This window comes from Notolabrus celidotus, chromosome 6 (assembly GCF_009762535.1).
Source record: "Notolabrus celidotus isolate fNotCel1 chromosome 6, fNotCel1.pri, whole genome shotgun sequence".
Lineage (NCBI taxonomy): Eukaryota > Metazoa > Chordata > Actinopteri > Labriformes > Labridae > Notolabrus > Notolabrus celidotus.
The window spans coordinates 4126229-4270407 of NC_048277.1; the positions used below are offsets into that span (position 1 = coordinate 4126229).

General features: G+C 41.5%; 1 protein-coding gene across 3 annotated transcripts; it reads left to right on the forward strand.

Annotated features, from left to right (window-relative positions):
* The first annotated feature begins 1584 nt into the window (after window positions 1-1584).
* Window positions 1585-87568, forward strand: ndrg4 (NDRG family member 4). 3 transcript variants are annotated; one of them, XM_034686787.1, is made up of 16 exons: window positions 1585-1743; window positions 44235-44325; window positions 50755-50793; window positions 69608-69713; window positions 74862-74982; window positions 75693-75755; window positions 76338-76398; window positions 76500-76586; window positions 76666-76722; window positions 76960-77063; window positions 77145-77201; window positions 77417-77468; window positions 79085-79132; window positions 80886-80921; window positions 81064-81115; window positions 83908-87568. In XM_034686787.1, exons 2-16 carry the CDS (start codon window positions 44248-44250, stop codon window positions 84060-84062), a joined length of 1116 nt encoding a protein of 371 aa, XP_034542678.1. In that variant the 5' UTR covers window positions 1585-1743; window positions 44235-44247; the 3' UTR covers window positions 84063-87568. The 3 variants fall into 3 exon arrangements, with proteins under 3 accessions (XP_034542678.1, XP_034542679.1, XP_034542680.1); XM_034686789.1 differs by lacking the exons at window positions 1585-1743; window positions 44235-44325; window positions 50755-50793 and adding exons at window positions 64784-64975; window positions 81303-81341 and having other exon boundaries at window positions 83908-87562; XM_034686788.1 differs by lacking the exons at window positions 1585-1743; window positions 44235-44325; window positions 50755-50793 and adding an exon at window positions 64687-64975.
* Window positions 87569-144179: the final 56611 nt, after the last annotated feature.

Sequence of the window (144179 nt, forward strand, 5' to 3'; positions counted from 1 at the left end):
ATCACACACATCTGTGATTCACTTGATTTCTCTTTCTTTCATTAGTTTTTATTTGTTCTATCTTTTTTGTATGTGTGTGTACTTTTCAAAAGAAGAAGCTGTGATTCTCTTGATTTAGCAGCTTGTAACAGTAGTCTTCTCTCAGCCCACCATGAATGCGTCTCTCCCGGTGTTACGGTTTTAAAAGTGACCCTGTAAACTGGAGAGTTCCTGGGAATGCTAACTAGTTTAGTTTTTATTAAGATTTCAAAATATCCTCATCACATATTTAATGATCGTCTAAAGACGTTTATGAGGGATGCATCCGGCTGAAAGTCTCCAGTTAACAGGGTTGCTGTTTAAACCAAAACACTGTCCGATCTCTGCCACGGCTTTTTGAGTTCAAAAGGATTTTAAAGCCGTGTTGAAACGTCTTTGCTACTCGAGCTTATCTCCTCTCACGTGTTGATTCAGTGAATCCATCTGTGATGAAATATAGCACCATCTAAAACAGAGCCAGCTGAGTCTCTTCATGCTAACAGGCTAACTGTTGTGTTGCTCATAATGATACCTGCCTGTCCGTCTGCTTCTATGGTGTTATCTGTGATGAATGGCATTCGTCTTTGTTTTACTGCCCTCTACTGGTCTGGTGGTGTAGTGCATTTACTTTCTTTTTCTCCATACGTCACTGACCTGATTTGCACAATCTACCCAGGACTTCAGCCCGCGGTTGAAACGAAATGTAAAGCTTCATCTTTGCAACAATGTTAGAAACAAAGCTAGATCTCCCCCATCAGGGCATACACGGAAGTCAAATAATGCAGCAAACAGCTGCTTGATTAACTCCAAAAACACCAAATGTGCACACAGTAGATCAAACCCAAGAAAATCCTGCAGAACTGATCTGGAAAAACAATGTTTGAAAAGGTTGACATGTTGAGAGCTTCGTAGTCCTGAAATAACTCACTATAGATCTGTATCCAACGAGGAGGGTCTACAGTGTTAGAGACACATGGATGTTGTTATCAGTGTCCCCATTACTTCATGCCCCAGTTACCCAAACATGGTCAGTGCATCTGATCGTTGCTTTGACCAGACACAGGCTGTACGTGTGTGTGTGTGTGTGTGTGTGTGTGTGTGCGTGTGCGTGCGTGCGTGCGTGCGTGCGTGCGTGCGTGTGTGTGTCTGTGAGGATGTTAATAGGAGGTTATTGTTTGGAGAACAGGATGATTGTATTACCATTTTGTCAACATGTTCGAAAGGTGTGAGTTACTCTGGCCGGCTCAGAGCTGCAGTGACCTGCTGTCAAGAGCAGGACGAACACACACACACACACACACACACACACACACACACACACACACACACACACACACACATACAGAGAGAGAGAACATTCACACACATCTCATTATGTGAAAACAACTCTTTTCCTTTTTCCTTGTCCTTCTTTCCTCTCCTTCCTTCCCTCTCTTTGTCTCTTTACGTTGCTGCGATCATCAGTGCACTGCATCATTGGTGAAGCCACGTGCTCTCTGTTTATCATCTGAAGGGGAGGGAGATAGGGAAGGGAGATACAGAGAGAGAGAGAGAGTCTGCACCTCTCTCTCTCTCCGCCTAGTGCACCCACAGATACACACACACACTCGCCGACGTACACTTCAGCAGTCCTTTGGAGCCTGAGGGACACAAACACAGACACAGAGACGAAACAATAGCTGAACTCGACTTTCCCCTCTGAAGAAGCTCTGAACCACACCACAGGTACAGTACGGCTTTATCCATCCACAGCATGCTCTTTATGTTTCTACCTGAAAATGAGTCTGAACCAGTGTTTGATATGTAAGATGATCTCTGTGTGAAGCTGATCTGAGCGATGTATTTTAATCTTGTCTTCAATCCGTCCAGTGAAGGTGAGATTTAAGCTCCGATATGCTTTAACTGATTTGTGTAAGAGCACAGCAGGATGCTTAAGCGAGGACAGGATTTTGGCACAGAGTGTGTGAATACGGCTGCTGAGGCTTTGTACTCTAAACTTTTCTAGCCCCCCCCTCCCACACACACACACGCACGCTCACACAGCACACACATACACACACACAGTACACTTTACACCTCCCATAGGCGGCATCTGCAGTGGCAGGAAAAGCGTAGACTGCCATCTGATTTAATTTATTGACCCTACAGGACACAAGTTGTACAACCAGAGCACAATGAGGGACAAATCTAGTGTTCAGCCTGAAACACAGTGCATTTTACTTCTTGTAAAAGTCTTTGAACTTGAAGGCTGCAGCTCTAGATTTTAATGTTTAACTGTAGAAAAAGGGAGGAAAGTATTCAACGACAGTTTTCTTTGGATTTCAGGAGACTGAGGGAAGTGAGTGATGAGTCTTTAGAAGGGGGAGCCGTAAAGATTGGTTGCATTTGGTGCAGTCTTGTTTTAGTGGTGCCCTAAATCTTCCTGAAGCTGCTGTAATGTGGAGTGACACAATGGTTGAAGTAAGGTTTATTATTCAAACAGATCTCACAGATTTGTTGAATGTGTGGAAACACCTGTTCTATACAGAATGTCACATTTAATGACATCTTATGATGATAAAGCTCATCAGGATGTAATTGAACTAGACTGAAACTGAGCATAATGACATTCTTAAATACAGCAGATGTTGTTTCACTCTCAAGCTATGTCGAACAGCGATGCTCTCAATGTCCCATTTTTGTTTGCTGCTCTTACATAATGTTGCTGTTGAATCCAGAGCACCGCTCCGCTCTGTCAACCTGTTCTCTTTTTTTTTTGCAGGGATTTTGTAAAAGTTGTTTTTTTTTGCCATTTTCTCTGCCTCGCTTCATCTTTAGCACATGAAACTACCACTGAAGCTGAGCCTGTCTTCCCTTTGGGAGTGGGTCTGTTTCTCAGATCGAGGTTTATAAATAGATTCATAAAGAGCAACACGCTCTTTTGTTCCTGTAGGAGCCACAAAGTAATGTTAGCTGGCTCCACTCAGCTCATGATCAGACCACAGGGTTTTGGAGTGAGCGAGCGAACAGTTACAAGAACCTCCAACAAGTTTGAGTGCAAAAAAGAGTCAAATAGAAATGATTGTTTTATCAGAATATCTTTATTTAAAGTGTTTGCTTCAGCTCGTGCAGCCAGAGACGCTAGCTGCCAAACCGAGTGCAGCCAAAGTTTAAGTTCAGCAGGTGTTGAAGTAACGTCATCAAGCATTATAGTAGAGTTTTTATTTTATTTATTTATTTATTTAACCTTTATTTAACCAGGTGAGTTAATTGAGAACCAATTCTCATTTGCAATAACGACCTGGGCGAGAAGGCAACACAGGTGGCGTGACAATAAAGTAGTTAGGACTCCAACCGCAGGCTGAATCCTGGTTGATGTTTCAATGTCGAGTCATGCTAAAGGGATGCTGTAGCCTGTAGCTGTCACAATACAGGCACAAAAAACTATAGTGCTCAGTTTGAGACACTGTGCTGTGATTCAAACAGCCGGTACAACAGGCTTTAAATAGCTCAATGTTTTTAATTGAGTTTCCAGCTGAGCATTTATTGTTATCTCTTTATTTGGAAAGTTACTGAGAGACAGAAAAGTTTGTGGGAGAAACAGGGACATGGTGTAGCAGTATTCTTATAGGATAAAGGATTAAGATGTTCCAGTATCAGGCGGTATATAAAAGCTCTGAGGACATTATGAAGGTAGATCTTTGATGCTATTTCTTTAGAATTTAAAGAGACCCTGAAGTCCCAAAAGGCACATTTTGTTTTATACTGTGTGCACAAAGATCTTAAGAAAGTTATCGAGGAAATACCTCATGCACACAATATAATAACCTACTAGGAGCAAGTTTTCATCCTGTGGGCACAAGTTAAATAAATGATGTGCACCAGTTATTTTCTTGTGGAATCAGGTTAATATCTCATTTGATGGTGTAAGAAATGTACTTTCTTGGACTTCAGGCCCTCAGTAATAATTCACATTCACTCAGATAAAAAGTGTTAAATATGTAATAGGGTAAAGAGGTAATATAATGAGCTGTCCTGGATAAAATGTGATGAATGTATATTATTTTTCTCATTAGTACAGACCACTGAACATCTCCACGGCAGACTGGCTCTCTTTCTTGGCCTCTCTGTATTGAAACAGCTCTTTCTGCTCCTCAGAGTCCCCAAACCCCAAACCCATCACCCCGACTCTCCCCCGTCTCCCTCTGGCATTTCAAAGCTAAACAATGGAGGTTGGCACTGCAAGTGAAAAAGCGGTGTTGTTATTTAATGTGTTTTGCATGCTAATATATTTCCTCTGCTTCATGTTTCTGTTAGATCTCTTCTCCTGTTAGCTTTAAACTGTCAGGGAATAGGACTCCAGTTATTCATGTGCTGTATAATCTGCTGTGCTAGTTTCCTGCTTCTATTACAAGATTTACTCGTTGCCATGTTTACTCACCACAGCTGAGCTAGCATCAAACATCAGTCTTATACACTGTTAACCTTTACTTTTCTCTCCCATGTGTTCATGCCGTCCCCACAGGCTCCTAGAGATAACTTCTGTATGCTCTGTTTAGTTTAAGTGCATGAATTTTCTTCCTTCAGTGTAACTCTTTACCTCCTTTTACTGCCTTTGCACCTGCAATGCACCAACACCAGTACAGTAGATCTTGTCTCTTGTATTTTTATACCTGCTGCTAGATGGGGCCTGGATTGTTTTGGAACTTCCCTCCCAAGGCTGGCTGCACGGTTCCACAGAGCCTCCTGCAGACCATGTACGTAGGATTGTGAAGCCACTCCATAACGTACCATACCGTGCTGCACAGGTCCCTCCCGTAGTCAGCCTGTGTGGATTTATCTTTGGCATTTTTTCCATCCGTTCCATTCCGTCAACCAGTCAGTCCAGTGTTCACACATTCATTCTGCAGCAACGGGCCAAAGCCATTTAGTTCAATAATAATCCTAATCTAATCTAAACAAACATGCATGGGACAGAAACAGGACAAGGGTCCATCTGCCATCTGACAAATCTAATTAGCAGTCGTTCTCAGATCAGAGCAGATACAGGAACAGATATCAGGGTTTAGGCTGGGAGCAAAGCCAGACCCTGAAACTACAACTTCCTCAATATTTCGAGGCTGTGTGGCCAGGAGACACACAGCGTTAGAGAGAGTGTAATCTCAGTGATTAGCTCCCTCTTCAGAATCCTTCAACCGTTCATTGTTTTATTTTTATCAATGCCAGGCGCCCCAAATAAGGGTAGCATGGAATCAGATTTGTCTGTCCTTTTAAGCTGATTGAATGCTTTCAACTCAGCTTTTAGCTCTGCCCCTGAATGCAGCTTTCAAAAATAAAAGGTGACTCATGCTTTGTTTGTTTACAGATTTCTTTTTCAGAAAAAATCCTCAACACCAGGAAAGTGCTCTTAATGGTTACATTATGAACAATTTTCTGTTACTTCAGACCCCTCCAGCTCCAGACAGATCTAAAGCAATGCAAATGCTCTTACCCTGTGTGAGCGATCACTTATTTCACTGCTGAAGCTCGGAGCAGCAGTCTGACTTTAACCTTTAATCTGAGATCTAACATTAAGTCAACGACAGCAGTGGCTTCCCAGCATGCCCTCATTCCTCAGTCATCATGTACCATTGCTTTGTCATGCTTGCTCTAAGAGTGCATGAGACACACTGGACTATCAAGTAACCAGAATGTAAACCTGCAAAGTTATAGAAGCTAAGAGCGACTCCTCTTAATGATGCAGTGAAAACACTGATAATCAGCAGCCGTGGCAGCTTCGCCCTAATGAGGCACGACACTGTGAGAAACAAAAGGTCTTATTCATTCATGCTGGTGTTCATTTATTTTATCATCTAAGTTATGAAAGTTAACAAGTGTGTTGAGTTACATTTTACTTTATAGTCAGATATGAACGAGGTTCCAACAGAGACTCTTACTATGAAGCTGCTGTTCATGATTCATGTAGAACAAATTACAAAACCTGAGAGCAGGATCTCCAATAGTTGATGGAAGGCTGTTTTTTTATTTTGTGTGGCATTAATTAACAGCGATACGAAGTTCTGCTGGTCGCCATGTTGTTAGACAAGTTGCATGGTGAAATTCCAGTCTCCTCATATTTAAAGCTGGGGTTGGTAGTCAGATTTAGACACACTTTTTGTTATACTGGTTAAAATGATCTTTATGTCCCGATGATAATCAATACATAATGTGTTCTTAAAAATGAGGTAAGAAAAGCCTCTATCTACAGCCGGAGTAAACCTGGGAAAACACCAACCAATCCCTGCCACCAGGAGCCAAATAATGAAACCAATCAAATCCTGTCCTGCCGTTCTGCCTGCCTCCTGCAAAGCATACATTTCATGTTTGTTTGTGTTTTTAACTTTCACTATTATAATGTTTTGGTGTTTTCTTACCGCTGAGTGAGACATGAGTTGACGTAGTGCAAAACACAAACCATGTGCTGAGGACCGGTTTTGAATCAGTCACCATCATCTGGTCGCGAATCAGCGGCGCTCGTGCATGTGAGCGGGGGCGTCGTTTTGGAGGAGCTCCGAGGGGAGAGGGGGAGGGGTTAGACGAAGTCCTGAGGAAATGCTACGTTCAAATTCATGCTAGTTTTCCGTCACTACCAACCCTAGCTTTAACATTGGCCAGACCTTACCGAGTCCACACGCGAGCAGGCGAGCGATCAGAACAACAGAATAGTCTACAACAAGAATTTACGGCAACTGACGTAGTTCCGGTTTCAGGTAACTGAACATAACTGTAGAGGCCAAGCCAAAGCTTTAAGCCACTGAGGCGCTGCACCTGGAATACCTATCTGACGTGCTTGGGTTACCGTGATTGATGAATGAAAGTCAGAGTCATATTTCCCAGTTGAACTCTCTGTCCGTTTATTTTCGTGATATGAGCTCCAAAAGTGTCCAAAAACATGACATTTCACAGACAAACAGACACGCATAACTCTCGCAGCACCATGCTGCTTGAGCGGTCAAAAACTGTATAACCATCCTGGCGGAACACCTGACCACACAACAAAGGTTCCTACCTAAATAGACAATGACCCCCGTACGACCTTAATTACACACACAGGTCACACCCACATTCATTCATAATCTGCCGTTACAATAACAGTTCCTCCATCTAAAGAACTCTATTGATATCATTACAATATAACTGACACGTTGAATAACAGTACAATACTCAGAGCAATTGTACCCACACTATTATAGTTTAGTGTCCAGATGTAATGAGCGGTACATGTGAGGCAGCTGTTTGAACGTTTGAAGGAGTTTATGAACGAATCAGGACAGACCCCAAAGGGTTGGTCTGGTTTTAGAGAGGTGTAGCTTTTTGAGGATGAGGAAAAGTTCACTTTAGTGTTTGTTCAGTGTTTCTCTTCCCTCAGCTCTTCTATTTTAGGGGATGCTCCCCGTGTATCAGAGCGTGAAAGTCGGATCCTTTACCCACATATTCAGCCGACAGGTCGTAGAGTTAGATGTGAGTTTCTGAGTTTTCATAGCTGCAGATTTTCTTGGCTTTACACTTACTACCTGTCTATAAGTATCTATAAGTATATATAGTAACTATCATCCTCCTGGCTGACAGGAGGATGATAGCAAAGCTTTCTTCTCTGATGGACAACACGTCACACCCCCTCCAGGAGACCATAACAACATTAAGTAGCTCGTTCAGTGACAGACTTCTTCACCCGCGGTGTCTCACGGAGAGATACCGCAGGTCTTTTCTTCCTGCTGTGGTCAGACTATATAACCAATAATATATATATAGATATACAGTCATGGCCAAAAGTTTTGAGAATGACACAAATATTACATTTTCACAAAGTCTGCTGCTTCAGGGTTTTTAGGTGTTTTTGTCAGATGTTTCTATGGTATAATGAAATACAATTAGAAGCATTTCATAAGTAAGCAAGTGTTGACCCTTCTTTTTCAAGACCTCTGCAATTCTCCCCGGCATGCTGTCAATCAACTTCTGGACCAAATCCTGACTGATGGCAGTCCATTCTTGCATAATCAATGCTTGGCGTTTGTCAGAATTTGTGGGTTTTTGATTGTCCACCCGCCTCTTGAGGATTGACCACAAGTTTGCAAAGGGATTAAGATCTGGAGAGTTTCCTGGCCAAGGGCCCAAAATCTTAATATTTTGTTCCCCGAGCCATTTTGTTATGACTTTTGCTTTATGGCAAGGTGCTCCATCATGCTGGAAAAGGCATTCTTCATCACCAAACTGCCCTTGGATAGTTGGGAGAAGTTGCTCTGGGAGGACGTTCTGGTACCATTCTTTATTCATGGCTGTGTTTTTAGGCAAGATTGTGAGAGAGCCCACTCCCTTGACCGAAAAGCAACCCCACACATGAATGGTCTCAGGATGCTTCACTGTTGGCAAGAGACAGGACTGATGGTAGCTCTCACCTCGTCTTCTCCGAACAAGCCTTCCTCCAGATGCCCCAAACAATGGGAAAGGGGATTCATCAGAGAAAATGACTTTACCCCAGTCCTCAGCAGTCCAGTCCCTGTACCTTCTGCAGAATATCAGTCTGTCCCTGATGTTTTTACTGGAGAGAAGTGGCTTCTTTGCTGCCCTCCTTGACACCAGGCCTTCCTCCAAAAGTCTTCGCCTCACTGTGCGTGCAGATGCACTCACACCTGCCTGCTGCCATTCCTGAGCAAGCTCTGCACTGGTGGTGGCCCGATCCCGCAGCTGTAACACCTTCAGGAGACGGTCCTGGCGCTTGCTGGACTTTCTTGGGCGCCCTGGAGCCTGTTTGGCAACAATTGAACCTCTCTCCTTGAAGTTCTTGATAATTTGATAGACGGTTGACTGAGGTGCAATCTTACTCGCTGCTATAAACTTCCCTGTTAGGCCCTTTTTGTGCAATGCAATGATGGCTGCACGTGTTTCCTTGCAGGTAACCATGGCTAACAGATGAGGAACAATGGTGTCATGCACCATCTTCCTTTTAAAGTGTCCAGTCACTCAATCATGACAGATTGATCGCCAGCCTTGTCCTCATCAGCACCCACACCTGTGTTAATGTGTGTGACACCTGTGTGTCATTGAAATTATGCTAGCTGGTCCTTTTGTGGCAGGGCTGAAATGCAGTGGAAATGTGTTTTTGGTGATAAAGTTCATTTTCAAGGCAAAGAGGGACTTTGCAATTAATTGCAGTTGAGCTGATCACTCCTCATAACATTCTGGAGTATATGCAAATTGCCATTATAAAAACTGAAACAGCAGACTTTGTGAAAATTAATAGTTGTGTCATTCTCAAAATTTTGGCCCCGAAAGTTATATATATATATATATATATATATATATATATATATATATATATGTGTGTGTGTGTGCAAGATGTGCTTATTTTGTCCCTCTTTGATTTAAATTTTAATTGCTAATAACTTTTTTATAAGTGTTACTTTATAGGCTCTTGTTTGCTTTATTTTTTTTTTGCCCTGTCTACTTTGCTACTGTGACACTTGAATTTCCCCGTTGTGGGACGAGTAAAGGACTATCTTATCTTATAATTCTACAGTAGAATACAGTAATTCATGGTTTAGTAAATGTCAGTGATGAAGGGCTGGAGACTGAAGGCTGGAGGCTCTACTGAAGAGGAATAGAAAAGCAGATAAAAAATGAACATGAACTAGTGTCAACTTGCACAACAATTATCCTGATAACATTTCCATAAGAGTATATACAACGTGAGAGTAGTCCTGTTGCACTGCTGTGTTTCTGCAGCAGTTTAACCATAGACTGTATGAATAATGGACGTAGTATCCGTGACGTCATCCATCCGTTTCTGAAGCGCTGTTTTGAAGGTGATCGCCGGAGGGAGCCATGTTTGAAATGTTGAACTCAACATAACTGTTGCCGAGCGAGTGTGAAGTAAGAGGCGGCCTTTGAGCCTCCTCGTTAACAGTTACAGTGTTTACACCTGTCGATCGAGAAATGATCTATCCAGACTACACTGGTTTTTTGAACCAGGCTGTAAACATGTTTATTTCTGCTGTAAAGATCGTCTTCTTTGAATGGGTGTGTATGTGGTTTCCAGTACTTCCGGAGCCAGCCTAAACTGGACACTCGATGAACTGCAGTTTTCAACACTTCCGCATTGGCTTCAATTCTCATGGCCGGAGGTATCCGTTTGAGTCTAACATGTTTTTTAGATTATGGTTAAAGTAGGGTCTTATTTATGCCAAGAGGAGAGGGCAATAAGGAAGTTATCAGTTGCTGTTATCAGTGTTAATTACGTTAACGGGAATTATGATGATAAATGTTCGTGAATGACACATTTTTTCATGATGAAATGAGACTATGATGAGCTAAAGTGCTTCACTGATAATAAAAACTCTGATGAATGTAGGTTTTGATTTTGTTAATAAGACAAAATCTTCAGTGACGGACCGCCCAACATTCAAAATCCATGTTTTCCCCGCTGAGCGTCTAATCTTTAAAGATAAAATCGCTTAATTCCTGTGACAGGCTGAGTTATTATCTGGGGGTTAACAGTGTTAGCTTAGTCACTAGCTCTCCCTGCCTGCATCTCTCAGTTTGATTGATGATTTTTACCTCCCGGTGTGTGTTAGTGACAAAGACACAACCAAGGGGGACATCTGCCGTTTGCCGTATTTGCCGCTATAACTGTAAAAAGCTCCGCGTCTTCAGCTTGATTTGTTCCAGTTTGGTGAAACATCAGACACATTTAGTAAGTTTGGATCAACTCCTTGTCATCAAAGATTCAGATGCATTTCAAAGTGCCGTGAACTGTCTGTCCAGTGCGCCTGTCACTGCAGGTGCTTTCAAAGACCGTCGTAAATGTGCAATAGAGCCCTTTCATGGCATTTATCTGTGAATCAAGAGAATCTAAATACAGTCAGTGGTCACATCAAGAATGTGTTCTTTTGACTTTTTTAGCAGGGACAGGATCAATTATTTAACTTAAGATATTACACAAGCAAAAGTGTTAAAGGAGTGAAATGTTGATGATTTTAACACTTGGTTCAACCCTGATACCGATATCTGATCGACTACATGAATTATTTAAAGAGTGACGATGTTTCAAAGACTAAAATGTTTTGAGTGTCCATCAACTAAAACTAGGCTAAAACTATAAAGGGCTGAAAAGACTAAAATGTGACTCAAACTAACAGGCATTTTCGTCTAAAGACTAAGACTAAGACTAAATCCAAAATAGCTGTCAAAATTAACACTGCCTATTATAGATTTCACTGAATTCTGCCCCCTGGTCTTTTAAAATAACTCCACACAGAGAGTGGAGGAGCACAGCAGCATGCCCTGTCTTCACACAGACACATTTCCTCCTCAGTGTGTGCTATCTATTACAGTTTCCCATCAGAAGTGCTGGCTGAGGTACAGACTGTCCTCTGTGGTTGTGTGAGTCAGTCTAAGAGGAACTGCATGTTCCACACATCTCTGCATCCATATCACTGCATCCCTGTTGTGAAATAACAGTGTCTATGTATTTAAGGGATGATAATTAAGAGAGGACGAGCTGTTGTGATGCTGCAGTTTGATGGTTAGAAAGTGTTCAAAGCCAGAGCAGATGCCATGACGTGTTAGAGTGCAGGGGATCAATTCTCTAAGTGGATTCTGTTGCTGACATATTGGTTACTGAACGCCTGCTCTGGGTCTCTCTGTGGTCACTGAAAGATGAAGTCTATTAAATGGAGGAGTGCACACCAGGGGCGATGGTTTCATTCAACCTGTAATCATAGTTTTACATTTAGAGGACAGGTTGTTCTTCTTTAGAAAAGTGAGAACATATTGCTGTTCACAGAGAGTGATTTCCAAGGACAGCTGGGTAAAGATCAGCACTGAAATAGAAACGTGATCATAGATCTGACATGCTTTAATTATTAGTTTATTTGAAGAGAATAAAAATAGAATCCTGCCATGTCGGGATCATTTTACATCAAGATAAAAATACACTTGTGTGTTTTCCTATCAACTTCTCAAATTCCTTTCAGCTCTGACTACCAAGTGACATCTGTTTTATAACCATATTCAGTTTATAAGCTGAATAAGAGGAAAAGGATGGAATCTAATTGTGTTAAAAAAAAAACAGTAAGCGATAACAAAGCAGTGATTTTAGCCCTCAGGATGGCTTGACCGATGATGCTGTCGTTTATCTCATAGCCATGGACAATTTGCAACTTGCTATTAATCATCTTCAACAGTCACTAATTAATCTTATACTTGGACTGAATGAAAGGAAAACAAAATCCATGTTGTTCTCCAGGGCCAGAAACATTGAATATGAAAATGTGCACATATTCACTTTAAATGCTGTTAAAGTTGAAAGCATCCCTGATTTTAAATACCTTGGAATATGGCTTGATGAGAATCTAACATTCAAAAGCCATATAAACACTCTTTCCACCAAGTTAAGACAGAAAGTTTGTTTCTTATACAGAAATCAATCCAGCTTCCCACTGTCTTGTAGAAAGAGAGTTGTTGAAGCAGTGTTTTTATCTGTTTTAGATCATGGTGATGTGGTTTAAAGACATGCTGCAGCTTCAACTCTAAAGCCTTGGACTCTGTTTACCACTCTGCTCTCAGATTTATAACTGGTGACAGATATGACACCCATCACTGTGTCCTGTATGAGAAGGTTGGTTGGCCCTCTCTTGAAGAAAGGAGAAACAAACACTGGCTTTTGTATATTTTTAAACCGCTTCCTGGAAAGCTTCCCACCTACCTTACAGACTTGTTGGAATGGAATTATGGATCCTACGGGACTCGCTCTTCTGATTGGCTCATTCTGAAAGCCCCTTGAGTTAATACTGAACTGGGTCGATCAGCATTTTCCATTGATGCCCCTAAATCATGGAATACCCTCCAACAGACTTTAAAGCTGACATCCATTCCCTCTTTTGAAGAATTTAAGACTTTGATCTCTGACCACTGTGTCTCAAGCTGTATCTGTTTTAATTCATCTATTGTTTTAAGCATGATTGTGTGATTGTGCACAATGATTGATGTGCCTGTGATCTCGACGACATTGGAAATGAGGGAAACCTCTCAGTCTTTTTGAGAATAGATAAAGGTTTGGAGTTGGTTTTAGTTTAGACATCTGCCCCTCCCAGAAAGAAGGATGGTGAAAGGTACTGCAGACTGGTTGTGTTTAAATATAAAACAAAGGGAAATATTCTCCCCTGGAAACTTGTCCCAGTTACTCGTACACTGATTAACTTGACGTCTGAAACATTTATCCACATTTTTGTGGATAGAGTTAAACTTACATTGACTGCCACATGTTCATGCTTGGTGGATTGTCTGTGCCAGTTTTCCTCACTTTGCTTGCAGTGAAGTTTCTGCATAGTGTCATTCTTCTGTGCGTCAAACCGATAAGGCAAAGGAGAGCAATGTCCAATCAGTGTCAGTATGTTGAGTTATTCCGATCACTCACTGACGTCCGATGATCTCACATTAGTTCAACAGCATTTGCACCTCTCTGCTGCTCCAGTTTGGTCGCTTTCTCTGTTTCTGTGTACATGAATCTTTTCAATCAATCAATATCTATATACAGCACCAACTCCCAACAAATGTTATCCTCTGACTCTTTCCAAACAGAGCAGGTCTAGACCGTACTCTATGTTCTATTATTAACAAAGACCCAACATCAAGACAGGATCAGATCCAGTCCCATTTTACAGACAGGACTCAGTCTGATCTCATCTTAATCCACCATGAGCAGAGCACTTTGCAGCATTTAGCAAGTTACAGTGGCAAGGACAAACTTCCTTTAACAGGCAGAAACCTCCAGCAGGACCAGACTCATGTTAAAAACATGTTGTTGTTTATTTAGTGAAGATGACTTCAAATCATCTCCTGTCATGTTGATCTCTCGTTGACATGTTTGGTCCGGAGGTCTGTTACTTTTAATACTGTTGATGGAGAGAATTTTGGGTCATTTTTTCTTCTCTCATTTTGTAAAGGGTGGTCCAGAGTATCCTGCAGTGAAGGAGATAATAAAGGAAGCCATGAAGCTTCTCTCTGTATCATTTGGAGAATCTAAAAAGGTCTCATCATGGGCAACATTCAGACACTTGTGGGTCATTTCACTCCTTCAGGGACCTTCCTAACCACAAAGGACTTTTTAATCAGATGCCTGTGTCTTAATAATAATAATAATAATAGTAATGCATTTTATTTATAGGCGCCTTTCTTGGCACTCAAGGTCACCTTACAACATTAAAAACAAACAGAGTTTAAATAACAAACAGTAAATAAAACACAATTTAAAAAGTTTTAAGTGAAAGGACAGAGGAGTTGTGGTCAGATGGAGTAAGCCAGTTTAAACAGATGGGTTTTCAGTTTGGATTTAAAATGTGGGAGTGAGTCAGTATTACGGAGGTCAGGTGGGAGAGAGTTCCAGAGCTGGGGAGCAGAGCGGCTTAAGTAGTAGGGGTCTTTATCAGACTGATAGCTACTGTTGTATGCTGAGCTCGTAGATGGTAGCTTAAACTTGAAACTTCGATATTTTTGTCTGATCGCGTCTGCGATATTTTTGAATGATCAATATTTAGTTTTCATCTTCAGTCTGAAACAGAATCAAAGATATCACTGCTGTGTTTTTTTCTGGGTTACGGGCTGTTTTCATTGGACGCTCATAAAACCATGTGTCTCTGAAGGAAGTGACTGTGGATTGCTCAGGAAACCATTCATCCCCTCCACATGCTCCACTGAGCTTTGCTTCTGGACATCTGCTTGTCCGTTTGTTTCAGGAAGGACTCCGGCACATAACCCATCTTTCCTCAGTGTGCTGCTGGTAACCACACACTGTCTGTCCGTCTGCCCTGCTGGCATCCACCTGCAGCCCTGTGGGCGGACCATAGAAACACAACCACCAGAATGGATATGTGGTTTCATTTTGAGGTGCGGCTGCCAACTGGGCCATTCAGCTGGAGCCAAATGAATACAACTCATGGTGTGTGAATGTAGGTGAATATATGGAAGATTCTGGCTGTAGTCAGTGGTCTCTTCTGATGGTAGACGACACGTTCAGCAGCTCATTAGTGATCAGACTGTGTTTGTTAAATAGTAGAGCTAGGGTCAGAGGTAGATTTGATATTATCTGGACCACTGGATGAGCTTCACCAAACACAGCAGATCCATACTATAATGCAACAAAAGGAGAGCTTTTTCCCCTCAATGTTGAACCCATCATGTTCAAACCACAGACATCCTTTCAGGTAACCTTGGCACCTGCCTGCATGGATTCAACACGGTCTCAGCAGATGTGTGTCTAACATGAGTCTGGTCCTGCTGGAGGTTTCTGCCTGTTAAAGGAAGTTTGTCCTTGCCACTGTAACTTTCTAAATGCTGCAAAGTGCTCTGCTCATGGTGGATTAAGATGAGATCAGACTGAGTCCTGTCTGTAAGATGGAACTGGATCTTATCCTGTCTTGATGTTGGGTCTTCGTTAATAATAGAACATGGAGTACGGTCTAGACCTGCTCTCTTTGGAACGAGTCTGAGAATAACATTTGTTTGGATTTGACCCTATACAAATAAAGATTGATTGATTTGCTTAACAACAACAAGACCATTCAACTCATTCAAAAATCAATATATAGGTTCTGTATCCTGAGTGTAAGGTGAGGGCTCTGTGCATAGAGTGCTGCCGGGGGGAGGAGGCTCCTTTTCCTCTGTTGTTGAGGTATCCAAACTGAAACATGAATAAATGGTTGAATCAACCACGGCTGAGGGCCCACACATAATTTGTACAAGCTTTCACAATGTCACCACGCTAATGGTGAACAATAAACTGCAAGTACATTCAGGAACATTTAGGTTTGTGGCAATAACTAACTGCATAAGTGCATTTATGTAGGAGTTTAAGAAACTGTACAACAGTTTTCAGACCTTGGATTGATAAAGTAATGTACAATAACTCAACTGAACATTTCTAAAGGAAGTTCTGTCTATGAGTTTGAATTTTCTTTACACTACTTTTTTTTATTTTACTGTTCAGGTTGTTTCACATGTTAGCAAACACAGCTGCAGTGTAGACTCTGATGTCAGCTTCTTTGTTCATATATAGGTTTTCTACATTAATACAAGTTTCTCTTTCTGCATGAGAATCCACCGCTCAGCAAAGTCCCAGCTGTGTGCCAAACAAGTTGATAAAAAATGACCTCAGTACTCCTGGCCTCTCGTTGCGGTCCAACTACACTGGATTTCATCAAGTGAACATATGCAAACCCTAACATGAGTGGGCTTCCCTTTGATCACTGCTCTCACCTCAGGCAGCAAAACCTCCTCTTCCTCGTGTGGGGACAAATATGAAGATCAGAGGGATTCAGATGAGACATAAATTTGTACTTAGGTTGTAGACAGTGCAAAAGTTTTATCCAGACACTAATTCAAATCTAACGTCACTACTGCAGTCACATCTCATTGAAAATGATATGTTTAGTATGTCAATTAGTGGTGGGAATTGCTCGGAGACTCACGATACTGATAATATCACAATACAGCGATAATGGATATACTGCAAAAGAAAGATGTAATGATATATCACGATATCTAATAAACCCAAAAAAAAAAAAACTGCTCAAATGAAACTTACAGCTTTAAAACAACTGTTGGTGTTAAAATGACACATTTATTAAAAATATCACATTTATAAATGAAATACATTTTAATGTTTGAACATTTTAGACGTGAGTAACTACAGCCGGATGTTTTCAGTCAGCATCCATTCCTCTGTGGTCTTCAGTCAAACTTCTGCCATGTGAGCTCACATAGGACCGTGTCATCAATCAAGATTTTTATATACAGCACCAACTCCCAACAAATGTTATCCTCTGACTCTTTCCAAACAGAGCAGGTCTAGACCGTACTCTATGTTCTATTATTAACAAAGACCCAACATCAAGACAGGATCAGATCCAGTCCCATCTTACAGACAGGACTCAGTCTGATCTCATCTTAATCCACCATGAGCAGAGCACTTTGCAGCATTTAGCAAGTTACAGTGGCAAGGACAAACTTCCTTTAACAGGCAGAAACCTCCAGCAGGACCAGACTCATGTTAGACACACGTTGTTGTTTATTTAGTGAAGATGACTTCAAATCATCTCCTGTCATGTTGATCTCTTGTTGACATGTTTGGTCTGGAGGTCTGTCACTTTTAATATTGTTGATGGAAAGAATTTTGGGTCATTTTTCTTCTCTCCTTTCGTAAAGGATGGTCCAGAGTATCCTACGCTGAAGGAGATAATAAAGGAAGCCATGAAGCTTCTTTCTGTATCATCAGAATCTGAAAAGGTCTCATCATGGGAGTCATTCAGACACATGCAGATCATTTCACTCCTTCAGGGACCTTCCTAACCACAAAGGACTTTTTAATCAGACGCCTGTGTCTTAAGTAGTAAGGGTCTTTATCAGACTGATAGCTGCTGTTGTATGCTGAGCTCGTAGGTGGTAGCTCAAACTTGAAACTTCGTCTGCAAAATGATTTTTTGAATGATCAATATTTAGTTTTCATCTTCAGCCTGAAACAGAATCAAAGATATCACTGCTGTGTTTTTTCTGGGTTACGGGCTGTTTTCATTGGACGCTTATAAAACCATGTGTCTCTGAAGGAAGTGACTGTGGATTGCTCAGGAAACCATTCATGCCCTCCACATGCTCTGCAGCATTTAGCAAGTTACAGTGGCAAGGACAAACTTCCTTTGGCACATTAAGTCCAACATCACAGGTCAGTGAAACTCTCTCTGCAGACTTGAGCGTGTCCTCCACCTCTCCCTCTCAGCCGGTCTCAGAGCTGAAACAGCTTCTTCTCTTTTTTTATATTAAGAGTGGTTAGCTCATTACTAGCTCCTGTTCACTGCTGTCTTCTCCTGTGTCAATAAACTACTGTTCACGTTCCCTTCATTCATGCCATTGGAGTCATTAAGTTGTGATGCGGTGAGTCAAATTGCCAGGAAAATCTCTATTTATGTAATTAACATATCGATATTCAGCCCCTCATATTGATACTTGTATCACACAGGTCACGATATATTGCCACATCAATATTATGTCCCTCCCCTAATTTCTAATGTAAGGCTGATAACACTACCAAAATAAAGCTGAAATCAATATCCCAATATTTTTTCAATAACAAAATGTGATCTTGCTGTAAATGTACAAATGTTAGGATCAGTGTAATGATCTCGCCGTGTCATTCTGGTGACTTGTTAGTGATGTTCTGAGCTTAATCAACAATTTCCTGCTCTATTTTTAGACATGAACTCAAGAGAATATCTATGATCAGTGATGAGCGTTGAGCTTAGACCAGGATTTTATCTTTTTTGTGGATGCTTCATTTTTTTTATCTTGACATCACATAATAAATACTTATTTGGCACAGAGGTATTGATACTGGATTTGAACTAGTCTCCATTTGAATCCCGGTTCAGTGTTAAGCAGGTATTGAATGATGGAGATCACAGCGTCTTGGTGTTTCACCTCTGCACTGTTACTACTAGAAAAAAGTCTCCTCAGACACGCAGACCCTTGAGGGGGCACACCCTCTTACATCATGACTCTGGTGCCATCGCTGTGAGCTGAGGCAGAAATAGACCTCTGAGTGAGAGTGTTGTCATAGGTGTGAACACGCCAGAGTGACATTGGACACTCCCTGTGTCTTCAGTGTTTTCTTTTGTTTTACCTCAGCTCATCTCTTGTTCTGTTCCAAACAAGTTGATAGAAAACGCACAAACTTTGATCCAAAGTTCAGACAGCTCTTCATCCTCCTGTTACTGCCGACTTAAAGACATCGTATCTAACCCTTTATAGAGACACAGATCTCTCTGCTTTGTATGCAAGGAGAGGATGTGCTGCTATAGGGTTTTAGTCTCCAGCTGATATTTAATATTTAATCCTACACTTAGACGTTGATATCTCTGCTCGGGGTAGCTGTTTAGCCATGAAAGACTTCTGTCGACATTCAACCGCTATAAATAATTGAACGTTTAATTTCAAACTGTGGAGACAGTTCAGGGACTCTGATTTTAGGATACTTGTAAGCACTCTCTTTCACTGAGAGGGGTGTGAGGACAGGTCCTGTGACAGACAGATGACCTGTCTCTCACCCAGCAACAGCTGGGATGGGCTCCAGCACCTGTGACCCCAAACGGGATACGCAGTAGGGATGATGGATGTGAGAACATGCATGTCAGTGGGTGCATCAGTTCATTTAGCATGTGTGCACAGACCAACAAGATGGATGATGGTGATTGGAGGGATGGTATGAAGGATGAGTGACATGTTGGATGTGTCCCTTTTGATTAAAACCTCTGCTTCTCACGAGGAAGCTCCTCCAGGGAAAACATCTTCAGTTTAATGACACCATCGACTGAAATAGAAGAAGTCAACAGCAAGGCAGTTAGACAACAAACAGACCAACACATTTTATGTTATTTAGTTTCATTTTAAAAGTCTTAAAGTAGTCCAACAAGTGGATTAACATATTCATTACACAGATTTATCAATTGTCTGAAGTGAAGCCAGTGTTAGTGGAATATTGCCACACTGAATAAGATTCACTGTGTGTTGCCAAGCTGACAGAGATTCTTTGAGTCATGTTGTGAAGTTATCCAGGACTTATTCTTTGGCTTGAAGCTACTGAACAAGGAAAACTGCCAAAAATGCAGGGTATGAAAAGCCCAGTGAAGAGGACTGAAAGCAGAACCACAGAAGAGACGTCTATTTATCAGTGTCAGGCTTTAGAAACGTAACTTTAAGTCCCCGATCGCACGATCTCAGTGTTGTTTTACTGACAGATAAAGACAGTCATTAAATAAGATACTGAGCTTTGAAAGAACACACAGATGTTTATTGTTTAGTTTCAGTGTTAAAGTTTGGTATGTTCACTCTCTGTCTCTTAGCTAACATGTTAGCATGACGGCACTGAGTAAAGTTAAAACTGTCTTGAAACCGCATTAGCCTGCAAAATTTAGTAAAATTGTTCAAATCTGGACAAAAACTGCACTAAATGGCAGTTTAAAGGTCAACAGAGCTTGCTACTCTGAGAAGCAGCGAGGAGAGTATGCTCAGCTCAAATGTGAGTCTAAATGTGCATTTCGACCAAGAGTCCCGGGGTCTTTTAGCCCCCAGAACTACTTTACCCTGAAAAAAAGGTAAATGCACTACACCACCAGACCAGTAGAGGGCAGTAAAACAAAGAGGAATGCCATTCATCACAGATGACACCATAGAGGCAGACGGACAGGCTGGTATCATTATGAGCAACACAACAGTTAGTCTGTTAGCATGAAGAGACTCAGCTGGTGCTGTTTTAGATGGTGCTATATTTCATAACAGATGGATTCACTGAATCAACACGTGAGAGGAGATAAGCGCAAGTAGCAAAGAAGTTTCAACACGGCTTTAAAATCCTTTTTAACTCAAAAAGCCGTGGCAGAGATCGGACAGTGTTTTGGTTTAAACAGCGACCCTGTTAACTGGAGACTTTCAGCTGGATGCATCCCTCATAAACGTCTTTAGACAATCATTAAATATCTGATGAGGATATTTTGAAATCTTAATAAAAACTAAACTAGTTTGCATTCCCAGGAACTCCCTCTGTGTTTCAACAGCTGTGTAAACTCCACAAACACTGACACGTTCAGCTGAAGGTCTCCAGTTTACAGGGTCACTTTTAAAACCGTAACACCGGGAGGAGAGACGCATTCATGGTGGGCTGAGAGAAGACTACTGTTACAAGCTGCTAAATCAAGAGAATCACAGCTTCTTCTTTTGAAAAGTACACACACATACAAAAAAGATAGAACAAATAAAAACTAATGAAAGAAAGAGAAATCAAGTGAATCACAGATGTGTGTGATGTTATTGTGGACGGCGGGCGGAATAAAAACACTGAGGTTAATCTACCAATCAGACACGTTCAGCATTGCAGGCCCCGCCCCCCGAAAGTCCCGTGACCTTTGAAAAGTACTACCCCCCAAGCAGGGGATTTTTAGGGAGGAGGTTATCCACCCCTGAACTAAATTTAGACCCTGGTTCCTCCGGTCGAAACGCACGTAGTTCAGGGGCAAAGCTCCTGCGGTCGTAAAACGCCTTATGAAGAATAAGAATCTGTTGAGTTATTTCAGTCTGAGCTACGGGTGTTGCGAGCCATTTTTATTTTGTCTGGCGATCATAAAACCAATAAAGTAAACGTACATTCATGGATCAATAAATCAAGAGAGGTATTCTGTTGTAATGTGAAACAAACAGTGAAGGTCCTGTAAACATATAAAACTGCATTGGCAGCATAATGATGGCTGAAGGATGCACTGGCAGTGTTCAAGGACTACATGAATGACTATAGAATGTCCTCTCTGACCTCCGTTTCATTTACAAACATCTCGATTCCTGTATCAAAAACTTAACTTTCCGTGCACTCCTCTGTTGTTGCACTGACTCACTTGTTTGTATGCATTTTCATTCATGGGGTGAACTTCTATGGACGACTGTGGATGTGTGGAGGGCTAAATATGAAGCTGAACCATGTGCATGTATTCCCTTGGTGAATCATGAGTTATAAAGGGAATATTGTGTGTGTGTGTGTGTGTGTGTGTGTGTGTGTGTGTGTGTGTGTGTGTGTGTGTGTGTGTGTGTGTGTGTGCATGGTTTTATAAATCTGAATTATTTTTTCAGTAGCCATTTCCAGATTTTTGGCATGTGCACACTTTCAGTATGGAGTATGGATAAGAGCCAAAAATGTTTGTTTAAACTTTGGAGAATATCTATCTTGTAGTCCTATCGTCACATTTTAGGGAAACTAAAAGGAGGAGGACCCAAAGTGCAGAATAAAATTAAAGATTAAATAATAAAGGACAAAAAAACTCAAAAACTTACTTTGGACAAACTTCACAAGAAACAAGAGAAACATGTCGCTAAACTCACAGGGGAAGACTCAACAATGAACGGATACAGAAGGGAGGAAACACAGAAGCTGTTTTCAAAGCCTACTATACAAGCAGTATGTACTGATTTGGTTAAAGTTCAGTATGTAGTATGTGAACAAGAGCAAAATCTGCAGTATGCCAAAACTCCTCGGATGTCGTACTGATTCAGGAACATTTCTCAGTCTGCAGCAGACCAGTCTCCCTTGCGTACTGTTTCCCATAATGCACAGGGCTCATGACGGGGGAACTCAGTTTTTAGGTGCTGTGAAAATGATTAAATTCCATTTAAACCACTTCTTAACTTTTTAAATCATAAGTGATGCTAAAGAAGCAGTTTATCTATCAGCTTGGTCGTTGTTTACTTCTGCTTTCCAAAACCGGAAATCCAGTGACATCTGACCCAGCATCCTGCAGACCAGACCCAACAGAACAGCCTGTTACAGACTACCTTCAAACGCAGTATGCAGGATGCAGTACGTACTGAATACTACATTCCTAGGTAGTATGTAGCAGCCTCAGAGACTAAGGCTGTTTTCGAAACTGCCTACTACGTACTGCATACTGCGTTTAGATTTAGTATGACTGTTCTGTTGGATCTGGTCTACAGGATGCTGGTTTAGACGGTGCTGGATTTCCAGTTTCGGAAAGCTGAAGTAAACAACGGCCAAGCTGATAGAGAAACTGCTTCTCTAACATCACTTATGATTTAAAAAGTGAAGAAGTGGTTTATATTTAATTGAACAATTTTCACAACACCTAGAAACGGAGCTCCCCAGTCAAAAAAGAAGAAAAAAGAAACAGTATGTGAGGCAGACGGGTCTGATGCATACTGAGAAGTTTTCCCGAATCGGCACGACATCCTGTATACTGCAGATTTGGCTCTTGTTCACGTACTACATACTGAATTTCGGCCAAAATAGTACATACTGGTAGTGTAGTAGGCGGTTTCAAAAACAGCCTAAATACTAACAGGACAATCAGAAACGGGTGAGACAATGAGATACAGGTGGATCTTATGAGGGTGCAATCAAACTGCAGGGAAACACGAGAGGAAGAAGATACACTAAACCAGACACACGGGGGCAAGAACTACAAAATAAAACAGGAAACACTAAAAACTTTTCACAGAAAAACCACACTCAGGAAATAACTGAAATATAACACCATGAAGACTAACAAAGGCATGAAACAAGAAAGGCACAAGAAACTAAATGAACCTGAACTAAACAAGAATATCCAAAAATCACTAAAAGAAAACTTAGAACAGACAAAACATGACATTTATTAGATGTGAATGCATCCATGAAATATTGACACAAGATGAAGTGGTCATTTGAACACATATGATGTGCTGTGGTTTGTTTTCTTGTTTCGCTGAAGGCTGCCATGAAGGTTAAACATCAGAGGTTCAACCATCCTTTAATATTATCCTTCTGCCGTCTCTGTTCCTGAGTCCTCACTGCTTGTTTCTTCATCATCTCAGGCTCTTCATCAGCCTGAGGGAGTGTGTGGGTGATGATGTGTGATCACAGAGAGGGCAGGTGGGACAGTAGTCTTTAGAGGGCGGTTATCCTCTTTGAAGTGAGGCGGCCATATGTCTCATTAATACACATGAGCAGTCCGTAGCCTTCAGCTCGGCCGTGCTGACCCCTGAGGAGGAGAGGAGCAGCGTTTTTACTTAACATGATGGATCATTGACCAAGAAGGTTTCCATCAACATAAAAAAGGACAGAAGTGTATTTAATGTGATGAGTTTCAGATCCATGTTTCACCTGAGGTGCTTTTACTAAAGTGACTGCTCGCCGTCCTGTTACCCGTCTCAGGTTTCTTCTTCCCCTCATGATGTCCTGATGCTCTCTCTGACTCAGACTATTTGTGCTGGCCTAGTTTCCAGGTATTGATTCAGTGATTGCACATTAGATCGGATGCTTCCCCTTCACATGGCTCTGTAATTGATTTCCTGTCTGAGGGAGACTTTCTGTGAGCCTCCTCAATGTGCCTGCACTCCCCATGAGTGCTGCTCTGTCATTGGACTATTGTGAGCCGAAATACAAGCTCTGAGCCTTCCATGGACCAGACATGACAAAAAGAGTTGACACCCATCGATTTGGTACAGTCATGATGAAGAGAGCTGTACCTGACAGCCTACAGAGGATCATGTGACTCTCTCTCTTCTCTGCTACTCAGACAGACTTTTTGCTCATTGTTTGGATTCCCATAACTCTGTGCATATCAACTTTCTGTCCAGCATCAGCAGCAGGCAGCAAGTAATCAATAATAAAATGTTAATCTTGGCGTACAACAAATTTTTTATATTACAGCAAACTTTGTAGTAAAGTAGTTCTGACCAAGAATAGCATCAACACAAAGTTTAATGTCTAAAGGCTGGTTTAAACTTCTGCGTCTAATTGAAAGTGTAGCCTACGCCGGGGGTCCACATTGCTCCTGTACCTACGCAGGGGCCTACGCACGTAGCTGACGTGCACCTCCTCCAAAATGTAACCACGCGGAGAATCGACGCAGACCACAAACCCTGTGATTGGTCCACTCGGCGGCATTGTGTTTCCCGCATTTACAGCACTTCCGGGATCCCGGACATCAGCCGCTCATTGGCCGTGTATTTCATCTCCTCCTCTCTATTCTTCATGTAATCGTGTCTGTATGATAAACAGCAACATGTATCAGCTGTAGATTAACATAACACGCTCTGAATCTCTGTGGAAAAGTAAATAGAGATCGTAGTGGGGCAGGAAGGAGGCGACCGGCTATCAGAGAGACCACACTGCCCTCAAGTGTTTAGGCAGAGAATTGCTGCTTGACTCGGACACATCGACGCACAAGTATGTGGGGCTCATGTCCGCGTCAGCCCCTGCTGCGTAGGGGAGACGCAGAAGCATAAATCAGCCTTAAGCTAACAGTTTATGGTCTATGGTGTCAACAAGCAGAAGCTAAATGTGTCTGAACTCTTTTCTGTGGATTGATTTGACATGACGTGTGATCAGTTTGACTCTGGTGTGGCTCATGTTAGTGAAAGTTGATAACCGTTGTCAAGGGGTTTTGACCAATCAGAATCAAGCAACTTACACAGCTGGAAGATCAGTGAGAGAGCCGGGTAACAAAATGAAGGTAACTCTTGTGTAGGGATGGGAATAGAATCTATTAAGGATCTGGTGCTGCGTCTTCTTACATTTGAGTCACGTCAGGTCATTTAGACTAAATCTGGTGCTCACACAAACATCGGTAAATGGACTTGTACTTATATAGCCCTTTTCTAGTCTGTCTGACCACTCAAAGCGCTTTTTACACTACTCGTCTCATTCACACTCATTCACTCACTGATGGTAGAGGCTGCTTTCTAATGAGGGACCATCAGTATTAGCTAATCCCATTCGTACATATTCACATACCGCAGAACAACATCGGGAGCAATTTGGGGTTCAGTGTCTTTCTCAAGGACACTTCGATTGATAGACGATCGACTCTACCCACTCTACATCGGTCTGATAAAGATTCTAAATGAAACTGAATTGTCAGCCAGCAGGTGTTAAACCACACAAAGATGAATCCTGGCGGTCAGCTGCTTGCAAGGATGACTGAAAGTGCACAGAGGTTGTTGCAAAGTTTGTCATTTCTTGCAAGGCAGGAAAAATAACCTCCATGGCCAAGCTGATCAGCAAGGTGCATGAAATGAAACCACAAGGCAAACATTTGACTCCAGCCACTGCTGCAGGAGAGTCAGCCCCATTATCTGCTCACACTCTTTATCTGAACAGGACTCTAAACGAGGTCTTTAAATGTGTGTGTGTGTGTGTGTTTGGGCTTCCATCTGCTTCCCTGAGCTGACATTGTTGGAGATGATTCACTCCAGTGTTTGTGCTGCTGTTACTAAGATGATATTCTACCTTCTGCTGACTTTGCTATGTGAGAGCTTTGTGCTTGTGATGGTTTGGCTGAAGATCCCGGGTGTTAAACGTGTTGTTTACTCTGAAAAACAAACCCTGGATTGGTCGTTCTCTGGGACGACATGAGGTGGGAGCACTGCAGCTGTCGTGGTGCTGATCTTTGTAAAGCCTGTTATGTGTGTAATCCGTCTTTCATTTGTCTGAACATCAGAGTCGATCACAGTCATAACCAAAGGGAATATGGACGTAGGACTGTTACCCTAGACTTCTGGAGGAGGGGGAGGAAAAGAAAGCAGAGAGGAAGGTGAAGAGGAAAGGTTACTGTGGTGCAACTGTGGGAGGTGTAATTTGGCTTGGGGTCAAGCAGAGCCAAAAGAACAAAAGAGAGGATTGTGTAATTCACCACGGGAGAGGCGAGCGCAAAAAATTCTGTTTCAGTGATGAAAATTCAAAAACCCTCTCCTCTGCTGTCAGCTCTTCTTCTGCTGCTTATTAATAACTCTGCTTTACAAACACACTCAAAGAAACGTAGTGATTGTTGTGATCGTAAGACGAAGGCTGAAAGCAAACAGGAGCGTGAAAGTGTAGTTTTTACCAGCTGGTTTTATAATATGGTGGGAAAACAGTGTGCGGTGTAAGAAAAGCGGCGAGGAGAAGGTGAGCCAGACAGGATGGGACCAAGCTTGGTAGTCATAGCAACCCCGTCTGTGCAGAAATAAAAGAAGTGAAGGAAGGAGAGAAGAGAAACGGGGACAGGTCCATTTTGTTCTCAGCACCAAGCTGCTGGAGAAGCAGACTGTTTTCTCCCCAAAGCAGAAAAAAAGGGCCGCTTGTTCTGAGAGAAAAGGCTCCTTCTGTTGGCAGCGAGCCCTCTCTGAAGAAAACAGGCCTGTAAATAACTCCTCACCCACTGACACTTTGGCTGCCTGCGCCGTGCTGGAGAGAGGCTTTGAAGTCAGGCTTTCCTCAGTACAGAGCAGACTCTGATGGCTACATGGCTCATGCCTCCAAACGACAGAGAGGAGGTGAGATTGAGCACAAACAATCCCTGATGTTGGAGGTAATGATGGCGGGAGAGGGTGTGGAGCCATGAGAGTTAGGGGATCATAACAAAGTAGGGGCACCATGGTCTTGGTGGTTTAGGCACGCCCCATGTGCGGAGGCTGTAGTTCTTGTTGCAGCGGTCTCAAAATGCCTCAAAATACAAGTAATAACATATTTATAATTGAACTAAGTAAAGTTTGTGTAAGATCATTCTTAAATATTTATGTTTTAGAAAAGTGATTTTCAACCACTGTGCCACAGTGTGTCGTGAGAGATCCCGGGAAAGTATCCAATATCACTTTAGTCCAAAAAAATATCATTTAGTTACTGCAAATAATGTGTCATGTTCCTGCGTCTGTGCCTGCAATGTAGTGACTGATGGAGTAATTAAATACTCTTCCATGTACTGACTAGGGATGGGCATTTCAAGCCAAAATACTTTTTCATAATCATTAACATCTATTCGATGATTATTCGAAAGAGCTTGTTAATTTAAGACAACAGAATTAGTGATGTGAGCGAGAGGTGTCGGTTATGAGACGTAGGTGCTGCACCGACTCCATTATGTGTTACGGCTTGAGCAAAGGACCAGGACCCAAATGCAGAGTACAGAGAAAAAAATATTTATTAAGCAAAAAACCAAGGTTCAACTGAAGCGCCTTGCGGGTAAAAACAACTGAGAAAAAGTGCAAAACTAGGAGTAACACAAAATCACCCAAAAAGGGGGAAAAGGTTCTATCAAAAAACTCACAAACAAAAAACTAGGAATCAATCCTCTGGAAAACACTCAAGATAAGTTCACAGAAAACTTGGCTTGAATCTCCTCAGGAGCAAGGCTACAACGGGACATGGAGCATGCGGCTAGAGGAAATAATCTGGCACTGGAGGAGTGTTTGGTGGTGGCTTAAGAAGCCAGTGCTGATGAGAAAATCAGGGACAGGTGTGCCTGATGAGCCTCACTCCTGAGGAGACCAGCCCCGCCCCTACCCATGCAACCTGCAGGCAGAGAGAGAGAGGGTTAGGGCATATAACAAAAAAATCAGGACCATAACATTATGCTTGGTGTGTTGCTTGGGGCCGGCAGTGGCTCAGTCCATAGGGACTTGGCTTGGGAACCGAAGGGTCGCCGGCTCGACTCCCAGTATGGACGAAGTTTGGCAAGTGGACTGGTGCCTGGAGAGGTGCTGGTTCACTTGCCTGGGCACTGCCGAGGTGCCCCTGAGCAAGGCACCGAACCCCCGACTGCTTGGGGTGCGCTGGTTGATGGCAGTATCCTCACTCTGACATCTCTCCCAAAGTGCATGTCCACTGCATGTGTGTGTGCATGATTGTATGTATGTATACCAAAAACTGTGCGTGTAGTATGACCGAAAAATAACACGAGTGAAAAAATTGAATTTCCCCCCTGGGGATTAATAAAGTACGTTTCTTCTTCTTCTTGAAAAGCTTAATAACAGTGATATCCCCAAACGAAACACCTGTCACTTCAAAGTTAGAACACAGAATATTACACAGAATATTTTCACCTGCAAAAAAAACACAGAGGAACAGGCAACTTTTATGATAAATACTACAACAGTGTCTGCGAGAGCTCTCAATGCTAGCTACTTAGTAGCTGAACTCTTAGGCAAATCAATAAAGCCACACACTGTGGCAGAGACATGAACACGGGACTTCCACCAGATCCGTGTCCGGCCTACTGATAGTGAGGCTGGAACAAAGGCATCATTTTGAGAACCATGAAGGACTTCATTAAAGACTGAGGAGTTGGTCAGCAAGAGGTCTGGACTTGGTGGTGGCTCCAGACAAACAGTCAGACAGAGCTACCAAAATAATTTGACTCATTAACTGAGCACCATGAATGGTCCTGAATCATCTTACCATTCATCCAAATCTGACCAGCGAGGACTTTTTTCATTCCTAAGAGCTGAATAGTATGAAGATTAAAGCCTCTGGTAACCTGAATCAACAAAAACGTTCTACCTATGATATTCATAGTCATATGTACACACTATTATATATATATTTAAACCACATACACACCAATTCAAAGAAGACGATCTTTGCAGCAGAAATAAACATGTTTACAGCCTGGTTCAAAAATCGTCTTGGTTCTACGTAGTTAATTTCTCTGGTTCACTAACTTTCCCAAGGACCGGTTCACTAACTTTCCCCAAACAGCTGAACAGCTCTGTCTGACACACAGAGCTGAGTTCCTGCACTTCAGCCTCCGCTGCTCTGGCATCACATGGTCTTAATGCCCCAACCTTTGAAACTACGTAGTGATAAAAGTAATAAATTAATTTCACTCAGATTTTTGTTGATGCTTAATTACACAATCCATTTTATATTCTATATGAATTTAAAATATCTCATTCACGTATCCAGAGGCTTTAAAGAAATTAGCCCCGCCCCACACACTAGACGGTACACTAACAGAAGGAGCAATCTAAATGTATGAGCTGGTCTTATGGTGAAAACAGCGTCCTCATATTAAAACATGGAGCATTCAATGAGAGAACAGCAGCACCCGTATCTTTCCACAGGCAGCAGTGGCGTCATGCGGCCAAATATAGCTGCTGTAATGCAATGGTAATTGATTTCACAACCAGATATCTTATATAAGCATGTCAGAATGAAAGAGAGGGTGAGAAAAAGAGGGATGGATGAGATCGGCTGCAGCAATAACAGAACGATGGGAGGATTATAGAGAAAGAAAGGAGAGTGGAGGAACAGAGTTAACGGAGGGACAAATACAGGCTGGAAAACAAAGAGCGACGCTGAGGGGAAGGAGAAGTTGGTATGAAAATAACTGTCAAACAAAAGTGATGTATTCAACATTTAAAAAAACAAAGGAACAAAAAGAAGCAGAGGCAGTGAGGAAGAGTTAGACAGGGAGAGATTTACAAGAAGAGGATGCCAAGAAAAACAGCAGACATTAGGCACCGACTGAGATAATGCATTTATTCTGTTACCTGCTCTCACCTGGTGGAGCCCATGAGGAATGATGAAATACTGCGTGTTAATAAAACTGCAGATATAATGTTATTCTTATAGTAACACTGAATGAATTAATACAACGTGAGAGGCAAAGTACAAACATGACACCACAGAGAGGTAACACCTGACTGTGAAGTGTGCGTTCAAGCCTCCTGGTGTTCATTGTTTTAGTTCTACATGGTTCAGATGAAGTATTCTGATGTGTTGGGTTAAAAATGCATGGAAGGATACTTCAAAAGCATAATACCCAGTTAACAGGTGGATCTCCTGCTTGGGTTTCATAAAATTTTGTGGTGATGGATCCATAAACACACACGCCTAAGGGGAGAAAACATTATGAAAGGAATGCAAATTTAGAGAGCACCCAGCGCGGATGGTCCTGGAGCCAATATTACAAATGAAAGGAAACGGTTATATAAGAAACCAAAGAGGAAGAAACCAGGATTTACCGAGGTGAAATGAGGATAAGAAGGTAATCCTTTATATTCATCTTCCAATGCTCGGCTAACCTAACTGAAAAGTGTGGGCTGTGCTGTGCTTATTTTCTGGATGAAGTATCTGCAGATGGAGCTCTTTTATGTGTTTGTTCCTCTTCTTGTGTTCATCATGGAGATATTATTTCTTAATGCAGCTTCAGAGAGTTTACAAAGAGTATAATCAGGAGTTTAATACTCCTGCAGGAGCATGCATCAGGGCAGCAAAACTGCATTAGGAAAACATCCGATTCATTTTCAGAATAAAACACTCACAACCTGACCTACTACGATCCCAAATAACATGCAATAATTTTGCACATGCTATTTCTGGGCGTGTTGAGGGTGATCTACTATGACTGTGTGCGCAAATGATAACGAGTGTAAAAGGGGTGCGGACCGCCCTTTAATGAGTATTTTGTGTCTGCTATCGGCTGTCTCCATGGAGAGTTTGAGAGAACAGAGTGGCCTAAGGGGATAAATGAAGTTTGAAGCCATGGAGTTGGAGGTCTTTGTGGAGGAGGGAAATAAACACAGTGGTGAACTCCAGCAAAGGTGAATGCTGTGAGAATAAACAGAAGATCTGCCGATGAAATAAACACATCTACTCTACTCCAAAATGCAATCAGCGTTTTGATGGAGTTTAGAGAGCGATTTGATGAGGCCTGTCCCTGCTTTTATTTTTTACTCTTCCCGTCAACGTTGCACCTTCTGAGCGCTCCTTCTCCAAGTTAAAACTAACTAAAAACCCCTTGAGGAGCACGGTGGGACAGGACACACTGAGTGGTCATGTTATCTATTGAGAATGACAGAGCAAAGAAAATGGACATACAGCCAAGTCCGTGGAGCTTAAGGCTCCTTCAAATAGTGGTGAGTAGGCCGAGTACTTCATGTTGATTTTTTGTTTGTATGTGAACATGTTACTAAACTTTATATCTGTTGATACAGTGACCTACTGTGCTCTCATTAGTTGAAACAGTTAAATTGGGTGTCAGAATGATGCGGTCGCTATCCGTGGTGCTGAACTGCTTTGAATTTGTGTTGTTTTATTATTATTATTTTGTTCTCTTGGTTTGATTGACTAAAACATTTAGTAATGCTTGTAAGCCCAGCTGTTCAGGGCATGTTGTAAAGCGATGTTATGATGAGCTTTGCAGTGACCGCAGCCATGTGTGCGTAACGCTGTGCCAGTTTGCACCTGCCTTTCAAACGTGCTAAATATAAACGCAAAAACACAGCCCGCTATCTGCTTCAGGTTTGATAAATCACATTGCGTGGGCTGAATGATTATATTTGCATCTCCTCCTCCCAGTATTTTGCGCGTCCTGATGATCTACATGTATTCTGCATATTCATGAAGGCAAACACGCTAAATGGATAGCGAGTGCTATTTTGCTCATTTGACAGACGCAGTCCTCGGTGTACCCGGTTAGTACATCTGCTTTTTATACACGCAAACCTTTAGTAGATCAGGCCCTCTGTGTTATCACCAGATCGTATTTCACTTAACTACAACAACAAACCGTCATGATGAGCGGAGCCAGGCCTGGAGTCAACAGGTCAGAGGTTTTCGGAGGACCAGAAAGACAACATGGATGAGGAGAGGAGGAGGAGAATTATCAGTGATCACCGCGGGAATAAAAACCTCGGTCACGAGTCCAGCTGTCTGGCGGTCCTGCTCCGTGCAGGGGATGACGGTACAAAACTTTGGAGTAAGTTACCCTATAAGAATCAGAAGTGACACATGCACTTTTATTTCGCATTTATTAATTAGTATTGATATTTTATTAGAGTAATCGATACTCACATGTGTAGCGTGTGAGTATCGATAAATTGATACCACAGAATCGATACGCCCACCACGAGTCCACAGAGCCTGGAGGGAGCAGGGTCAATCAACATATGTTTCACACTATCAGAAGAACAAATGCTTGTCAAAGCTTAACCCTCCTGTTACCCTTAAGTTTACTAATATCTTTTATCCTTGGTGTCAATTTGACCCCAGCAATTTAAACCTCCAGAAACTGATTGTTAGGTTTATGTGTCAGGTACTTTATGTTTCTTGTTGACTACCTACATATTCCTTTAAATAAAATATATTTTAAGCATAAACTCAATTTAAAGCATTCAGAAGGACTTTATTATAAAACAGAACATCAAACTGCTGTGAGCTTGTCATGCTCTCGTCGGCCCTGCCTTGTTTCTTATCAAAGATTATGACACAGGACTCATCATTGAATGTCTTTATAGACATGGTGGCTGGAAATATTATATCTCAATCTAAAGGTTGGTGGTTCGATCCCAGCTCCTGCAGTCACATGTGGAAGTGTCCTTGGTTATAGGGACCTCAATATCATCAAAAACAACCAAAACAAATGTGTGTAAAATGTTGATATTTCTTATGTTATATACAGCTAAAACAGATTTGGGTCAAATTGACCCCAAGGAACATCGATGCGTACATTTTTTTTACAGGAAATTGGAACATAACATTTTAATTTTATGTTTTCCCAGTTGTCCCCATTAAATTCTGAAAATGTATGAAACATGAAGCCAAAAAAAGGATGTTAGTCATTAATTTAGAGACTTTAAACATTGAATGGGGTCGAATTGACCCCAAGGATAATGGTTAATATTTTAAGGGTTAAAATATACAGACATGATGAACTTACAGGACCATAACTTCTTTATTTTCCCCTCATCAAACCACATATGAGCTCCTTAACTTTCCCATGCATGACTTTCTAACTGCTCCACTCTTCACTCACTAACAGGTTGTTGGTCCAGAAGAGGTTGAGCGATTGTTTCAGTAAACACTTCGAGCTCCGTCTAACTTTGGCATCGTAAAGCAGCGCCTGGTTTATAAAGGCAGACTTCAACACTGCAGTTAAAGATAAACTGTCAGCAACAAATAACGTTGTATGATCCAGAGCCGTCACCAGATTAGGGCAACAAAGCCTCAGACTACACTGTCCAGAGGATCGTACCTGCTGCTTGGTTTTTAATTCTGGACAAACACTGACTCATTGTAAACAACATACCTGCAGACATATCGCTTCAATACGAGTGGGATGGATTTATTTTTATTGAGCATACTTGGATGTTTTTTGACATTGTACCCTCATCACATGCTTTTATGCACTTCATTACTGATAACACAGAGCTTACATTGAGTTAAAGGATAGCTCGCTGCAGCTAATGACCACCAACAGCTAGTGGTCTTTTCTGTTTTAGCATAAGAAATAAAACAGCTGTTCTTCTATCTCTGTCTGAGATAATGGAGCCGTGTTATCAGTAAATGGGTGAGACTAACTAGAGTCCATCAAAGTGTAGGAGGTTTCCAGGTATCAGTCAAAATAGAGTATAAAAAGAACAAGAGTAATACATGTCAATGATCAGTCATTGATATAAGATAAGAATAAGGTTTTATAGGGATGAGGAGATAACCAAGGACAGCGATGAAGACAAAGCCGGCAGCTTTACAGGAAAGTGTGGGAACAGAGGGAGGTGTTGTTCTTTGCCCTCTCTGCTCAATTTAATACTCCTCATGGCTCGATTCCAGCGGCCTCAGAAAGGGCAGACTCACCCATTTAATAAATAAACTGGTCGCAATGGGGGGAGCAAGTGAAGATGAGGAATGAGAGAGAAAAGAAGATAAAGACAGAGGAGAGAATCAAGATCATAAGGTTTATTCTAAGGTTTAAAAGATCTGGAAGATCTCAGCTCAACTCTAAAGAGTGAGTTTCAGAGGCTTCGAGAGTCGTGAGTTTGATGAAGTAACAGACTCATGTTGCAGATTTTTTAAGAGTAAAATTGAAAGTTTGAAAAAGAAACACTTACAATATTTAGATTGAAGTAGTTATAACACGGCATCAAGCATATTTGTCCAAGTTTGATATGTTGATGTGAAACGGCTTCTTGCTGAAGCAGATGCAAACATCTGTGGATTGCAATCTGCCTGCTTTAGCTCTCCATGTAACACAGAAGCCATGGACAAAATATTTTGTAAATGAATGTACCCAAAGTCAAAGTTAACCTTCCAAGATCTTAGAGCATGCTAACAATAAAAAAAGATTTATTTTAAGGGAAAAAAATTCTACACCAAATATTGATTTGGAAATGATGTCGATTTAAAAGTTAAGACATAATATAGGTAAAGGTTAACATTTTGTAACACTCTCAGTTTGAGCTGCATCCATCTTCACTGCAAACTCTGTGGCCTTATTAAAATGTGCTAAGCTGTTACATGAAACTGAACATTTCCACTGATGAAGTAAAGCAAGGTGAAAAAGAACCACATAAATCAGCACCACACCGAAATGAGTTTTCTGCCTTCTCACTTAGAGTCGCTGACATTTTCTTTTCCATATATCAGTCCTTAAACACTGCTGTATCCAATACTGTGTTCTGCTTACCTCATGCCCCATCTTCAAGTTTGTAGAGTTCTGCACAGAAGGTTACAGTTTTTAGTCTTTTGTTTCTAGTAAACAAAAACCAACATCAAACTAACCAGACTTCTTTTAACCAGTTGTTATTACAGTTAGTCCGCCAGCATCTGTGATTAAAGCTGCATCCCTGGTAGTGGTCTGTTATCAAGAAATAGCAGACCCTTGCTGTGATAAGCTGATTTGTAATGACCAACCACAATCAAGCTCTGAACACAGCTGTGTAATAAATTATATAAATAATTATTTACAACCCTAAAGGCGTTTTTTGACCACAGGAACTTTTCCCCTGAACTATGTGCGTTTCAACAGGAGGAAACAGGGTCTAAATTTAGTTCTGGGGTAGAGAATCTTCCCCCTAAAAGCCCCTGCTTGGGGGGGGTAGTACTTTTCAGGGCCTGCAATGCTGAACGTGTCTGATTGGTAGATTACCTTCAGTGTTTTTATTCCGCCCTTCGTCCACAATAACATCACACACATCTGTGATTCACTTTCTTTCTCTTTCTTTCATTAGTTTTGATTTGTTCTATCTTTTTTGTATGTGTGTGTACTTTTCAAAAGAAGAAGCTGTGATTCTCTTGATTTAGCAGCTTGTAACAGTAGTCTTCTCTCAGCCCACTGTGAATGTGTCTCTCCCGGTGTTACGGTTTTAAAAGTGACCCTGTAAACTTGTCAGACGTGTCAGTGTTTGTGGAGTTTACACAGCTATTGAAACACAGAGGGAGTTCCTGGGAATGCAAACTAGTTTAGTTTTTATTAAGATTTCAAAATATCCTCATCAGATATTTAATGATCGTCTAAAGACATTTATGAGGGATGCATTAGGCTGACAGCCTCCAGTTATCAGGGTCGCTGTTTAAACCAAAACACCGGCCGATCTCTGCCACGGCTTTTTGAGTTAAAAGGATTTTAAAGCCGTGTTGAAACATCTTTGCTACTCGCGCTTATCTCCTCTCACGTGTTGATTCAGTGAATCCATCTGTGATGAAATATAGCACCATCTAAAACAGCTCCAGCTGAGTCTCTTCATGCTAACAGGCTAACTGTTGTGTTGCTCATAATGATACCAGCCTGTCTGTCTGTTTCTATGGTGTCATCTGTGATGAATGGCATTCGTCTTTGTTTTACTGCCCTCTACTGGTCTGGTGGTGTAGTGCATTTACTTTTTTTTCTCCATACGTCACTGGCCTGATTTGCAGAATCTACCCGGGACATCAGCCTGCGGTCGAAACGCAGACAACAATGAGGGCACAGGAACCTTTTAGTTCAGGGTAAAGTGGTTCTTGGGCTAAAAGACCCCGGAACTCTTGCACCTTAATTCCAAAAAGAAATGTTTATTTATAACTAGAGAACATACTATATGTAACTACTAAAAATGTGATGTTTTTTTTTATGGAAAACATTTCCACCTGAGGTCTGCAAAAGTCTGTAGACACAGCATTCTAAAAACTGTATCCTCATTAATGAATTTTATTTACCATGCATGTGAGCAAACATGTTGTCTCCTACCTTTAAGCTCAGCTTTGGTCTCTATTATTGATTTGTTGAAAAACAAAATGGATTGATGACCAAAAAATATTCAGGGTACTCTATGTTTTTTGATTGCAGTTCCTGGGTCACTAGAGAAACATCATCAGTCCTCACACGGATATTATAGATCTGTCAGTTTACTACTTCTTTTAGTTCGTCATTTTCCAAGTAATAAAGTCACAGTCCAAAGAGTCAGATCTAATAATGTGTTACACAACCTCAGTCCCATAAAGAGTCAAGAGAGGTAGCGGAAATACATGCACAGTCACAGTGTTACAGTTTAATTTAGCAGACATCTTCATCCAAAGCATCTGAGAGCTCATACAACACAAGCCGAGACTGAGAGAGGAGTGAACAACTGATTTGAACACATTTTCCTCTCTGGAGTCTTTTCAGGGGAGCTCATCTGGACTCAGAGACGTGTGCCATCTCTCTGTGAGCTGAAAAAGTGACCTTGTGACTTGTGGCAGAGTTCAGTAACATCATAGCTGAGTCAGGTGGATCGTTTCTTTTATCTGTCCTACCATGAAGTGCACATATGAGTTTGGATTTTCCCCTGTATGCAGCGGCTCTCACACTCTCAGGTCACACACACACATAAACACACACTTCATCAGATGTGTGGAGTGACTCTGACTGGCATCTGGGCTTTGTCTTTTTAAAGGCGTCAGATAAAAACGCAGATTGTGCTGCGCAGCTGCCAGAAACAGAGAGAGAGAGAGAGAGAGAGAGAGAGAGAGAGAGAGAGAGAGAGAGAGAGAGAGAGAGAGAGAGATAGAGAGGAGCAAAAGAGAGAGAGAGAGAGAGAGAAAAAGAGCGAGGAGGACAAATGGTATAGAGAGAGAGAGAAAGGAAGAAAGGTGAATGACAGAGAGGGGTCGGATAGATACATGTGCATGTTCGATGCCACCTTTATCAGAGTCTGTAGTTTTGGTTCCTCATGGTTTTGAGATGTCCCTGAGAGCATGTTGTGTGCTCATTTCCATGGAGGTGAGTGGAATGTTGTTTATGCACCCCACAGTACAAAGAACAAGTGTTGTGTTGGGTAGATGGTTCCCAGGCTCAGACACAGAGCAAGAGGAACACAGACATGCTGGCAAGAAGAAGTGTTTGACCACAGGAGGACAGACACAGGATGAACTTCACAAACACACAAGAGACAGAATGTACTAACAGGTCTTCTAACACCTGAAGCATTAGACATCCACCGAAGTTGAATAATCCGGTGATGGCTAATCTGGAAACCAGGGCACATAAAGTACAGATGGAAGAGATTGATGGAGGTATGAATGCTCTGTAGCAGGTGCTGGTGATCAGCTGCATCAGGGAGCCAGAAATAGCAGAACACCTATGTATGTACCTTTGAGTACAACCTTGCTTTGGAAGTACGACAGTGTGGCTCTCTGGCAGCACGCCCTTAAAGAAACAAACTTCAAACCCTCACAGGTCTTGGCTAACCTTTTTAAGACAGGCATCATGGCATGAGCAGAGAAACCAGACTCTGAACAAGGACTCAGCTTGTCTGTGACGGCGGCTGATGACACACTAGATGATTAGTTGCCAGATTTAAGGGCCTTTGTTGCTCATCATAAAGTCAATCTGTTAACTTCCACTGGATCCACTCCATTGCATTCCGGCTGGGTCTCTGATCCGGCAGGTCGGAGTCCTCTGGATCAGATACACAAGACTTCTATTTTTGCTGGATGCCGGAGCACGACGCTTCAATCATAACAGAGCAGATGGAGCGGGACAGGAAGTCAAGCACCAAAACAAAATGAAAACAACCGGTTAATTTTCAGAATAAAACACTCTGTGTTATCACCAGATCGTATTTCACTTAACTACAACAACAAACCGTCATGATGAGCAGGAGTGAACAGGTCAGAGGTTTTCAGAGGACCAGAAAGACAACATGGATGAGGAGAGGAGGAGGAGAATCCTTGATTCAGTGATTACCGCTGATGTTTGTCTGTGTTTTTAACTTTCACTATGAGAATGTTTTGGTGTTTTCTTACCGCTGAGTGAGACATGAGTTGACGTAGTGCAAAACACAAACCATGTGCTGAGGACCGGTTTTGAATCAGTCACCATCATATGGTCGCGAATCAGCAGCGCACGTGCATGTGAGCGGGGGCGGGGTTTTAAAGGAGTTTCGAGGGGAGGGGGGGAGGGGTTAGATGGAGTCCTGAGGAAATGCTACATTCAAATTCATGCTAGTTTTCCAGGACTACCAACCCTAGCTTTAAGATCTAAGAGTCGCCTCAGGTGTGCCTAACCTTAGCTGACCTTAGAGTTAACGTGAGTTTGAACTTGATGTAGTTGAAGTTTATGTGTACACATCATGTCTCTCATTTACTGTGGACTGAAGAGGGCGTATCAGTTCCAGCCTCCCCGGCCTCTTTGGTCCTTTTAGTGAAGTTTTAAGGTGCCACACGGCCGAGACATTGCTGCCTTGAGATGGTGAACAGTTATCACACATTTCCAAAAGTTTGGACCAAAATCACATGTAGTTTTATCTGTGACCTTTTCAGATTGAAGATTTCAGATCCTACTTCCACTCTCTGTAGAGCAGGATTAGTTTAATCACAGAGACAAACTGTTATTAGTCACAGTCTAGCAGACTTTGGATTTCTCTGAATGCCTAAATGTCATGCCTGATGCAGCGACCGGGCACCAGACACATTACAGTTTCTATTTGCAGACAAAGTTTCTCTGTATGCAGGTAAACAAATGAGAGCAAATGAGGTGAAACATAATTACCTGTAATGCAACACAGGAACAACCAGCAATCATCTGCCAAAGAGTTTGATTTTCATCAACCTCCATGAATAGATTTCTGCGTGCATGTGCTAATAAGCTAATAATCTGCTGTTAGATGTTGTTCCATTGTCACCTCTCCAGTTATTCGTTTGTCAGTGAAAACTGACAACTGGCAATGCATGCAAAAAGAAAGACCTGGCTGGATGTCATCTATTGCTTACCAGTGGAATGAAGTTTGCTTCTACTATCAGGCTTTACCTTGACGGCAGTGGGTTTTAAAGTTGCACCTTTACAGCATGGATGGCTAACAAGCCTAATTCGTACAGTAGGGCCCCTGGGAGAGGGCCCAGAGTAACAATGGGGGCGGGGTGTAAATGAAAAGCAATGTTCACAGTCCTGCTCTGCTGGCAAAACATGGCACATTTTGTTCCCCTCTTTATATATGAGCTGGTCAGACAATTTAAGAGGAACAGCTGAATAAAGAGTTAAAGAGAAACTACTAAAATTAAAACAATAAAACAATTAAAATCAGTAAAACAAAATAAAAAGAGTGAATAAAAGAAAACCCTGAATAAAAGTAGATTAAAAATAAATGTAACATCGTGATAAAACAATATTACAAGAAGGCCTTTCGATATAAATATGTTTTCAGCTGTGATTTAAAAGACGATGTAGCTTTCCTGACATCCCCAGGTAGGTCGTTCCACAGTCGTGGAGCCTGAACAGCAAACGCTCGCTCACCTTTAGATTTTAAGTTTGAAACAGGAACTTTCAGGAGGTTCCTGCCTGAGGATCTGAGGCTGCGCCCGGGCTGGTAGGGTAACAGCAAATCACATATGTATTCAGGCCAGGCCGTGAAGTGCTTTGAAAGTGATAAATTAAAATCTTTTCTAAAAACAATAGGCAGCCTGTGTAGGGTCATTAAAACAGGAGTAATGTGCTCTCTCTTCTTGGTTTTAATTAAAAGTCTTGCTGCTGAATTTTGTACCAAATGTAGATTGGTAGATTTGTGAGTTATACCTGTTAAAAGCCTGTTACAATAATCTAATCTTGAAGAAATAAAAGCATGAATAATGGTTTGTGTGTCAGTATTGTCAGCATTGATCTTATCCGGGCAATATTCCTTAGGTGATAAAAGCAGGACTGGATGATGTTAGTAATATGTTTTTCAAAGGTTAAGTTGCTGTCAAAGGTCACCATAAGGTTTACCTCACCTTACAGTCTATGGTGCCAACAAGCAGAAGCTAAATTGACTATTTTCCATTGATTGATTTGACATGACGTGTGATCAGTTTACCTCTGGCGTTGCTCATGTTAGTGAAAGTTAATAACCATTGTTAAGGGGTTTTGACCAATCAGAATCAAGCATCTTACACAACCGGAAGATCAGTAAGAGAGCCGGGTAATAAGTAAAGATACTGACTTTGGAGAAAATAACACTCACCTTCTGTCTTTAAACACATTTTAACTCACGAGCCATACAGTTGATTTGTTAGGTTTCCTGTTTCAAATCAAATAAGCTCAACATTAAGTTTCTATCAAGCCACATAACTCATGAACAGAGAGGTACTTTTGTTATGGTGTTAACTAGTTTGCACTGATTAAAATCTGCTGAGGAAAGTTATCTTTGTAGCTTGAGAAATTAATGTATCTGGTTAAAAATACAGTACAGTTTTATAATCAAGAAATATGAGAAACTATATTTTATTTTTAGTGATAACTTCACTGAAAACAGTACCCGAGGAAGGTGGGGTATCATACCTGGTGTGTTGGATGTGCCTGAGAAATAACCACATGATGCAGTTATCTCTTATGTGATGTTTTATTATCACATCCCTAAATCAACGAGGAGAGAATAATCCCAGAGAGAGGTGTTTAATGTTAAAAAAGGAGAACAAAGCAGTACCTCAGTTACTTGATGCGGTGTCAATAGAGACTAAATTTAACTCTGAGTGTCTGTGAGTGTGTTTGGTGATGCTGTCGTAGTGTTCCTCTGTGTTCTAGTGTTGGCGGATTGATGCCAACCTCTAGCAGTGTTATTGTACTGACACTGTCTGACCCCACTCTTTGTGTGCTGATGTGTAGGCGTGTAACACTGTCCTTGTGTATAACTGTGCAGTATAACTCTGTGTGTGTGTATGTGTGTGTGTGTTTGTGTGTGTGTGTGTGTGTGTGTGTGTGTGTGTGTGTGTGTGTGTGTGTGTGTGTGTGTGTGTGTGTGTGTGTGTGTGTGGGTGTGTGTGTGTGTGTTCCCTCTAGCACAAAAGGCCGGTTTGATTGGACTTTCATACAGCCTCAGCCCTCTGGTAACTTTGAAGCAGCAGACTGTGCACTTATAAACTCCTGTTTTTGCAGAGTAATCTCGGTCAGTGAGCATCTATGTTAACGCAAGAGTGCGTCTCAAAAACAAAGGCAGAAAGCTCTTAAATGAGCTGCTGTACTTACTACTTACTCCCCTTAATGCCAGGATGATCTGCTCTACGGCGGTATAAGCCATCCAGTGCTTCTTCCCACATCGGATTTTGCCTCTCTGGGACTGATTTGAAATTCAAATTATTATGTAAGAAAATCCAAAGGACAGAGAAAACCTGTTCTGCAGCAGTGCTACACAAATTCAACTTTTTTAGTTACCAGACCCACTACGAAGAGAAACACAGCATGATTTAATCCTCCTGTTACCCTCAACATACTAACATCTTTTATCCATAGGGTCAATTTGACCCCAGCAATTTAAACCTCCAGAAACTGATTGTTACCCAGGTTTATGTGTGAGGTACTTTATGTTTCTTTGTGGAATATCTAAGTATCCCTTTAAATAAAATATATTTTAAGCATAAACTCAATTTAAAGCATTCAGAAGGACTTTATCATAAAACAGAACATCAAACTGCTGTGAGTTTGTCATGCTCTCGTCGGCCCTGCCTTGTTTCTATGTTATCAAAACATATGACACAGGACTCATGAATGAATGTCTTTATAGACATGGTGGCTGGAAATATTGGCGGTTCGATAAAACGGCTCCTGTAGTCACATGTGGAAGTGTCCTTGGTTATAGTGACCTCAATATCATCCAAAACAACCAAAACAAATGTGTGTAAAATGTTGATATTTCTTATGTTATATACAGCTAAAACAGCCTGGGCTCAAATTGACCCCAAGGAACATAGGTACTTTAATGTTTTTTACAGGAAATTAAAACATATCAACATTTTAATTTTACGTTTTCCCAGTTGTCCCCATTAAATTATGAAAAGTCAAGAAATATGAAGCCAAAAAATGATGTTAGTCATTAATTTAGAGACGTTAAACATTGAATGGGGTCCAATTGACCCCAAGGATAATAGGAGGGTGAACAAAGGTAGAATTGATAAACTTATCATATAATCAATGCTATCAGCTTGAAGGGTTTGAAATACTTAGTTATTTTGTAAAGGTGGAAATATTTGAACACCTTCATTACACCTCAAAGAAACACAGCGCATTATAGATGCAGCTGATGAGGTGATTGTGGGTTAGTCTTGTTCCTAGCATAGTCTGTATAAATAACAGACGAAGTATCCATGACGTCACCCATCTGTTGCTGAAGTGCTATTTTGAAGCCAATCATTGGCGGGAGCCATATTGTTAATGTTGAACACAACATAACTGCTGTTGAGAGAGTGTGATGTAAAGAGGCGGGTTGTGAGCCCCCTCGCCAACAGCCACAGTGTTCCCGCCTGTCAATCAAGTCAGCCCGGCCTCTAATAATGTAAAACTTGTAATCGTAATATCTTCTAAATTTCCGCGTTATGAAAAAATACCCCCCCCCCTTACAGTGTGTGCCGATAGGAAAATGAGCTATCCAGACTACACTCGTCTTTTGAACCAGGCTGTAAACATGTTTATTTCTGCTGTAAAGATCGTCTTCTTTGAATGGGTGTGTATGTGGGTGTCTACTTCCGGAGCCAGCCTCAAGGGAACAGTCGAGTAACTGAGTTTTTGACACTTCTGCATTGGCTTCAATTCTCGCAGCCGGAGGTTGCCGCTTGGTTCTTAGACAAGACAGTGGCAAAAGGCCCCAAAATATATCTAAAAAAAAATAATGTAAATGCTGTTGAATGAAAGCAAGTATGAAGCATACAGAGCATTTTAAAAAAGACCTAAAGCCTGGTTTGTATTTCTGCATCGAATCAACGGCGTGGTCTGCGTAGCTGACGTGCACCTCCTCAAAATGTAACTACGCGTTGAATCGATGCGGACTGCAAGCCCTGTGATTGGTCCTGCTCGGCAACATTGTATTTTCCGCTTTTACAGCACTTCGGTCATCGGCCGCACATCAGCCGTGTGTTTCATCTCCTCCTTTCTATTCTTCATGTAATCATGTCTGTATGATAAACAGCAACATGTATCAGCTGTAGCTTAACATAACACGCTCTGAATCTCTGTGGAAAAGTAAACAGAGATCGTAACGGGCCGGAAGCAGGCGACCGGCTATCAGAGAGACCACACTGCCCTCAAGCGGAGTATTGCTTCACGTCACGGACACATCGACGCACAAGTATGTGGCGCTCACGTCCGCATCAGCCTCTGCTGCGTAGCGGCGACGCAGAAGTATAAACCACGGTTTAATGGTCACTACTGAGTGGAGTGGAAGTTCCGTGGGACAACTTTCACTTTTCACTGATGAGAAGCGCTCTGAAATTAGGTCTCTGATACTATTTCATGAAGTTGTCGTAGCTGCGTGGACGTCTCAGTGACACTGTCAATAAATCAGGGCATGTTTGCAGTGATCCCCATCCTGATTTCATTTCCTCTGTTTCCAGTCAGCTCTCCATCCATCAGCTGCTTCAGTCCAATTTAGTATGACATCCAATTATGCAGTTATCTGATTCCACTCATAATTTCACAATGTGGATTTGTGAAATTAATCCATGAGGAACTTTTCCCATTTCATCAAAGTGAAACTTTACCCTCATATCACTGAACTCACTGAGAGTACAACTTTTAAACTGTACACAGACTTTAGTCATCTTGAAGAAATGATGGTGTAACCCTAGACATGTTTATGTGTGTGTTCGTGTGTGTGTTCGTGTGTTCGTGTGTGTGTCTGTGTGTGTGTGTGCATGTTTGTTTGTGTTTTCATTGTGACTTCAGGTTGCTGTCCAGGATGGCGGGGATGAAGGAGCAGCAGTTCACGGAGGAGAAGCCCCTGCTGCCGGAGCAGAGAGGAGGGGACTCAGACATGGTCAGTCCATCCGCTCCATGCATCCTGTGTTTCCCTCCTGTCAGAATGTTAACTGTGAAATATGTGCAGCATGAAACACTCTGAAACTACAGAGATGTCTGTGCTCATTAACTCGCCTTCTAATAGACGATATGCATGTTTACCAGCAGAGGAGGGTAATAATGAATCCATCCAGCCCTGACTCTGAGAGCACCACCGCTACATGATGAAAGCTCATTTAAGCTGAGAGGGAGAGGAGGAGGACAAAGAGAGATTAACACAGAGCAGAGAGAAGGCAGTGGGCGCTCACACAAAGGCCACTTATTCCAAGCAACAGGTTGAGGATGAATCAGGGGATTCTGAATGTTTTAGAGGAACTTGTTGCAGGAATGATGGAAATCACCGTGATGGGTCACATCAATCTGATGTCAGAGCTGCATTAAGTGTCAGGAGGTCTGAGGAAGACCAACTCTCAAACTGCCTTTTCTTACTGTGGTTAGAGGGTTATTATTATGAATGGATTAAAGAGCTCTTAAAGGTGCAGTGTGTACAAACCGGAATATTAGTGGCATCTAGGGGTCAGATTCTTGAATGAACCTAACCCTAACCCTTTGCATCAAATAGCTGAGCTGCTGTAGAAACATGATGGCGGTTCATGATGGCAGAGAGGAGACCCGCTCCTTATGTAAATATACATACATATTATATGTTTAAAAAATTAAACTATAGTTTTATGATTATACACTAATGTATACCTACTCTAACATATTATATTCCACCAAATCTGTTCTCTAAATGCTGCTAACTTCACACACTGCATCTTTGAAATAGATAACAAGAGCTTGGTCCGAGATAATGAATATAATGTGTGAATAAACTACTGGACAGCTGTTCTCATTAGTCAATAAAGCAAACAGGAGCAAAAATCATTACCGCCCAGAATAGCATTGAAACAACAGATTGAACCAAATCCATACAGTGGAGAGTTCAGCTCTGACAACCACTTACTGAACCTTTGCTGGAGGAATCAGTGAAGCCACTTACTGACTCACTCAGCCACCGAGTCAGAAATGAGGCTGTGAAAGTGGTAAATACAGGGCCGAGGGTTTTTATTCGACTCTGTTGCTTCTTAGAAATGGCCAAATACGCTGTGTATCAATATAAATGACAAATACTGCTATTGATCCAGCCAAAGATCATCAGGTCAGCTCATAATGAGTCACTGCCTGTAAATAATCACAGCCATCGGCTGCTGCTGCTGATCGATCCAGTTACATGTTTGCACTGATGTGGATGACATCAGGAATGAAACTTGTGCAGTCTTGTCTTTCTCTCTCTCTCTCCCTCTCAGCTCATTTAAAATCTGTTCCTCTGGTTGTTTGCAAAAGTGTGACCTTTTCCAACACTTACTGAGTGATTACCTCCTGGCACAAGACACTGGTAACACTCACTGACTCACTGCAAGAAATGCTGAGCTTCACACGGGCTGGGAAACATCAACAGTTTTAAAGTTTGTATTGTTTGTCTAAAGACTGGTTGTGACAGATTTGAAACTTTAACTTTGAACAGTGTTTTCTCAGCCCCATGTTAACAGTCTTACACAGCCTGTCTACACAGACAACCTGTTCCTTCATCTCTGGAAGGAGCAGGATACAGATCTGCAGCTTGGATTTGATTGTGATGCTGGAGCACAAATGAAGCAAAGTGAAACTAGTGGTCTGTGTTTTTTTGTAGACCTAAAGGTTATGGATCATCAGAGGCGTGTCCAGACTTTTTTGATTGGGGTGTCGCTACTGGGGCACTGACGTAGAGAGAGGTGGCCAGGGTATGACTGTGCACATACAATATATAAGAATGTATCCTCTGTCTTCACTATCTTCTTTAACAAGTCTCATTAAAGTGTAGTATATATTCATGTGAGTAATTCTTACTGTATGTGGTGACATAAAGTTCATCTTCATCTTAGTATTTTTAGGTTTCAAAAAGAAAAAGTTTGTCTTAAGTCACAAACAAAAGAAGATGGACATTTTAAATACAAAGAAAGCTCCTGCTAGCCTGTTAACAACACACCCAAGTAGTTCATTTTGACTTTAGTCCCGCCTCTGAGGGGCAAATCACCAATCATAACAGGTGGCACCTGGGACCCCAAGGGCCAGTGCTCCCCCTGGCCACCCCTCTGGACACGCCCCACAGGAGTCTGTTTCTTTGACTTAAACAAAGATTTACACAGAAAATGAACCACCCATGATCAGCATGACATTTGAATGTTTACCGTATGTTGCTGCTCTGTCTTCCATCACCAGCAGGATAAAGCTGAGGAGGCATCAGGGGGGCTAGCGAGCCCCGCAAGCCCCGCGCCCCTTAACCAACCCCCTCCCCCCAGCCGCCCCACTCACGGTTGGCATGTCATCGCACGGCACTGGCTCCGCCAGACCCGCCGTCGGACCAGCGGGGTCCTCCCGGTAACTACCAGATCCACCAGAACAAGCAGAGACATCTACCAGAACACCAAAACACCAGACACAACAGCATCCACATGGAGCAGAGCTTAGAACAATGAGTCAGCCCGAGCAAAACACCAAAGACTAGATTATATGACAGACCTGCCTGCACAAACAGATCATTATAACTGTCTTCACAGAAGGTATGCAGATAGATGCTGGTGTTAAATAGCAATGCAACACTGACCTGCTTTACTAGCCTGGAACTAGTACCAATACTTTCTCCCTGCAGAAACTGCTCCCTGAAAGCAGGAAGCTACCTGAGCAGCTGTGTTTTTATCAATAACTCTGCACAAACAAACAAAGGCCTGAACTTACACAAAATTACCATGAGACTAACCTGACCTGTGATTATAGCAAACCTATAACAGAAGTAAAGCAGCCATAGTTATGGGAGCTACATGTGTTCAGGTTATGAAAGAAGGATCAGGTTCAATACAAAGAAGAAAGAGAAAACATCAGCCTCAGTCACTGGCTTGATGTCACTTGTGTTATGAGATCTCCTCCAGCCGGGACACCTCCAGTCATTGCATCCCTTGTACCAGAGTGATCAAGCAAGTCCTTCATCCTCCTAAACCTCACAAAATAAATGTAGTTCTTGGGTACCCCTGCTTTTCAGCTGAGGACTCTTTTGAAGTGCTAAAATCTGGGGCAAAATCTACATTTACAGATAGCAGCCTGGAGACACAGAGACTCAGAGATCAGAGGCATGAGAAACACATCAAAGTAGAAAACCATATGCAACATGGGTCCAACACAGCTTGACAGCACCTCACGTCTATGCAGCGCTGCACAAAACACAGAACAGAAACAGACCCACAGACACACAGGGGTCAGCTGAGGAGGTAAAGGTAACGAGAACTCAGACCATCTGTCAGCTTTAGATCTGAGACTATCTAAGGACAATCTGTCTCTTTATGACACTTTGAGTAAAACAACATGAAACACAGAATAATCTCAGACAAACATTGAATCAGGATGTCACCACCCACAGTGCTCAGCTGCTGCTCACTCTGAACTACATGCACTACCCGGAGTCATAAGAGGGAGAAGTGTGCCACCTGCTGGTCCGACCACCGTACTGTCTTCACTAACATGTTCCCTCTGCAAACAAAGACTCATTTGCATGAACTCCCCGTGGACTGAAGTTGCCCTTTTAGATGCAAATATTCGATGAAATTGGACATCAGTTTATTGGATGTCTTCCCGGCACGCCTTCAAATGTTCAGCCGGTGACACAGTGCAAATGTTAACAGCTCATCCTCTTCTCAAAGGGCAGCTTCAGGTCCAGAGGTTTTAGTGACATCTTTCTCTCTTTAGGTGTCTCCCCGGTCTAATGTTTTCATGTGTCCTTTATTTTTCAGTCTTCACTTCTAATGTTTAGGACTTTGATTTCCCTCCTCACCTTAATCCACAATTATTCCTTTCAACTTTACATCCTTCTTTTAATCAAACTGTATTTTCTTTCAGAAGTATCTCCAGAACTCACACAAACTCTAAAGACAAATAAACTCTAAGTCCTAATTCATGCACGTTTAACAGGAAACCATCTGTCTGACGGTTGTGACTGTGGCTGTCTAACCTCATGTGTATTTCCCCCTTCTTTTATTTTCTTAATGTCCAGTTGTTCCTGCTCTGCTTTCAGCTTTAAAGATGCAGCAGAGCAGGAACAAGCTAAATGACATGTGCTGAAATAACGCAGGTTAGGAGGATGCATGAACTGTTGAGCTGAAAGGTGACAGATGCATTACGTGTTGTCTGTCAGTTTTCAGGTCAGCAGTGTGCATCTCGCTGTGGATGAAAAGCCTGTTTTACGTCAGCACATCTCTCTTTAAGTGAAGAAACAGATCAGATTCCTCAAAAAGTGAGCACCCCAAAATTAAACACACTCTCTGCAAGGTTTGTGTGAACGCCTGGAGTCCAATTCAGAGTTTTGAAAAGCTTGGACTGAAGACTCACAGCTGTCACTTCTACTGAAGGCAGCTTGACATTCATCAGAGATCCTTCTCTCACCACTGAGGCCTGATGTTATCTCTGTGCCCTGATCGTATGCCCAGGCTCATCTTTGTTGACAGACTGTTGGGGGAATCTGGTCCCTGTTCATCCTTTCATCCTGTTTTAACAAACACCATCTTCCCTCACTTATTACTGCTGATTTCTTCCTCATCAGTCTCCCAAAAGCACTCCAGTTCATTATTTTCAATGTCTCTTTAGAAGCAGAAACTCTACATAATGCTTTAAAGGAGCAATATTTCTCATGACACAGATTTTTAATGAGTCTTAAAAACACTTTTCAAGTCACACTTTCCAGGTCTAAAATCAGAACTGTTGTCATGTCATATTTTGTCCTGCCCTTTAGTGAAAAAAAGGAGGAACTAACCTGTTGGTGTTAAAGTCAAAACATGTTTAATAAAAGCTTGTATGTACCTGCATTATGTGGCAGGGGATCCAGTGTTTTAGGGGCTTATGTCATTATTAAACAACTTCTTTGTTTTTAAAGTCACATCTAACATTTTGTGGTGTTGGGTAAGTTACTGTAAATTAGTAATTATTTACAATTACTAGTTACTACCCTTAATAAGTACTGAAAGAAGTATGACATGCAGTGAGACCACTAGTAACGAAAGATTAAAGACACTGAATGAAACACAGAACCTAAAACAAGAACAGCAGATACTTTATAAAAGTCAATGTAACTGTTAACTTTGATTTATTACAGTAACAGATGAAAACACCAACAGAAGTGACAAGTATTTATGAAGATATTCATATCAATCAATCAATCTTTATTCATATAGCACCAAATCCCAACAAACATTATCCTCAGACTCTTTCCAAACAGAGCAGGTCTAGACCGTACTCTATGTTCTATTATTAACAAAGACCCAACATCAAGACAGGATAAGATCCAGTCCCATCTTACAGACAGGACTCAGTCTGATCTCATCTTAATCCACCATGAGCAGAGCACTTTGCAGCATTTAGCAAGTTACAGTGGCAAGGACAAACTTCCTTTAACAGGCAGAAACCTCCAGCAGGACCAGACTCATGTTAGACACACATCTGCTGAGACCGTGTTAGAGAGAGGGAGATGAAGAGAGAGAGAGAGAGAGAGAGAGAGAGAGAGAGAGAGAGAGAGAGAGAGAGAGAGAGAGAGAGAGAGAGAGAGAGAGAGAGAGAGAGAGATGATAGTGGTGAGACGGATAGTAGCAGTTGTAGCAGCTGGAGTTTGGCAGGCCAAAGCAGCAGAGATCCAGAGGAACCTACGAGACAAGGGAGCTCAGGGACTCCAGAAAGGTCTATGGTTAGTAACTTTAATGGGACAGGAAGAGTTAAAGTGAGAGACAGGCAGAGAGAGGGGAGAGAGGGAGAGACAGGATACCAGTATGTCAGTTCTGCTGGCAGTCTAAGCCTATAGCAGCATAACTAAGAGCTGGTCCAATATCAGCTGTGTATCTCTATGGTCATCTCTGCCTTGTGATTACTCAAAAGTTACTGATTCTATCAAGGGACCAAAGGGCAGTTTATCTTGGTCTCTTTTTTAAATACAATATTTAAATACAAATAACATTACTACCTAATGTAGTGATTTCTAAATTGCTGTAATGCTCCTTTAAATGCATTCAAAAGCATTCAGTACAATCTTACCACCAAAATCTTTGAGTTTTTTTCCTTTTAAAGTGAAAAATTACTGCTATATTTGAAATCAAACTGAAGTATCTGTGTGTTCAGAGACAGTTGTTCATCATGAACTTTGAAGGTGCTTCTGGGAAACTGAGTGTTTCTGTCTGTGGTTTGGACCTACAGTGCACAGCTTGGGCTGCTCTGATGAAGCAGCTTCTGCTCCAACAGTGGACTCAGCCCACTCAGTCAGTGAGTTTTCTCTGTGTTTGAGTCCAGACTTCCTCTAATTATCTCCTTCTGTGTCTCTGGTTGTTTTTCTCTGCAGGAGAGCTGTGACCAGCTGATGCCGGTGGGGGATTGGAAGGTATGATTAGATGTGTTTGCTGCTGTTATTTTGGGAGCACTTCTCCATTTCCCCTCTCACCATTTCTTCTCGGTTTTGTCATCTATCATCCTTTATTATTCTTTGTTTATCTCTTACTGCTTTGTCACCGGGGTCATTGGTCTGCTTTCAAAAGGAAAGTGGAAGACAGACGTCATTACACAAGGCTGAAAACAAGGATCGTTAGATGAAATAAACAAAACAAAAAGTGTTCCTTCAGACTGTATGTATTAGGAGTGCATTGATACACATAATTCACAGTTCGATACGTTTTCGATACAGAAAAAGAGAAATGTCCATGCCTTTTTTTGACTTGTAGTTTATTGAAATGACCAACATTTGTTTCAGCTCAACGCAAAGTTTTAAAATTAAATTAAATGTATCAGGGGCAGCTATACCTGACACATGTTCTGCTGTGCAGGGGTGTGTGTGTGTGTGTGTGTATGTATGTGTGTGTGTGCGGGTGTGTGTGTATGTGTGCGTGTATCTATGTGTGTTTGTGTGTGTGTGTGTATGTATGGTTGTGTGTGTGTGTATTTATGTGTGTTTGGGTGTGTGTATGTATGTGTGTTTGGGTGTGCGTGTATGTTTGTTTGTGTGTATGTATGTGTGTTTGTGTGTGTATGTGTGTGTATGTATGTGTATGTATAGGTGTGTGTGCGTGTGTGTGTGTATGTATGTGTGTATGTGTGTGTGTTTGTGTGTGTGTGTATGTTTGTGTGTTTGGGTGTGCGTGTATGTGTGTGTGTTTGTGTGTGTACGTGTTTGTGTGTATGTATGTGTGTATGTATGTGTGTTTGTGTATGTGTGTGTACTGTATGTATGTGTGTTTGTGTGTGTATGTATATGTGTGTGTGTGTATGTGTATCTGTGTGTGTTTGTGTGTGTGTATGTATGTGTGTGTGTGTGTATGTATGTTTGTGTGTGTGTGTGTATGTATGGTTGTTTGTGTGTGTATGTATTTGTGTTTGTGTGTATGTGTGTGTGTATGTATGTGTGTTTGTGTATGTGTGTGTATGTATGTGTGTATGTGTGTTTGGGTGTGTGTGTATGTATGTGTGTTTGTGTGTATGTATGTGTGTTTGTGTGTGTATGTGTGTGTGTGTGTATGTATGTGTATGTATAGGTGTGTGTGTGTGTGTGTGTGTATGTATGTGTATGTATAGGTGTGTGTGTGTGTGTATGTAGGTGTGTGAATGTATGTGTGTATGTGTGTGTTTGTGTGTGTGTGTATGTTTGTGTGTGTGTGTATGTATGTGTGTTTGGGTGTGCGTGTATGTGTGTGTGTGTGTGTGAGTGTGTGTGTGAGTGTATGTCTGTCTGTCTGCGTGCGCATCTGCCGAGAGAGCAGAGGAGAATTGTGAACGCGCGACCATGTAGAGACAGAAATGACATCCCGTCATGTAAATAAGATAAATAACATGAGGATATTTAATCTCTTAAATAAAAGAACAAGGTATAGACCTGATCTATGAGAGAGGTAACATTAAATCACTTCTGCTTTGACTTCCAAGGGGGGGCGGGTCCCAGCGGGTGCGCCCCCGATATAACTGCAGGGAAAACACTGTCCGGTATCAGGCTGAAGTCTTACACAGCATGCAGTATAAGAGCACAAGTAATGCATATACGCACTTTAAAAACATATCACCCCGTCTAGCATCACTACAGGACCACGGACCAACTCTGCTCTGCAACCAAAGAGGACACTCGTGCTTCCCTCTCGTGCGGGCGCGCTCACACACACACATACGTTAACATGTGAACCCAGCAGACCATCAGTGGATATATATGTTTCCATATGAAGCACAGTTAAAACAAACGTGACCAGCTTAGACTGAATGAATGTGGGAGGAGCGCGCAGTTCAGTGGACCTCGTCAGAAGTTGATAAAGTAAATATAAAATTGCGTATCGTTCGGTTCATAGGGTGTACCGAACCGTGACCTCTGTATCCAACGGTTCGATACAGATACATGTATTGTTGCACCCCTAGTATTTACATCTCTGTATATGGTGAAACAAGTCTGAGTGCTCACCAACTTTCTGTTACTTCCGTTATCTCATTTAATACTGAGTGTGAGAGGGATAAAAATTATGCAGAGAAAGAATACAGTTACTACAAACTGTTGTGTCTATCCATTCTTCAGGATGTACATGTTTAAACCTGTTTATTTTCAAACAGCATAGTCCGACCTGTAAGAAAGTGAACATAGCGTAAGTTCAGGCAGGCCATGAAGTCAAGCTGGGCCCACAGAACATCAGCTGCTCTTAACACCAGCCCCATCAGCTGACAGATCAGCTGATTACATCTACACATCCAATCAGCAAACAGTAACATGCTCTATTTAAACTGCTTCAGCCCGCCTTCTCTTGTTCCCCCCCTGCAAACTGCGTCACCACCTACCACCACCACTTTGTGACCAGTGTCGTATGTATCATCACTGATGCTCACTCTGTTCTGTACCTGGGGAGTCTTTGCTGCTGCTCTCCCTGCCTTGGCTTTTTATGTATGCACAAAGAGAGGGGAGGTGTGCTCTCCCCGCCTCAGGCTTTGGCATTCCACCTGGGAACATGGAAGGGCAGGGAGCTCCCAGACCAGATCCATACCACCTGATATAACTCATTGCATGCACATTGTAAATTATTTTGATGAGAGTGGTCCTAACTGAAATTATACTTAAGAGAGTTTTATGTCAACTCTGTTTCAAGAAGACCACCATCAGTCTTATCTATGGTTTATCATATTCTGTGTGACACCTCACTTCAGGATTGTGCCTCACAAAGGACACCTCGAGCTCAGCTTGGCATGCATTAGTTGAACTATGTGTATCATTTACTTTTTAAGCTTACACAACTCTGTAAACATCAGAAATGAAATGTGCAGTATCTCTAATGAACAAATGTTATTAGTTATAGTCATAAAAAGGCTGCTGCTACTTCCAACTGTTAGCACCTCATAAAAGTGTGGCCAGCTGCTCCCTGAACAGAAGCTTACGCAAGCAGTTTGTACACACTGAGTAGAAAAAGAGCAGCTGAGAGAGGCTTTTATATTCAGGCAAAACATTTAAGAAGCTGGAGAGGAACAAAAACACATACTGAGATATCAGATTACAAAAACATGTTTTCTATACGAGCTTCAGGATCCTGTAAAATCTGCAAACCAAAGCATCACCTTTCCATCATGAACATTATATTAAACATTATTACTTATATCAAGTTGATCTGTTTTTATCTCTTTTGTTAGAGCATTTAAACCAACAGTTTATAAAGTTGTTCCCTGGTATGACATCAGTTTGATAAGTTCTGTATTTTTCCAGGAAGTTAAGCTTCACACATTTAACACCTCAGTTTATTTTAATCAGGCATATGCTGAGTATCAGACAGGAGTGATGACATGGTTCTCATTAAACACCTCTCTTTCACACTCGAACCGACACCCTCAGGGTCTCAAGTATACTGTTAGGACTGACTTTAAAGGGTTGTTTCTGCTTCATGGCTGCTGGGAAGACAGAGGAGGCTACCTCCAGGAGTGCAACCTCTTGTGAAACGAGGCAGAATTTTCAGTCATTTAAAAAGTTCTTACACTGCAGCAGGTTTGTTGTTTTGAGGTTGAAACTCATTGGCCAGGGGTTCCCAAACTTTGCAGCTCACAACCCCCAAAATAAAGGTGGGAGAGCCTCACGACTCCCACTGTCCCTCGAGGTGGTTAAATGATGCTCACAGATAAAGGCGAGCACTTAGAGGCTAATCCAGAAACAGACATTAGAGCAACACTTTAAACACAACAGCCTAAAAAACACATTATTTTATAGTGATTTATAAAAGGGTAGAAACAGAATACAGGTAATCTTCCTGTAGCAGTAATATGACTGTTTATTATGTACGAGCACAGATGAGTCTGTGTGTGTCTGTGAGCTTCTTATTGCCTTAAAGAAGCTTCCTGTATGTGTCTGCAGAATATTAGCCAGTGTGCACCATAGACTGTATATAAAGTGGAAGTCATCTTGCTCGCTTGAAGTGAGGCCGCCACAAAAATTGCTCCCCCTAGTGGCTGGCTGCAGTATAGGTCAAAAACTCTGTGTCCCCCATTCATTTGAATGGGACTGCAGTCAAACTTTAAAAAATAAATACACGTGGTAAGAATGTTTCTCACATCCGTAATATGTAGTTATTATTTGACTGTTTTGTGTTCAAGTCCTCTTTTTTCTGAAAAGTTTCTATTTCATTAGTTATTAGAGGTTAAAAAACTGAGTTTTACATACGGGTTTACTTTGATTGACAGCTGCCATAGAGGGAAACTCCGTAGGACCATCTGGAAATACAGAAAGGATATGGAATATGGAATATTAGGTGATTTTAAAACTGAATATTTTGGAAGGCATCTCACGACACACCATCAATGTTCCTCAGCCTCCAAGGGGGTCCAGACCTAGCGGCAACCTCCGGTCTAAAATAAAAAAAAAGTCCAATGCGGAAGTGCTGGAAACTGCAGTTCAACAAGGATCCGCTTGAGGCTGGCTCCGGAAGTACCAGAAACCACATACACACCCATTCAAAAAAGCCGATCTTTACAGCAGAAATAAACATGTTTACAGCCTGGTTCAAAAAACGAGTGTAGTCTGGACAGCTCATTTCTCGATCGGCACACACTGTATGGGGGTGATTTTTTTTCTAATGCAGCAATTTCAAAGATATTAAGATAAAAAGTCTTTCCATGAGAGGCACAGCTGACTTGATTGATAGACGGGAACACTGTAGCTGTTGGCTAGGAGGCTCAAACTCCGCCTCTTTACCTCACACTTGCTCGACATAAGTTACATTGAGTTCAGCATTTCCAATATGGCTGCTGCTGCCGATTGGCTTCAAAACAGTGCTTCAGAAACAGATGGTTGACATCACGGATACTACGTCCATTATTTATACAGTCTATGGTCCAGACCCACACTTCAGGAACAACTGTCTTAGGCAATTGAACAACTTCCTCACATTCTCTGTAGAAAACATGAACTTTGTATTATTTTCTTCATTTAGTTTGTCCACAAAGGAATATCTAAATAAAATGATGAAGACAGTGAATCCACATGCTGTTAAATAAGTTTAAGGTAGATTAAACAAGACATCATAATACCCAAATTCCCATCTCAGATATATCGGAACCTATCACAGTCCTTGATTTAGGCATGGGGTGGATTTTATAAGATGACGATACACAGTTCAAACATTTTACACAGCATTTGGTGGTTTGCAAATCTTTAAATCATACATTTTATTAAAATAGTGCAAAAACAACACACTAAACATTAGGATTGAAACTTTTTTGATTGTGGGACTGAGGCATGTTCACCATTTCATTTCATCCCCTCTTCTAAAGAAGTGGGGGTTCAGTTTACAACACAGCAAACATTTAGAAACAGAGGAGACCAGCTTCTGGAGCTTTGAAAGTGAAATGTGTCCCATTCTTGCCTGTTGTAGGATTTCAGCTCCGATGTTGCACTTTTTGTTTTGTGATTTATTCAAGGTGTTCAATGTGTGACAAGTCAGGACTGCAGGCAGGCCAGTTCAGCACCTGGACTCTTCTTCTACAGAGCCGTGCTGTTGTAACACGTGCAGAATGTAGTTTGCATTGTCTATTTATTGGGATAAACCCCTTGAGATGTGCCATCTCGTTTTAGAGGGGGTCCTAGGATGTGGTGTGCATACTTTCCATAAAGAATGCCAATTTTGGATTTGTTAGACCACAGGGCAGTCTTTCCACTTGTGTATGCAGGACGTATGAATGGAGGGGGTGCGTAAAAGGACAATCTGGCTACTTTTCATTGCACCTTTGAGTTGATGCTTAAGAATTCTTCAAATGTGGTAAATTAATGAATAATGTCAGTCCATTATTTTTCCAGTCTATCAGTGCTTCTGGTTCAGACAGCATCTGAGATTAAACATTTAAAACAGGCGGAGTGATGCCGAGTCAGCAGAGAGAGAGTTAATCTCCACTGTGGGTCAAAGCAGGACAAAGTCAGTCCGAGTGAGACTGGGGACAGCAGAGAGTGGCGTTTAGAGTTGAGTCAGCAGAGAGCGTGTTCTGTCAACAGGAATCGGGGAGATAGATTGAGAGAGAAAAGAGGGATAGAGGGAGTGAAAAGGGAGAGAAATAGGGTTGAAGAGGCAGAACAAAGGGCCAGGCTGCTAAATGACACCAGAGAGCAGAGTGTGTGTGTGTGTGTGTGTGTGTGTGTGTGTGTGTGTGTGTGTGTGTGTGTGTGTGTGTGTGTGTGTGTGTGTGTGTGTGTGTGTTCTGCTGCCTGCATGATAGTCACTGTGACACCATTGCAGTCATGTGAATATGCACGTACGCATGCTTCTGCAAACCTCAGTGTTAAATTTAACTCCTGCTGAGGATAAACTTTGTTATTGCTTGTGTTAGAGTTCATTGGAAACTTGGAAACTTTAAAGGAAGAAGTCGCTTTTATAAACACATTTTATGGCAAATACTTTCTGATTTTTTTACATTTACATCTGCTAGACATTATGACTTCATGACTGTTCTGTAGGTTTAAGTAATAAACATCTTTGATAAAAGTTTTAAAGAAATAAATCTAAACTGGTTATAAAAACATCCAATCAAACATCAAACTGTACTCACTTGAAAGACAACATGGGCTCAAATATCAGATGCAAACCCAGGTTCCTTTGTACTATTTCAATTCTAATGGTTCGTTTTGCATCAGAAGGAGTCAGTTGAGGTGTTTCATCTGATGAGGATCCTGACGCCTCCATTTAGAAGTGTTCCAGGTACGTCCAGCTGGGAGGAGGTCCTGGGGCAGACCCAGGACTAGCTTGAGGGATTATATACACTGTATGTCACCTGGTCTGGGACCACCTCAGGAGAAGGAGCTGGAAATGTTGCTGCAGAGGGATATTTGGGTGGATTTGCTTGGACAGCTGCCTCTGTGATCTGATCCCAGATAAGCAGAATACAATGGATGGATGGATTTTTTTCTTTTAGTGGTTTTTGGTTATTCTTGTCCCTGCTCATGTGTATTTAGTTTCTAGGGTGGTTTTCTGACATGTGGAAGAAAACCAAAATGAGGACCCAAGTGCAGACTTCAAATTAACATAAGAAACAAAAAAACATACTTAACTCAAAATCCATGAAATAACAAAAACACTGGGGACACAGGAGTCACTGGAACACTGGAAACAACTTCATATACTGTAGATCACACATCACACAATGAACCGACACAGAACCGCCTACTATATTAGCAGTACGTACTGATTTGGCCTAAATTCATTAAGTAGTATGTGAACAAGAGCAAAATCTGTAGTATGCCAAAACTGTTGATGTTGTACTGATTCAGGAACATGTCTCAGTATCGGACCAGTCTCCCTCACGTACTGGTTCCCACAATGCACAGCACTAACGTTCTCCTTTTTCTTTTCATTCTTTTTTGACGGGGGGAACTCTGTTTGTATGTGCTGTGAAAATTCTTCAATTCCATATAAACCACTTCTTAACTCTGTGAATCATAAGTGATGCTAAAGAAGCAGTTTCTCTATCAGCTTGGTCGTTGTTTACTTCCGCTTTCCGAAACCAGAAATCCAGCAACACCTGACCCAGCATCCTGCAGACCAGATCCAACAGAACAGTCATACTTCATACTAAATTCAAACATGTAGTATGTAGCAGGCCATTTCGAGAACAGCCAGAGACTATATAAACACTGAGTTACGAGTAAGGGGGGCATACAGTAGGTGAGACCGACAAGGCCCAGTTGAAGACAATCACAAAGGGAAAACAGGAAGTAAAACTGAACGTAACACACAGACATGAACAAATATAAAAAGGGAAGTGAACACATGAGACAAAAGACCCTAGAATCTAAATACACCTGAACAGGGACCAGAATAACCAAAAAACAATAAAAGAACAGACCAAACTTGACAATCAAAAAAGAGGACATGTGCATCTCAATGTCACTTTGCAGAATCTTTGACAAAATAGATAAAAAGTGTAGCTTTAATACTCTCTCTATATAAGTTCCTCTCAGTCCTGTTCTTTTCATTTTCATGTTGTTATATCGGGAGGTGTGGGTGGAAGCAGTCTACATTGTACCAAGCTCTGTCCCTGCCCACGTCTGATTCCAGTCAGGCTGAAGTGTTTGATTTGAATCTTCCTGTAACACTACGTTTCCCACACACTCATTTTAAAGCTGAAATACAGCAAGTCATTCTGCTGAAGCAAAAGATGCTTACTCTTCTCGCAGGTGTTCAGGCCTCGGATCATTCAACAGTGCGATCCCATATCGCCAAATACTGACACTACTATCTGTCTCACCACTACCATCTCTCTCTCTCTCTTCACCTCCCTCTATCCCTCTCTCTAACACAGTCCATGAGTCTGGTCCTGCTGGAGGTTTCTGCCTGTTAAAGGAAGTTTGTCCTTGCCACTGTAACTTGCTAAATGCTGCAAAGTGCTCTGCTCATGGTGGATTAAGATGAGATCAGACTGAGTCCTGTCTGGAAGATGGGACTGGATCTTATCCTGGCTTGATGTTGGGTTAATAATAGAACATAGAGAACGGTCTAGACCGGCTCTGTTTGGAAAGAGTCTTCAGATACCGTTTGTTGGGATTGGTGCTATATGAATAAAGATTGATTGACTGACACTTGCCATTGATCAGCCAAGACATTATGACCACCTGCCAGATGTTGTGTAAGTCCCCCTCTAGTCAGGTCAGGGTCAAAACAGACCTGGTCTCATGAGACATGGACTCTGAAGTCGTGCTGCTGTATCTGCAGCAGATCCTTTAAGTCCTGGACATTGTGAGGTGGAGCCTCTTTGGATCAGACTTGTTTGTCCAGCTCATCACGCAGATGCTGGATCGGATTAAGATCTGGATACCAAGTCGACACCTTGAACTCGTTAGTTTGATGTTCGTCCTGGCTTCTTTCTCCCTTGCTCTGTGGTCCAGTTCTGATGTTCATTGAGTTCCTTGTAGAGCTTTCTGTGGTGGACAGGGGTCACCATGGACTCCCTGGTTACACAGCTCCATACGATGCAATGCTCTGTGTGTTCTGACTCCTTTCTATCAGAACCAGCTTTAACTTTGTCAGCAGTTTGATCCCCTGCAGCTCTTCTGTTGGATTTGACCACATAGACCTTCACTCTACATGCACATCAACGAGCCTTGGTCATTTATGAACCTGTCGCAGGTTTACTGGATTTCTTCTTTGGACCACTTTTAGCAGGCTCTTCCCTCTGCAGACCAGGAACACCCCGCAAGAGCTGCAGTTTAGGAGACTTTTTGACCCAGTCTTCTAACCTTCATTGTTTGGTCCTTGTCAAAGTCACTCATGTCGTCACACTCGCCCACTTCTCTTCTTCAAACACAAAAACTTCAAGGACAACATGTTCACCTGCTGTCTGACAGATCCCACCTACTGACAGGTGACATTGTAAAGAGATCGCTTCACCTGTCAGTGATTATGATGTTACTGCTTGATCAACTCTGTCACATCGTCTGATACAGTCAAGTGGTGTTTAGGGAACAGCAGCTCAGGGGTAGAGTCGGTTGTCTCTCCAGATGATAGTAGACGGTTTTGATCCCAGGTCCCACAATCCACATGCCAAAGTGTCCTGAGGCAAGACACTGGAACTAAATTGCTCCGCTGACTGAAACAGCAGTATGTGAATGGTATTAGTTAATACTGATGAGCTCTTTGCATCAGTGTGTGAATGGTTGAACGTGTCTTGTAATGTAAAAGGTGGTGGACTGAAGACTAAAAAAGAGTGCTACAGAAGTAAAGTTTACTTTCATAGATCAAGTCTGTTTAATGTCTGTTTGCTAACGTTGACTCATGGTCGACATAAAACTGTCTGGTTAGCTTTAGGTGACTGTGATCCTGTCCTGCAGTAAATTCTCCTCTATATGATGGAAGTTACAATCCCTTTGCATCTCATGTACAGTTGCAAGAAAAAGTGTGTGAACCCTTTTGAATTATCTGGCTTTCTGTATAAATTGGTCATAAAATGTGTTCTCATCTAAGTCACAACAATTATAATATTATGTTTTCATGTTGTTATTGACCACACCATGTAAACATCACAGTGCAGGGTGGAAAAGTATGTGAGCCCTTGGGTTTAATAACTGGTTGATCCTTCTTTAGCAGCAAAAACCTCAACCAAACATTTCCTATAGATCAGATCAGATCTGCACAACGCTCAGGAGGAATTTTGGACCATTACTCTTTACAAAACTGTTTCAGTTCAGGAATATTCTTGATATGTCTGGTGTGAATCGCTCTCTTGCAGTCATGCCACAGCATCTCACTCAGGTTGAGGTCAGGACTCTGACAGAGCTACTCCAGAAGGTGTGTTTCCATCTGTTGAAGACATTCTGATGTTGGTTTATACAGTGCTATATAAATAAAATGTATTATTATTATTATCATTATTATTATTAATTGATGGATCAATGGTCTTAAGTTCTCCTGCAAAATGTCTTGATAAATTTGGGAATTCATTTGTCCATCGATGATAGCGATCTGTCCAGACCCTGAGGAAGTGAGCAGCCCCAAACCATGATGCCCCTCCACCATGCTTCACAGTTGGGATGGGGTTTTGATGTTGGTGTGCTGTGCCTTTATTTCTCCACACAAAGTGTTATTTATTCCTTTCAAACAACTCAACTTCAGTTTCATCTATCCACAGAATATTATCCAGTAGTGCTGTGGAACATCCAGGTGCTCTTTTGCAAACTTAAAACGTGCAGCAGCAATAATTCTTGTTCAGTGTTCAACGTATCGTAGATTCATCAACGGAGATGTTAGCATGTGCCAGAGATTTGTGTCAGTCTCCATTTAACTCTCTAGGATTCTTCTTCACCTCATTGAGCATTCTTCTCTGTGCTCTTGCAGTCATCTTTACAGGACGCCCACTCCTAGGGAGAGTAGTAAAAGAGCTGAACTGTCTCCATTTATAGATAATTTATCTAACTGTGGACGATGAACATCCAGGCTTTTAGAGATACTCATGTAACCCTTTCCAGCTTCATGCAAGTCAACAACTCTTAATCTTAGGTCTTCTGAGAGCTCTTTTGTGTGAGGCATGGTTCACATCAGGTATACTTCTGTAGAATAGCAAACTCAAAACTGGTACGTGTTTTTGTGCAGGGCAGCTTTAACCAACACCTCCAATCTCTTCTTATTGATTGGACAAGAGGTAGGCAGACTTCAGACTCAAATTAGCTCTTAGAGAAGTCATTAGCTGAGGGGTTCACATACTTTTTCTACCCTGCACTGTGAATGTTTACATGGTGTGGTCAATAAAAACATGAACACATATCATTTTTTTGTGGTATTAGTTTAAGCAGACTGTTTGTCTATTGTTGACTTTGATGAAAACATTTTATGACCAATTTATGCAGAAATCAGGTCACTCCAAAGGGTTCACATACTTTTTCTTGCAACTGTACATGCCAACAGGTAACTTGTGCCCAAGTATGAGACGCCGAGGGCAGGGACACAGAGTCTGTCTTATGTCACCCAAAGTTCAACCCAGAGAGAAGAAGAAGGGAATAAAGAGTAAGACAACTCAAAGGATTTATTTACAAATGTAGGAAAATGTATAACTGAAAAAGCTGCCAAGTCAAAAAGCACAAACAAAAGAGAAGTTCATCTATAATACATTAAGTTAACACTAACACCCTCATAGCTGGAGAAAACAAAAGTAGGAGGACCCCATAGACTAAATTAAAGATTTGATATCAAGAGACAAAACAAAACCTTACTTATAACACAAATCAACTGAAGAAACACTCAAAATCACACTGAGGATGAAGGAACCATTCATGGGTAAGACACACAATGAACTGACACAGAAGGGAGGAAACACAGAGGCTGTTTTCCACACCGCCTGCTACATACTACCAGTGGTGGAAAGTAACAAAGTAAATCTACTTGAGTACTGTACTTAAGTACATTTTTTGAGTATCTGTACTTTACTTGAGTAAAGTACTTTTACTCCACTACATTCAGAAGACAATTATTGTACTTTTCACTCCACTGCATTTCTATCAGTGCTCTAGTTACTCACTACTTTATCTTTGAAGTCAGCTGATGAGTTTCCTTCTCTTTTCTGACCTCTAAGACAGTAAACTGTGTTTGTGTAGTTCTGTTTGTCTCAGTGGTTTAGTCGTACCTGTATATCGTGCGTCTCCATGGTTGAATGTGGAGCAAACACAGAGCATCACTCAGATCAGGCCGTTCATTTAGAGGTGGTAATGAAGGCCTTAATTCTCCACCTGAGCACCCATGGTCATATCTTCAGCCCGTGTTAGAGGTTTTTGAAATGAAGAATGATACGTATCATTTGAAATGTTCTCCTTGTTTACCACTCTGCTCAAACATACAAACATTCACTGTCCAACCTGAGAAAGCGTGTTGAGCTACGTAACGTTTGTTTCATTCCAGATGAACATTTCAAACTAAGGTGTCTGTGCTTGGAGTAACTTAGTGTCTGTTTTATTCCATGGTATAGTTTTTAAAGATTTCAAGTAATGGTTTCTAAATCAACATAATGTAACAGAATGTACTCCTATGTATTATTGACAGCACTCATGCTTTGTGATAATACAAAGTTTTGAGATTTTTTAAGAAGTACTTTGAATACTTTAGTATTTTTAAAAGAAAGTACTCCAGGACTTTAACTCAAGTCATAGTCTGACTCAACAACTTTCACTTGTATTGGAGTAATATTTGACCTGAAGTATCTATACTTTGAAGCTGTGTACTTTGTCCAACACTGCATACTACCTGCCAATGTAGTACATACTACATACTGCGTTTGAAGGTAGTATGTAGTATAACTGTTCTGTTGGATCTGGTCTGCAGGAATCTGAGTCAGGCTTTGCTGGATTTCCGGTTTGAGAAAGCTGAAGTAAGCAACAATCAAGCTGATAGAGAAACTGTTTCTTTAGCATCACTTGTGATTTAAAAAGTTAAGAAGTGGTTTATATGGAATTTAATAATCATCACAGCATCAAAAATCTGAGTGCTCCTCGTCATATATGGTAAAAAGAAGAAGAAGAATGTTAGCGCTGTGCATTGTGAGAAACAGTACGTGAGGGAGACTGGTCCGATACTGAGACATGTTCCTGAATCAGTACAACATCTGGTTAGTTTTGGCATACTGCAGATTTTGCTCTTGTTCACATACTACATACTGAATTTAGGCCAAATCAGTACATACTGCTAGTAAAGTAGGTTTTGAAAACAGTCACTGCCTCCTCTCTCTGTCTCTCAGGTGAGCTCACTGCTGCAGTGAGGCCCAAAGCAGCACCTGCAAGAGAGTAAGTGAGTGAAACTCATCCTTACAAACGTCCTTGAAGGTAGTTATAGAGTCAGATTCAGCAGAGCTTGTCAGGTGTAACAAACAGTGATTTATTATAAAGTTTAAATTAGTTTGATGAGAATGGAGGCTGTAACGCTTCTGAAATGCTGCAGTGTTTCCCACTTGTCTTTGTTAAATGGACACAAATCTGTGCGGCAGAGTTTGGACGTTGCTGCATCTCCAACATTCAATGATTCGTCTTGATGTTTGGTTGCTGCTGCATCAACTTTTGTCTTTGCAGACAGCAGAAGACTAATATTTTGTGAAGATTCAGCCTCATTAAGTCGAACTGATGAACAGTAGATGTTGTGTTTTTCTAAAAAGCTGGAACATATCAAGGGCGCAGTGAAAAACAAACAGGAGCAGATACAAACTAGAGTGCTGATGCTGATGAGAGAGAGCATGCCTTCAGACCACAGACTGACAAGACAGCCAACCAATCCTGTGCAATGGAGGCAGCAGCCTGAGCGAATCATCTCTAACCTGCTCCACACCCTGTTGTTCGCTCATGCAGCGCGAGGAGATCAGGAGGGAGGGGGAGGGCTGCAGCTCTGAGCTTAAGAGCCGGGGTGGGAATAGAAGCGAGCAGACAAAGACTCTGCATCCGCCACAGAAGCAGCATCCACCACCCAGTTCTCCATCACACAGCGAGTGATCAGGACCTAGTCCCGTTAAACAGGAGAGGCCTGGCTGCTCGTCTGCCTGTCTGCACACTCCTCCTCTTCTTCACCAGCTGAGAGAACAGTTACTGAGGAGCCATGCCTGAGTGCTGGGACGGGGTGAGTGTGATTAAAGGGTGTGTGATGCACCCCACTGTGACTCAATGTATGTGCAGGAGCTCTGCCAAGATACATTTTCATTTTAAAGCTGTCTGATGATGACTCTGGAGCTGCTTGTTTTAGTCTCATGATATTATAATGTGCATGTGTCTGATGCATTTACTGGAAAGCAACATAATGTATGTTGTGTTGTAAAGACTGTGGAAGGATTTGTCTCTGCACTCTCAGCATGAGGGAGAAACTGCAGCGTCAGTGTCATTTGATGGGTCATTCTTTGACTCTGGCACACTGACACACTTAGGCTCGCCAACATAGATGCAGTGCAGTGTGCAGATGCTCATACATCTGCAGATCAACCCATAAATGAATGCATGTGTGTGCATGTGTGTCTGTGTGTGTGTGTGTGTGTGTGTGTGTGTGTGTGTGTGTGTGTGTGTGTGTTTGGGTGTGATGAGCAAATGTTCTTCTGCAGTATCATCCATTTTGTCAACCTTGAAATGGACAGGGTGTGTGTACAGGAGCGAGGAGAGGAGGGAGTGATGATTCGTTTCATGATCTGTTGATTATTTTCATAGCTGCATGGTGACGCAGTCAAGATGTTTGCTCTTTCTTACATCCTCAGCTCACAGTTAAGCAAATAAACCAAGTGATCATGTTTCCTCTGAGGGGCAGAAAGGCTGTCTCTTTTTTGGAGGCTGGATTTGAGACTCTATAAAATGCTCCAAACACTTGAAGGTCACCCAGGCTCAGGTGTTTGTGATAGTCCTGCTCTTGTGAAGCAGAATGCAGTGACTGAGAACAGACTGTGAACAAAGCCCTGATGCAGTAACTGCCTCAAATTAGAAAGCTGATCACAGATAACATGGATGTCGTTGCCCAAGTAAATAGAGAGATAATCTGGCTGGATTAACTCATAAATGTTGGTTGTATGACTCTCTGCTGCTGAGGGGGATTATGCAGAATTTTGGCAGCTGCACAGCTAAGTCTATAAGTGCAGTTTGTTTCAGGACTCAGAGTTGACATGACTGTATGGAGAGTGCAGGGATGCTGCAGACTGACAGCAGCAGCAGGTTGATTGATTGTCACACAGAGGAAGAGCTGAAATCTCAGTGTGAAAACAAGCTCAGAGGAGGACGTGATGATGCAGCGTCCATGTGATTTAGATCTGTTTGTTTGGTTTAAATATAGAAGATGGAAAAGTCTGTCTGCATGATCAATAAGAGCTTCAGTTCAGTCCATGACACACCACTCTGCTCCGTGTGCGCGTGTGTGTGTGTGTGTGTGTGTGCGTGTGTGTGTGCGTGTGCGTGCAGCTAATGGTAACACACATCTCGTACCTCCATTTTGAGTTTGGCTCTGACTCATGGATGCTGACAAAATGTGGGTCATAAAAGTGTTTGGATGAACAACAAGCCAAAAGGTCTGGAGCCTGCGTGTGTTAGTCTGTGGGACAGAAGCTGCTACACTTAGAATAAATATGTAAACAACAACTGAATAAATGCATACGCAAATAAACAAGGAAATAATTATATTTAGAAAAATCATCAATATGAGAGCGAATTAAGTGTTTGTCATATTTATCTACCAATGTCTACATCTGAGAAACTCATTTATGCACATTTAATATTTTTTTATTGACAACTTTCTCCTGAATATATCACAAGAGATTCTTATTTCCCCTCAATGTCAAATATCCCAGTGTTTTTAAGAGACTATCGACTGCAGCTTCTTACCAGAGGTCATTGACCTCTACCTTTATGTTGAACAGATGTCTGTTGTGTTCTCAGATAGAACATGTATCATAAAATGTTAATTTAAAAGAATAATAGCCAAATATTTAGTGCAGTCACGTGATATTAGGGTCTGACATCATTACCAGACACGACCTCTTTAATAAGAACTCATTGATTTACATGAGAGGAGGTTCTAACTTTAACATTAGACTATAGTGAGTTTAATTGTAGAGAACAAAACAACAGAGTGAATCTATCACCTCCATCTAAATGATCCTCCAGGTTAGGCTGTTTGTTGTTATATAACTCTAATCTATTCAATCTGAAAATAATGTGGATTTATAACAGTTGGATTCTATATTTGTAATCAACATTAGAAGTGGAAACATTAGTTTGTTGGGTCTCTGGATGTAGACTTAAAGATGGTTCTTAGCTGCATCCGTTCATTACTGAGTCAATATTGTCATGATTGGAAGTGAGTCTATATAAATCTCTCTGCAGCAAGATTTAACCCCTTGTTGCCCGCTGTGCTCCTGCTGCCTCGTAATATTTATTCATACCTCTCTTCTTGCTTTGTCTTCTCTGACAGATATATTTTTGATTCTGAATCATTGCACCAGCTATTGAAGAGCATGTTCATGTTAATAATTACCTCTCAGCATAGACTGTCTAACTGAGCCCCTGTTACTGCCGTACTGCGGTGAAAGAACCCGAGACTCATGGGGAGCAGTTCTGCACAGGTTGATCTGAAGGAGCTCACACAGAGCAGTGTTATTTATTCTTTATTTGGATCCCCATTAGCTTCCACAAAGTGGTCGCTAGTCTTCCTGGGGTCCACACATAACAACAATAAAAGACAGTAATTTACAATCACAATTCAAAACATTTTAAAAGATATGATAAAATATTGCTGAACATGAAATAAGCCATAACAACCCTGAGAAAAATAATCTTAAAAAAGAAATAGAAAATAATACAAAAGAATACAGAAACAGTCAGGAGATCTCAACAGATAATATATAAATAAAATACCTCAAGCTTAAAACAAATCTTTTGGTGACTTTTTAAAAATAAGTTTTGTCCTTGAGTTTTTTGTTTGTGAAGCATATTCCAGACAGTTAACTCTCTATATTGAACAGTTCACATCAAGGAATTCATCCTTGGGCTTGGTACATCCAGGTGCTCCAAACACACTTGATGCATAGCATGCTTGTTGCACGAACCTATGTACACCAAGGTTATTATAGTTCACGAAAACTAACTAAATAATGAAAACGAGAGTTGAAAAAGCATTTTTGTTAACTGAAATAAAAATAAAAACGAGGCTTTACAAAAAAACGATAACTAACTGTAAGTGTATTGTGAGTTTAAAAAACTAACTAAAATAAACTAAAATTATAGAGAAAATGTCTTTAGTTTTCGTCTTTTTCTATCTATAACATTATTAATATTATATAAACTCAGTATTTTGAGTGGATATTAATTTTTGTTTGTTTTAATTGTTTTCTGTCAGTTTCACTTCAGTTGGCGCAGTCACACAAGCAAGCACACATCCACACTTAACCTGCTAGCAGAGCGTCTACACTTTACCTGTTAGCAGAGCGTCCACACTTTACCTGCTAGCAGAGTGTCAAAAATCTACCTGCTAGCAGAGTGTCAAAAATCTACCTGCTAGCAGAGCGTCTACACTTTACCTGTTAGCAGAGCGTCTACACTTTACCTATTAGCAGAGCGTCCGCGCTTTACCTGCTAGCAGAGTGTCAAAAATCTACCTGCTAGCAGATCGTCCTCACTTTACCTGCTTGCAGAGTGTCTACACTTTACCTGCTAGCAGAGTGTCAAAAATCTACCCGCTAGCAGAGCGTCCTCACTTTACCTGCTAGCAGAGCGTCCACACTTTACCTGCTAGCAGAGTGTCAAAAATCTACCCGCTAGCAGAGCGTCCACACTTTACCTGCTTGCAGAGCGTCCACACTTTACCTGCTAGCAGAGTGTTAATGGCAGCGAAAGTCTGGAGAAAGCGTCAGAGCCTCATTTGGATTCCTTTGAATATGATTGTGTCTCTGATAGGAGGAAGTGCCTTACAGTGGAAGGTGATAAAATATGGGGAACATTTCTCAAGGGGAAAAATCGCACTAATCTTAAAGTCCGTTTGAAAAGCTCACACAAAACGGCTAACCTAGCTTACCTTGTCAAGGCAAGGGAGAGCACCCAGCCCCCTTCTCCTGAAACAGAAGCTAACTCCCGGCCAGGCAGCATGATTGAGCCTGAGACAACCGGAGGACCGCAGAAAACACTGATGCATTGCTTCCTCCAGTGACCTGATAGCTGCTGGTCAGTACATACGCAGGAACATCCTGACTGGCGCCCCTGACAGCTAACCTATGTTACAAAAAAGACTAAAACTAATACTGAAACTAAAAAAACTAAACTGAAGCATTTTCAAAAAATATAAAAACTAAACTAAACTAGCAAACCTGTTTTAAAAAGAAATTAAAACTAAACTGAAATTGAAAATAAAAAGTAAAAACAAAATAAAAATAGAAACTAATGAGAAATGAAAAACTATATTAACCTCAATGAACACCAGACTACTTTATGCATAAAGTTCAGGATATTGGTTTTCATTTTTTCCTCCACAGTCAGCCAATGTAACTGATTATGCATCTCACAGACAGTTGGTTTGGAAAGTGTAATGTAGCACTAACCATGTTAAACATGTACTGATGTGTCTCACTTCACTGTGTAGAAAAAGTACTGCTGTGCACATCAGTGAGATGTTTTTCTCTCTTTTTCTATTTTTCCTGAGCGGAGGCTTCAGTTGCAAATGTTCCAACAGAAACATGTGACAGTGTGTGAAGCAGCAGGTGAGTGACGTGTGTGTTTGTGTGTTTTACAGGAACATGATGTTGAGACTCCTTATGGGATGCTGCATGTGGTGATCCGCGGGGCACCCAAAGGAAACAAGCCTGCTATCCTCACATACCACGATGTTGGACTGAACCGTGAGTATTCATAACACGTGTGTGTGTGTGTGTGTGTGTGTGTGTGTGTGGACAGATGTTTCAGGTAAGGTGTTTCTGCACTTCTCATAGGTGATAATTGGCCTCTATTTCACGAGTTCTCTCTGCCTACATAAAAAATATCATTTTTTAAGTGCAGGAGCAAAAAAAGGTTGCTTAAAAACAGTGGCGGCTGGTGGAGTTTTCTCCAGGGGGGGCTATAACTCCAAAATAGCAAGCAAACATGTACTAAGGTATCACATCTGAAAAGTGCTTCAAATCAGTTCTACCTGTCTTAATCTATGCTGGGTCAGATCCTGACGTTTGAAAAAGGAGGCAGGGAAAGCAGAATAAAGCATTAGCCTCACTACATGCAGTTAGACAAGCCTTGTTGCTAAACCAGGTCCTGGTTTAAAAAGACCTGGTGTATTGTCTCCCTCTGTCTTTGGACTGATGATTAATGGTGATGTTCGGCTGATCAGGTCTGCACTCTTTCACATGGAGCTTCTCCTGGTACGCTCTCCTCTCTAAAGGTGATGTCTTAAGTGATTTCACTGAATTATTTAATTTATCTTTCTCCATTCTGCATCTCTGTCCAATCCTCTCTAACTCCCGTGGCTCCACCACAGCCGCCTGTCAATCAGCCGCACTTTATGACAGACGGCTGTGACGTCGGCCCCGTCCAGCTGTATTCAGCTCTGGGCACAGGGAAGGTGCTCCCAGACATGGTCCTATCTCTTGTATTCAAGAGGAGCTACTGAGCATGTACAACTTTTAACCAGAGTCTATGGACAAAGATTTCTGCGCCCAGGGCGAAAACACGTCACCAATCAGACAAAACAACTTTACTCATCATTAACTATAATATTTATCTGGCTCCTCTAAAAATGTATATACATAGTTCAGAATATTATTTGACTATTTCATTTTTTTATGTCTTATTGAAGGTAATGTGGTCAAGTCAAGTCAACTTTATTTATATAGCACATTTAAAAACAACCAGTGTTGGCTGAAGTGCTTTACAAGGTAAAAAGTACAAAGTACATGAAGACAATAATAAACAACACAACATATCAGGATATTAATGTCCTCCTCGTGAGGAGAAGGCCAAAGAGAAGAGATGCATCTTCAACAAAGATTTAAAACATTCAACAGTTGGGGCCGATCGTAATTGGAGTGGCAAGCCATTCCAGAGCTTTGGGGCCGCTGCTGCAAAGGCTTGGTCGCCCCGGGTTTTAAGCAGATTTTTAGGCACATCCAGGAGCAGCTGGTTTGTTGACCTCAGTTTTCGAGCTGGGTTATGAACATGAAGGAGATCAGCCAAGTAGGATGGTGCCAATCCATTTAGGGCCTTGTACGTTAAAAGTGCAATTTTAAAATCAATCCTGTGACGGACTGGGAGCCAGTGGAGAGCACACAGCACAGGTGTGATGTGCTCCCTCTTTTTCCTGCCAGTCAGGAGGCGAGCAGCAGCATTTTGAGTAAGCTGCAGGCGCTGAATAAACGACACGTGGTGGGTGGTTGGGCGGTGCCCTAGCGCCCTCTATTGGCCAGCTGCCACTGCTTAAAAAAAGGAGTTAGATGAGTCATAGAGGTGTGAATAAAAGTCTGTGTGAAACGGTTTAAAAGCTCTGCTCAGTGACTCACAGCTAGAGTCAGTTTTTGCACTCCCTGTAAGCAAAGACGTACACCCTCTAACTAAACATCAAACAAGATGATGTTTAGTTCTTTATTGGACAAAAAGATCTTATCATACTTCCTTGGAAAAGTCAATTTCATCACTCATCGTGAAAAATGCAAAGAAAGGCTGTTTCCTGAGCGTGTTGTCAGTCATGTGGTCTGACTCTGACCCCCCTTGCAGTGTTTACAGGTGTTCAAAATCACAATTGAGGAATGATCAATCTTGTTGCAGATGGTCTTGTTTGCTTTGTTAGGTCTTAAAGAGACCTCACTGTTAATATCAGTCCGTTTCATAACCTAATGAAAACTCCTTACTGTGGCTTTAAAGCAGAACTCTTAATAATGACAGTATTTCTGCAATTTGTTTGAGAAAAATATTGCTTACAAATCCATTAAATCCCATTTTACAGACTTTCAACTTGAAAACAAGATGGACAGACAGTGTGTGTTTTCTTAACAAATGATGACAAACCTTTTCTGAACACCTGAGGGGATTAGATTGCTATGATGAAGTCACAACAGTCCTAGAAAATAAATGGGAATGTAATATAAAAACACTTTTTGAAACACACATAATGTCTGACTCAGAGTCCCAGTCCTGAAGTGTTGACTGTTATAATGTTCATATCATATAAAGGAGCAGCACAGCTCAGGCTGAGTGGCAGGATAACAAAATAAACGTGTCTAGAGAGGAAGGACGCAGACGTGTGGAAGCTGATACAGAATAAAATCAAAGAGAGGGAATGAGGGCTCTGAGGGGGGGGAGTGTGTTCTAATGTATGATCAGTGTTGACAAAAATAGAAATGGGAAAAGATGAGGAGGCAAATGATGGGTGAGTGTTGATGAAATGTAGGTCAGAAAAACATCCCCATCCTGCGGAGGGAGGCGGGGCGGGGCCGTCAGCACTGCAGCGCTGCGTGATCGGTGGAGGTGGGAGAGAAGGAGGGAAGGTGGGGGGTTTGGAGGATAGCGTGTCATGAACCAGAGCTGATCCATACAGCTTTGCAGACTGCACATAACTGGCTGGTGTTGTCTGCCTCCTTCCTCCTATGTTATTAGCATCACACAAAGCTGTTTTTCCTGTGAAGACAACACAAAAGGCAAACACTTCTGCAAAAACATGATGCACAATTAAAGACATGAGGAACACAGAAAAAACAGACAAGACATAAGATGGCATGTTATATATGATGGAGGTCTGCATTTTGCTGCTGCAGCAGAACAGGAAGACTATTAGTATTCATAGTCTGCCACTGAATCACTGACTGTGGATCACAATCTCTGAGGAGGGGAAAGGAGAGCAAAGCATGAGAAGAGGTGCAGCAGAAAAAGACACATCAAGGGGAATGAAAGGGAGCTTATTTTCTATTTGAATGACTCCAAAATCAGCAGATTTCTCAGCTGTTTTCCAGTGCCGTGATTAAAGATGCACAGAACAAAGAGGGGGAGAAGAGAGGAGGAAGCAGGAAGAAATAGAAAACTACACAGAGATAAGATGAGAGAGAGAGAGAGAGAGAACAAAAGGGAAGGGTTTAAGCAGTAGGATGGAGATCAAGGAGCAGCAGATTCAACAAAGAAAAGGAGAGGGATGCAAAAGAGAGCGAGAGGTTTAAGCAGACAGAAAGAAAGTAACAGAGCGAGAAAGTAGGTCACAAAGTCAGTGGGAGTGCAGACTGCGAGGGCTAACCAATGATTCAGCGTGTACCCATGAAAACGTCTCACCTCTGTCCTCACATAGCGTCTCTATTTACATAAACAAGCTCCAAACCGGCAGCGTGATGCGCCGCGATTCCACTCTCACCTCTCCTGACTCCCCAGACTCTTCATCTCCAACCCAGTTGTCGTGTTAATTGGCCCGTTTCATTAACTCATCCGGAGCCCGAGGAGGAAACAATGTTGCTGCGTGGCTTCACCGAGCGTGACACACATGGGCTGAAAGTAGGACAACTGCAGGGCCAGTGGGAGGAGGGCAAACACAGAGCTGACATTTATTATACATGGAGCTGTTTCAGAATGCAATGTTCCAACTTCTCTACTCTGATTTAAGAAACCCGGCTCTGTACTTCAGAGAGACCTTCAGTGAGGACACTCAAAATAGATCAAAGCTCTGTTTCCTGAGACTCACAAGATGTCTTAAAAACAATAAATATTACTGCATTCTTACGCAAAAAAACACAGCATGTGAAGAAGAAGAAGTTATACTCAAGCTGTGATTCTGATATCATTTAATCATTGCTAACTAACCTTAAATAACTGTCTGAAGAAGATCCCATGTATACTTTGCTAAATTTAGACTTTAAAACAGGAGAGAGATGCCCAAACGTTAAAAAGAAAACTTTTTAAATTTTCTAACTTGAAAAAATTGGGTCCAGGATGGACTCCAAAAGTATTTTAAGAACCAGCTACGGTGGTCCTGAAGGCCAATAGTAATAAATATTTCAAAAGCGCAAAATACATTTCACAAAACACAAATAAAATTCACAAAATGCTAAAATATTTCACAAACACAAATACATTTCACTGAACACAAATATATTTTACAAAACACAACTAAATACATTTCACAAAACCAGAAAGGGCAGGCGGGTCGTTAGGAGGGCAATATCATCAGAGCTGCTGGGACCTGTACAATTGTTTGGATCAAACTTTATGTAGGCCTGTGTCCCTTGTTGAAGTATTGCGCTATCAACTCTAGCTCCTCTTCCATCCTGGTAAACACTTGAAATTTCACGCTGGCTCTGCTATGTATCCAGTGTAAACAGGAAATGATAAATGACTGATACCAGACAGACTTGGGTTTAGCCAATCACAAACAAGTACCATGGTCCTACCCTTTCCGTTTTCCTGAAATGTATTTGTGTTTTATGAAATGTATTTATGTTTTGTGAAATGTATTTATGTTTTGTGAAATGTATTTTGCACTTTTGAAATATTTGTTACCATTGGCCTTCAGGGCCACCATGAAAACCTATTGACAAGGCAGAGTTTCAATGTGAACTCTCCTATATTTTAATAACATGGTCTGGAAATGAAGCTTTACTGAGAGAGGATTGCTGATGATCAGGTCTGATTAGAAAAAAGGATAACACTTTTAGACATTGACCAGAAGTTAACCTGGAGTAGCTACAAGATAGGAACAAAAATGTTCGGATCTGGACTTTCCATGTTTGAGAAATCTGCAACATTACAGTGTGGTTTATCATGTAGTTTCTCCTGCCATGTCCCTGATGAAGCTAGAAGTGAATGAAGGTTGAATCAGATCAGTGAGCACAGCTCTCTGACTTCTCCTCCTGGCACAGGATCAGGTGTACAGATGGTCACCTTCAAGGTCCTCTGAGAGACTGCGACATGTTTGAAGTAATCACGTTCCTCTTCTCTCCATCCTGATATCCCTCCTGCGCTGACCCTTACGCCCTCCTCATGTTCCCCTCCTCTCTCTCTCTCTCTCTCTCTGTCTCTCCGTCCTGCAGACAAGCTGTGCTTCAACTCTTTCTTCAATAATGAAGACATGCAGGAGATCACCAAGCACTTTGTGGTCTGCCACGTGGACGCTCCAGGACAGCAGATCGGAGCTTCACAGATGCCACAGGGGTAATAACACACACACAACACACACACACACACACACACACACACACACACACACACACACACACACACACACACACACACACACACACACTCATCCATTCAACAACCTTAAGAGTGATGGAGCAAATAGCCCTAAAATATACAAATAAATAAATAAATAAATAAATAAATGAATAAAAGTTAGAAAGTGTTTTAAATTAATTTGTAAGACAAAGTCAAATAATTTAAAATAAGAAGAATCAAACTCAGTTCTCATGCCAGGTGTGAAAATATTAATTCAGGGGAGGAAGGTGATTTTTATTTCCTTTTTATTTTGAATTTAAAAAAATGTAATTCTACTGGGAATGTAATATAAAAACAAAAAAAGGATTTAAAGATAATAATCCTCTTCTTTTTACTCTTATGCCTGAGCCTTACTAAGTTTAACTTTACTCGTGCCAACATCTTAACATTTTTTTCTGACTTCATTCTTGAAATGTGATGAAAAATAATATTACTCCTCTTACTTTTGCTTGTGACATCGGAGGGGCGGGGGGGATATGTGTTGAGATGCATCAGAAGAGACACAAAACGTACGCTTCAATCAATAGATAACCAGCTCTGATCCCCTCTGTAGATGTATAACAAAGATATCTGATATCTTTGTCATATCATGATTGTTATGGAGACAGTTGTGATTGTCATGTAACGTGTGTCCTTTGTGTCCACAGGTACCAGTACCCCACCATGGACCAGCTTGCCGGGATGCTGCCCACTGTGGTCCAGCACTTTGGGTGGGTGTCTTTGAGATCCTTTTGATCCGCATGTATCCACAGAGCAGACTGAGTTGTTGTATTTTAGGAGCCATCTGCCGGGACATCATGTCCTCTTTCCACTTACGAGCTGGCAGGGACGACATGTCTCCTTTTCCATATCCACCCCCTTGTGTTTCACACAGAATAAGCACTCCATTACAACAGGGCCTGTATGTTCAACTCATTTCACAATGACAATAAGACCTTTACTTTATTTAATGAAAAGTAGGAAACAAATTGAAGCTCTGCTCAAATTCAAACTATAACAAAACACTTGTTGCATAAATTTGCAACTGAATTGTTTTCTAAAGCATTTAGGACCATGTAGACTCTGACTCTCTGAATGTTAACTAGAAACATCTTTAAACAGGATGTGATCTGTGTTTGAGAAGTATTACAAACCACAGATGAGTTATCAAACACTTGGCTCTGTAGAAACATGAATTACAAACAGTGCTGCTATTAAAACTGTAAAGGCACGAGGGACTTTCATCCACAGAAAGAAACTGTTCGCAGAGTTTATCACTGTTAACCTCTAACATCATCTCTAACCTCTTTTAGATTCAAGAGCATCGTGGGGATTGGAGTCGGAGCTGGGGCTTACATCTTGGCCAAGTTTGCTGTGAGTCCCGTCCTGTGCTGACACTCCTCTCATGGACTGTACCTCACACACACTGGATGAAACGCTCAGATATTAAATGTCCCCATGTTCTCTCCTCTCAGCTGATCTTCCCTGACCTGGTGGAGGGCTTGGTTCTGCTCAACATTGACCCAAACGGCAAAGGCTGGATCGACTGGGCCGCCACTAAGGTACTAAAGCTGCACGTTTACTGACAGATCCACACCCTGATGTATCTCATGCTGACAGTTTCCCATGTTTCCTCCCCAGCTGTCAGGTCTGACCAGTGCTCTGCCTGACACCGTGCTGCCACATCTCTTCAGCCAGGTATGTGAACGATTATTTATCAATCGATTTCAGTCAACTTTCAAATAAAGAGAGAGCATGATGTCAGGCTTTACAACCAGACATTAGCTTTTACAGACAGGTGTTTACTCTAAGTGCAAAGCCTCTATAGCAAGAAAAACTACTCTTTGATGAATCATTTTGCCTCACTCTTACGTTTAAATCTCAACTTTGTATTTTCACAAATGTTTTGACTCACTTTGTGTTTGTCTCTTGCAGGAGGAGCTGATGAACAACACAGAGCTCGTGCAGAGCTACCGGCAACAGATCAACAACACCGTCAACCAGTTCAACCTGCAGCTTTTCTGGAACATGTACAACGGGTGAAGAGATACTTTCACTCTGACTCACACGCACCAACACAAAGAGACACTTTATCTTTAACTTTATCATTTCTCTTGCAGTCGGAGGGACCTGGAGATGAATCGCAGTGGGACTGTGCTGAACGCCAAGACCCTGAAGTGAGTCTGCAGGAACAATTTCATTAAACATATACGAGCCAAAAAGTAAAGGAACAGACATATTTTACCTTTTTTTACCAAAACAATGAGGCCAAAATGACACGGTGCAGAAGACACAACCCTCTAGCTTCACTTAAGTCTGATTTAGATTCATGACAAGAGGTGCAGGAGTCTAAGCAGGTGAAGTAATGAGGACTGTTGTAATGTTCCCACAGGTGTCCAGTGATGCTGGTTGTAGGAGACAATGCTCCCGCTGAAGAAGGAGTAGTAAGTTCTTCTTTTTTCTCACTCTACTCGTGTCTTTGCACTTCTTCTAAAAGGGTTTGTCTTCACAGCCGTCCTCCTTCATGAACTCTCTCTAAACTCTTCCTTCAAAGCAGTCCTCTCTCTAAGAAATAATCTATATAAAGCTCTGAATATTGAGCCCTCTCCCTCCTGCCCCTGTTCTTGCCCGCTTCACTGATTTGTACTTGGCATGAAAACCCGGTTAGAGTCTGTTCTCATTTAATAAAACAGAAACAGGTCAGCCAGCAGAGGCTCGGTTCACTCTGCGTTACCCTACAGCACCCCGGGGACTCTGTGTGTGTCTCTCCCTGTCTGTCCATCTGTGTTTCTGTGTGTGCAATGCTTTAATACTATAGGTGTGTGTGCATGTGTGTCAAGTGTGTGCGTGTGTGTGTGTGCATGTGTGTATACATGTGTGTGCGTGTGCATGCTTGTCTGTGTGTGTGTGTGTGTGTGTGCCTGTGTGTGAGTGTGCTCTCCGGGGGCCAGATGGCCTCACTCTGTCCCTGGGGTTTCCTAGTTTGAAGTGGCCTAGATATTTATACTTCTGCACCAGTTAATCTGTCCATGTTAAAATTTAAATCAAATCAGTCCTCTGCTGCATGGAGGGATGGAGGGATGGGATGGGATGGGATGGGATGGAGGTACGCTGAGGGAGGGCGGGGCACGCGGTTGTTATAAAACATCTTGGAGAGACAGAAAGATGGAGGGATGCAAAGTGACGGTCAAGACTGTGAGGAAACAAGAGAAAAACAAAAGTTGTGTTATTGGATGTGACAGATGGAGGTCACATTAATATTTTAGAACTGCGTGTGTGACCCGTCCAGGCTGCTGCGTTTGCACCCACTGGCATGACACATTCCTTTACGCAGCACGAGCACAGACACAGAGAAAAGAAATATGTTGAGAAATGCAAAAAATTTTGGACTCACATTTGTATATCCTGCAGCTCATTTACAAATGTTTGTCATAAATGTCTGAATGTGGTTTTTACTCACAGGATTTTTACAATGCATGACAAAGTACCAGCAGATCAAGCTTATTTATATACTTCATAACAGTACATGTCAAGAAAAAGATGAATGCATGTCTGTTATGTATTCATACGCTCAATGTTTGGGCAGGGGAATATGTAATTTGGCAGTCTGTTGAGGGATTACAGATTAAACACAGCAGGAAGCTGTAGAGAGTAAAAACATGCTGTGTGTTTGTGTCCACAAGTCAGGGCGGTCATGTATCTGTGCACATCAGTCTAATGTGTGTGTGTGTGTGTGTGTGTGTGTGCGTGTGTGTGTGTGTGTGTGTGTGTGTGTGTGTGTGTGTGTGTGTGTGTGTGTGTGTGTGTGTGTGTGTGTGTGTGTGTGTGTGTGTGTGTGTATGTGTGTGCACTGCGGCTCTCAGCCTGCCGGAGTGACTCATCTCTGCAGCACACTGCAGTATCTGGGTCACTCACACACACTAATATTGTCTTGATTTTTTAATCTACACACACAGCACATCACACACACACTTATCCTGCTACATAAACTTAAATATTTGAATTACTTCAGGATATTTTTTGAGCATTGTAGCTGAACATGCTGTGTTTTCTTTTTCAGGTGGAATGCAACTCAAAGCTGGACCCAACCAACACCACCTTCCTAAAGGTAACTGTGTGTTCATAATAATGCAGAAATAATACTCAACACTGCAAATCTTTAACACCAGCATGCAAACTGTGCATCTCAGTTCAGCCCTGTGAAACTTTAATGGATGCCTGGTGGGACCAATGTTACATGAATCAGTATTAGAGGTGCAACAATAACTTACAGGAGGTAAACAATGAGTCCTGGTTATGGTTTGACTAAGGTAAGGACCTAGTTAGGATCGTGAAAGATAACACACTTTAGGGTTAGAAGTAAAGTATGAACAGACTTTCTAACTTACTGAAAATGACATTACACTGTGAATAAAAGTCAACTCTTAGAAAGAAATAAAGAATGACCGTTAGTTTCGAATGGGAATCTAACCCAAGTCACTCAGTTAGAAGTCCCATGTTGGTTTGACCCAAACGTCGACCTTGAGCTGCGAGAATTGAAGCCAATGTGGAAGTGTTAGAAACTGCAGCTCCTCTAGGATCCACTTGAGGCTGGCTCCGGAAGTACCGGAAACCACAGACACACCCATTCAAAGAGCTGATCTTTACAGCAGAAATAAACATGTTTACAGGCTGGTTCAAAAAACAAGTGTAGTTTCTCTTTCAGCACACACTGTATGGGGTGTTATTTTTTTCATAACACGGCAGTTTTGAAGATATTAAGTTTACAATTTTTCCATAATTAGAGGCACAGCTGACTTGACTGACAGGCGGGAACACTGTAGCTGTTAGCTAGGAGGCTAAAGGCCCGCCCCTTTACGTTACGCTAGCTCAACAGCAGTTAGGTTGAGATCAGCATTTCCAATATGGCTGCCACCGATGATCGGCTTCAAAACAGCGCTTCAGAAACAGATGGGTGACGTCACGGAGACTACGTTCATTTATTAAACAGTCTATGGTTTGACCGGACAGTCACTCGGACCAGCACCCTAAAGTGTCTTTTATACTTATCATATACCTCCTTGCTTAAAGCAAGGGTCCTTCGGGAGGCCGCAAGACACAAATGGGCGGTCATGAGATGTCTTCCAGAGTGTTTTTTTGTTTTTTAAGTTATCTTAAAATAGTACATTTACCCATTATAGTAAAGAATATCGACAAAAATTGTAGTTAAACTTGAAATAAAACCTTGAAAATAGAAAATGTAATGAGTTTTCTGCCTTTCTTTGTTGCCAGATGACTCCTAAGTTTAGGGTTAGTGAACAGTTAATTGTTAAAAGCATCAGTAGCAGCAGGTGAATTCATAACAGCACAGGAAACACAGACTCATATAGGTAGGGTCATTTTCTGCAGACCAGCTAAATGAAGCCACATTAAATCACTTGGAGGTACAGTGAGGGTCGCAAGTCTTTGGCACCTATACTTTGGGGGTCGTGTTCTGAAAGTTTAGGAACCCCTGGTTTGAAGCAAATTAAATGAATTAACCTGAGGACAGTATCCTTCAGTGATGTTGGGGAAAACCTACAGCATCGTAGTTCAAAGCATCGGGCCAAGACTGAGCTGCCGTTGTTCAACGAGTTGGCTGGTAAGGCATCCAAACTTGTAGGTTGTGTTAAAGACTTCCTCAAAGTAAAATCTAAACCAAACATGATGCAATGACCAAAATCAAACAACAATAAACAACAAATCGTTTGACTAACCCGGTTGAGTAAAGTAAGGAACACAAAGATACAGGGTAAAGATCTGCTCTGGTTCCTCCAGCTGTGACTGTTTTTCTATGTTAGCTATAGCATTTTGTCTAATGCTGCGTTCTCTTCTCATGGTAGATGGCTGACTCTGGTGGACTTCCTCAGCTCACACAGGTAACACAGAAACACACGACCTTCACATTTAGCAGCCTGCCATACCATAAATACAGAAATCCATACAGACCATAAATGCATCATCAGTTTGATCCCATGTTCAAAAACAGCAACATTAAAACTCTGATGTTTTGTTTTGTAGCCCGGCAAGCTGACTGAAGCCTTCAAGTATTTCCTGCAGGGAATGGGCTACAGTGAGTACACAAACAGATCTCATCTTAATGTTTGTTTACGTGTGTCTCCATGCAGTCATTGTTAACTCACAGTTGATTCAGCAGAAGTATTGTTGTGGTCTCTCTGGGTGTGTTGTGATGTATTTCATGCAGAGGGAGATGAGTTGTGTTAATCTTGCCCTCTGTCTCCCCCGCCCCGTTCTCTCAGTCGCTTATGTGAAGGATCGGAGGTTGAGTGGAGGGCCAGGTACTTCCTCCTCCCCGTTCACCTCTGACCTCTTATTGCTGCCCCTGTTCGATGACATTGGCATTTTTAAATTGATTTTCATTATTTATTTTGAATAATATTTTTGGCTGTTATGAAATTTTTACTTTTGCTGTCATTTCTAGTGTTTTTTTTAAAAAGACATTAAACTTCATCTTAGTTTTATTTTGGATTGAAAATATTTTTTCCTAACCTGGAAAAATATATTGCTATTACTTTCCCTCCTCCCATTCCTTTGTCATTGCATCTCTAATACTGCTACTTGCATGGCCTTGAGTTAGCCTAGCCTTCTGAATGAAGTTGGTTACAAACTAGCCTGTCTTTAACACAAATAAACACTAATGATGCTTTAAAAAAGGAGAGCAGACCATTTAATGAACATCATAAAATCAAATTAAAATACCTGAGAAATCCCACATTCACTGCTGTCAGGGTAATGTCATTTTGTGCTCATCTTATAGGCTTATAACACCTGAACACAGGCATTTAAATATAAACCTCAAAGACTCAGGATGGTGGGACAGTACGGCAGAGTATAAGGGGAATGTTGTAGAAGAAGAAAAAAAGGCTGAGATTTTATGATATACACATTTAGTAAGACTAAAATCAGAATATAGCATCAATAAAGTCATGATATAATGAGAATAATATCATACTTTTGGCCTGCGTTAGCCTGCATGATATTTTGAAGGAGAGGATCTGAAGAGAAGCCAGCATGTGGGCCATGGAGCATCTTGTGAAGTAATACTTCAGTAAAGGTTTCATATATTATTTAGTAGTCAGTCTTCAGCACATCAGCACCACATTGTTCTAAGAATCAGGTTCCTGAGTTCAAACAGAGTCTATTCTGAAGACAAGCAGGCAGCCTGTGCAGGCATCTGCATCCGCTGTTTGTCCTCAGCTGTTCAGTGTAACTCCACAAGATGATGCACGGTCCTCATTTTAGTGCAGGCGGCAGGCCGACCTTCTTATATTACCCTGTGTGTTATTTTATATAGAGATTAATTATAGTAATTACAACTTTCTCTTATAAAAATATCTTAAATTTACAACTTTATTCTCAAAATGTTTGAATCCTTGTTTTCTAATCAGAGTACATTTTTAATGAAGAGCCAATCCTAATATATAAACTAAATACACTTTTCTGCACAGATATTTAGCGTATTGCATTCACATGAGAAAAAAATGATGCTCTGTTTTTCTGAATTGAAAAAAAATCCTCACTGTTTTTTTGAATTAACAAGTTATTGGGAGGCCTACCTGAACATCAACAGAAGCTCTAACCTGGATGAGGGGAAGCCGCTGCTGCTTATCTGACGGGATGTAACTACGGTCAAGCCAGCCTCCACTGTATTCTGTTGTGCATGTTTAGAACAGGCATTACAGTAATAGTAACTGGGATTTTTAAAATAATCTCACTTTGAGAATATCTAAAATCATAATTTATTCAGGAAATGTAAAATCCGTGTGTCCGCGCTATTACCGTAATGCCTGTTTTAAACGCGCACAACAGAATTCCAAGATAATAAACTTGTTAATTCAGAATAACAGAGTAGATTTTTTTTTCTCATGTGAATGCAATACGCTTCAGTAGATATTAAAGGCAGTCAATATTCAATAAATTGTATTACCGTCAGAGTTACAATAAAAACAGCTTCATAAAATTCCTTTAAGGCGAATGCACCATGATATAAAATGTTTGTGTCATAGAAAAATCCATCATGTGTCTAAACCAAACTTATTGTAATAAACCATATTCAAAGAATCCCTACAATAACACAAACATCATAACAATGCTCTTATCCGTACGGTTAAATCCTATGTTTTTAAAGGAATCTGACAAGCATGACGAAGTTACTCTTAGAAAGGAACAAACAAACAAACAAACAAAAGGCCCTGGTCTGTGGGGGATCATTTGCATAATGTCATCTGGCAACTTTGTTGAAAATCTGAGTCTGCCAGTGACTTATTAAATGACTTGGTAGGAAGGTCGGAGCCATTGCTTTATTCACCAGTAGATACTACCCTGTACAACTGAAGTGATCCTCTGGAGTAATAAGAATCTTTGTGCAACTCTCTCAGAGAGTCATTGAGCCTCTTAAAACTGTAACGGCCCAGAATTCAAAAACTGAAATTAACTTAAAATAAAACTATCAAATTTGGATTCATTCATGAAAACAGCAGTTAGCACACTCATCAAAAGGCCCACTAGCTCAAACAGTCACAATTACATAAATGATTAATAATCAGCAGTTACTAAATAATGTTATACAACGAAGCTCTGCAGGGTAATAGTGCTGAACAAACTGAGCCCTGAGTTCCTCCTGTGCATGTTGCAGACGATGTGTTTGTGTGTGGACACATTCGCAGCTTGCCCCTCTCACAGCTGTTATGTGAGTCACTCACAGCAACAAAAAAAGGAGTACTCTTGAGTTCCTCACACTAGCATGTACTACCCACATATCCCTAACATCATCCTCTCCTACTGATGTGAACAAAGTGTAACATGAAATTCTTTCCTCCCCTCCTTCTGTCTGGTTTCTTGCAGTGCCCTCTGCCAGCATGACCCGCCTGGCTCGCTCCAGGACGGCCTCCCTGACCAGCGCCAGCTCCATGGAAGGCTCCCGCTCTCGAGCGTGCACCCATTCTGACAGCACCGAGGGAGTCGGGGCGGTCACCCACACCATGGAGGTGTCCTGCTGAGGAGTCAGGCTGCCATAAAAAGAAGGAGGGAGGGGGAAGAGGAATGGAAAGAGAGTAGGGGAGAGATGACAGTGTAGAGGAGATGGGACAGGATGAATGAAGTCAGACATGGGAGAGTAAAAACAGACAGTTCAAAGAAGAGAGAGGGAACAGCTCTTTCTGTCTTCATCCATCTCCTCCAGATCTCCGTGTCTGCCATCATCTCCCCTCTCCACTGTAAAATACCATACGTATTACTACTAACTCCCCCTACCACCGTCACCCGGCACTCAAATACTAAGGCCTCGCTTTTATTCTCTAAGTGTCACTCTTGTGTTTGCTAAGTGTTTCCTCATTTTTTGCTTCCTCTTTTTTTAACCCCTCTTCTCCAAACAAACACACATGAACACACACGAACACAAAGAAACATTGTTAACAAGCTACACAATAACATACCATAATAAGCTGCTGTTAAAAGTGAAATCTTGTAGAAAGGGTGAAAGTGCGGGACACAGTAAGGAAAATAGAACTTCTCAATAATGAAAACGTGTTTATGCATTTTGGAAGATGTTTGTTATTTTGTTGTTGAATGGACTCATTGTGAGAATCTCTCTCTCTGTTGTTTCTAAGGATGGTCATTTCTCTATCGAAGGCAGGTGAGCATCAGACGAGGTGTGTCCACACTGACAGATAGCAGAACACAGCCAGCTGTAGCCCAGTGCACCTGTAGTGCTTAGAGAGAGCTTTGTAGTCTAAGAGCATAGCTAGAGTCAAACACGCTTATTTAAAGCTGCACTTGGTGACGTTACATTCCACACCTCCAGAGCACAATTACAATGTAAGAGAGTGATATCAGCAGGTGGGCACTATTCACTGCTTGGTTGTAGAAATATATCAAACATCCAGATTTATAAGTATTCATTTGTATCTTAATAACATGAGTCTCCACTATAAACACACCACAACTGAGCCACTGCACCACCAGAGGGCTCCATCTGCTGTTCACAAAGTAAAACCAACACACAGTTTGAATAGGTTTGATTTTCATGGAGTCCATGTATTGTTTACTCTCACTTTGGCATACAATAATTAAACATAGCCAATGTAGCAGGAACATTTGAATGAGGAACTCAGCTGACGTTGAGCTGAACTTAATCATGCACCTTCATTTATATTTTGTGAAACATTTATCTTACAGATTGAAGTATTGAACTGCAGTAAGAATGCAGCTGAATAGATCTGTATGTGTGTAAACTGAGGGATACAGTTATGTAATATAATCATATATAAAAATATAATGACCTGATCTGTCTCTCCTCTGTAGGCAGAGATGAGGCAGACAGTCCACTAAGTGGTCCCTAAAAGTAAACTGAGTGTACTCAAACTGCATTTTGGTGTGCAGTGTTGCTAAGTGCAGCTTTAAAATGTGTCATGTCCCATTTCTAAGACAATCCACTTCATGAACATAGATTAGAAGAGGTATCTATTAAAACGTATATGCATGTGAATGTGAAGTAACCTTAGGGTATTCTAGTATCAGTGTCGTGTCTAGCATTAGGGCGTTCTTCATTAGCAACTTATTGTGGCTATAGTTCATTACAGCCATCGATGCAACCGCCATCATCAGTCTGAAACTCCAGCATGTGGTTCTGGCCATAGTCGGTCGGCTTTGTGGTCTTTAACATGACAATCACACTCTGAACTAAACCAAACTAGACCAGGTGTACCGAGGCAGGACCAGGCTGAGCCTGCAAACTCACCATGTGGATCATCACCAAAGAACTCGCGACAGACTTCCCTTACAGTCAAAGCCAAAGCTCACCACACACACTGATGTATCCACAGCAGCACACGTATCCCCGCTCATAAACATACATCACACATGTAGTAATGAATAAGAGGAGCTTTGTAAGGGGACTAACCCAAAGAAAAACTCACACACAAGAAGAAATCATTGCATCGCGGTTAGATTGTGTTGGTGTGCTTTGTAAGCATTGTGTTATTATCAGTGTAGTCCATGTTTAGAAATATAGATTTAGACTAGTGAAGCTGTGTGCTGCTATCTGCTCAAACACTGAACCCTCTCGTCCCTGGTGATCAGAGACGGGCTCTCCTGGTTAGTGGCTTAGTAATGTACGGTGTTCATGTACCACAGTCACCTTGTCCTGTCTGAACTTTTTTTCAAAAACCCTTTGGTCCCCTGTTTAAAGGGGCATAGCTTCCAATTGCTGAGGTGTGCGTTTACCTGAGGTGGCCTGTAAGGGACGGGGCTTTTTTGGAGCCATTTGGGCACCAAGCTCAGAATGTAGGGCAACCCCCAGCCACCATAAAAAAATAACCCATTCCCCTAAAAAATCACAAGGTGCCCCGGCTCTCACAGGCAAACCCAGTCGCACCCTAAAGGGCTATCAGCTGAAGTCACTTTTTAAAATGTTGGTAGTGTTAGTTTAAGCACCAGGGGGCCGCAGAGTGCAGAAAGAGATCAGAACCAAAAACAATGAGAGAGATTCTGCTCTGAAAATGATGAATGAATGAATGTTCATGGAAAGAATGTGATGTTGATGAAGCTGGAGAGATTATTGTTGAATTGTTTGAAGTATCCAGAACTTTGAAAACAGTCCTATACTTTGTGGGGGAGAGATTATGAAATTATTTTACAGTCAAATCAAAAACGTCAATTTTCTCAGAGCCTCACGGATGAATTTCAGGAACACTGAAGTTTGCATGTAGCATATACAAAAATCCTTCAGTGGTTTCTCTCCTCGCTTAGCTAGTTTTTGCTATCTCCACTTTGGTTTCCTCCTACACCACTTCTATCCAAACTGCCTGGGGGCCCCTGAATGTATTTCGTCCTCTTTTGAAGTGCTGTACAGTATTGTCAACCTACGCCTCTCAGAACCCCTCTCTATGGTTTGCACATTTATTCCCTCCTCACATCTTTGACATTTAACCTGATGCATAAAAGTTCCTCCTCCTTCCTGTTCCTCCTAAAGGTCTATTACTAGAGAAGTTCAGTAGCGATTTGTGAAAGTCCACAGTAAGCTGGCACTGAGTTAGTCTGCACAGACCTCGGTCCTCCTTACACTTGTAGATACTTTTTATTTATAGAGCAGGTTACCGGAGTCTAACCCTCTAACACTTCTGTATTGTGTAAAAAATTCGACATATTTCTGTTTCTCTTCCCTTTCTGTTTTTTATAGGCAACACTAGCGTGTAACTTCATATTGGTATAATCTTGATTCATGTGTACTGCTACTGTTCTTCTTCTACATACTGCCATTTTGATTGATTTGTATGGAGCAATAAGTTCTCTATTCTTGTTTGGATTGTTTCATATTGTGGGAGTCTTCCCGATGAGCTTGTTTCTTTTCACATTGGTAGAAGGACTCTTACCTGCTTTGTTGTCATTCAGATGTGTAATGTAAAGTTTAAATATATTCTATATATTACTACATATAACAAGTAAGCTGTCTCTGTCCATGTACTGATCAAGTAACAAGTAAGAAATAAAGACTTTGTCTCAAGTCAAGGACTCTGGTGTTAAATCATTCTGATATTATGAGCAGCTTTAACCTCAGCTGTCGTAGCTCTGTCTTCAGTTCGCCTCAGTTTGCATCGCTCAATTTGGTTTTGCACAGGTTTTATCTCAACAGTTCCTATCTCAGTTTAAACTCTTTTACAAGTTTGCAGGCTTCTTTATTAAAGCTGGGGTTGGTAATCAGATTTGGATCCACTTTTTGTTATACTGGCTGAAATGATCTTTCTCTCCCGATGGCAATCAATACATAATGTGTTCTTAAAAAAGAGTGAAAATAAGCTGCTATCTACAGCCGGATTAAACCTGGGAAAACACCAACCAATCCCTGCCATCAGGAGCCAAATTATTAAACCAATCAAATCCCGTCCTGCCGTTCTGCCCGCCTCCTGCAGAGCGTACATTTCATGTTTGTTTGTGTTTTTAACTTTCACTACGATAATGTTTTGGTGTTTTCTAACCGCTGAGGGAGACATGAGTTGACGTCGTTTTGGAGGACATGCTACATTCAAATTCATGCTAGTTTTGCGTGACCACCAACCCTAGCTTTAAGTTTGCACACACCTCTTACCTATAGACTGTATGAAATGCTAAGTCAGCCTAACTTTCAGTTGACCTAACACAAGGCTAAAATGTGGAGTGGAGGCGGGCCTTTAGCCTCCTAGCTAACAGCTACAGTGTACCCGCCTGTCAGTCAAACTTGTAACCGTAATATATTCAAAACTAATGCATAGAAAAAATTCACCCCGTGTGGGCCTGAAGTGATATTCAGACCAAAATAATTTTTTGTATCAGTCTGCAAACAAGTTTATGTTGCTGTAAAGATAGACTTTCTAGAACGGGTGTGTATGTGGCTTCCAGGGCTTTGGCAGCCTGCCTCAAGTGGACACTTGGGGAACTACAGTTTATAACACTTTCTCATGACCGGAGGTTGCTGCTTGCTCTGACCTCAGTTTTCACAGCTCTCAGTTTGAGGATCTCTTATCCCAGTGTGCACAAGTTTGGCTTCCTGATCCCTTCAGTTTGCACAGTACTCACTTTGTTAGAGAATCACTATTTTTTAATGTATATTTCTAATCATGACGATGGAGAGATACTTCTGGAACCTGAAGAACAATCTTTACATTTTTATTAACATTATGCAACTATTCAACAAAAGTTTGATGCTTTCCCCCAGGTCATCATTCACACATGATACTGAGGTAGAATACAAACAGTGGTGGACAACTACACGTCTTCATGACTTAAGTCAGAGTATAGATCCTCCTGGTCAAACATTACTCCAATACAAGTGAAAGTTGTTCAGTCAGATTCTGACTTGAGTTAAAGTCCTGGAGTACTTGATTTTAAAAATACTGAAGTATTCAAAGTACTTTTTAAAATATCTCTAAATGTATTTACACAAAGCATGAAGTCAGTCAAGAATGCATGGGTGAACATCCTGCTCCGTTATGTTTATCTAGAAAACATGATTTCATATCTAAAAAGTCTACCATGAAATCTAAACTAAGTTACTACAAGCACAGACAAGTTTACAATGTTCATCTGGAATCAAAGCAGGGTGTTAGCTCCAGACCTCCACATGCTGTCTCAGGTTAGATGCTGATGTTTTGGAGGCTGTGATGAAGTTTGTGTGGTAAACAGATCAGAGATTTACAACAATACAAACAATCATTCTTCATTTCAAAACCTCAAACGTGGGTTTAAAATATGGCCGTGGTGCTCAGGTAGAGAATCATCATCCTTCTCAGTCATAGCCATCATCACCACGACTAAATGAACGCACTGATGTGAAGAACGTTCGATCTATGCTCAACCCAGGTACGGCTACACCACTGAGACAAACCAAACACAAGAACACCAACAGTTTACGGTCTTTGGGATCTGATTTCAGAAAAGAAAACTCATCAGCTGACTTCAAAGATAAAGTAGTGAGTAACTAGAGCACTGATAGAAATGTAGAGGAGTCAAAAGGATGATATTTGTCTTTAAATGGAGTAAAAGTAATAAGTTCCCCCAAAAGTAATACTCAAGTAAAGTACAGATACTCAATTACATTTACTTTGTTACTGTCCAAAACTGAATACAACACAGTACAGTAGACCATAGTGGGTGGTATAGCAAAGTTGGAGTCATTTGTATTCAGTCCCTGCAAACTATAGTCACAGCTGTCTGTGAATAGAAGCACTACTTGCTGCCCAGCTCAGAGAACGGTTCATCGGTGCTATCTACCTTACAAAGATTGAAAAGAGGTGTTGACCCCACTACACTCTCACACATATTAAGAATAAAGAGGGTGCTGGTTCCCCATCCTCATTTATCGATCATACTTCAAGATATTGTTCTTATTACTGCAGCAAAAAAAAAACATTCAGCCACAACAAAGGGAGGCAATGTGATGCTTACCCACTAGAGTGTGCTGCAAGGTAGACTCATCAGAGCAAAGGACTGAACAGACTATCTATCTATCTATCTATCTATCTATCTATCTATCTATCTATCTATCTATCTATCTATCTATCTATCTATCTATCTATCTATCTATCTATCTATCTATCTATCTATCTATCTATCTGTCTATCTCAGAAGCCACTTGTAGCACACATTTAAAAACAGTGCAGTCTAATGAGAAGCCCCATATTAACCACCATGAACACATTTCACCGTCACCAGAATCTCATTGTGTTCACTGAAATGTGCTGACAGAGAACAACGCCTCAGTTTATTTACATCTGCTCATTGTTCTTTATTCAGTCTGTGTTGTTCCTGCCTCCAACATGAAGCCTGCTGATCACAGGCCAGCATGGCACATGAGGACATCAAGACAGGATAAGATCCAGTCCCATCTCACAGACAGGACTCAGTCTGATCTCATCTTAATCCACCATGAGCAGAGCACTTTGCAGCATTTAGCAAGTTACAGTAGCAAGGACAAACTTCCTTTAACAGGCAGAAACCTCCAGCAGGACCAGACTCATGTTACACACACATCTGCTGAGACCGTGTTGGAGAGAGGGATAGAGGGAGATGAAGAGAGAGAGAGAGATGATAGTGGTGAGACAGATAGTAGTAGTTGTAGCAGCTGGAGTCTGGCACGTCCACAGCAGCAGAGATCCAGAGGAACCTACGAGACAAGGGAGCTCAGGGACTCCAGAAAGGTCTATGGTTAGTAACTTTAATGGGACAGGAAGAGTTAAAGTAAGAGACAGGCAGAGAGAGGAGAGAGAGGGAAAGACGGGATCCCAGTGTGTCAGTTCTCCAGGTAGTCTAAGCCTATTGCAGCATAACTAAGAGCTGGTCTATAAGCTTGATCCAGCTCTAACTATAAGCTTTATCATAAAGGAAAGTTTGAAGCCTACTCTTAAAAGTAGAAAGGGTGTCTGCCTCCTGGACCCTGACTGGTAGATGATTCCAAAGGAGAGGGGCCTGATAACTGAAGGTTCAACCTCCCATACTACTTTTAGAGACTTTAGGTACAATGAGCAGTATACGATTTTGAAGAAAAGAAAAGAAAAAAGAAAAAGCTTTATTAATCATACTATTATAAGGATGTTGAAATGATTCCACTTGTTTACTGAATACTTGAACTTGTTGAAAGAACTCCGGCATGAAGCAGTTCTTGTTGTCTCCAGTAGGGGGCGGTGTGCTCTCACATTAAAGCCGGGAGGACAGATGTTTCTGCTCTGTGGCCTGGTTTTCTGTTTCTGGCTGGCTGCCTCTTAGACACACCCAGAGCCATGCTCACATAATGACAGACCTGCTGCCCTGCAGATCGAAGGAAGCCAAACAGCAGGCGGCTGGCTCAATACAAAACTTGATGGTGGACTCTGTGCCGTGTATGTGGTCAGGCTGATTTCATGTTTCTGTTCAGGGAAATAGGCTGGGGAGGATCTACATGTTCCATAATGATATACTGGGATACTGTAACATTTTGGTAACCTTGGTAGTCATAAATTATGTCTTCGAACCCTTCTTTCATCGTGCCTTTCGGTCTCTCTCCGTAGAAAGAGAAGATTAGTCGCTCTAAAGATGTCTTACAAAAACAAATATAGGTTAAAAATTGTGGGAAATTAAAACACAGCTCCAGAAATGAACCTGAAGTCAAATCTGTTATCTTATTTTACAGATAACTTTCAGCTGTGTGAACTTAAACCAGGACAATCTTAAGAGGTAAAGTTAACTTAAATCCAGCACAGGAGGAGTCTCAGGATGAAGCTCAAACACCAAACTGAGAACTTCAGAAGTTTCAAAATTCAACCATCTGAATCATCAGAAAACTATCTATTCAAGGTTTTTGGGATGTTTTCTTTTCTTTTTTAAAGAGAACGAGTTTTAATGAAGCATTTAAAGAAAATAACGGTAATTTATTGGGGAAATAAACCTTGAGGAGTGCTGGTTTGATTGGAAGTGCTTCAGTCTAAGAGAACAGCTGACCAGTGGTTGAGGGGTGAGTCTCAGCGATCTGGCAGTGAGTTCATCTGTACCTCACAGCTATCAATGCTAGGCTGAGCTCAACTACCGCTGGTTGGGTGGCGATAACATCTGGTACGAGAAAGAGCTACACATCTGCACGTTGTTTAACACAATGAAGTCTTCACACAAGAATACAGTTGAAACCTTTTTAGCTCTGGAGCTCCCCAAAACAGACTGCATCTATTACACCAGAGTTACTTCTACTCTGGATTTTATGGCACACATTTAAAGGGGCCTGCTTTTAAATGGAGAACAGAAACTCACCAAGTCACCATGGGGCCGCAATTTTCCTCTCACATCAAACTCATCATATCTTATAATTAGGGGTGGGACAAAATATCGATGCTGCAATATATTGTCGTCTTGAGCTGTGTGATACAATTATCGCCGCGGCTAAATATCAATATGTTAATTGAATAATTGTGCCCCTGTAAGTAGATTTCCTTGCCAATTTGACTCACTGCGTCAGTACTTTATGACTCCACACGGTGGAGCTAATCACGCAAATGAGGGGAACATGAACAGCAGTTTGTTGACCGGAGAGGAACAAAAGCGAGCTGTCAGACAGAAGTGAAAAGGAGCTAGCCACACCAGCTGCTCTTAAAACAACAAGAAAGCGGTTGCAGCGCTTAATGCTGAGACCAGCTGAGACGAGAGGAAAGATGGAGGACATTGGGTTTAGTTGAGCCGTGGTCAAGTGGCTAAAGCAGTCCTTCATAGGATTGGATCATTTCCACAGGACCGGTTCACTAACAGCTCAGAGTTGAGCCAAACGGTTTAGCCAAACAGCTCAGTCTGGCACCCGGAGCCATGCTCTGCCTTCTTGAACTTAGGCCTCACTGCTCCAGGCACCATGTTCCTGATACCCCAAACGTTGAGACTATGTAGTAATAAAAGTTTGAAATGATTTTTTGTAACTCAGCACTCAAAGACCATTTGATCAATTTGGCTTGATTGTTTGATTGACGTGTACTGAAAATAGACTGAACTGTAAAATAAGCTGTTTTGAAGGGTTTTTTCAGAGTTATGGATGTTCAATTTCACTCAGATTGCTTAATTACACATTGATGCTTGATATTCTATATGCATTTTAAATAATCCAAGTTACGGCTGTAACAAATATTTAGCCTGACTACTTTGAACTCAATGACAAAAATAAAGCAGTTATCAAAGGAAGTTGAAGTTTCACTGTTGGTAAAGTCTGCTTGTATGAATCCAATGAAGAAGTGCTTCTTGATCTCATCAACTCTTACTCCGTGTATCATGTGTGTGCGTTCATCACTTTGAGCCAGTGGTCTCTTTAGCTCTCTCAAACAAAGCTCCACAGAAACAGGTTACAAGCACATCCATATGGCTGCTCGTACGCCCACCTGAGATCAGTCTCATGAGTCTGGAAGAACAAGCTAGCTACTTCCACAGTCAGCTGACCTGTGTGAATGCATGTGCTGCAAGGTGTGTTACAGTAAATGTTCTTTATTTCAGCTGCTGTTAACTTATCTGTTTGGCAATCCTCTTTTGTTTTCAGAAGGAAAGTCTGGCGTTTCTTCAGAAGTCCAAGATAGTTTGCCGCTTCAAGTCTTATTCCTCTAAATGCAATTGAAAGATAACTCTGGCGAATGTCACAAAGAACTCTCTAAGAATTGCCCTCTGCTGGGGACACCAAAGTGTAAACACCATCCCACCCTTTGTTGTATGTTGCATCTCCTTTTCGTTGTCCTAGGTCCCATCAATTTCCCCCAAAATGTATCCTCTGTCAGTGTGGCGTAATGTTGCAAAAGGGAGATTGACAGATCATTGAGCTCTTGTGCCCTCTTGTGTGCTGATTGATTGACATCTGACATAGGCAATGATGACAACCTTCTTTTACTTCCTATGCATCCACCGGATAAAGAGAGGCAACCGTATACACTTTGGAAAAAAAAGTGCCAACCAGATGCAGGACATCGTCTTCATATGCAGGACGCAGGACAAGCGGTCTTAAAACATGAAGCCAATGCAGAAGTGTTATAAACTGCAGTTCCTTGAGCGTCCACTAGAGGCTGGCTGCAATAACACAACAGGAACCACATACACACCCATTCAAAGAGACAATCTTTAACACAGAAATAAACATGTTTACAGCCTGGTTCACAACATGATTTTAATAATAATAATAATAATACCTAAGTTTTATATAGCGCTTTTCAAGAACTTAAAGATGCTTTACAAGAGAGACAATAAATAAATACAATAAAGACATATAAGACAAGCAGACGACAAGGGAAGAGGTGGAATAATTAATGTGTGGGGAATGCCTGTTTGAAAAGGTAAGTTTTTAACTGTTTCTTAAATGAATGAAGTGAGTCAGAAGCCCGGATGTGTGGGGGGAGAGAGTTCCAGAGGGTGGGGGCGGCTATGGCAAAGGCCCGGTCCCCCAAGGTACGGTGCTTGGATTTAGTAATGGGAGTGAGGAGGTTGGAGTCAGAGGATCGGAGACGGCGGGAGGGGTGGTAGTACTGGAGAAGGTCAGTGAGGTATAGGGGGGCCAGGTTATTGAGGGATTTGTACGTGGTGAGCAGGATCTTGAAATGGAAGCGCTGTTTTACGGGGAGCCAGTGTAGCTGTTAAAGGACAGGGGTGATGTGGTCTCTGGAGCGGGAGTGGGTGAGTAGCCGGGCAGCAGAGTTCTGTACGTATTGTAGTTTCTGTAGATGGGAGGAGGGAAGACCATACAGGAGGCTATTACAGTAGTCGAGTTGTGAGGATATAAAAGCATGAATTAGGGTTTCAGCAGCGGATTTGGAGAGAGTGGGACGGAGGCGGGCGATGTTGCGGAGGGGAAAGAAGGCAGTTTTGGTGATGTGACGGATGTGGGGTTGGAAGGAGAGAGTCTGATCGAAGATGACGCCAAGGTTTTTGATCTGAGGGGAGGGGGTGACTGAGTGACCGTCTATGGAGAGCTTGAAGTCCTGGGCGGAGGGGAGGAGGGATTTGGGGCCGATGATGATGATTTCAGATTTGTTACTATTGAGTTTTAGAAAATTGGTGGTCATCCATGATTTCATTGCAGAAAGGCAGGTGGTGAGGGTGGAAACAGTGGCAGCGCTGATTGTTTTGGTGGAAAGGTAGAGTTGGGTGTCGTCGGCGTAACAGTGAAATTGGAGTCCATGATGGCGAATGATGTTACCAAGGGGTAGGATGTACAGAATGAAAAGGAGGGGACCAAGCACCGAGCCTTGAGGGACACCATGGGTTACTGAAATGGAGTGGGATGAGCAGTTGTTGATGGAGATGAATTGCTGTCTGTCTGTGAGGTAGGATGAGATTTTAGTCCGAATAGCTAATTTCTCTATCAGCACACACTGTACCGGGGGTGAATGTTTTTATAACTCGTTATTTTTGAAGATATCAAACTTAGAAGTTTTGCCCAAATAAGGGCATGGCTGACTTGATTGACAGGCAGGAACACTGTAGCTGTTGGTGAGGAGGCTAAAGGCCAGCCTCTTTACCTCCCACTAGCTTGACAGAAGTTAGGTTGAGAGAGCATTGCCAGTTTCTATATATCCATTGTACTAGCAAGTTTTTGGATGCACTAATTAGTATAACCTGCCTTGTGTCTTTCGGGTATTCGTGTACATGCAATTAAGCCAGTGATCACAGAATATTCTGGCGTTCAAATACTTGCAAATAAATGTATTTGTGTAGGGTGTAAGGACAGAATCAAAGTTGGTTGGACTGAGATGAGTCAGCAACATCTCCACAGGATGAATTGTTACAGGGATTGTTATCACAGTCTCTGAGCTTCAAGGCCAACTTAAATAAAAAATTGACTCTTATCCTTGCATTAATAGGTCTCTTCATTTTCAGTTCACAAATCCATCTACTCTCCTGTAAGTCGAGCAAAGACTGCAGATTGAGAGACGGACTGAAACTGCAGGGTCAGACCAGCCTCTGCTGTCCTGTGGATTGAAACCATAACTGGAGTGAGCGGTTGCTGTAGGAACAGAGACTAAAGGCTGAGCCAGTGACCACTCAGGCTCCAGCACTTCCTCATTCCTACTGCCAGGAAGTCCATTTTCACTCTGTGTAAGGATCACACCATGATGATAGTCTGACATCTCTGCCTTCACACATCATTACAACGTTATAATCCATATTGGTTTAAGAGTCCATCTGATACACACAGACATTACTCACTGCAGTATCAAGTACAGACAATTACCAGTAATGGCTGACATCAGCTGACCTCGCTGACAGACTTCTTTTCAGCATCACCAGAACAGGTTTTCATTTAGGTTTAACACACTTTATTGGCTGAGCGAGCAGAAAGCTGGAGTTAAGCAGCAGGTTCACCCTCTGAGTCAGACACTGGAGACATGTTTCTGATCTCAGCAGGATCACTCGGTATTGATCGTATATACGAAAGGTGATGACCTTTTTTAAAGGTGAAACTTTTAAAATGGTGTCTTTTCCTTGGATGGATTCTATTTCCCATAACCACCTGCTAACCCCTTGATGCATATGTCAAATGCATACACATTTCAATTATTACCCAGCTACTAACTTAAAATACAAACAAGTTGTTAAAAACATTGATTAAAGATGATTTTATTGATTTAAATGATTTATGTTTACAGTTTTTAAAAATAGTCCCAGTGATTCCTCGTCAGTGATCGTTCCATGGTGATGGATTCTTCTCTGCCTGTTGTGGTGGATTGAACATGAAACTGTCCTCATTCAGCTCTCCTTCTTCTCTGAGCTCTGAGGTTCACACACCTTTAAAAAGAAACTAATGTCACAACTTTGAACCCTGCTGCTATCATCACCACCACTCATGGTTTAACTTTCTTTGTAAGATAAGATATTACTTTATTGATCCCGGGGGGAAATTCGGTAAAGATTTGTGGAGGTGCCGGGGATTGAACCCAGGGCCTCATACACGCGAAGCATGAGATCACCAACCTGATGTTTCTCTCACCTGCTTCACTCGTTGATAATATTGCTTGACAGGATCCAAGACAAAAATGTCCATGTCTCGTGGCCTGCCGCATTAGCATGCAAACCGAAACTAGTGTTTAAGCCACATTGCTTACCAATATGACACTAACTGAAGCTAACGGTTTTACCTCACTTTATGTTTTATGTAACATGCAGAAGCTAAATGTGTCTGAACTCTTTTCAGTGGATTGATTTGACATGACGTGTGATCAGTTTGTCTCTGGTGTTGATCATGAAAGATAATAACCAACGTTAAGGGGTTTTGACCAATCAGAAATAAGCATCTATCTAATTGTAAATAGTCTTATGATTGTAATTGAAGAGTCCTTGTCAGTAAAAATATTTCTCAGCAAGTTCAGTGAGAAACTCTTTTTCATACATGATCACTTAATGCACATAATGGTGTAAATGTATGGTTTACCTTGAAAATGCTGTTTGAACTTTGATTATATGAAATTATTTTCTATGTAATTTCAATCTGACTCCTCAGTCACTGACAGCACAGCTGAGGAAACAACTCTTTCCTTTTACTCTCAGCAGGCTTCATTGCTGTGACCATGGGGAAGAATCATGTTGTGTTTTATTAGGTTTGATCATGTGTTCTGCACAAGCGGCAACCTCCGGTCTAAAAATATGAGTCCAGTGCGGAAATGCTTAAAACTGCAGTTCACCGAGGATCCGCTTGAGGCTGGCTCTGGAGGAAGTGGAAACCACATACACATGAATGGGAAAAAGACGATCTTTACAGCAGAAATAAACATGTTTGCAGCCTGGTACAAAAGTGTAAGTCTGGGTAGCTAATTTCTTGATCGGCTCACACTGTATGGGGGGTGAATTTTTTTCTAACACAGCAATTTCGAAGATATTAAGATAACAAGTCTTCCAATGAGAGGCACAGCTGACTTCATTGACAGGCAGGAACACAGCATCTGTTGGCTAGGAGGCTCAAACTCCGCCTCTTTACGTCACACTGGCTCCACAGCAGCAATATGGCTGCCACCGACAATTGGCCTCAAAACAGCGCTTCAGAAACAGATAGGTGTCGTCATGGATACTACGTCCATATTTTATACAGTCTATGGTTCTGCATTTACTGATTCTACATCAAAATGTAGAGTCCGTACTCTGGGTCTGGACTGTCAGCATGTTTTCTCTTTGTAGTACATGTGAAGTCTGAGCAGTGTGGACCAATCACCATATCAGGTAATAGCAGGCTTTGGTGTGTGCAGGAAACACAGTTAGGTGATTTTCTCTCAGCTGCTGGTTACCCTGGAATGACTGAGAAGTTGGCCTCCATTACCAGGCATATATCAACATCAGAGGATGGAGCACAGTGAAGGCCCTGAGATTGGATTTAACTTTGCCCCCTGGTTTAACTTTGACATTGTCTGAGGATATGAACCACTTGTTGCCTTGTTTTTTTTTTTTGATAAAAACACAACATGGCAGCTCATGTTGGTTTAACTGTGCTACGAACACGTTTTACTAATCTGCATCAAAATGCTTGATGACAGAGTCTAAGAAAGAGGCTGTCAGTGTTCAGGTTTTTAATATACAACATATTCCATGAAGTGACCCAAACAAACAGTCAGGGTATAAATGTCAGGCTAGAATGAGTGTTTCTTTGTCTCCAGAGGAATTTTCTCCGGAGTTGCAGACCGGGTTCACCAGAGAAGTTTTATGGTAGTGCTCTGTGGTTTGGTAGTTTTGGATGAAGGCTCAGGCTGTGGTGCGGTTTAGGTGAAGGCTCAAACTTGACGAGGACACAGATTTAAACACCTCTCCTTGTTCCTCGTCTGACTTGGTTTACTGTAAACCAGCGTAATGTTTGTAGCTATAAACAAAGTGAGGTCTTTTGGCTCTGCTAAAGTTCACTTACCCAATAAGATACTTTACTGTCTCAAGAAATATTTGTGTTGCTGAAATTGCCAGTGTGGCAGAAGCAGAGGAAAGCAGCATGCACTGTTCCATAAAGCATACAGAAGATGAGTTTTCCCCTCACTGGCTCTGCTCTGCCGGCCTGTTCTGCTGGGTTGCTGCAATATTCTGACAGAAACATTAAAAACATCATCCCACCTAATGTCCCCTCAGGGAGTAAACTGGATCATCAGCGCCTACTGTTGACAATCTGGGCTGCATCTTTATGTCTCTGTTTATGGCCTCACAACTTGTTTAAACTGCAGTCAGGTCTGAGAGAGTCTCAGCAGAGAAAACTTCAAGAAGAAAATTCACTCTGGGGCAGTAATCAGTGGCAGTAACTCTGGATATGATAACATGGAGGCCGGGTTAATGTGAGGACGGTTAAAGGCGATAGAAAAGCAGAATGACGAGGAGAGAGAAGAAGGTCCTTTGCACTGCTTCATGTCCTCTGTTGAGTTGAATGTATGAATCTTTCTGCAGAGCATTCTTCTGATGAGGACAATCATGACTTTGCATTTCTTCTGAATTTGTTGCCTATTTCTCTTAACGGGAGATTGCGGGTGGTTGTAGAGTCCCAAATATGATCCTGCAGAGCCTCACAAGGGACATGATACATTTTAGATATAACGGAAAACCTTCTTGAGATCTTTAGAAACTTTTGAATGATCTAGCAAATGTTTTTCATTATATTCCTGCTACAAGTCAAAGGCACTGGGTGTCAGTTCACTTCCAAGGTCAATGACTCATTGGGGGGAAAATACCTTTACAAAAGCAACACCTCTTTGAAACTTCTTCATCACAAGTTGTTCTCAGTGCTGGACAAGTTAAAGTGGCCACTGAGCACAGACAACCGTGACTCCAAAATGCAGCACCCATCTGAAAGTACTTCATTCATGAATAGTCTCAACTTTCATCTGCAACAGCAGTTAGTTCAGGATAATGTCACGGCACACTGTCTCCCTGTTGGCTGATCGCCATGGCTGTCAGGCTAGGGGGTGGGCTTACCAAGTCAACCCCGGTGGAAAATTAGGAAGTGAGGAGTTGATTAGGGACTCAGAACAGGTGAGAGACACCAAGAGATTGGATTGGAGAGTTGTGGGAGAAGGTTCAAGGTTCAAGGTTCCTTTATTATCCCAGGGGGCAATTTGTTTTTCGGTCAGCAGTGACATAAACAAAACAGTACAACTAATTACACAACAACATTAAAACATTTAAAACAATAACAACATAAAAACAGTAGTTATATGGCATCATTAAGCAGGCCAGTTGGACCGGGCTTTGCTGAGGGTCCTGGCTCGATGAAGGCTTGACATGTCAGGCAGGGATGTGCCCGCAACCTTGCTGCATATCTTAACAATAGCCTGAGAGAAGATTGTCGCCGAAGATCCCCTTACCCGTTTTTGTTTGAGTTTTGTCCACGTCCATTTATAAACAAACTGGTTTTGGAGTCATGGTGTGACGCCGGCGGACCACAGTCAAGGCTGGCTGAAGCCAACCGAGAGCTGCCGTGAGGGTAAGCCCCCTTTTACCATTTTCCTCTGGCTGGCAACCAAAGGTAGTCACGGGCAACCAAGCCTAGAAAGCCCAAGACATGATGTGAATCCCTGGGGTTGTGTTGATGTGACAGTAAAATACTTGTAAGTATACCGTCTTTTAGAATAATGAAATGTTGATATCATGCCAATAATGAGCGTACGGTAATACCGTGTAACTAATTGGATCATAGCATCATAGTAGGGGGCACTGCTAGTCATTTACCCTGGTTGCCGCCCGGTATAAAATAGGACAGATGAAGAAGAAGCAGCAGGAGGAAACGTAGAAGAAGACTCGGCTGTAAGCAGGCTACTGCATTGTTGTAAGCTAGCCTGTTAGCCGTTACCGCAGTGTGTGGCTTCTCACAACACCTCAAAACATTTATTTCCAGAGTGTATGAATAATAAAAATAATAATGTATTGTTTTTCTATGTTTTCATTGTTCTTCACTGATTTTATTGTTTTTCAATGTTTTTATTGTATTTTATGTTTTTATTGTTATTTTTTGTTTTTATTGTTTTTCTGTTTTTATTGTTTTTATTTTTGTTCTATGTTTTTATTGTTTTTAATTCTCCATGTAAAGCCCATTGGGCCTCATTCACTGACAGTACGTATGCACGAATACGTGCTTGAACTGTGCGTTGAAGACACAGATATCAGAGTTGTTAGAAGTCTGTGGTCTCACAAACAAACTCTCCGTCCTACACCAGCTACTGATTCTGGTTTAGTTGGCATATTGTTGATGCTGGGTCTTGTGGATGATTTGTAACCACTTAAATTGGTTTCTTTTTCACTAATATTTATTATTAAGTTAATTTCTGGTTACAGACTCTCTCAGCACCTCCCTCTGCTCGTGTTCAGTGTTTTGTCAAAGAGATGAACAGATGAAGGTGAAGATTCATCCCACTGACAATTTACAAACAAGTGTGCTCCATTTTCAAAACTAATGTAGTACAACAAAAAGTTGCATAGGATCATACCTACATACTTCCGGCCTGGCTGCATGAGAAAATAAAATGGACCTGCTCTTGAAACAAACAAAAAGACTCCAGTTTAGACTTCACTGAAAACGTTCAGTTTAATGTGATTTATAACAGTAAACCAGGATAGTGTTAAGACCTCTCCGCTTCATGCAGACATTCAGATTTGTATGAGGCACCTTGTTTTCTCAAAGATGCAGACATTAAATGTCCTCGTCGGTTCAGCCCGTAGCTGCTGGGGGAGTAATGATCCTTGTGAAAGCTAAAGTCTCTATATGGTTTTTCAGATTAAATTCATTTCAACAGCGTTGTGATTGCTCACAGAATCCTTTCTGTGATCCTCCAGGGAGAGGAGAGGAGGAAATGAAAAGGAAGGCACCAGCAGGAGGCTGGCAGCACCTCCCCTCTAATTTAAGAGGGTAAGAGAGTAATTACACTCCAATTTTACCTCCACCTCCCTTTACTACTGCGACTCCTCCCAGCCTTCCTCCTTTTACCTCAACCCATCCCTGTGCTTTTCAAATCACCTCTTTACCCAAACTGTACCTTCTTCCATCTTTTTTTTTAGCTTCCCTGTATATTTCCAGCCACGGTTGTTAAGTCAGGCAGAGAGACTGCTCTGATTTGAATCACATGTGAACTGAGACAGTTAACATCTTCGCAGTAAGTTAAGAGTTAAATATAAATACCAAGATAATCACACCGACATGTGAACTAAATCCAGGCCAAGGGCGCAAGGGAAGAATAATCTTTTGTACAGGAAAACATACAGTCCCACTCAAACAAGACTGTCTGGATTCTGTTCACTCTGTATACACAGACCAAGGTCATAAAGGGACCAAACAGTGCTCCAGCTTTTATCTGTCTTAGTGAACGACTTTAAAGAGAGGGAGAGAGAAGAATAGAATAGAATAGAATAGAATAGAATAGAATAGAATAGAATAGAATAGAATATAAAATAGAATATATCTTTATAGTCATTGTACAATGAGGTTGAAATGCAGCCCATTCATAAATAATAAATAAAAACACAGATACACACACAGCATTCAACATTCAGATTTCAAAAGAGAGAGAGAGAGAGAGAGAGAGAGAGAGAGAGAGAGAGAGAGAGATCAGTCTCATCCTTCCAGCATCTTTAAGTACACAGATGTCATTTGGTTGTGTTAATACCAGACTGTATAAATAATGGATTTAGTATCTAGGACATCACACATTTGTTTCTAAAGCACTTTTGAGGCCGAGTGTGCTCTCCTTGGAGTGTCAACCAAATGCTGTACAAGCCATTTTTCATTTCACCATGGTAGCAACTTTTTATTCACGTGTAGCTGCGCCCTGAAGCATGCCCTGAAATTGAGTTTTTAAAGGACAGAGGGTGTGGAGAAAACAAGTGTTCCCTCCTTGTCTTACATCATGATCATAGACTGTATAATAAATGGACGTAGTATCAATGACATCATCTTTGAAATTGCCATGTTATAAAAAAAATTCACCCCGTACAGTGTGTGCTGATCAAGAAATGAGCTATCCAGACTACACTCGTTTTTTGTACCAGGCTGTAAACATGCTTATTTCTGCTGTAAAGATCGTCTTTTTTGAATTGGTGTGTATGTGTTTTCCGGTACTTCCAGAGCCAGCCTCAAGTGGATCCTCAATGAACTGCAGTTTTTAGCACTTATTCCGCATTTGACTAATATTTTTAGCCCGTAGGTTGCTGCTTGGTTAATACTTCTGCAGGCTCTATGGTGTTACAGCATTGTCCCCCCATCATATCTTCATGGCTTTTAATGCAAAACAATACGTTTAACTGACCGATTTCATGGTTTGTAGAGCTCACATGGCTAATCTGTCTTCTCGCAGTACAAACCAACATCAAGCTAAATGTTTCAAATATCGCTCATGTAAACATCATGTAAAGTGTCTTTGAGTATCTAGAAAAGCACTATACAAGTCTTATCAATTATTAATTATTGTTATTAAAAACTGATTTAATTCACATTTAGCTTAGGGGCGGCAGAAGCTCAGATCATGGGGACTTGGCTTGGGGAACCGGAGGGTTGTCGGTTCAAGTCCCAGTATGGACAAAGTTTGGCAAGTGGACTGGTGGCTGGAGAGGTGCCCTTGAACAAGGCACTAAACCCCCAACGGGTGGTGCTGGTTGATGGCAGCCTCCTCACTCTGACATCTCTCCTGAGTGCATGTATCCATAGCATGTTTGTATGCATATGTCATACTATGTGTGTGTGTGTGTGTGTGTGTGTGTGTGTGTGTGTGTGTGTGTGTGTGTAGCATGATCAAAAAACAACACAACACAATATCTTTAACTTCTGCAGGAATATTTATAGCTCAATTGTTATTTACTGAAATTGAATAGTTACATTGAAGTTGACATCAGACAAGGTGAATGCATCTTCTCCAAGAGTGTAAGTGTTAACTTTCGTCCTCATTCAGCTTTCCTTCTTCTCAGAGCTTTGTAGTTAAAATGAAAGTCAAAACTCTTACCACTGCTGCTATCATCACTACCCCTCAATGTTTAAGTTTCTTTGTAGAATCAGTAACTCAGACATGTACTCACCAGCTCTGCTGCCGTAACCTGGATTACAGGACAGGATCCCATATTAAAACATCCATGTTGTTTAGCTCACTGAATTAACATGCTAACAGAAACTCGTGTTTTTGCCTCAGTGTCAACAAGCAGGAGTGAAATGTGCCAGAACTCTTCTCCACAGATTGATTTGATGTGACGTGTGTGGTCTGGTTGACTCTGGCGTTGCTCCTGCTACTTAGAATAAATTACAGTTATCAAGAGGTTTTGACCAATTAGTATCAAGTATCAAACACAGTCTGGTTATTAGTAAGACAGCTGGGTAATAATGTGGTAATAACTAATGGAGACTCTGAATAAATGTCCATGAATATAAATAAAGAAACAAGGGGAATGCTGTAGAGAAGGGTCCCTGCTGGTTGGTCTGAGCCAGCAGTTCTCTGGTCTGCAGTGTCAGTTTGCCTTCAGTGGGTCACCACACTTGTATGACATGTGAGGAAGGTCTTTTCAAAAACAAGAAAAAGGAGAAGGCAAATAATCAGTATTTGATGCACATGATGGCATGAAAAGATAACGAGCATGCTAAAATAATTTCATTTTGCAGATGACATAGTCCTCCTGTCTACCACCCAAGCACAAATGCAAACCAAATTCACAAAACTTGCCAAAACAGCAGCCACTACAGGACTTCACATCAACAAAAGCAAAACAAAGGTGATAAATATAGACCACAAAACAAACAACACCATAAATCTGGATGGAGAGGCACTAGAAGAGGTGGACACATACATATACCTGGGAAGCATTGTTGGGAGGGATGGAGGCAGCGACAAAGACATACAAGCTAGAAAAGGGAAAGCTAGAACAGCTTTTTTAATATTACGGCAAGTATGGAACTCCAAACACATCTCCACGCAAATTAAACTCTGCATCTTCAACTCCAACGTCAAGTCAGTTCTACTGTATGGGGCAGAAACATGGAGAACCACAAAGGCAACAGCAAGCAAACTGCAAACATTCATAAACAGATGCTTACGACACATCCTAGGAATCTACTGGCCTAACACCATCACAAACGAAGAGCTCTGGCAAACCACACAACAAGAACAAATAGAAACACAAATAAGACGCAGGAAATGGGGCTGGATCGGGCACACCTTGAGAAAACCATCCTCCAACACAACCAGGCAAGCCTTAACCTGGAACCCCCAGGGGAAAAGAAAGCCGGGAAGACCCAAAAACAGCTGGAAAAGGTCTGTCGAGGCAGAACTCAAGGAGAAAGGAACATCTTGGAAGGAAGCAGAGAAGATCGCTCAACGCCGAACCAGCTGGAAGAAGTTCATAAATGACCTATGCTCCCCCAAGAGCCAAAGGGTTTAAGTCAAGTAAAATAATTTCAGAAACTCAGTGCCTTTCTTTTCATGTCGTCATTTATGTTAGCTAGAATACTCATGTTCGCCGTAGCCCTACATTAGCCGATGAGTTATCAAATAGGTAATGAGAATGGACAGTGAGCATGTTGTTCAAGCTGAACCCTGACAATGCAACATGTTGTAATGAGGTAGCGTATCTGTTACTGCTCACATTAAACTGAAGGTGAAGTAACACAAGCTGCAGAGGTCTACATGGGCGAGCACAGCACCAGATCAAGTTTTTCAACACTGTCAGTGACCTTTTCTTTTCCATCTTTCAGTCCCTTTTTTATTCTCTTACTGCTCTTCAGGTTGTGTAAGATGCTTGATTCTGATTGGTCAAAACCCCTTGACAACTGTTATCAACTTTCACGAATGTGAGCGACACCAGTTCCAGCACATTTAGCTTCTGCTTGTTGACACCAAAGACCGTAAGGTGGGGGTAAACCATTAGCTTCCGTTAGCATCAAAACAGTGTGGCTAAAACGTTAGTTTAGGTTAGCATGCTAAATTGTCAGACTACAGACGTTTTCATATTGGATCCTGTCCATCAATATGATGAAGGAGCGGAGCAGGTAGCTGTAGATTAACATAACACGCTCTGAATCTCTGTGGAAAAGTAAACAGAGATCGTGGCGGGGCCGGAAGGAGGCGACCGGCTATCAGAGAGACCACACTGCCCTCAAGCGTTTTGGCAGAGAATCGCTGCGTGTCCCGGACGCATCAACGCATAAGTAGCTAGTGCTCAAGTCCGCCCCTGCTGTGTAGGGGTGATGCAGAAGTATAAATCAGCCTTTTAAAGTAGAGAGGGTGTCTGCCTCACAGCCCCTGACCTCTAGATGAGGGGCCTGATATCTGAAGGTTCTACCTCCCATACTACTTTTAGAGACTTTAGGTACGACCAGCAGGCCTGCATGTTGGAAGCGTAGTGTTCTAGATTGGTAATGAGGCACTATGAGCTCTTTAAGATACGAGGGGGTCTGATCATTAAGAGCTTTCTAGGTCAGAAGAAGGATTTTAAATTCTGTTCTAGATTTAATGGGGAGCCAGTTTAGAGAAGCTAACACGGGAGAGATGTGCTCTCTCTTCCTAGATCTAGTCAGTACTCGAGTTGCAGCATTTTGGACCAGCTGAAGAGTCAAGATACAACCGAAGAATCCAGAACTACAACTTGTTCCAGCAAGAATAGAGAAGTGAAAACATCCATAATGAAGAGTCTTATATATTCAACATAATCAGGGGGGGGGGGGGGGGGGGGGGGGCATTTGTTTTTGTTTTTTTACAGAATTTAAAGCTACAGTATGTAACTTTTATTTTGTTTGAACTTTGGTGCTCCCTGTGGACAAAGGGGAATAGTTATATTTTTTTAGGGGCAGCAGACACTTAAAATACCTATCCAGATGAAGTTAATCGTTTCCCCTGTGTTCTTGTTTGCTCATATGTGTCAATCAGAGGCATCAGCATTGATCTCAGTGTGTTTCATTACCAGTTAAAGTCTTCTCAGAGCTTTCACGGCTTTGTCCCAGTCAAATATTTGAGTTTCAGTGTAAATGGAAAGCTCCAGCCTTAAAAAGTGTTTGAGTCTTACTCACCTCACCACTTAGCATGACGGCTTACTTTGGTTTTCAGCTCTTACAGCCTCGCAGCTACTTAAGGAAGAGCAGAGGGGGAAGTGTGGGTTAGAAGGTTAATGGAGTTTTGGGTTTTAGTGGGAACAAGATGGTGAATGTGGCTGCTGGTTAAAGACGCTGAAGATTTACGATGACACAGCCGGATGTTGGCTACTGTGTGCTGCGGCTGCAAAGTACGCAAATGATTTTTAGAATAGATCCAGAGATGTGTTTGGATACTCTTCTCAAATATAACATCTCCAGGAGGTTCCTTAGCTGGTACTGTTCAGTATAAAACCACAAAGGTGTTGGCCTGGAGGAGAGAGGGTGGTGTGGGCGTAAAGCAGCAATGGGAGGAACCAGGCTTGTTGCTATACGAGGCCCCCTAATGACAAGGCGTCTTTCAGTTTGAAGATATAAATAATTTTTAAAAAGCAGTTCAGGGCAAAGTCCTCCATCCCTCCTGAAAATGACAGGGTGGAGAGGGATGGAAAGGGAGTGTGGGTAGGGGTGTGTGTGTGAGTGTGTGTGTGAGAGGTTGTGTGTGAGTTAATTCACACACTGGGTGGATAGTTTGTCTGTGTTACTTGTTCTTTCATCCACAATGTGAAACTGTGGTACACATGTTTTTCGTGTTTAACACCCATATAACCCACACACCATCCTCGGCTGTTTGTGATGGATTTACGTTCGATAGTCGTTGTGTTACACGCTGTAATGAGTTAGTGTGAAGGAAAACACTGAGTTTACCTCATAACTCAAAATCCTTTCCCTGCTGAACAAACACTGACACAGATGTTTCCCTTGTTGACGCAGGACTGTGTAGACTCTGCAGTGGAACAAACAGAAGGAACAACATTCACACAGAGAACCTTTGTAACATAAAAAACTTTTATTTGATCATTTAAATTCATTTATTTCTGAGTTATTCAGCTAACAACATATTTCCATCTCTTTTTATTTTTGTACAGGTTCATAAGATCCTCTTTTTCTGTGACTCTGACCATCAGCTCTCTTTTAAATTCTTGCAATCCGCCTTTGATGCAGTGCAAAATCGACTGGAAACATTGAAAATGGTTTTAAATGCGGAAAAATCCAAACTAATGCTTTTTTGAAATGCATCTGTTCCCTCGGAGGGTATCCCCTCAATTAGAACTGTCCAGGGTAAAACTTTAGAGCTGGGCACCAGTTACAAGTACCTGGGACTAATTATTGATGGAGACCTTTCATTCAAAGTGCATGCCAAAAACCTGATCTCTAAATTAAGGGTGAAGCTCGGTTTCTATTACAGAAACAAGTCATGTTTCTCCCTTAGAGCTCGGAAGCTCCTGATGTCAGCTACTTTCTTGCCTGTACTTGATTATGGCGATGTTGTGTATATGTGTGCTTCATCCAGCTGCCTACAGACCTTGGTTCCGGTCTACCACTGTGCTCTGAGGTTTATCACTGGTTGTAGCCGCCTCACCCACCACTGCGAATTGTACGCTAAAGCTGGCATGCCTTCCTTAAATGTAAGGAGATATACACACTGGATGACTCTGGTTTATAAGGCTCTTCTGGGCTTGGCTCCTACTTATTTATGCACTTTATGCCCTACGATCAAATGACATTTTGCATCTTTCTACTCCTCGTGTTCGAACTGAAACGGGAAAAAAAGCATTCAGTTTCTCTTCCCCCTCTGCTTGGAATGCCCTCCAATCTGAACTGAAACTGTCAGCATTTGTTTCATTGGAAGCTTTCCACTCTATCTTAAGAAAACGACAACGGAAATCCTTCGAGCAGTGCCTGTGTTCTTAAATTGTAACTGTAAAATAACTTCTGCACTTTATTTTATCAAATTGCTTGTATTTTATATTTTAATGTTTGTTGTCGTTATCTGTCTGTTTTGTTTACTATGACGGATGTTACTGCCTCTCTTGGCCAGGTCACCCTTGCAAAAGAGGTCTCGATCTCAATGAGTCTTTTATCTGGTTAAATAAAGGTTAAATAAAAATAAAAAAAGCTCTCAACTTCTACCTTCACCTGGACCTGTGGAGCTATGGTTTGAGTTTGATTGGTTATTACATTGCATAAAGATTTAAATAGATATAGGAATACTGGTGGTCCTCGTACGGTGGCCTGAAGGCCAATAGTCATGAATATTTCAAAAGCACAAAATAAATTGGATAGAAGAAAAATAAATTTAAGAGAACACAAAAACATTTCACAGATCACAAAATATATTTCAGGAAACCGGAAAGGGAAGGACCATGGTACTTGTTTATGATTGGCTAAACCCAACTCTGTCCGGCATCAGTCATTTATCATTTCCTGTTTACACTGGATACATAGCAGAGCCAGCGTGAAATTTCAAGTGTTTACCAGGATGGAAGAGGAGCTTGAGTTGATAGTGCAATACTTCAACACTCCAACAAGGGACATACATATATTTTGATTCTTAAAATGCTCTCCTCCTATCATGAAATACACATATCAATTGGAACCCTTAAATCACGCTTATCAGACTGCAGAGAAGGGCGGATATTCTTTATTGAATGCGCTAGGAGGGAAGTATAATCAGAGCTGCTGGGACCTGGACAACTGTTTGGATTGTGAAATGTTTTTATGTTTGGTGAAATGTTTTTAGTAATGTTTTGTGTTCAAACCCCCCAAAAAGCACTCGTGGAGACCTCGTGCACAGCTGCACCCAGAGGAACATTTTACTGCTCAAGACTTTCTCTTCTAAGTCTCCAGAGACAAAATTGAGATTCTCACTTCAGCCTCATTCAAGTTTCAAATTGTTCTCATTGGTTTCTCTTTAGTGTCTCCTAAAATTCACTAGGAGAAATAGTTGAGACCATGACATGAGTCTTATTTGAGACATCTCATTAATTTTCTTCTCTCTTTTTAAAATATATTTTTTGCCTTTATTTGACAGGACAGCTGAAGAGAGACAGGAAATGTGAGGAGTAGTGAGCGGGGGAAGACATGCAGGAAATGGTCAACCGGACGGGATTCGAACCGGCGACCCCTGCGATGAGGACTGTAGCCTCTGTATGTGGGGCGCTTAGACCGCTAGGCCACCAGTGCCCAAAAGAGTCCACTCCTTTAATTGTAATAATCTGGCTAAATCTGGTCAGCCCTTTTGTGGCCCATATTTTAAATAAACTGTCTGTCATACCTGGGATGAAATCTCTATCTTTTGCAATTTCTCTCAAATCCACTAAATCTTTGTGAAGTTGTTTTGTTCCAAACAGACTTGTAAAGGAAGGACCATATTGTGAAGTCAAAGAAGAGATCATTTGACATCTAAATAGCTGATCTTGCAAGTGGTTCAAATGTTTTAATGAGAATTGTAAGTTTGTGGACAATTACATTGAAATGTTAATTTTGCAGGGCACTATAAATGTTCATGAAAAGATGAGCTCAGGCTCTTTCTTTGCTCCATCTGAGCTCAGCTTGAGACACAAAAACTGAGTCTGACAAAAACAAATGGATGAGGTTAGATTGAGACAATTGAGAGAGCTCCCTGATTTCTCCACCTGAGCTCAAAAGGAGTCACAACACCTGAGAAATACCTGAGAATCATTTCAGATTTTGACGAGATCTCCTTTTGAACTGAAAGAGAGACTAAGCTGAGACTTTTTACAACTTTTTTTTTCTGGAGGCAAGAATGAGAAACAGGAGACATAAGCTATAGTCTCATTTTCTTTTCAAACACATCTCATTGTTGTCTAGGAGACAGAAATGAAACACTTTTGAGATCTCCTCTCTAAATTTATTTTCCTATGGGCAGCCCCCCGCCGAGCTGCTTTAAACTTGAAACACTTTCCTGATAGCTTGATGTAATGTGAGACCACATGATGTTTGTTCCACGTGATAGAAAATCAAGAACAAAAATGCTTGTTTGAGAAAGTTCTTAGCATCGCAAATTCATAGAGTTGATATAGATAGGATAAAATCAGCAACAGTAAACAGTCACTGTCTGACATGTTGAAATAAAACAACCTTGAGTATTACTTGATTAAACAGTTATAACAAGGGGTGTCCAACCTCACGTGAATCAAGATCTACTTTCAAATGGACTTTTCTCGTCTTTCCGACCACTCAAAGCTCTTTCACACTACTCATCACATTCACTCACTGATGGTAAAGGCTGCTATAGTAAAGGACCATCAGTGTTAGCTAATTTCATTCATACACATTCAAACACTGCTGAACAACAGAGGGAGGAATTTGGGGTTCAGTGTTTTGCCCAAGGAAACTTCGGCATGTGACTGCAGGAGCTGGGATCGAACCACCAACTTTCAGATTGATAGACAACCGACTCTACCCACTGAGCCACAGCCGCCAAAAGCTACCAGTCTGTCGAGATCTACCACAACAGTTTTAGCAAACACACACACACACACACACACACACACACACACACACACACACACACACACACACACACACACAAACACTCACACATAGTTGCCAGTCAGCATTGGGAGCCATAGCCACAGGCACCGATTTGTGTTTACGCTGGTGCATGCTCAAACCTTACATGTTTTTTGAAAAAGCAGTAAAACACACACGATTCGACAATGAAGATAATTAATGGCAAAAACCGACATGAATGCCTCACACACACACACACACACACGCACTAATGATACACACCGCACAGGAAGAAAGACATAAAGCCACCTGATCAATGAGAGAGGCTCCTCTATCTGACACCACAGAGAGAGACAACATATTTCAGGCTGGAGGATTTACTGTTGGTCTGAAAGCATGGTGCTGAAAGTCTGCTCCACCTCTTCATTAAACGCTACCTGATATTCTACTGTCATTGATCAAGCCCTAATGAGACGGATGTTACCGTAAATCAACATTTCAACAACGCACACCAATAAAGCAGACCAACCAATCATAGCAACCTGGAGTGTCTCTGTAAAAAGGCTCATAAATCATAGAGTGAATCCACCATGTGGCACATATCCAACACCACCTCATCAACAAAGACCTACACCCATTAAAGCTAAATCTAACTGATGTGGTTAAGATGCCCATATCTTAACATGTCAAATAAATCATGACAGGTTATAACAACATTGCACAACCTTCGATCTTGTTCAAGAGCTGTCCATTAATCATCAACATAGAGGCTCATATATCAGAAATTCTTCTTCTGTAACTCACCAGTGTTGTGACTGGTTGATGAGGTAACTGTTGCTCCTTGTAACCCCTGCGCCTCATGAATTATGTAAGGGTTAAATAGTTGACATCCAGTCTTTTGGCAGTTTACCTAACGTCTCGATGCCGTGTATAGAATGGAAGAACGGTTGGGGCGTACGTGGATGCTCGGCCTTTTCCAAACACGTTGGTTATTCTCACGCACAATTTGAAAAGACTTGAGTGGACAAAGATGCATGGAAAGACTGTTAGAAAAGGTACTGTTATAAGATTTAAAAACCCTTCAGCTGGTTCAGGTTTGATTTTGAAGATCCACAGCCAAATGGTCCCACAGCACTGTGCTCCCACAGGCAAACCCTCAACTACCAGGGGAAAATTGATCTCAAAACACAGGACAACAAGATACAACTATCCTTTATGTGCCAAAACACTCACCAAGAGAGCAGCGCAGTAGACTTGATGACACTGACAGGTTGACACAGAGGAGTTTTCAAAAAGACATCCTCTTTAACGTTTCCTCCATGAGCCTATGACGCCTCCAGAGGGCTGGAAAGTGACTCCAAGCATCCCAGGAGCGCCCCCTCTCTATGCCAACCCGGCTCTCCAGAGGTATTGATGCACTGCAAACTATGGTTTGCATCCAGTTACTGCGCTTCAATCGACTGAACTGATCTGTGCTACTTAGTTTAGGTTGTTTATTTAAAAGGACAATGTGCACTTACATTAAATGTTTGCAATAAACAAAGAGATGGGCGCACCAGATTTAACTATTCCATCTGTAGTCCATTGCTACTGGATAATAGGTTGGGTGTAATTGGCTACCAAATTGGGAGAAAGGGGATCAAATATGATACAAATTAATGTGGGAACATAGGCACACTTACCTACCCACCACAGTTCTGGTCTCTTCTGTCTGAACAATATTTAAATATCTCCTGAAGTCTTCTAAGGACTAAGGACTTTTTTCTTTTTAAATATGCTTACTTTTTTATTTTCATGGATGAATATCATTTCAACATTATTATGTTAGCACAGGCCAGAGGCAACTTTGGCCAACTTAATTCAATTTGCCAACACTGAAAAAATGTTTAGAGAAATCATGTGCAGTGCTCTTTAAGAGCTCATTATGTCTCCCTGCAGTTACATGTATTTTGTTATCTTTAAGGGGGGGGGGGGGCACAGCGGGGGTCCAGGTTCAGTTTTACAGGGGCACTGGCCCCTGTTGGCCCCTCCCCAGAACTGCCACTGCTTGTTACTGCAGCCAAGCTGTCCTTCTGTGAAGAGATGATTTCTACTCGTATGACCACATCAAAACTTGTTTGTTAAAAACAGAGGTTTTATGGCAGGTGATGTTTCCTTATGTTTCTGTGTTCGAGGAAATAATAAGCAGCAGAAGTGCAGTTCTGTCTCACTGCTGTAATTACATTTAATCCACAATCATCTCTCTGGCTGCAGCTTTACCATCCTACCCCACAGAGACAAGGTGTCTGCCTTCACTGGAGAGGCTCTCCAAGAGTTACACTTGAAGAGTCCTGGTATGTGGGCTGACTTATTTTGGTACCCAGCTCAGTTTGTGGAAGACAGTCTGCTTTTACATTGATACAGTTGTCTTCTTCTCATTATTTCACCGCTGCATGATCAATCAACCACTGAAAGGAGAAGATATGAGTGCTGGACTGACCAAGTACTATCATCAGCTGACTTTCAGTGTGCACTGGCTGAGTCCAGAAAAGCAGTCTGTGTGGAAATCAGACGGAGCAGAACTCAATCCACCGTAACACAGACCCTGAACTCACTGGCAGTCAATTACCAACCATTTAACATTCATCAGCGTCTATAAGCAGACTTCTGCATGCATGACATCAAATAATCTCTCCCCAGACGTCATTTCTCACTGACTACAATCCACCTTCTCAGGTTGCTAATCAGACTGCTGAGAATGGCATCATAAAGAAGAGGTAGGTGAAGTTTTGGCCTGAAGTCCCTTTTCTCTATAGCTACGTGTCACACTGTGCACCCTGTATATTTAGCTGCTGTTCCCAGAGGCTGCAGTGTTGCCAGTCAGTAGGCGGTGGGCTCTGAAGTTGTTCCTTTGAAAACAGCAATAGAGCTTCCCACCATGAGGATGAAATCAAAGTAAAAATGCTAACATGTTAGTTTAATGAAGTAGAAGTGGAAAACGTAAAAGTGTCCAGGTTGATTCATCGAGGCACAAGATAGCTGTCTAAAAAGTTAAATGAGTAAGTTATTATGGAAGGGGTCATGTATGGTTAGCAGGTAGTTATGGGAATTCGAATCCAGTCGGGTCTTGTCTCACACTGAAGGGATTCTATTTCCCATAACTACCTGCTAACCAAACATTATCCCACCTATAACTTAAAATACAAACACGTTGTCAAAAAAGTTTGGTCAAAATATTATTTTATTGATTTAAAGTGATTTATGTTTACAGATTTAAAAAAGAATCCCAGTGACTCCTCGTCAGTTAGCGTTCCATGGTGATGGATTCTTATCTGTGTCACGACAGGGAAAAACTTAAGGAGGACCCAAGTGTAGCTTTAAAATGAAAAGGTTTAATAAACAAAAAGGTAAAAACAAACTTACTAAAATATGCAACAAACTAAATCCAAAAGGAAACTTTGGGGAAACACAGGAGAGACGGACACTGGGAAGACGAACAATGATCCAACAAGGGACAGGGGAAACAGAGGAACAACATACACAGTGTCATCAACACAGGTGTGAACACAGGACACAGGTGAGACTAATGAGGAGCTAAATACACAGAGTCATCAACACAGGTGTGAACACAGGACCCAGGTGAGACTAATGAGGAACTAAATACACAGAGTCATCAACACAGGTGTGAACACAGGACACAGGTGAGACTAATGAGGAACTACATACACAGAGTCATCAACACAGGTGTGAACACAGGACACAGGTGAGACTAATGAGGAACTACATACACAGAGTCATCAACACAGGTGTGAACACAGGACACAGGTGAGACTAATGAGGAACTACATACACAGAGTCATCAACACAGGTGTGAACACAGGACACAGGTGAGACTAATGAGGGGAATCAACAAGGATGGAAACACACAAGGACAGGAAGTAACTAACCTGGAAACACAGGGATCAGAACTACAACACAGAGAACACAAGACAAGACTAAAGGTGGATAAACTATACAGGATAATCGGGCAGATTTTTGTCCAAATCTCCCCCTTACGATCAAAGCCAGCAAAGGCCCAATTGCCGGATGTTTGCAAACGACATGGTGTCTGATTTTCCTGTGGTTTGGGGTGTGTTAAGAGTGATTCTGTCTAGTCTGAGCCAGAAGGCCTCAGAAGGAGAGATCGTAAATAATGAACATGTTTAATATTTGCGACTAGAAATCCTGTAGTGTGTGTGAGATGCTCTGAGAGGAGCCGAGCATGCACAGAGTGTAATGTCACATGTAGCGGAGCAAAAGCCAATCAAGACGTGAGCTGACTCAGATGACTGACGTAAGAGGAAGTACAAACAAACAAAAATATGGCGCCGGCGAAAACTCGCTGCTGTAATGAATACAACTCGTGCTGGAATGCATACAGCCCACATTCCCGCCGTCTCCATGACTTTTTTTCAATAATCCTTTTTCTTTTTTATGTGTTTTCATAAAGTCAGAGGCCGAAAACAATCATCATTGCCTCTTACTGTTTGTCCGCCATGTTTGTTTACACCGAAGTCACGTTTTACTACGTGAGATTTGGAATATTGAGCGTGAAGAACCTGATGCTCTGCTGAAGAATGGGTTAGTGTGTGGTGTGCTCCGTAGTGCACACCACACACTATAAGATCAGAAGAGAGAGATCTTGTGCGATCTGTCTTTTGTTGTCATCAAGTGTGTGCTCTGTAAATGTGTGAAGGTTTGAAGAATCCTGTAATGTGTGCCAGCCTGAAGAAACACAAGAAAGTACAAAAAGAGACATGGATCACAAAACACACAAGCGACACAGAGGATAACTGATACAGAATAAACACAGGAGGAACCAAGGCATGAAACACAAAGAAAAACTGAACTAAACATCGACTCATGACAATCTGCCTGTTTTGGTGGATTGAACATGAAACTGTCCTCATTCAGCTCTCCTTCTTCTCTGAGCTCTGCGGTTCACACACCTTTAAAAAGAAACTAATGTCACAACTTTGAACCCTGCTGCTATCATCACCACCACTCATGGTTTAACTTTCTTTGCAGAGATCACTAACCTAAAGTTTCTCTCACCTGCTCCACTCCTTCATCATATTGATGAACAGGATCCAATATGGAAATGTCTGTAGCCTGCTGATTAAGCATGCTAACAGAAGCTGATGGTTTCACCTCACCTTACGGTCTATGGTGTCAACAAGCAGAAGCTAAATGTGTCTGAACACTTTTCTGTGGATTGATTTGACATGACGTGTGATCAGTTTGTCTCTGGTGTTGCTCATGTTAGTGAAAGTTAATAACAGTTGTCAAGGAGTTTTGACCAATCAGAATCAAGCATTTTACACAGCCAGAAGATCAGTAAGAAAGCTGTGTAATAAAAACTGTTAATAATGTGTAAGTCAACTAAGACTCATTACATTTTAGTTTTGTGACATTGCTAAGCTAAGTTTTTCATATCTTGCAAGCCTGCAATCATTATTAAATTTACAGCTCTTTCCTTCTCCACAAAAGTGGCTCCAGCACTGTAGTATAGAGTATTTTGAGCTTGGTGAAATCACACAGGTGGAGAGACAGTAATGGGTACATTTAAAGAAAGAAGATACTTTTGTGCTTTGAAATTGTGTCTCTGCTCATCATCAGAATAACTCCTTCATTTTTGATGGCATTTCTTAATGTGGGGACGATGCAGACTCCTGTACTTTGGTATTTCAACCCAAATTAAAGGGAAGTCACGTGACAATTAATAAATCAGCTCTTCTAACTTCCAAAAGAGGGAAGAAATATTGATGATTAATGGTTTATACTATGCCTGCCTGTCATGTTGGAATTTGTAAATAGTAACCAGTGTTGGTTTAATCTCAGTTGATGATATATCCCAAAAAGGCTTTGATTCGTGTCAGCAGATCTTACTTCTAAGACTTGCTGTTTACAGAAAGGTTGATGCCGCTACAGTCAAACAATCAAATTACAAACCATACTGCCTTATGAATGTTGGCCAATGAAAAGACTCAACTCATACAACAGGATCAATATTCATTCACCAGTCATGAGTTTTGGACAAGGACCTCGTATATCTAGAACAAGCGTCAACCTCCGGTCTTAAAATTTGAAGCCATTGAGTAAGTGTTATAAACTGCAGTTCACCAAGTGTCCACTTGAGGCTGGCTGCAGAAACACCAGAAACCACATACACACCCATTCAAAGAAGACGATCTTTACAGCAGAAATAAACATGTTTACAGCCTGGTACAAATAATTATTTCAGTCTGAATAGCTCCTTTCTCTTTCAGCACACACTGTACTCCAGGTGAATTTTTACTATAACTCGTCATTTAAAAAAATATGAACCGAACGATTTTTGCCCAAATAAGGGCATGGCTGACTTGATTGACAGGCGGGAACACTGTAGCTGTTGGCAAGGAGGCTAAAGCCCGCCTCTTTACCTCACACTAGCTCGACTTAAGGTAGATTGAGTTCAGCTTTTCCAATATGGCACCCACTGACTATAGGCTTCAGAAACAGATGGGGGACGTCACAGAGACTACATCCATTATTTATACAGTCTATGCCATAGACTGTATAAATAATGGAGCCTGCAGATTGTTATTCTAGACTCTATGGTCTAGAATAACAATCTGCAGGCTTAAACCAGAACACACATTTTGTTGGCTAGTTAGCTCATCGATTATCGATTAATTGATTGTTATGAAATTCCTCTAAACACGCATTTTTGTTTACAATTTTCTGTCAGGTGGAACAAACATCATGTGGTCTCATATTACATTCATCTATCAGGGAGGTGTTTTAAGTTTAAAGCATGTTTGGATGTGAATCAGCTGTTAAAGGTGTTGCGCACAGAGGAGACGCTCAGCTGGCGGCTGCGGCTGTGCGTCAGGTTTCCACTTTTTAAAGAAGATCAAAGTGTAACTGCTGCCAACAACGACAAGGACATGAAGGTTGACCACTTTAAACAGGACATTTCCCCACCTTTAGATACAAAGCCAACAGACTGGTGGGAATTGCTAGTGCGCAATGTTTGCAGAGCAGCAACATCAGAGCCGTCTGAGCTTTTCTGCCGCTGGACTGATTAGGACCTAGTTGCGCTCCCGGGCTGACACCTGACCGCATACACATTCATTTTTCTCAATAAGAACGAGCAGACAGAAAACTGGACACTGTGAGTCTTAAGTCCGTTTCAGTTTGTAGTATGAGCCTTCACTTTTTAAGACTGTATGTACGCGGAGAATATTTTTATGAGCCTGATCGTTGTACTCGTGTACTAAACATGTACTCGTATTCAATACCTTCAGTTATATGCATTTTGTTCCTGTGGAAAATATGATTTAGGGGAAAAACATATTTGGCCTTGTTTTTGACAGAAGAATAATATATATATATATATATATATATATATATATATATATATATATATATATTTGATTAATTGATAATTGATCTTTAACATTTCCAAAAACGGTCAAATTACTTAAAATGTACATCCCTAGTATATAGATACTAAAGTTGCATCACATTGCTTTTTAAAGCTAATGAAACCATGTATTATCATAACAAACTGTCCAGACCTTGTACAAAGTGTGGAGGAATTATTCTAAAAGCAACAATCAATCACAATTTCTCTCAACAGTGTGTAGCTGACATCCAAATTACTGGCAACCACACAGCATCCTTTGCCAAAGGCTCCTCAAACAAGTGAGGGTCAGTTAAATGTAATGGGCTGAAGAACTAAAGCACTTGGGGGGGTGGATCGACTCAAAGCCTCTTTAATCCCATAATCCTCAGAGTAGCTCCTGTTAGCCAGTTCTGGCCCTGGAGGCAAAAGCCATGGCGCCCCTGCTCCTGTCTATTAGCATCACATCAAAATGCAGGAGCACAGCCTATTGACAGCAGCACACACTAACACTGTATGTGTACTGATGCTAAAGGCTGATTAAACGAGTCCAGCTCTCCACGGATACTTCTTACATGAAAAGCGTTCCTCTTAATTGAATCATTCAGGCAGCTATCAAAGATAACGTGTTCAGTCCGTCGTCTCTTATCTCAGTGTTGTTAATCACTGGCTCCGCTTTAAACACAACCTTCTCTCTTTATACTCCCACACCTGCCAGTCCTATCGTCCAATCACAGTCACTCCTATTTAATGTCTCCGTCTTCCTCAGGGGTTTGGACCGCATCACTTATTGGACCGAGGAGGACTTCCATCAGCCAAAAACTGAAGGCAGCTCCAAACACACGGATCATTATTCATTCATGGTCTCAGCCGTCTCTCAGTGGAGTGGAAATAAAAGAGTGCAGGTGAATACTGAAGTGTTTCTGGTGATACAAGCTGTTTAAATACAAGTTCAATTGATTTTTTCTTCATTTACTTTGCTTTTATTTTGGTTCCATTTCTTCAAATACAGTAAGTGTTGTTGTACTCGGGTCCCAAACTCTGACTTGAGTATCAAGTCTGGATTTTCAGGAGCTGCGACTCATCTTGGACTCGGATTGATGACTTGAACTTCACTCAGACTGAAGCAATGACTGAATTAGGACTTGAAGGATTGAGAGGAGGACTCTGAGTGAACACTAGAATGTTTTTGTGTTTACTCGCCAAATTCAAGTGTCAATAATTTGTGCCTGAGTGCCCAAGATGAAAATTTTCTCTTCAAATGTCGCTCCAGTCTGCTGTCATCAAACAAGGATTAGCTCCACTACATTGAATGGTGAAGCCAGTTATGCTACAGATGGCAGAGCTAACTTCCCAATTCAACTGATAGCTGGAATCAAGTGGAGGACAAAAGTTTTCCCAATTTAGCATATAATCCTCCTCTCTCTCTTTCCTCAGTATATTCCAGATTAATCCATCTCCACCGGTCCGTACGTCACATCATACGTCACATGAGGATCTGCACACTGAGTGGCTATTGTGGCGCGATAGATTCGCTGTAGTTCATTTGTACAAATTCACACTAGTTTCTGTCACCTGACAAGAACTTGCGTCTCCTCGTGTGTTAACATTGACTTCACATGTAATTCTTTTTTTTTTTTTTTTTTTTTTTATATTTTTGGCCTTTTTGCCTTTATTTTATAGGACAGGTGGAGAGAGACAGGAAATGTGGGGAGCAGAGAGTGGGGGAAGACATGCAGGAAATGGTCGACCGGCCGGGAATCGAACCGGCGACCCCTGCGACGAGGACCGTAGCCTCTATATGCGGGGCGCCCAGACCGCTAGGCCACCAGCGCCCCGCATGTAATTCATTTGAGCGGATGATTTTATTCATGTTTGGTGTGAATGCTAAAAAAATCAAATATTCAGTTTAGAGCGAGAGCGGTTAAATGTGTTCACCTGCATGTATTAATGTGCCATCTTGTTTAGAAACAGCTGCTTCAGAGTGCTTACACAGGGGCCATTAATCATGAATTCTGCTTCCACAGATTTGACACAGTGTTAATTTCGTTAGTGTAATTATGATGATAAATATTCATCAACGACTCATTTTTTTCATGATGAAAACGAGACTATGACGAGCTAAAGTGCATCACTGATAATAAAAACTAAGACAAACATAGGTTTTGATTTCGTTGATGAGACGAGGCCGAGACAAAACATTAGTGGCGGATGGTTGGACATTCAAAATCCCCCAGTAGAAAATTTTACTGCTCAAGGCTTTCTCTTCTAAGTCTCCTGAGACAAAATTGAGATTCTCACTTCAGCCTCATTCAAGTTTCAAATTGTTGTCATTCGTTTCTCATTAGTTTCTCCTAAAATTCACTAGGAGAAATAGTTGAGACCATGACATGTGTCTTATTTGAGACTTAAATGAAAGATCTCATTAACGGCTAATTTTCATCTCTTTTTTTAAAATATATTTTAGGCCTTTTTGCCTTTATTTGACAGGACAGCTGAAGAGAGACAGGAAATGTGGGGAGTAGTGAGCAGGGGAAGACATGCAGGAAATGGTCGACCGGCCGGGAATCGACCCGACAACCCCTGCGACGAGGACTGTAGCCTCTGTATGAATCAGAATCAGAATCAGAGAGAACTTTAATCACAATGTATCTCAAGAATACAAAGAATTTGACTCCGGTATTTTTGCGTACTCCCTGTACAAACATAAATAGACAGATACTAAAAATCCTGTGGGGCGCTTAGACCGCTAGGCCACCAGCGTCCAAAAGAATCCACCCCTTTAATTCTAATAATCTGGCTAAATCTGGTCAGCCCTTTTGCGGGCCATATTTCAAATAAATCCCATAAAGCCCATATTTTAAATAAATCAACTGTCATACCTGGTATGAAATCTCTATCTTTTGCAATAACTGAATTTCCCCCCCGGGGATCAATAAAGTAATATCTTTCTCTCAAATAAACTAAACCTTTGTGAAGTTCTTTTGTTCCAAACAGACCTGTAAAGGAATGACCATATTGTGAAGTCAAAGAAGAGATCATTTGACATCTAAATAGCTGATCTTGCAAGTGGTTCAAATGTTTTAATGAGAATTGTAAGTTTGTGGACAATTACATTGAAATGTTAATTTTACAGGGCACTATAAATGTTCATGAAAAGATGAGCTCAGGCTCTTTCTTTGCTCCATCTGAGCTCAACTTGAGACACAAAAACTGAGTCTGACAAAAACAAATGATGAGGTTTGATTGAAACAATTGAGAGAGCTCCCTGATTTCTCCACCTGAGCTCAAAAGGAGTCACAACACTTGAGAAATACCTGAGAATCATTTCAGATTTTGACCAGATCTCATTTTGAACTGAAAGGGAGACTAAGCTGAAACTTTTTGCAACCTTTTTCTGGAGGCAAGAATGAGAAACAGAAGACATAAGCTATAGTCTCATTTTGCTTTCAGACAGATCTCATTGTTGTCTAGGAGACATAAATGAAACACTTTTGAGATCTCCTCTTTAAATGTATTTTCCTATGGGCCATGTTTCCCCTGTGTGCGTCTAATCTTTAAAGATAAAAGTGATTCATTCCTGTGACAGACTGAGTTATTATCTGAAGGTTAACAGTGTTAGCTTGGTCTCTACCTGCAGCAGGTGTGCTTAATGAACCAGCTCTCCTCACCTCCATGCATCTGTTTCATCTTCATTGATGATTTTTACCCCCGGTGTGTGTTAGTGACAAAGACACAACCGGGGGACGTCTGTTTAATATTTGAGTTGTTGCCGCGATCACCGTGAAAAGCTCCACGTCTACAGCTTGATTTGTTCCAGTTTGGTGAAACATCAGACAGATTTAGTAAGTTTAGATCAACTCCTTGTTGTTGTTGCAGATGCATTTCAGAGTGTCGTGAACTGACTGACTGTCCATTGCCTCTGTCGCTGTGAGGTGCATTGAGGGACCGTCGTGAATGTACAATACAGTCCTTTCATGGCATTTTTCTGTGAATCAAGAGAATCAAGATACATTCACAGAGGTCACATCAAGAATGTGTTCTTTTGAGATTTTAGCAGGGACAGGCTTAATTATTTAATTTAAAATGTTTTGAGTTTTCGTCGACTTAAACTAGACTAAAACTAGACTAAAACTAGACTAAAACTAGACTAAAACTATAAAGGGCTGAAAAGACTAAAATGTGACTAAAACTAACAGGCATTTTTGTCTAAAGACTAAGACTAATACTAAATCTAAAATAGCCGCCAAAATTAACACCGATTTGACAGTAATCACAAGCAACCAGAGCAACATGTTGGATATGTGAAAGAACCATCGAGTGGAAAACCAGGACAACCTCAAACTTTCCACAGACATCTGTCCGGGATGCACAAATAAAGTGTGAAAGATGCTAAAGCTACATAGACTGTTGATTATCTGATATCAAGCTGACGGTAATGTTAGAAACTTCAGTGACTCAACCACTGGGTCCAAGATCTTTGGTTAAAAGTCTAAATAATAGCAGGTGTGCTGCAGGGACTTCAGAGTTGATTAGGCACCTGTAGTGATCCCACCACAGCAGGATCTATGAGTGTTCTACACATCCAAAAAGTCCCACACAGTTGGTCCAGGGTCAGATTGATTGAACTGAAATTGTAGGGAGGACTTGGACTCGGTCTCTTCTTTGATGACTCAGACTTGACTTGGACCTGGGCTGGAGTAAGACTTAGTGTAACACTGACTACAGTGCTGTATATCTACGTAAGTCAGTTTCAGTAATATTAAAAAGCTAATGTTTGATATTATTACTAAAATTGTTTGTTCATATTGCTTCCACTCTCCTCTTTCAGTAAGCACTTAAACCTTCTAGGAGAGTCCAGATAATATACCCAATTTTTCTGCATCATGTAACAGTGAGTCAGACTGAACACAGTGAACCAGGTTTGTCTCTTTCCTCGTTTATACCAGGGGATCCCAAACTTTTCAGCCCACGACCCCCAAAATTAAGGTGCCAAGACTTGTGACCCTCACTGTCCCTCGAAGTGATTTAATGTGGCTTCATTTAGCTGGTCTGCAGAAAGTGACCCTACCTGTATGAGCATGTGTCTGTGTTTCCTGTGCTGTTATGAATTAACCTGCTGCTCCTGATGCTTTTGATAATTAACTGTTCACTAACTCTAAACTTAGGAGTCATCTGGCAACAAAGAAAGGCAGAAAACTCATTACGTTTTATATTTTCAAGGTTTTATTTCAAGTGTAGCTACTATTTTTGTCAATATTTCTTACTGTTGTGTACTATTTTTATATAACTTTTGTCATTCAACTTTTTTTATTGCATTTTTTCTGTATTTCTTTGTTCACCACAAGTTAACACATTATATACTGTCTAACTAATACAAAACCAACAAAGAGAAAAAAAATGTATTATTATAAAGAAATAATAAGAATAAACAGTACACATAAAAAGGAAGATAAACACAATAAAACAAGGTAATAAAAAAAAAAAAATATTAACAAATATTTTTAGATAACTTAAAAATCAAACATTCCGGAAGACATCTCACGACCCCCCAGGGGGTCCTGACACACACTTTGGGAACCCCTGGTTTATACCACAGACTGTGTAAATAATGGACGTAGTCTCTGTGACATCACCCATCTGTTTCTGAACAAGCGGCAACCTCCGGTCTAAAAATATGAGTCCAATGCGGAAGTGTTAAAAGCTGCAGTTCATCGAGGATCCGCTTGAGGCTGGCTCCGGAAGTACCGGAAGTCACATACACATGAATGGGAAAAAGACGATCTTTGCAGCATTAATAAACATGTTTACAGCCTAGTACAAAAGATGAGTGTAGTCTGGATAGCTAATTTCTCGATGTCCTCTCACTGTGAGGGGGGTGAATTTTTTTCTTATTTGGCAATTTCGAAGATATTGAGATTACTAGTCCTCCAATCAGAGGCACAGCTGCCTGCAGGAACACTGCAGCTGTTGGCTAGGAGGCTCAAAGCCCGCCTCTTTACGTCACACTGGCTCGACAGAAGCAATATGGCTGCCACAGCCGATTGGCTTCAAAACAGCGTTCAGAAACAGATGGGTGACGTCACGGATACTACGTCCATATTTTTTACAGTCTATGTTTCTGAAGCGATATTTTGAAGCCGATCGTCAGCATGAGCCATATTGGAAATGTTGAACTCAACTTAACGTCTGTCAAGCTAGTGTAAGGTAAAGAGGCGGGCTTTGAGCCTCCTCGCAAAAAGCTACATAGTGTTCCTGTCTGTCAATCGAGTCAGCTGTGCCTCTAATAATGGAAAACTTGTAATCTTAATATCTTCTAAACTGCTGTGTTAGAAAGAATTCACCCCCGTACAGTGTGTGCCAATAGAGAAATGAGCTATTCAGACCTAAACTGTTTTGTGAACCAGGCTGTAAACATGTTTATTTTTGCTGTAAAGATCGTCTTTTTGAATTGGTGTGTATGTGGTTTCTGGTGTTTCAAGTGGACTGCAGTTTTTAACACTTCCACATCGGCTTCAATTCTCGTGGCCGAAGGTCGCAGCTTGGTTTTAACTTACTAGGAGGATCGGTTGACACAATTACTGGGGTGGAGTGATAGATGAAAGTCATGGTGGGCAGACTAGAATCAAGGCTGACAGTGAGAAAAACTTCTGATGAGGGATGCAAACAGTGGAAGAAACATCTTAACACACACCTCTGTGCTTTGTGTTTGGATGTTTACTTTGCCATCCACCGACTTTGACTTTGAATCGGACTTGACCTGACGGATTTCAGCTGCTTCTTTGGGCCATGTTGTATACTTTGTGTGGTGCTTCCAGTAGCTTGTCCTGTGAGTTAAAACCTCATCCCTGTTTGTTTGTTGTTTTTAGTCTTGACTTTTAAATGCATGAATTCAAATATGCATGTATTTACAAAAGTAGTTTGTTTTTCACTTTCAGGTCATTTTTAATTGTCGACCACATTCTTGAATTCTTCCTCTGAATATACTGTGAGTCAACTATTGGATTTGTGCTTTTAAGATCTATTTGAAATCTGCCGGCTTGTATGTGTGTTCGTGTGTGTGTGTGTGTGTGTGTGTGTGTGTGTGTGTGTGTGTGTGTGTGTGTGTGTGTGTGTGTGTGTGTGTTTGGGGGAGATCTGTGGCTTCATTAAAGGAAGCAGCCAGGCATCGACAGCAGCATTGTGGACCAAATGACTGCTGGAGTGATAAGAGCACATCAGGCAGACAGGCTTCCCGAGGACTCAGTAACAGCAGCTCCTCTGCAGACAAACACACAGCTCTTTAGAGCAGAGACGCAGAGTCTGAGCGACTGATGGACTCGGGGGACAACGGCCCTCTAACTGTACTTTTCTCTTCTCGACTAAGACTTTCAACAGATTACAGAGTCAAGTAAACAAGACACAACAGCTCCGTCAAGCTCTGGATTTCTTTGCAGGTTGAGAAGTGGCGTGCATGGAATGGAAGAGAGACCCTCAGCATTTTAATACATGAGCTGCAGATGTTCCTGCCTGTGACACAGAACCTGGCTGTAACACCTTACTGATAGAATTGGCTGTGTAGAATCCTCCTGTCCCTCTTCCTCCCAGCAAGCCCGGACAGAATGTGCAGACACATCCACAGGTGATTATGAGCTATCATTCCTGGCAGCCACAGCAGCTTCAAGCTTCACTCAGGAGGGCTGGCGGATCACTCGAAGGTCGCCCCTCGAAGGTCTCATTCATGAGGGGAAACAATGGTCAGGATGCTGCTGCAGCCTCCCAGACTGTCCTTCTTCCTGCAGGTGGATTTAAAGCTCCTGCAAGACAAACTACAAAGGATTAGTCAGTGAGATGCAGAGTGAAACCACTGAACTGTTCTGCATTGTGTGAAACAACAAACAATCAATCTTTATTTGTATAGCACCAAATCACAACAAACGTTATCTCAAGGCGCTTTAACAAACAGAGCAGGTCTAGACCACTCTATGTCAAATTATGAACAGAGACCCAACACCAAGACAGGATAAGACTCAGTCTGACCCCACCTCAATCCACCATGAGTATTGCACCCCGCAGTAATTAGCTAGTTACAGCGGAGAGGACAAACTTCCTTTAACAGGCAGAAACCTCAAGCAGAACCAGAGGGATAGAGGAGAATAAGAGAGAGAGGGAGCGGTGATAGTGATGAGACGAGTAGTAGTAGCTGCTGCTGCTGGAGTCCAGCACGTCCGCACAAGCTCACCAATGCTTCAAGGACATGCATATTTACATTGCCACACCTTTTGGTAATGTAGGACGTGGTTACCTTTCCTTCTAAATGTCACCTGGAATATTTACTGTAATTTATGTAAAAAGGGGTAAGTGCTTTTTCTTGTTAAGAGTCTTTCACCTTTAAAGTCTTTCTTATTAGCAAGGCTCCTTTCCTTTATGATGTATGACTCACGGGTCCAGAACTTCTTTTGGAAACAACAAGCAAGGAATCATCTAACAGAGACCTGAGATTTTCCCATCAGTCCATTAACATGCAGAATAAGATCGGGTCTATCACATCCTGCACTCCATTGTTCTATTCCACACATGCTGTTATTGATTTTCAGAGTCAGTGTTAAGAGAGACAAGAACAAAGATCGTTATTCAGATCCTTGTGTTAAAGTTTGATTGCTCTGTGATCTGTTGGTAATGCATTTGGGATATAAGGTTAGTAATGTTCACAAAATAACTGTTGACTGAAGGACGCATGTTAGTAATAATTGATTTTATGTTGATGAAATATATGTTTTGTATCTGTTTACTGTTGAAAGAGTTTCGGCTGATTCAGACGACATGTAAGCTAGCATGAAGAGACTCTTTAGCTGCGCTGCCATCTGTTACTGTTTACCACATTGTCATGGCAGCTTCAACAAGTCATGGTTATGTTTGTGTTAATGTAATGGAAGGTGAATATGTTTGTTTTCCCTCCAATAATTCATATGGCAACAGTCAAAATAAATAAATGAAGCAATTAGTAAGTTATAAGGCTAAAAATATGATGTATAACTTGTGTTCAGAAATAGCTGAGTTAAAAAGATAGACTTGTAATGGTACTTGTGGTCCTGAAACTGAGTGTGCTTGTATACATGTTCAAGCCTTAAAATATGTACATTTGTTTATTACAGTTTGCATTGTAGTATGACTCAATACAGATGTTGACAATACATCCTGTGCGCCAACCGTGTATGCAGCCTGTTACAGTCGCTCCTCTTTGTTCATTCTTCTTTCTTCTTTTTCTTTTTCCATCATACTTTGTCAGATTTTTCTCTGGCAATTTGTTTTGGGTTGTGACCATTTCTAACTTACCGTTGGTGAGAGTTGTGGACAATTTTTCATGATGAAATCACCAACTTTAACTTTTACTCGCATTACTGTTGACCGTCAACCCTGCTTTGTTTTGTTTTTACTCATGCTCGGCTGGTTGAACTGAAGCCGGCTGGCTCATCGGCCGAACTGCTGGATGTTCCTGCAGAATTCTGGAGATTTAGGACACATAGAGGCAGAGGAGTCATAGAGCTACGAGGAGGAGAGCTGGTATAAGAATACAGAGGTTTATGGAGAGGAGGTAGAAGCGTGTCTCTCCTCTCTCATCATGGGCAACGTGAGATCTCTGGATAATAAGATGGACGAGCTAACAGGACTAGCCAGGAGTCAGACAGAGTTTCAGGAATGTAGCATGGTGTGCTTCACGGAAACGTGGCTTCATCAGGATATTTTTGACCACAATGTCTCCATTGACGGCTTCCAGACTGTTCGGGCAGACCGGGATAGCACTGAGAGCGCTTTGGGCCTCCGACCATATTATCTGCACAGGGAGATCTCACATGTCATACTGGTAGCTGTTTACATCCCCCCTCTGCCAACCTGACTACGGCGTCCAACATTCTCAACGCTGCCATAGCCAGACTCCAGACAGACCACCAGAGTGCCCTCTTCCTGATCTCCAGACAGACCGCCAGAGTGCCCTCTTCCTGATCTCCAGACAGACCACCAGAGTGCCCTCTTCCTGATCTCCGGGGACTTCAACCATGGATTTATTTTGTACAAAGCTTATTCTAAACTATTCTGCATGTCTGTATATACTTTATTCTGTGCATACATTTTTTTATTGTATTTGTATTTATATCTTATTTCATTACTTTTCTATAAATATTATTTGATAGGAGGCAAAAGCAGCATGTGTGGTTTTCTCTTGTTTTATTTCAACACTGTTTCCTCTATTTAAAGGTTCAACATATGAAGGTCATTGTTGGTAGTGTGGTAATATTAACAGCTGCTCTCCAGCTGTTCTGTTATTTGATCAACTATCTGAGTTGTGCTGATGACTGTCTCTGTTGCAGCACAGATGCTCACTTTTATTTTAGACTCTGCAGTATTTAGTTATAGTTTTGCTCTTGTCTCTACGCTGAGGAGAATGATCAATCAGAGAGGAACAGGGACACTCTCTGTGGCTCCAATATGAGCCACTCAGCAAATGTGTGTTTCATCATTTTTCTTTCTCTTTTACACACACAAACACACACACACATGTACACACATCGTGGCAGGGGTAGAAATTACTGTCATGGTTAATGGACTCTCAGCACAAGAGGCTGCTTTGGGGCTATTTTGTATAATTCATTTGAATGTCTGTGAGAGGAGTTCATCGTCATCCACACAGTATATGCCTCTGTGTGTGTGTGTGTTTGTGTGTGTGTGAAGGGTGTTTGCACTTGACAAAACATCATAAGCATCTAAAAGCACTTCACAGGGCTTCTCAAGTCTGTACACCACATAAACAAGCCACAAAATGCTGCTCTCAGCTCTCTGTCACGCTGGGTGGTGAAGTCAAAATTTACAAGAAGCTCTCAGTTCAGTTTGTCTCCCAGCCAGTGAATCCTTTAGATAGTAAAGAGACTCCTGTTGTAATAACTTCATGCTTAGCAGCTTGAGATGAGGACAGGTGTCTGATTGAATCCCTCACTACATGAAACTCTGGACTGCTTACCAAGTTAAAGCATAGATCACCTCTGTGTCATCCACATGACATCAACCATTTCACCATCACAAAGGTTTACTGATTGTGACCTGTGTCCTGAGTAGATCAAATTAATCTGCTTAAAGGTTTGGCATCCGCAAACTATACTGAGAAAACCTGTTAACACTACATTCAGTCCACTAAGGATTTATGCCAAAGGACAATGTGAAACTGATGTACAACTGTACACCGAACCCTTTTAATATACTCAGATTCATATTTAAACTTCAACCTCACTTCTCAATGCCAATGCCTGGCCAATAATATCTGTGTAGCATAAAGCAGGGTGTCGAAATGGAAATATTTGTAGATATCTAAGGGTCAGATTGAAACGCTTCCTTGCTCCCTTGGAAGCAAGATGAAGATGAAGAGAGTGAGGGTTGTTGTTGTGTGCAAAATAATAATCTTGATGGTAAAAACTTGGCAAATGAAGGATCATACTCATCATGGATCACAGCAGCTTCTTGTCTTTGAAGGCCACTGTCCCCGTTGGAGCTTCAACTAAACAGGAGGAGTGAGCAAGGGAGTGTTTAAGTCCAGAATCAGACCGCTGGATAACGCTAATACCAACTGATTCAATGTAAACTAATTTGCAACTTGTTGAATACATCACTTAACAGTAGGAATGTTAAGTCTACTACACATTTACCAATGTCCTCACCCTGGTTGTGAACAAGCACAGATGATGGATGGCATCTTGTAGTGCGGCCCGGTTTGGCATCCTTTGATTTAAAAAATGGAAATGAAGTTGGATGAAGGCTGTGTCTAATCTAGGTGATGTGAAACCAGCACAGGTCTGTGAATGCTACCCTGCAAGGAGGACAGAAGGTGCTGCAAGCTAACCTGTTGACCTTAGGTACCCACAGACTCAGTGATTCCGTGTTTAGTCTTGTTATATAAACTGGGCTAAATTTTGACTTTATTTAGTGTTTTCTTAACTTTAGACCAGATCCGAGATCTGGCAGGCAGAACTGCAGCCAATCAAGTTCTTGGACCAGGCAGTCTATGACATTCTTCTCAGCCCAACTAACCTCCACATCTGGGGCAATATTGACTCACCAGCTTGTCCTTTGGGAGGGGTTCCCTATAGCACACCCTAAGCAGCTGCCCAACAGCCCTGAGAGAAGGCCGCTATTGCTGGAGTCACCACCAGGTGCTGAAGTCCATTACAGGGACCATCTCCAACTCCATGGCTAACATCAAGAATGCCTGCCACCAGAGGAGCATCAGCTTTGTCAGGGCTGGGAAGCCTAAACCCAGACCAACTTCTTAAAGGCCAGACGTGGTGTTAACATCAACTGCCTCAAAGCAAGTGCTCCTGAAAGAGCTGACAGCACCCTGGGAGGACCGCATCGAAGTGGCAAACGAACCACTGAAACGAAGCAGGCCAAGTACCAGGAGCTGGTGGATCTGTGCAGGAGAGCAGGATGGAAGACTCGCTGCCAGCCCCTTTGAAGTGGGGTGCAGAGGCTTTGCTGGTGGGTCACTGTTTAGGGTACACACGCTACGTGGGATCACTTGGGCTGCCAGGAGAAAAGCCATCAAGTCCAATATGGAGGTAGCAGAAAGAGCATCCAGAGGGCAATGACTCAGGAGGAGTGAGCCTTGGGCCAGTTCTGCTGGGAGACAAGCCAGGGTCTGATCAACCCAGGCTGGGTCACCTGAGTGAGGACCCGGATCACTCGATGACCTCAGTTACATCTCTGATGATGTGTCCCAGCGCATTTGAACCATAGACTGTAAATAAAAATGGACAGCGTTGCTCCGCCTCTTCCCGTTGTACAGTTCTGAAGCCAAAAAATCCCTCTCCTGGGCGCAGCCATTGTGCAGCCAGAGCCTGTGAAGCCTTTGTAATAAGCTCCGCCCTACAGCATAGCGTCACAAGACGCTGTGTGCCCTTTGAAGTTTCGTTCTACGGCGGCTGTGAATCAAAGGAAACCCGGAAGTAAAACCCCGTTTTTTAAACTCTAATAACTAACGAAAAAGAAACTTTTCAGAAAAAAGAGGCCTTGGACACAAAACAGTCAAATACTAACTACATATCACCACAGCATACGGATGTGAGAAACATTCGTACGACGTGTATTTATTTTTTAAAGTTTGACTGCTCCCCCATTCAAATGAATGGGGGAGACAGATTTTTTGACCTATACTGCAGCCAGCCACCAGGGGGCAGTCACACTGCTGAAAGCCTCACCACCAGGGCCGTATCCGGCACGCTTGATTTGAACACGTATCTTTGGCTTTAGCTAGACGGAATTTAAATTTCCATCTAAACAAGAAGAAACATGAATCACTTTGAAACATCTCTATTTAACAAAACGATGTAAAAAGAAAAAAACGTCTGTTAGCTTTAACAAGACAACAATCAAATGTAATCATTTTATTCACTAATTTACAGGATAGAATCTGCCGTTTTCAGTTTTGTACAAATCAGGGAAGAGGTGAACATTTTGGCTAAAATGAACCCCATACCCCACAAGTTGTTTTTAAATATGCCAACCAAGAAATAGAGTTCAGGGAATCCAATACAGAAGTTATTTCCTTTGTCATTCACTGAAGCCACACTGCATGGCACTATCTGACCCACACATCAGCAAACCACCGTGATGAAAGACCCCACAGTCCCTCATGTTACCAGTTCATCTATAAAGCTCTCATCTTTAGGCCCCTCACTTTATCTGAACCTGCAGACTTCTGATTGCCGAGCTGCTGAGGATCACACAGATAACTCACCGGGTTACAGCTGTAATATCTGATAGCAATAAACTTTCAGGGCCTCACTTCCCTTCCCTGATCCACGAACCTCTCAGAATGATTCAGAGACTCTCTGCTCTGATGTTTTGATGCTTTAAGTTCAGAGGATGTTAACGTGAAGTTTACTGCAGAATATGTCAGCCATATTCACTCAGTTCTGTTGCGACGTGGAAAGAACTGTCATCACAAACATTAGAGTTACTGTAAATATAAAGAATGAAATGCAGTTCTTCTACGACAGAGGATTAGGGCCACATTGAGGAAGAAGAAAAATGAGGTTTGAGAATAATGTCGTAAATTCAGGAGAAATTAAATTAGCGGTACTAGTTCTAATGTTACGATAAGTAAGTTGTAATTTTATGAGAAAGAGGTTGTAACTACAGGCCTACAGTTCATCTATGTGTGAACACACTTGTGTAGGTAGATATTAGAAGGGCAGCCGGCTGCTTGCACTAAAATGAAGAACGTGGATCACCTTGTGAAGATATATTTTACAGCGGAGGTCAAACAGAGGAAGCATGCACACGTCCTTCTTCATATCAGACCCAGTTTCTTGCACCATTGATTCAGTATCATGATTATTTTAACCATGTTGTGCACATGCGCTGAAAGATGAATAGTTCAGAGTTTTATGAAACTTATTTTAAAGAATAATTTCTCAAGATGCTCCACATTCCTCATGTTAGTCCATGCGGCTGCAGACTGCTCTTCTCATGTGCTCCATTAAAAATTTGCATAAAAGCTAACCAGAACCTGAAATTACAACTTAACTTTAAGAATATTTTAACTTTAATGTGTATTTTCCATAAGGTGAAGTTCATACTCTTTCCTAACCTCCAGATGTCTGCAAGGTCAATCAAACCCCCTAGATTAATTTGCAGTATTCAAAGCATGTCTGCTAATTTGTCTTAATAAGTCTTTATTGTTTTCCTACAGGAAGTTAAACACATGTGATTGCTTGTCTGAGTGCTCTGTCAGTGTCATGTGAAAAAAAACTTTTACAAGAGAAGTTTATATGACTTGTTTTAACATTTCAACCAAAGTCAATGCAGAGATCTCTGAACATGACAGGTCTCAATATATGAGGCAAGACAAGCGAGCAGGCTGTTTGTAAGACAGATTGTGAAGAATAAACGGACGTACGAATCTATAAAGATCTTTAAAAACAACCATTGTAATGAACTCACAGGTTAAACTGCTGGTGACTTTACAGAAATGATCATCTGAACTGTCCACCATGAACATCTGTCACACTTTCCAATTGAAGCGTCGTGAATGCTTATCTCAGACATGCATGTAGTAAGATAATATGTCTTATGTTGCAGTATTGCCACATTCCTTCACAAATCTCAATAACTGCTTTATAATCTATTACAGAGGCAGATTCTACCTTTGACAAAAATGAACCCAGTGTTGGAAAATCAAGCTCAGGGGCTGGCTTTAGTTCCAGTTGACCACGACACAGTCACTGCCCACCGCATCTCCAAACCATCCAAAGCAAACACTACCACATGTGGTGCTACTTCTCCGTGAGCATGGGGGAATAACCTCACTACGCTCTCTTGGACTTCTCCAGGAAATGAATTTGGTTAGAATAAAAGTCAACAAAAGAAAATGAGAAACCCTCTCACACAGAGATCCTGAACCAAACAAAGCCAGAATTTTTCAACCTGACTCTGTGAGTCTAGACAGCGTGAAGGCCTTCTGAGAGCAAACAGGTCATGAGTAATTTAACGGCTGTATTAAAAGCTGCATCATGGTTTTTTTTGGCATCATGGTGAGATGGTCCCTCTCCATCTAAGTGTGTTAGGTCTCTCTGTCCTTCTCTCTCCCTGTCCCTTTGTATATCCTTATGTAATCTTTCTTTCACTTTCTCTTATTTTTTATTTTTTTGGCCCACCTAGGTGTGCACGCCCTCTTTTACAGAACATGATATTAGCTGTCAATAAAAGATAGGCCAGAGTTCTAAGAGGGATGGTGATAGTTGCATGCACACAGTCACAAGCACAGAAGAAAAAGGTTTTCTTTCTTTTCTTTTGCTGCAATAATAAATTGCATGAATATTTGACAGTTTGTGACAAACATGACACAAACCAAAAATATATATGCAGACAAGAGAAAAAAAAAAAAAAAAAGCTGCAGACCTCAGTATATCCTCACAGTACAGGTGATGTTAGGGTGCTGCTTTTCTCTGTTTTGAGCGTGCTACTTTAAAATGTCCTCAACATGCACAGTGCTGACCTGTTGATCCGGATCTCCCTTTACATTAAGTGCAAAAGATAAAATAAATAAAGGAATAAAAAAACAAAAGCAGAGCTGGGGACGGAGTAGAGGTCACATGTTGTGGGCTTTTTTTGAAGAGGTAGGTTTTGAGGTGTTTTTTTTTAATAATTGAAGGGAGTCCGAATTGTGGATGTTTGGAGAGAGAGAGTTCCAGAGAGCTGCGACAATGATGGCAAAGGCTCTGTCCCCCAGGGTGCGGTGCTCCGTCTTGATGATGTGGGACAGGAGATTGGCATCTGAGGATCTGAGGCAGCAAGATGGGGAGTGGCGTTTTTAGGAGGTTGGGCAGGTTATCGAGGGCTTTGTAGGTGAAAGAGCCCTCAAACGCAGCCCAGCTGTTGTGTTTATGTTACGGCATGAGTTGTGCTCTGCTTCAGTCAAGAGTTTTGTCACACATGCTCCAGACATAATATCAGAGTCCACTCATATACATACTCGTACTCAGATTTGAGATGAGACCTGAAAATCAGTGTTCACAGGTTTGTGGATGTGTGACGAATTGTGGCTGAAGCAGATTTCAACTCGTTAACCGCTGGATTACGGTAACCAGTTAGCATAGGAGCCAATAGAGGTAACTTCTGTTGTAGGTCTGATTCACCTCTGACTTCTTTCCATTTCTTTAGTATACAATAGAAGTCTACATCAGCCTTGTCCTGCCTGTTAGTACACCTGACCCCACAACAGGAAATAACCGTGATTGAACATGTGGATTACAGTTCATCACAGGGAGTATTTATTTAGCACCAGCATCCAGTAAGTAACGTCCCTTTTGCAGTCCAGGCAGGGGCGGGCGGGCAGACATTGTGACGTCACATTGGTAGTACAACAAAGCCACATGGTTTGGGTTGCCACCATCTGGAGAGTAACATGAATCCATCAAACCTGACCATCACAGGCTACAAGAGGGGCCCTTAGTATTTGTGCTGCCACAATGACAGAGGAGCCTAACTAAATTTATGCTCACTTTGATCTCCTCATAAAAGAGTCAGCTGTCAAGATGACTTCGCCTCCTCGAGACCAGCCTGACATTATCCACTGCAGATAAGAAAGAAGTCCTGAGTGAACAGAGGATGAGCTGCTGTGGCTGAAAACACTCTCACTGAGGACGAGAGCTAACCAGATAGTTGATGCTTTTTATGACTTTTATACATCTCAACACGACAGGAGACAGAGTGTAGACTTTGTCCTTGTGCTTAAAAGGTCTTCTTTGTAAAGTCCTCTGCCCTGTGGCACTCATTCCCTCTCTGCTGGAGTGATATATTGAAACTGGTTTCCCAGCTCATCAATGACAGCGTCTCAGCCAGCAGCGCTCAATTGAATCTCAATCTCAATTGAATCCCTAAATAAACTGATCCACTCATTTAGCACTCTGGGCTCAAGTGCCTCACTCTACAACTACACAATGCACTCTCTTAAAAAACCCACCTCAGGCTGCAGTCCCACACTCCTGACCTCAGTGTCCAACACAGGCGATCTCCCAGGACTGTATGGCAACGCTCCAACACCCCTGACTGAAGTCTGACATTGGGCGAACTGTTTCCTGCAGAAAGCAGAAAGATCTTCATAGACTGTATAAATAATGGAAGTAGGATCCGTGACATCACCCACCTGTCCCTGAGGGCTGTTCTGAGGCCAATCGTCGGTGGCAGCCATATTGGAAATGCTGAACTCAACCAGGCATAGTGTGAGGTAAAGAGGCGGAGTTTGAGCCTCTGAGCCAACAGCTATGTGTTCCTGCCTGTCAGTCGAGTCAGCCATGTCCTTATTTGGGCAAAAACTCCTAATCTTAATAACTTCTGAACCGTCACGTTAGAAAAAATTCACCCCCCGTACAGTGTGTGCCGATAGAGAGATTAGATATGTAGACCTAAACCGTTTTTTTGAACCAGGCTGTACACATGCTGATTTCTGCTGTAAAGATTGTCTTTTTTGAATTGGTGTGTATGTGGTTTCCAGTGTTTCTGCAGCCAGCCTCTAGTGGATTCCAGATGAACTGCAGTTAATAACACTTCTGCATGGGCTTCATATTTTGAGACCGGAGGTTGTCGCTTGATATCAGGAGATAATCCAGGATCTTTAGGAGTGATGTTTCAGCTGCTGCTCAATGTCAACCAAACCACAGAACTGATTGATTATTTCAGACAAGAGGTCAGTAGTTGAACCTCTATCACTTAAGTCCATCCTGTTTGGTGAATTCTTTTGGTTTTTGCTTCTCATGATGTTTGGTTGATTGTGATGTCTTGGTTCTTTTGTTAGGTTCTGGTGATGAATTTTTCTTAACCAACTTTTTGGATTTTGTATGCTCTCTATATTTTCATACTTCTCTATAACATTTAAAGTCTGCATTCATGTATCCTTTACAGTTATGTATGAACCATGTGACCATGAAAGGAATGCACTTGTTCAGACCACAGATAATAAATGGACATAGTGTCCGTGATGTCACCCATCTGTTTCTGAAGCGCTGATTTGAAGCCAATCGTCCTGACCTATCGTCTGTCGATAGAGAAATTAGCTCTTCAGAATGAACTGTTTTTTGAACCAGACTGTAAACATGTTTATTTCTGCTGTAAAGATAGTCTTCTTTGAATGGGTGTTTGTGTGTGTGCGCTCAAGGAACTGCAGTTTTTAACACTTCCACATGGGCTTCATATTTTAAGACTGGAGGTTTCTGCTTGATCCAGAGGTAGTAAATGTAGAAGTTGAAGCTACACGCATTGTTGACCACATGTGACCTATAAGTTGACCTTTCTCAGTTTCTGTCTTTACAGTCGAGGTTAAACTTGTCATTTCCATGTATGCATTGTTTTGGTTTTTGGCTGTACTTCAAAGGTATATAAAAGATATTAACACACAATGTTTGACATTCTAGGACCATGGCCACTCTTAACTCATTGCCATTCTATGTCATTATCATTGTATTGTTTTTCTGCTCATGAAATGGCCCGACTCTTATCAACCATGATACATTAGATCTTTACAAGAAACTGTCAAAGTGCTGCCTTGTTGTGGGGACAAGCAGCAGTAGTTCCAAGCGGCAACCTCCGGTCTAAAAATATGAGTCCATTGTAGTGTTAAAAGCTGCAGTTCATCGAGAATCGGCTTGAGGCTGTCTCTTGAAGTACCGGAAGTCACATACACATGAATGGGAAAAAGATGATCTTTACAGCAGAAATAAACATGTTTACAACAAGCTGATGCTTTATAGTGAATCAAAAAAGCCGACTTGCATCGAGAAAGAGCCGGCTCACCGATTTTTCCTTTCGCTGCTTTGCTCTCAATGTGCGCTGCATGCCAGGTGGTGGGCCTGACCAAACCAGGATAGGATCATGCATTTTGAACATTTAAAAGACCACTCACTAACATTTTCGTCCAGTCTCATCTCGTCAACGAAAACTCACACATGTCTCGTCATGTTTTAGTCCTCAGAGAGCTATGTTTAGTTCATCACCGTCTCGTTGTCGTCATGAAAAAAAGGGGCGTCAACGAAATAATTTCGTCATCGTCATTGTTGACGAAAACAACACTGACACAAACCATTAGCTTTTGCAAAGTTAAGGTAAAATGTACAACTATGAAAGATCCTAAATTAAGAGCCGTTCGGGAGTCGACAGAGCCAGTGTTGTGCCGAGAACTGCATGCACCTCGCGGGAAAGCGCACCGCTCATAGTAGAGCGGTCCACTGCAATGTACAGTTTAAAACCGATACAATTCTTATTTATGGGGCTAAACAGTGATGAGAAATGACCCCAAAGTAAAGTTTATTTCTTTTTGTGTCTTTATGTTGAATAGACCTTGTAGAATAAGCCTTTTATCAGCCTAAACGTTGACTGATGTGTGACTTCATTTCAATGCAGAAAACGCAAAACCATGATGATAGATTGAATTTAACTGTGTTACTGGAGTGTTCTGTGATAATCGAGCCCACTGTGTCATTTAGCATAATCAACACCGTCAGGTAAACAAGCAACTAAAATCACAGAGTTTAATTAAACAGTTGTAGTGTAGCAATCGGCAGACGTGTAATGATAACCTCTTTTAAATCAGCTATGTCTGCCGATATGCATCCACCTGTTATTCAGCTACTGTCACGATCCTCATCATGGCAGCCCTCCCCTCTCCCTCTTTGTGTGTGTTTTGTCATTTCCCTGTCTCTTACTCCTCCTCCTGTGTCTCTTCCCCTTGTTTGTTTCTCTTGGGTGAATGTGGACAGGGTTTTCAATCAACAGGCAGCACCAGGTGAAGCCCATTCACCAATTAACCCTCTACTATAAAGCCTCTGGATTTCCTACTACTCATCGCTAGATCGTACTTCAGTTTCAGTGAAATTGAGTCCGTGGCTCCTCAGCATTTAACTTTTGCTTGTCTTTGTGTGTGTTTAGCTGACGTCCTTGTGTGTTTCCGTCTTGCTTCAGAGATTGCTGTGCATGCTTCCTGCTCTCGTGTTGATCGCTTCCCTGTCTGCTGCTGAACCTGCCTGCCTTTGCCTGAGCTCCTGTTTCCCTCCGCTCCGCTCTGTACCCACGGTGCCATTACCACAGGGTGGACGTCACTTCTTCCTCACGCAGAGCCGCCATTGTCACATGACTGACTCCAAATAAAAGACTTGTTTATATTCACAATTGATCTTTGCCTGAGTTTGCTTTTGGGTCAAGTTCTGGTTACAATCCATGACAGTTACAGAGACTATTAAAAGTCACTTTTTTGTAAATTTTGCATATTGACAGTCCACAGAATGAACTGACAACAGTTTAGGACTCTAATGAGTCAGGATAATATCTTTATGGGTGGATGCATTTTTTGGCAACAACTATTTTCTGTCTGCTGGAATATGCATCCACCTGTTATTCAGCTTCACAGACTATTACAAGTCATATCTGTAAATATTGGACGAGGGAAGTCCATCATATGAGCTGACAACAGTTTGTGAAGAATCAGAATAATAACTTTATTGGTAGATGCATTTTTCGGCAAAACCTATTTACAGGAGCAGCTCGAAAAATTAGAATATCGGGAAAAAGTTCAAGTCAGAAAGTGAAATTCATATATTATATTGATTCGTTACACATAGAGTGACACATTTAAAGCTACTACTACTCGACTCATCACTATCACCGCTCCCTCTCTCTCTCATTCTCCTCTATCCCTCTTTCCAGACCCAACTCGGTCGAGGCAGATGTGTGTCTAACATGAGTCTGGTTCTGATTAATGTTTCTGCCTGTTAAAGGAAGTTTGTCCTCGCCACTATAACTAGCTAAATACTGCGTGGTGTAAAGCTCATGATGGATTAAGGTGGGGTAAGATAGAGTCTTAACCTGTCTTGATGTTGGGCCTCTGTTCAGAATTTGACATAGAGTGGTCTAGACCTGCTCTGTTTGTAAAAGCGTCTTGAGATAATGTTTGTTGTGATTTGGTGCTATACAAATAAAGATTGATAGATTGATTGATTGATGGATTGATGGATTGATGGATTGATTGATTGAGTGATTGATTGATTGATTGATTGATTGATTGATTGATTGATGGATTGATTGATTGATTGATTGATTGATTGATTGATTGATTGATTGGACACATGATTTAACCGCTGAGCTAAACCTGTACCCGTCATTATTTAAGAAGGGTTCGAATTTTTACTTTTTATCTGAAGTATGGATTTAATCTTAGACTTCTGAGAATTTTAAAAAGAAGAGTCAGATTTTTTCTTCGTTTTTTTTTTACTGGCCTAACCGCCCCTAAAAAAATTGTTTCCATTTACAGTACCAGGCAAAATTCTGGACACACCTTCTCATTCAATGTTTTATTTATTTTACTTATTTTCAACATTGTAGATTAATACTGAAGACATCAAAACTATGAAATAATCTGGTTTTGCCATAATCTGGATTACAACAGTAGTCAAATCGGGGTATCCATTGTGTACTAACCCTACATCTGAACAATACAGGAGTACGTTTTAAAAGTCTTAAACTTCTGGTGGGAATCGAAACCCTTTCTTGCATTTTTTATTTTCAATAGTTATCTCAGTAAACTAAGTATGCTGTCTGTGTGTGAGGTCGAAATCTGGAATAAAGAGTCAAGACTCAGAAACTGTGCTTGTTGTATTTTATATAAAACTTTGCAAAGCAAGATATCAGACACAGAGCACAACTAAGACTGACCACCAAGAGAAACACCTTCCAACACAAGATAACTGTTGCCAGATAAGACTCACTGTTTGGTCTACTCCCCTGAAACAGATGCACAGGCCGGGCACCCAAGGTCAACCGCTTTCTTTAGAGTTAGCAAAACAAGTCTCTGAGTCACCCATAGAACACTTCAATGATTCCTCCAGGTGATCATTATGGTTTTACTTGGAGAAAATGAATATTACATAAAATAAATGAGGGTTACATAACTTCTTTTTTGCATAAATCTTTGTCAGAGCCTACCTCTCTTTATCTGAAATGAACACAGGGTACCTGAGCTCAGATGAAAAAGAGTTCTCAGAGAGAAAGACATTACATTAGACCCTCATTCCAACACTTATGACTTACTGATAGGTTACAATCTTATGAACAACCTTTCCATCATGACATGAAAACACCGAAACACAAGCATATCAGCCTGGTTATTTTATAAAAGCTGCTCAGTGGAGCATGAAGCCAATGAAGTTTGGCTAAATCTGTTTCTTCTGGATAACTTCTACATTTTCTTTAACCCTGCCTTCAACTCGCATAACTGACACGATGTTTGAAAATTGTACCATGATGTAAGCGTCCCGTCACCCTCAATGTGTGGCCCAATCTCAATCTAAGTCTGTGAGACCTTAGGGCTGTCCCACTGTCAAATCTACATGTGTGTGGAGGGTCTCTCTCTCAGACTTTTTGAGCCCTTTAAGCCCCCTTTCTGTAAGTGGACATTTTTGCAGATTAGAGTAAGTGAATTACCCAGAGTTCATAGCATTGTGACGTGAAACATGGGATTCCCAGGGGAAGCCCTCGAGCATGGACGAGCCCCGTAACATGAAATTAAAAAGAGAAACAATAAACAAGAAGCAGGGAGGTGAAACCAATGTTAGCATGACAAACAGTTTGCCTGTAATAGATGTAGAAAATGAATCATCCTAAATATATTTATTTTCACACATGTGTTTATACAGTATAATTTACATAGTTATACTTTTATATACTTTCAAATCATTAAAATTGTGCAATAAAATGTCCTGACACTGCTAAGGTGAGCTACATGACGTCGTGCAGGTTACATGTGAAGTCACTAAGTGCTGTCCAGTTCCCAGTTCTACAGTTTGAGTCCTTACAGCCTCCTACCCACAGTCACTTTACAGGTGACATCAATGAAGTCAAGAAGGGCTCAGGGTTTAGAGTGTAGGGTTCAGGGAGGACACTCAGATTCAGCCTATGAGGGCTATGTTAGCACCCGTCCCTTCAGCTGCCCAAGTGCCCGCTTGACAATGGCTATGTCTACATTAGACTTTTAATTCAGAATAAAAATGTAATCCTGTTTAAAAAGATTAAAAATGACCATTCCGAATTACACTTAAATCTGAAGTAAGTGTCTGGTTTATTCTGATTTTAAATCTGAATTGAATAATTCCTTGATCATGTATACGTTCATTCTGCTTTAAATTAATTCCGGTCGTTCTGCGCATGCTCGTTCCCTTGTCCTGTCGTGATGGCGCACATATTCCGTGCTGGCGGGCACATATTCCAGGGTGGCGGCATGAAGCAAGCGTTAGACTCGAGCTGAGCCTATTTATTTATTATTCCTTGCTTTGCACTTTCATCCACTGCTGTCTGGCCTTGCGAGCGGGATGTGGCAGTGGGCTGAGGTAGAGCAGCTGTTGCACTAACCGTTGGCTTTGATTTGCCAAAGTACAGTCTTCTGCCTCCCTTCTCCGGTCCTCTTTCTCTCTTCTCCTCCTCAGCTGATGAAAGTGGAGCAGTTTGTTTGTGTCGAGCTGCTTATTCAAAATTATAATCAAAATCAAAGCGAAAGTTGTCTTATTGTGTGGTCTTCTATGTTCTAACTGAAAATAAAAGAAGCAGGAGCTGGATTCTGTTTTCTTCCAGTAGACGTAAATACGTCACGCCCGCCCCTGTCCAATCAGAACCCTTCCCAACCCCCAGACCTTAAGCGGAATTGAATCAAGATGATTAAACATGTTTTCAATGTAAACCTCAATTCGGAATTACTATTTCCATGTAAACACGAAGGAAAATACTTTAATTCAGAATGATTTAATTCTGAATAATTAACTCTGAATTAAAAAACATCATGTAACCGTGACCATTGTAGCGTTGTATTCCACCCGACTCTCTAAAAGCACTCACACAAATAAACATTTGAGGCACAAAGTGGAGACGCAGCCTGTGACTGACTGTTTATCCATCCTTGACATATGTTAGTTTAAAAACAGCTATTTTACATACTGAAAATTATATATCAGCTTCCTCAGGGAGTGCTGCTTCTGTTAGAGTGTCTGTATTAAGATTTGATACACCACTTAGATGAGTCAACATCACCTTGTAACTGTGTGGGATTTTATTAAGACAGTCACACCGCATGAGTGAGTCTAGGCTAGACTGAGACGAGGTTCTGACAAGGTCCATGTTTGTTGAACTCTGCATTTGATGTTGTTTTTCTAAAATGAAGAAACTTTAAATGAAAAATGTTTGAAGATGCTTTCTGGCGCAAGGCAAAGGGAACGCCTACAAATACATCCTTCAACTCGACTCAAAGTTCATTGTCTCTGTCCAAATTAATAAATAAACGATGTAGGCCTAAATTTATGTATACATTATACACTATAAAAGCAGAATTGTTATAGCTATGTTTTGCAGGTTGTTACAGCACACCAACATTTGCGTTGATGCAATACGGAGATATAGTCTGGATTCAGTGGCTGAGAGGAGGTTGATGGACAAACTGCGAGTCATCCTGGACAACCCCTCTCCCCCTCTCCATGATGAGCTGTGGCTGATGAGGAGCTTGTTCAGTAAACGCTTCAGGCGCTCCTTTGTGCCCACCACCATCAGACTGTCAAACAGCAATGGAGGCCACAGACTGTCATCATGCTGACCACTGACCTCAGTGGCACGCCCTTATCGTCAGACTATCAACTCTGCTGTCTTTTTAAATGTGTCCCTCTCCCTGCTAGTTCCTTCTTGCATTGATGGTGCGCACCCCTCCACCATCCCATCTCCACCTGGTCTCTGCAAAGTCTTCAATTCCTAGAATTCATCAACCACCACCACCAGTGTCTTGACTCTAGAGTCCTTACGTCAAAGATGTCTGTAAAGTTTCATTATTCATTAAGT

What these genes read in the sequence shown, in the direction of transcription:
- ndrg4 (XM_034686787.1), top strand. Translation starts at nt 44,248, where the DNA reads ATGGCGGGGATGAAGGAGCAGCAGTTCACGGAGGAGAAGCCCCTGCTG. An exon ending in GACTTCCTCAGCTCACACAG is followed by an intron (nt 80,922 to 81,063) that starts GTAACACAGAAA and finishes TTTGTTTTGTAG; the next exon opens with CCCGGCAAGCTGACTGAAGC. An exon ending in CCTGCAGGGAATGGGCTACA is followed by an intron (nt 81,116 to 83,907) that starts GTGAGTACACAA and finishes GGTTTCTTGCAG; the next exon opens with TGCCCTCTGCCAGCATGACC.